Here is a 110451-nt window from a genome sequence, read left to right as displayed (position 1 = left end):
GGTCACTATGCCTAATTGTTGTGTAATTCGTGAGTCACATTGTATGTCCAAAACTCTTTTTGGTGTTCCTAAAGAGGACGAAATAAAAAAACTTTGGGAGGATGCTCTAAGTATTAAACCAAAAAAAAAAATTAGAGGTACTTCTCACATTTTAAAGAATGTGATGTTATTAGTACATGGGAATCTGCAGGTGAAGGACTTAATAAGTACTCCGTAAGTATATTAATCTCCTCTATGTCCAAATGTAGTAATAATTATTACTTGCCTATTGGTTATTTTATTTAATATTATAACAGAGTAATTATTCAAATATTCAGCAGTGAAATGAGATTTAAAAATATAATTTTTCTTTTATAATAAATAGGTGATATTAAGTATAAATATTTATTAAATGTGTTTTATTAAAAAATCAATCAATACATAATACGGTTAGAGCAAGAAGTGTAACATAATATCAGAAATCAAACACAAATAGATAGAAATAAAAAATAAAATAGAATTAGCTAGGTATCTATTTATACCACATAGGTACATCATTAATTTGGAGATAACTGAAAAAATATGTATTCAGTATTGTAAACCATTAAATATAATATTATTATGATACAATGGTGCATAATATACTACATTACATGTACACTAATAGATCGGTATACATTACATTATTACACAAGTTACAACTTATAATATAGAGGTAATACCTGGTATAGGCATGTTAAATAAAAGCCTATAATAATATAAAATATTATAAAAGTAAGTTTGTATTTTAAAAACAATATTGCCATATAATATTTTGATGTGTATTAAAATATGTTTACAATATAATATATACTAATATACTCCAAAAATTGTTAATAACAACATTTTGTAGTGTTTAGGATTAGGATTACCTATTGCCTATATAAGCATCTACTCGTACATTAGGGTAAGTGTAATAATAGGATTTGTTGCCGGAAAACGATGAAAAATAAATCTTCTATTTGTTAAAATACTAACATGAAATAAAATCGAACAGTAATCATGTATATTTATATATATATATTATATAACATATCAACGCGTAGCGATATAGCTTAATATGGGTATAATATAATATCTACAACTACTATTGGTTATAACTTATAACTGCGACTCGGAAGTTATAGAAGCTAAAATATGCTACGAATATGTACGAAGAAATTGTACGAGACTAACGTGTATGTGACGATGGCAATAAATTCCAACGTATAATAATATTAACATTTATATTTAATATTATTTAAAATAAACAGTTTAAGAAAAAGAAAGGAATCAATTTAAAAAAAAAAAAAAACATAAAAAATCAATGCTTAATATGCGTATAAAAATCAATGAAAAAATACATACTATTACTATAATATACAACTATGCAACTTCTATTACTTCTGAGCCTTAGTCGCAATCAATGACTAAGTATAGGCATATAATATATTTAATAGGTAGATTCCGTTTAACAGTTGAATATTGTATACTACAAGCCATAGTGACGTAGTGGCATAGGATTTTGTTTTCGAGGTGAATAGTTTATTATGAAGGTAAGGATTAATTATCTATAGGGTTCTTCGTGACTTTGGTATGCGGTATGCCAATGGCTCTTAGGTAAATTACATTTTAGACTTTTACAACATCCCTCGTGCAAATGAAGATTTTAATAAACGACGTCGCGCTTTACAATATAATACGTTTATGCAACGCTGATAAAGGCAATGTTAATTTTTCGGAAAATTCTTACGTTTGGTCGTAGATTTTTCAGCCACCGACTACAAGAGTACGAACGAAGACGAATCGAGTAATACAATATTATTATATAGTGTATAAGCTATAAGTAGGTATAACATGAGTCACGAATTATGTAAATGTTCAGAGGTTCGTCTATATAATAGCAATACGTAATCTAAATCTACACGGTGTTATTATAATATCCTAAAAGCCGAATACTGTTTGAAGGTACATTTTTACACTGTGATTCGCAAACGATAATTAATAATAATTACAGTATAAAATATAGGTCAAAGTACAGTATGGTATCACGACGGCGGCGGGCGATCGTCCGAAACTGGAAACGGCCGTTATGGCGGCCGCAGCAATCGCCGCCGTGGCCGAAATGGCGGGCGGGTGGCCGGAACGGGACGCCGCGGACGACGTCTTGCTGACGAACGGTTCCACATTGGTTTTGTTGTAGTTGGCGTAGTACCAGTCGCTTGCCGAACTCGTCTTGAACGGCGTCGACTGAAACGCGTCCGTCGACCTGGTGGGCGACGGCAGTTGGTACGCTTGCTGGTGATTGTTGGAGCCGCTTTTCGAGTACTTTGTGTCTTCTGCCGCCGACTGTGGCCTCTGGTGCTGTGGTTGTTGCTGCGGTTGCTGTTGCTGTTGCTGGCTCTGTTGGCCTGCTGGCGGACTCAGCGTCACCTTTACGATGGATGGTTTTCCGGTGACCACTACACCACCGCCGCCGTCTTTGTGAGACGACGGCACCTGGCCACCGGTTCCGTCTTTATGAGCCGACGACGCTTGGCCACCGGTTCCGTCTTTGAACACGGGTAGCTGACCGCCGGGTGCCAAGAAACCGGTCAGCGACGATGGCGTGGACACGTTGACCGCTTCGGGGGCCGCTGCAGTTGATCCGGGCGCAAACGTCGACGCTGCTGCGGAGTCCGGATGCGTGACGGCTGCGAACTGACGTTGCTGTTGGGTCGTCGAGCTCGTCGTCGCGGGTCCCACTGCGAACACACAACTTTACGGGTGTAGGTACATTAAAAAACAAGTATCACAAGGGCACGCTCAAGTCAACCTGCAGAGACGGGTTTTATATAAGGAGTGGGGATAATAATCAGAGTATAAAACGACAGAGAAAAAATCAAATATATCTATTATCCACGAAGTAAGCCCTAAAAGTTACATATCATCCTAATTATTTCCGTGGCAACTAAGTTATTACTATATGAGCTCTTTAACAATTATCTTTAAAAAATGTATCTTTTTTGATTTTAATCGTTAAAGATTTTTATCGAATATATCATTTTAATGTCAAAGTTTTTCACAGAAATGTTTTTGGGACTTTTGTGACATGCTCTAAAGTAGAAAGCTACTCAATAGTGCATATAATTTATTTGATGCTAGTATAAAGAAGTGGCGTGTCCAGTATCATGAAAAATGAATTCACTGATAGGTTAGTTTAAGGTTTTTAGTGATGTAGGTCTAAAATGTGGTATTTTTTTGTGTATGATTATGGTATACAAAACTAAAACTGCAATATTTTTAATTTGAATTTAATCAAACATTGCAATTATCATTCGTGAACATTTTGTTTCATTAATCTTTATCTTTAAATGCTTACAAATTCAAATTTCAACTTTTGGAATGAATGTAATAACTTTCGGTATAAATATAAGGGAATTGAGAAAGTCGTATAGATTTACCAGACGTAATTTTCGTTCGGTTAGGTTAGGTTTTATATAGTGTTTTGTGTGGTATATTTATGTAAATTCTATTCAGTTAGTAAAAATATAACCGTATAATGTATTAATTTTAATTTGTATTTATATGTATTATAATATATTCATATTTTTACTTTCCCCTGACAAATAAGAATTAAAGGAATTGTAAGCAATTAATGAACATATTTGAAAATAACTAATAATTTTTACACAATGCTAATCAAATGGATCAAGAATTTTTCAGTAGTTCGGTTTCTCACTATGATCACTTTCTTACTTAGGTCGTTAAGTATGTAAGTATACACAAGAGTAAAATATACCTATTTTTGTTTGGAATAAATATATAATTACATTCTTAGATTTGATATGAGATTATCTAACTAACCTACTACCTCTTAATATGGGCATATCACGGGAACATAAACAATAGACATACACATTATTAATATATTGAAACTTGAACGTCGTGTTGTTACCTGTTGACAATTGAACAAATGGAATTTCGGATTGGTTAACCAAATCATTTTGTATAGTGGTAGCTGTCGCCAACGTCTGTTGCTGGTTGTTGGTCATACTAGGTTTAGCAGTTGGTCTAATGATTGAATTTATAGTGGCCGATTCGTATAAGGAATCACGAGTCGTGATGTTTACGAACTTAGAAAAACTTAAGTCGTTGCTGGAAAATCTATCATAACGGTATGGTGATTCTGTAGTGCTGCTGAGTTGATACCGCGGAGGACTACCGGAACCTATAATTTTATTAGATGCACTATTATTTCTGTAAATATTATCTTCGTCGCCATCGTTCTCCATGTCTTCCCCAAAGAAAGTATTATCTGGAGTAGTCATCATTGGCCGGAAACTTCCAGTGCCCGGCAAATTAGGCGTAAAACCATCCTGGTCTACTGTTGACGTCCTTTTTGGCAATGAATTCCGTCTACTATCCTTGAGTCTTTTACCTGTACCTTTGCCTTGACCCCATATATTGTTCAAATTCAGCGGTGGTATTGGTACGCCGAAAAATGTGTACGCAGTACCACCAGCGTTGCTCTGCACCGAGTGGTCATCGGTGTAAGGGGAAGAGCTATTTGGCCGAGAACTAGCATACAATGTTGGTGTATCACCGGGTACATAATGTGATAAAATAGCAGGAGATATTGTCGACAATGTTTTCTCAGTTGAAAAACCTCTTTGGTGTTCAACTTTGTCATTTAAATCAACGACATCATCGTAAAAATAATCAGTTTCTTCTGGCAGTGGTTTATTTTTATCGGATTCTTCGCTGTTTGTCCACGTTGTTACCTTATTTGAAGTCACCGTATTTGCTAAACAATTTTTTTAAATACAGTAAAAATCTATGTTTGTTAATTTATAATATATGATGTGTTTTATACACAACTCTTACCATTACTAACAGGAACAGATTCGATTTCACAACCGGGAATGTTTTCCTCAATATTATTTAATTCTTTTTCGTCGCAGTGTTTTGATGTAAAAGTCATTTCTCTAAGTAAAGTACCATCAGTACACCTAGGACCAAAACTGTCAGCTGTCGTTCTTAACCATGATTGCAACCACCTCATGTTACAAGCACAGTGTACTGGATTACCTAACATTGAATTACCAAGCAAAATAATTTATATTCATCTAGCTTATAATATTAATTTATATAAATACAAAAAGTATATATAAATATTATAGTTTCAAACACTATAGTTGTATTGTTGTTGTTTATGAAAAATATAATATAGAATAATTATACGGACAATATAACTACAGTAAAATATGTATGTATAAATAAATAAAATTTACCATCAACATCCAAACGAGATATTGTGGGTTTGATGCTGTTAAACGTAGATTCAGAAAGTGAAGTCATCTTATTATCTCGCAAGCTTAATACTCTTAAACGGCTCATTCCTTCAAATGGGCTTCCAATAATATTACACAACCTATTGTTATCAAGCTAGAACAATACAAGTTATTTTATAAATTTTGTTTAAACATATTTTACAACAATAATCGTAATAAGAACTAGCATTATTTAGCTTACTTTTAACATAATTAAAGAGTGCATATTTTGTATGCTTCTAGTAGTAATTTGTTTTAACTTGTTATGGCTTAAATCGAGAACTTCTAAGTTTCTTAGATTATTTAAACCAGATTTTTCCATACCATTCAAATAATTGTGGCTCAAGTTCATCATAATTAAATTTGGTATACCAACAAATGCATCACTGGCTATTTCATTGAGTTGGTTTTGTTGCAATTCGACAATTTGTAGCATTGGTAAATTCACCATAGCTGCACTTGGTAAGGATACCAATTTATTTCTAGCCATTTTTACAACCATAAGATTTGGCAAGCTTTGTATTCCATACGAAGGTAATGTGTTAAGATTATTTCCTTCCATTTCTAAAATAGTCAAATTTGGTAGCTGTTGAAAGGCCCCTTCGTGTAAAATATTTAAGTTGTTTTCTGACAAGTACAACTCTTTTAAGTATGGCATTGACGAGACCATTCCACTTTTCATATGTTTAATTTCGTTATTTCTTAAATCTAGAATTTTTAGGTTTGGATTCGCTGCTAATGATGTTGGAAACTCCGATAAAGAATTATGAGCAATAGATAGTTCTTCGAGTTCCCTAAATAATTATATAAATTAATATAAATATTTAATTAAGAATAGTATATTTTTACTTACTTATTTACAGAAAAGTATGATTCATGGATTTCAGTTAGCCTATTATGACTTACATCGAGTTTTTTCAATTTTTCATTATTAGACAACAAAGAAGGTTCTAAAACTTCTAATCTGTTTCCTTTTAAATTTAATTCGTTCTAAAATATAATTTTAATTAGACACATTATATTTTTACTTAAATTAACTTAAACTCACGAGTAGTGGTAACTCCTTAAAAGTGTTCGGATGTATACTTAATAATTTATTGTCGTTTAATGTCAGTATTTCCAATTGGCTTAATCCACTAAATGCTCCATTATCCAGTTGTTGCATTGAATTTCCACCCAAATAGAGCCAACGCAATAAATTTAAAGCAATTAATGAATTTGATGGTACTCTATGAATACCATTATCTATGCAGATAAATTCAATGTATAATTAAACATTTAAAATATAAAATATTACAATATTACAATTTTACAATAATATTTTTAGTAACAAAAATAATGATAAAAAAAATTCATTCTCATATAACGTTACCTGAAACATCAAGAAGTTTCAAGGCTGGTAGATGTAAATCTGTTGAACCATCACTTGGCAAGCTCATAATTTTATTGTGAGATAAATATAAGTATTCAATGGCTCTTGGCATACCACCAACAAACTGCAAATCATATTTATATTTTATTTAAAGTTTATTTATGAAAATAATAATCTACAAATACTTAATAATACAACTGAGAGTTTTTTTTTAAAAAAATAACTAAATGTATATAATTTTATATTTTCATTAATTTTAAAATTACAAATTTAATTAGCTGATATAATACAAATAATTTTCTCGTATAATAATTTTTTTCTGAAAAATAAATGTATAAATAATACTTTGGTGTTCAGATTTGAAAGGATGTAAATAAACAACAAGTACGTTTAGGGTTAAGAATCAAATATAGAGAAATAATAGCTTCAACTTATAAAATAAATCATAACGATCAATTTATAGGAACAGAAGAATTTTAACCGAATTGTTGTAGTTTATTCAGAAATAGTAAACTAAGTTTTTATAATTTTTGTATTTTTATTTTCTAAACTAATATTTAGTATAAATAAAACAAAATACATACTTGATTAAGTCTATTGTGACTTGCGTCGAATTCGTACAAATGGTATAAGTGGGATAGTGTTAAAGAGTTTATAGAATCTATGTTGTTATGAGATATATTTATATGTTCTAAATTTGGAGTGTCGATAAAAGTGGTCGGATCTAATGATGAAACAGCATTGTGACTAATATCAAATCGCCTTAATGATGGCAATGTAGCTAGCATACGTCGTTCTAGTTTATCAAATTTATTAAACGATATGTCAAGACCTTTTAACATGGGTAAATTCCATAGAGGAATTGCTAGGTAATTGGACAGCGAATTATTTGCCAATCTCAATTCCCTTAACATTGGCATAGCAGTGAATGTTTCCCTGCCAACCCTTTGTAGTCTATTGTGTTCTAAGTACAACATTTCTAGCCTTGAATGTCCCTGTACTGATCCGTAAATAATGTCCTGCAACTGATTCCGACTGACATCCAGAAAACGTAGTTTAGGAAACATGTCTAAAATTAATCTTATTGTCATCGCATTGTCTATGGAATTTTCAGATAACCATAATTCTTCTAGATTGTTATCGCGAATGGGCGTGAATGATTCCGGGTGGATATGACGAACTTGATTTTTGCTTATGTCGATTGACTTTAGATTGGGCATTCGATGAAATGCGCCTCTACGTATATCACTTATCTTGTTGGTGGATAGATAGACATAACGCAACGACGGTATATCTACGAATGTGGCTTCATTAATGAATTCTAATTCATTTCTATCGAGTCTAATTGTAGTTAAAGAGGTCAAATCTCTAATTGCTCCTCCAATATTTGATGCATCAGCTAACTTGTTGCCGACTAACGATAGTTCAAGAAGTGATGGCAAACGAGCAAAAGCTCTAGGGTGCATCCACGTGATTCCACAATCCGTAAAATTTAACAAAAATAGTCGAGGCAAATCCTGTACAGTGCCTACGTCCAACTTTTGCATTTTTGGAGAACCAGTGATATGCAACTGTTCTAGAAATGGCAACCCCAAGAAATTGCCTGTTCCCATGTTTATCAATGAAGATGCTTCGATTTGAACATACCTCAATCTAGCTAAGCCAGATATTATTGGTAGTCGCGTTAATGATCCTGCGATTAACGATAGAGCTTCTAGTCTAGGTAATACCATTAAACTTTCCTCTGGAAAACTTCTAAGTTCTGCTTCTACTATAAACAATTCTAGTATGCTTGTTTCTTGATCAGATAACCAGTTTGAAGCAACTTTTTGAATTCCATTTTCACGTAACATTAATCGTATAATTTTTAAAGTTGAAAAAGCATTGGCAGGCATTGACGAAATGGCATTATTTTCTAATATTAGTTCGTCAATTGGATCTGTTACGGATGAAGCTAACTGCTTCAACTCATCAAATATGGTCTTCGAATCTCCATGACTACACCTGGAATTATATAAGTATCGAACACATTATTAATAAATTGAAAAAAAAAATTCTAGGTACCTATAAAACATAATTATAAGTATTAAAATATTAATGACAGCATGTAACTAAACTAACATTCAAGTTGAAAAACAATAATTGTGAAGTTAAATTTTTCTCACAATGAAAGAGAACGGATTTTATAAAAGCTTTGTATCTACTTCATAAATTTCTTCTGAAGAAATTAAGTTTCCTTTCACTATAGTTATTATTTTTATTAATAATTTATAATTTAGATATGAGTACTTACCAAATTATATACCTAATAATATATTTACTGTTAAGTAAATATTATTATTTATGTTGCATTAAATTTATTAGATATTATGTAATATATTTTTAAACTATAAAATAATAACAATGGTTCAGTGGGGCCCATTATATTCTTGAGAAATAAATAAAAATAAAAAAATGGTTGGTTTTTTTTTATACAGTGAATATTTTTAGTCTCATAAATTAATTTTAATATTTTTATCTTAAAAACCAATAATAAATTAAACTGCTTACTAATCTAATGTTCTGATAACTCTTTGGACAAAATTTAATAAATACATTATCAAGTTATTTTTCTTTTTTAAGAAAAATTAATTAAAACTGATAAAAATTTAAATTATGTCTTTTTAGTTGTATTCAGGTAATTGAGAAAAACATATTGCTCAATTGTATTTCAGATTTTATATAACCTACCTATTTGAGAACTGTTATATTACCTTTATAGTTATCAAATAAATCTAAAATAGGTAAATTGCAATACATTTTTTATATTTTAGATATAAATAAATTAAAACTCAATTTACTTAATTACTTGTAAATTTATTATGGTACGCATGCTATTTATAACAAAATCGTGGAAAACATATTCTTTCTAGTAGACGATGAAATCTATCTTATTAGTTATTACGTCTTCCTATTGTGTAATAAAATAATAGCGTGTCAAAACAATCACAATAAAAAAAAAACTTTCCTTCTTATACATAGTTATTAATGCCTAAAAACGTCTAGTAAAGATTAGTTTTGCTACAACCGCATATGGCCATGCAAAAAAAAAAAAAAACTAAAAAAAAACATTTCGGCATTTGACCAGTGTTTAAATCTATAAAATAAATACCTTTTTGCACCTTTTTTCAATCTATGAAGTTTATATCTATAGTTCTAAAACTAAAACTTTCATAGAACATTTTTTACTTGTTGGGTTTAAATACATGAACAATGACTATTCATCACCAGTTGACCATTTTAGATAGGTACCTATCACTAAAAATAATTGTGCTATGACATGTTGGTATCGTGGTCTTCAACTTAAATTATTGTAAAATTACTCATAATTGAAAATTAGGTAATCATATTCAGTGGCGGATTTATGGAAGGGGGGGGGGGTGTCCATGAGGTCTGAACCCCCAGACACTAATATATTTTATATATATATATATATATTTAATATAACGCATACACAGAGTCTGACCCCTAGTATACGTACATAAACACAATATAATATAACACAGGACCCCTCCCAGAAAATTTTTGAAAATCCGTCACTGATCATATTACTTGGGTGTAAATAGTGATAATACTAACATACATCGAAAGGGAGCTATGAACAAAAACATTTTATAATAGTATTAAATCTTTCTGACTATTGTAGTATAAGTGTATTTAATTACCTACGTATATTGGTACTTGTCGAATACTTTTTTAAATACTTTAAGTTTACCAACTATAATCGTCGTAAGAAGTACCTAATAATAATAATTCTATAATAGTTTTCAGTGTTTTTACGGAAACGGTAAGTTGTTAGATCAATAGGTCTAGTTGTTATTATTATAATTTGATCTAAAGATGCTAACATTTATTATTTATACCTCAAAGTTTTACAGATTTCTGTGATTTATTTTTAGTATTTTATCAAATTTAATTGTTAATTATACAGCAAAAAAAAAAATCACCCCTACTAAAAACCTTATTAGGTATAATTGTTTCGTAATTTACAAGCATACTACACTGACATATGCTACATGCCTACATGCATATACACTCATCCACACTTTCACAAAACATATAATATTACGTTTTGCCTGATGACTCCGACAACTGCTGTTGTTCGAGCTATTACACCATTACACACGCACCTAATCTTATATACATGTAATCTCCAAAGTGTTAGCGGGAACGAATAAAGTAATATTGATTGTTCAGATGTGCGTATTAAAGCTAAAAATATAAGCTCTTGGCCCATAAACCCATCAAGAGTAATTAAATTAAATTTGATATTACTTATTATTGGAACCTATTGAATATTATCTAATTTTTATTAAATAACTACGTAATTTTATTTTATTTTCAACACGTTAATAATATAATGTCGAAATTTAAAAAAGTAATCCATAAAATTGTTAGTTACATTGTAACAGATAGGTAAAGATAATGGTTGAAAATTTTAAACGCAGAGAAATCTGATGTTACTTATTGTAACAGTTGCTTATTAATATTCTAAAACAAAATAAAATATCTAGGTATATTATCTATTTAAATTGAAAAATATTTATAGATAAGTATGTATTTATATATCATATTTTATTACACTGTCTTCGGAAAATATATGTTATTGTGGGTTAGGTACTTATTTAAAATTGCTAAAATTCCTAACTAAAATATTAATTGAATATTGAATGTCGGATAAAACTTAACTAATATCTAGAAAATAATAATAATATATGTACACAAAAATATAACGAGAAACTAACAACTAAATTTATAAAAGTGATGTATTTCTATAAAGGAAATTATCTATACATACCTGCTCATTAGTTATCTGTTTTTTATTAAGAAAGAAGTGTCTACGATTTTTTGGTTAGTTTTTAGATTATATTTGCAACGGGGTATATGATATGGCAAATTATATAATGGAACGAGTAAAATGGGAAGGCATTTTGAAATTAATTCTATACTCTCCAATAATATAAAATAGAAGAAAATTTGGTTTAGCAAAATACACAATAATATATTTGATTGTACTAATAATATTTCAATATTCAAAAATATTAGCAAATTACATTTCTGAGTTTAGATCTTAATTTCGTTTGAAGTTTTCTCTCATTATTAATTTTTATTCAATCTTAAAATTTTAAAAATTTCAACGTGAATTACACAATATGTTAGTATAAAAATTAAATTGAAAAGTGGAATTTCGTACAAAAGTGAAATTATTAATTGATAAAAAAATTCTAATCCGTTTTCAAGAATCTTACGTGTTTGATAAATTAATATAATGAATAATGATGTAAAGTCTACACTTTCAACGAATTAAAAAACGTTTTTGTGCGTAACAGCGTGATAATAAATTGTAAAATATGCAAAAATATGCAATTAATGTTATATATACCATTTATTTATAACTATATATTTATATTAAAAAAAAATTAACATGTTTTAAAATCGGCGATTGTAAACTGAGCTCAAAATACAGGTAAACACAAAATCACACATGTAAACTGCGCCCGGGTAAAATTTTAAAAATCAATTTTAAAATTATCTTTAGTCTATACTTAATTCATTACGGCCATATAATATGAATAATTAAAAATCAAATATAATTAGGAATTAAAAAAAACATAATTTTAAAAAGTAAAATAATTACAAATATTACAAACAATAAAATATTGTGGATACATATTCATCAATTGGAGTTGATCATTATTATATTTGTTAATTAAATTTTGTAACTTTTCGAGTTTTTTTTGTTTTGTTTTAGAGTTTTGGTGTTTAAAGGGTTCATTATACTAATTTAGTTTGATGTATACTTCTATTTGTACTTTAAACTTTTCTATGGCCATGAAAATATTTGGATAACGTGTTGGTATTTCTTGACGAAAATAAAATTTCTGTGATACACTTAAAAAGTACACAATTTCTAAACATAGAGACTTTAATAAGTCAAAATTTAATAAGTTAATAAGTCGGGTACATTATACGTTTTTAACATAGATAACATTTTCGGCGCAGTTTACAAAAATAAAGGTCATTTGGGAGCAGTTTACGTATGCCCTTTAAAATTATTAATAAAATATTATTCTTAACTATTAACGCTATTGAAATGTATTACACGAAACAATAGTGTTAAATTTTTCAAAACTGAATGATCTTCTTAGACATTTACGTGTTCTTATATTTAATAAGATTCCGTTCGATATCACATGACGTAAAAACGTCTATAGTAACGAAACATACCGTAAAACATGCATTTTTCGTATTTCTTTAATTGAAATATGCAATAAAATGCATTTTGTCCTAAATATGTAGGTATGTGCAAAATAAAAACACCACCATTTGCATCATTATGAGATAATTTTTAGAAATTACTGACAAGCAATAATTAGAAGTTGCAAAAAAAATATACCATTGCATACAATATTAATATTAGCCCTATTACTCTAAACGTTGCCTATATTGAACTCCTTAAAAAACGAATTTCTTGTTGACTTCGCTTTGTGCCAAGTGCGTCAGAAACTCAGAACTCGTCTGTTATTGCGTACCTATCTAGCTTTAGTATACCATACGCGTCTGTAGTAATTCCAATATAGAATATATTATTGTGTTGTATAATAATTAATATTTATTAATACATAGAAAACATTTATTAAAATATACTTTAACGCTCATGTTTAAAATAAAAGGGCAAAGACCAGAAAAACATGTTATTTACGCGAAGGGGACATTTTACCGCACTCGACGAAAACGACGTGCATTATTTCCATAAATAAGTATATTATTAATGAGATCACGCCACCTTTTAACAGCGGTGCATATTTATTAATAATATTCGTCCCTATACGTCATTGTTAGGACTCGTATGAATTCGAGTAGAAAACCTAGCATTATTCAGAAGGTATAGTTATCCGTATTGTAAGACTATTGCTCGTCGTGGACTTCGTCACAGCCATATTCCCGCGAGTTTACGGTCATTCCCAATTTTAGTTCTGTAGTATAGCAGTAAGCTATTTTATTTTACATTTTGTTGTTTAAGCTTAATAAAGAACTTGTTTATCTTAAACTTGAAGCATTAAGTGTTTTAATTTAAATAACTACCTTTCTCTACAACGACTCAAGCACAACTACGAAACGTGCTACGTCGTTTAAATAATATTAAAAGTTGTAAACGGTCGCTGCAGTGTCCTGCACAGCGACTACTATACATCTATCGTGTTTACTAATATGCATTCGATACCTATACCTTGGACCGTGTATACGGTTTTGACTACAGATCAGAATTTCTGAGAGATGTTATGACAGTGATGATACTCACCATATCTGAATTTCATTGTCTCGGCTGGAACACTTGCATCGCCGGACGGCATCACTTGGCTGTGGGCACGTAGCCGCCGCGACACGCGGCGTCCTCGCAGTCACAGCTATGGCGATGATGACCCATAGCAGTGCCAGCAGACCGTCGGTGGACCGCATTGCGTCGTCATGACCTCAACCGGTCACGGTCTTCTCCTGTTACAGAAGACAGTGGTTAATTTTGCAAATAAAAAAGCAATTATTATTCATTTTTAATTCAATTTTAATTAATTTGTATTAGGTATACGTATACGTATTTTTTACGTAATTGGGTTTCGTTAATTACCTACACGACAAGTGTGACTTGTAACAGTTGAATGCTCCTTAAAATCCAGTATACCTACGAAAATTAATTTCTGCGTAGTCTAATTTTTCCGTAATTTTTGATTATTAAGGGGAATGGGGTCGTAATTATGATACACATAATGTAAACAAGCAATACTTCTTTAAAAACTTAATATACCTACCTATTATAGAACGTTAAAAAAATTATTTTGTAATGCTAATATTTAAATATTTATAACATTTGATTTAAACCAAATGATTGTTGGAATAGCATAAAACATTAGAAACGAAAATCAATAATAATTAACTACAGAGAATAAAATATGTTTAACCTATACACACTTTGAACTACGCGCTTTTCTTTTCGTTATTACACAGTGTGTGTGTCGTTATTGCCACCCACAATTTTAAGCCCTGAATTGATTAAAACAAAATCATAACTAGAAAATGTATAAACCGAATCAACATAATAATTATATAGCCCGAAATTCTAAACAATAAATTTATAAAAAATACCATTTAACGGTATTAGTGATTTTGCATACACTCGTTAACATTTCATAAAATGTATACATTTTTTATACTGATGTTCGTGTAAACATAACATGCATATAGCATATTACTTGTTTAATTTTATGTAAAGTAATTTATATAAAACAGAACATTACTCTACTCTATACCCGATGATAACTTACAGTATTATATTCTCCAGTGGTTCGATGTACTTATAATATATTAATATTATTATTCAGTAGATAACTATTATAGGTACCATGTACAGTACTTAAATAACGCTATCTGACCGTAGTCTCGGTCGTTTGCGACTAGCGTTTTAATAAATTATATTATGTATAATATAGGAATTTAATGAATATTATATTTAAATTTATGATTGCAGTAACGTTAGGATAACATAATATGAATAAAATTATAAACAGATAAACGTACACAATGTACAATATACAATGGTAGTATACTACGTATTATATATTATACAATTGCAGTTTAATTATTTATTGTTCGGTATATATATATTATAATTTATAAGTAAATATTTTAAATTTTAATGAAACGCAACATTAGATCGGTTTCCTTCCTCAGTTTCACGTGTTATATGTTACACCGTTTACATATAATATATTATATATAACATAAATCGCGTATCACACTTTCACGATTGTGACTCTCGTTTTGAGTTCACGCCAGATTAGATCTTGTAAATACCATCGAACCAATTACACCGAAATAGTATTATGCATGAATACAACCATATTTGTTTGTATTTTTAATTGTAATTATAAACACTAATATATAAAATGTATGTATAATATATATATGTACCTATATACAGGGTTTTTAAAAATAAATAATGTTAACTGTTTAAATTAATTTTAGTTATTACAACAACTACTTTTAGAGAATAAAAACAGAGATGTAAATAATAAGAAAACACCCTAGTTTAGGAAAATAAAAATATATACAAATTACAACTTTTGTCTTTTTTTTTATTTTAGATTCTGAACGGAATGACTAATGATCGATATATTATATTGTACCAGATTAACAATGTTGTTTTTAAATAATTTGTTTCTTGTAGGTATGTGAATAAGAGATTCTCATACCATTTTGTCTATATAGTTTGTATTTTAAAGGGATAACGAATAATAAAAAAAATTGTGGACAACTCTTTTCTGTAAAGAGTATAGACAGTATTATAAGACGTGTCGTTGTGTCGAGTATTCATGAGGTACTCGCTTACGAACATTAGATAGGATACTGTAACAGATGTGTTAAATTTGAATTTAAATTATATTCTATCAATTGCTTAGGTACTTGAAACAATATGAATAGAGGCTGTTTGTCATTTTTTATTTCTAAGGAATTTCATTATACATTTTATAAATAAATATTTATTGATTGATGATAGTAGATCAAGCGTCCATTACACATTTTTGAATTTGACAAATGATACATTTTGTGTTATTTGTATGTTGCTAGTTTGTTATTATTATATCAACTAATTAAGCTTAACTAAGATAATCTTAAAACAGGTAAATATGTTAATGTATATAAAATACCCCCGTTCACATAAATATTATTTTTTTTATTTAATTATTTAATTTCGTAAAAATATAAACTTGAAATGTTTATAGGAAAAATGTATTTTTTAATAATTTAAATTTCCTTAAGTTCAATATAGATACATTTTAAATTTTTTATCTTTTTGATTAAGCATAATAATAATGTTATCAACTTTCATAAATACCTATATGATAAATGATAATAATAAAAAGCGTTTTGTATTTCTGTAATTCATAATTTTTTAATTAGGTACAAATTATTACAATGAAATAACAAACATCAATATAGGATAATCCTTATTATAAGTTTATACATCCAATCTTATTGAAATTTGAACTTCAATCGCTCACAAAAAAGTGATTGGGCTTTTCATTAAACATTTGTATATACTTTATTAGGTATAGTAAAATAAATTTATAAAGAATTTTTATATTAAATTTTTAAGTAAAAAGTGTTAAAGTCAAATATTTTATGAATTTTTAACTTCAAAATAATTTACAACAAATTAATTGTTATTTTTGACATTTTTAACTGTGGTAAAAATTAACATCGTATGAGGAACCTTGTATTAAATTATAAAAAAATTAATCTATTGAATTTTTGTGAAATACTTTTTGTTCATTAAATACGAAGAAATTTAGCGAATTTAGGTAAACATTACTAGGCTGTACATTAATTGTCGAGTGTAATACTCATTGAGAAATAACTGTTAAGTGTAATATCATTGCATACGAAAAATGACTAAGCAAATGGTCTGTCAGAGTGTCAGCCTATAATTCTTTATTATATTATGTATATATTTTATGATATATTTACTCGTATATTATTATTACCATTAGAGTAATTTATTTACTATTAAACAATTGGTTAACTTAATTTTGGTCAAAAAGTAAAAACATTGCATTATAAAATGTCTTTGTGTGTATAAAATATAATAAAACGTTAAGTTTCAAATACCTAAGAATGATATTTTTTAATTAAAAATAACAAGCTTATATACTTCGTTTAAATATGGAATTTCTATCACATTTAAACTTCAATTGTCTAAAAAAAAAAATTAAGTTTATAAAATTTTTAAATTTTTTATCATAATATAAACTACCTACTTATGGTTTTGAAAACCCCCGAATTCAATTTTCAATTTTTATACATCATAGCTATATAAATTGAATATTTTATACATTTTTAATTTTCAAAATAATGGCAAATTTTAATAAAAAAATACGAAGGAATCTTGTGTTACATTTTTAATTTTCCTCATAAATCAAACTAATGTTGTTGACAATTATTGAAAAAAAAAACGTAAACAAAAATGTTATTATGTTTGTAAGTATAAAATGATAATATGAATATTTCAAGTATTTAGCATTTTTTTTAAAAATTATAACAAAACAAAATATCAAAAATTATTTGAGGAGAAATAGTTATTTTTTGTGTAAATTTATCCTATGTCCTACAATTTTGAACTTCCATGGACAACCCATAAAACATTAATGTTTCATGTACATTTTTTTTTATCATAATATAAACTTATAATGAACCTTGTATAACACTTTCAAAGCTTTTAAATCAGTAAAAATTGCTTATTGGTAATAATTAAAATTTTTTAAAAAAATCAATAATTTATCTTCTATCAAATATCTAAAAAAGATTTTAAATATTTTGAAAATTGTATTATTATATAGATTATAGAATGCTGATATATATATTCACAGAAAATTTATTATCCTATGGATATTCGTTTTTGAGTTACACTAACAAACAAAATCTTTTTTTCTTGAAAATTAGTTTTGTTCTAAAAATTCATAATATATAACTATATATATATGTATGTATATATATCAATATAAAAATACCTATAGGCTATATTGTGCTATTTATATGAAGTAATAATTACTATGCAATATTGTATGCGATTTATTTTTTGCAAGAGCCAAGAATCGGTTCAACCGTATTATTCATAGAAATATAAACTATAATCGTTTCCGCTTCAAATTGTTTTTCATCATAATATACCATGTTCCTATTCAAACTCAACTATACATACAACAGAGCGACTTCCATTTTTTTTTTAATTTACAATTTTAATTATTTTTTAATTTTATAAAATTAGGGTAATGTTTGAAACTTAAATGTTTGTCATGATATGGATGCTAAAAGTTACTGAAAACAACACCAAGTCAGTCACGGAATGTACTTGTGGTAAACGTTTTAAAACATGAAAAATATTTAATGCGAACATCAGAATATGTGATCAGGGATCGATGGTATGGATTGTGATAGGCTATTGGACTACTGGCCGTAGGCTACTGCCACCGATATAACATGCATCGACTTTCGATATCGTCACGCGATAGAAGTCTCACTACAAATGCTTGTGGAAATTTCCACTCCAAATTCAATTCAAATTTTTATCATCATAATCCTAATGTATTCAAAATAATTGATGTTTTAAAAATTGTTTAAAAAGTACGTACATAAAAATAAGAACATCAAATTGTAATATACTTTAAGAAATAAGTAAAAAAAAAAAAACGAACAAAAACAAAATTATATCAATAGCAAAATATCAGATTATAATATAAAAAAATAACACAGTATGACTATTTGAAGTATTAGAGCTTTTGGAATTAACCACATAAAATTTAATTTGAATTATTATTTTATAATTAGTATTTAGTATCTTATGATATGAAATAATATATTATATTATCATATACACTTACAATATGTAGACTATAAATTATATACGAGTATATGGACTGGATTTAATTAAAAATTGGAGTAGACTTTTTTTACAAAAACTAAAATTAACAAATTTTAACCACACCAACTAAGTAGTCAGTCCTAAATCTGAATAAAGTAATCTAGTTGCTATTTAAAATTAAAATTAGAAAATGTTTTCTTTTCTCTAGCGAGGGGTCAAAAAAAATATCATTCAATTATAATAAAAATTAATTGTAAACCTAAACTTTTCGAGTTTAAGTTTGTATGAAATTGAATATTTAAACGTAAACTAAAACTATATTTGCTAGATTGGAAATGGTTCATGGTTTAGCAACAATTTAGATGCTTGCTCACAGAATTTTTCTTCACCATTTTCACGACATTTATTTTGTTACCTACAGTTATTGCACACAGAAAACTCGTAATCATCGAATTCGAAAGAAAAAAAACTTTATTTTTGTAATATTAATATAATATATGATTAATACGTTACATAAAATATGGATGATTGAATAAAATAGTTCACTTCGAGTTGAGTTCGGATGTCGAAATCTAAAATATAGTATAATATAATGAAACTGAAATGTGCATGATGACAGTTGTAAGTAAATTATGAAAACTATTTAAAATGAGGTTATTTAAGCCTATTACGGAAATTGTCGGATAATTAGAACATTTCGTTGGGTTCTGATTCAAAAACAGGTGCATTAGGACCATATTTTCACTAAATAATAAATTCATCGATTTGCGTTCATATTTGCATATGACACTCCTATATTAAAAATAACGTAAATCACATTTTTAAGGGACTTGAACAATGTGCAGGTCGTCAAAACGAAATTATTGTTTTTAAATGTATTGATACAATATACACATATACACATAGACACATATATTATGTATACCTTCTATCTAGTAATCTATTCTATATATTTTTTTATCTTATCATTGTAGTTTAGTAGTTATTAGATCATTTTATATTATTGGGTATATTAGATATAAATCAATTTCGTTTGAGTAGAAATCCAATGCAAATTGATGACAGCATTAATTATTACTACAACATTCATGTAATGTAAAAGTGAACGAAATGGTACAAACGACAAGTTGATTTGAAACTTCTGTGTAACGTTTATGTGACAAAATGTTGTACGATAAGAATAAGATAATTCAGTATTTTTTTTTTTAAATAAATAAAAAGTTATATATTTATATTTTTTTTCTAGTATCTATCTACGTCCCTGTATATGAATGTATTTAATTAATTCAAATTATGTATTCATATATTATAATTTAATACTTATTTGAAGGAATTTATTTTATACACACAATATTACTTATGCATAATTTATAGTTATAGTGAGATTCGTGGTATAAATAACTTGTAATTAGTATAAATATTTTGAAAATTGCATTATGAATAGAAAAAAATTGCTAAAAAATGTTAAAGGAGGCAATTGTTATTTTTCTTTTAAATAATATCTAAATTGTATCAAAATTTGAACATTTTAAACTGTAATAACTAAAAATAAGTTCATAAAAAAAATTGTGACTATAATATTGTCACAATTTTTAAATTATTATAAACAATTATTTTTAAATATTTTACTATATCTTCAAGATTTTTGACTAAAAACATAACCTAAATACAACAGTAGCTCCACAAGAGCCAAATATATTTAAAAATTATATCGAGTGTAGAAAATTATTTTATTCGTTTTTGATGAAAACGTCATTTCTACGATGATTCAAACATTAAATAAAATTAATTTTCCCAAAAACTGATGTAGCTTAAATATTTATGTTGCTTTGTAATATTTTATTGGTTATTCTTAATTATTTAAAAAAATGATTGAGAATTTCCTTTTTTGCCAGAAGTACCTACTAGCTATAGATCAATTTTTCTACCAAAGACTACCCTTAATATTAAGAATTTTTTTTTTGCTCCAAATAGTTACATAGAAAATAATCATTACATCTTTGTGAAACCAATGAAAACAAACATATATTAACGTATATTATAATATTTTCTTCCAGAAAAACCTATAAGTGCGTAACATATAAACTCTAATGATAATATGAAAGTGCATACCTAATGACTAAAGATTATAATATAAGGTTCTCATTACTCAATTAATATGTGCCATCACCATGTCTATTCAGATGATTGTTATTTGTTGATGCAGACTCTACAGTATGTTGAAATTACTAACTGCGACATACATGATATTTCTATACGTGTAATGTGTATATTGTATTTACGATAAGTATATAGGTATAAGTATTATTATTTTAATAATAATCATTAGAAACATTTTATATATACATATACTGTGTAAAAAATACTGAACGAGTAATAAAATGATAAAATGTTGCTATAGAAAGTTTTAATTTAACATTTTAAACATTTTATGTAAGTGTGACTCGATTAATAAATGTGTGCTTGTGCGTAAATGGTGTGTATAATAAAAACACATAAAATAATTATTGTTAACTAATTACAAATTTTACATTAATTGTACACACAAATCAATATGATTATATTTTAGAATGTTGCACTTATATTTTTGTATTTAATAGTCAAGTAGACGAATAGGTACCTAATGTTTTTAAGGAATGCTAGTTTTTTAAAAAATAATAATAATAGTGCTGAATATGATGACGAAAATTGTATCTATAGAGTATAGACTATAAGTATAAAATGTGTTTAACAACTATATATTATTTAATTATTAATAGGTAGATCGTATAGGCAGGTGCGGATCCAATAATATATTTCTGGGTGGGCCCGTAAATTTAACCACAAAAGATAATACAGTAAAATTATGATTGGATGTAAAATATAGTATTGTTTTGTTACTCTCCATGCACGATTACTAAGTATATAATATATATAATAAATTCTAAAACTTATAAATAAAAATTCTAGAATAACAACTTAAATGCCAATATTCAAAATTAAAGTTATTGTTTTTGAAAATTTTGGGGGAGCCCGTGCCCACTCGGCCCACCCTCTGGATCTACGCCTGCGTATAGGTATATCGCATTATTCCGTATTAGTATACATACTTAGATGCTATTGATACGTAAAATAACACATTATAGAGAAATACAATATAAACGATAACAATTTTATATTAAACATTTTTTAAATAGTACATAAGTTTTTATTGTATTATGAATCGTAGTGAAATCATATTAGTTAGGTATCTATATTATTAGATGTCTATCTAAAAAAAATATGTAATATTATGTAGTGGATAATTAATAATCTTAGGTATAGACTATAGTGTATTAACTATTAAATATAATGTAATATATATAATATATATTTAATCTAAAATCTAAATACGACTTTGCAATATGATGTGCAATTTTTATACTCCTCGTTTAATTCATAATAATATTAACTATTTCGTAAATATAATATTGCATAAAAAAAAATTATCTAATTGGAATGTTCTACACTATGAATAAAATTGCTACAGAATAATTAACGAAAATAAAACGTAAACGAATTTCGACCTGTTGCTGTGTAGGTGGTACTATATTATATGGAATAACAATAAAAGCTTTTTCAAAATACAGCTGACATACATAATTAACACCGTTATCATTATCATCGGCAAGGGAAAGTGTTAACGAGTGTTTTGAGCCGAAGTTCCTGCTATTCCTGCCCATTTCATTGTCGGCATTAATCAGTCCTCAGTCTCTAGCTTAATAATAATTGTTTTTGTGTATATTGCTTGCGTTTTAGAAATCGTGGGCGATAAAAAAAAAATTAAATAAAAACAACAAACTCATTTGTTTTTTCATTTTGTTCTTATCATTATAATAATAATAATATTAAAATTATAGGTCATATTATAATCTTCAAGATTACTTAAGATTTGTAAAAAAAAAAACTTAGGAGCCTATCAAGAAATACAGGAATTTAAATAATTTAATCATATTACGAGATAGTTGACGTACTTTTGATACATATCCGTAATAATATGGGTTTGATTACGTACGACGTGCATTTTTATTGATATTTTTTTAACATATTTTTATATTTTGACGGTTAACTCAAATAAAATGCTACAGCTCATTATGACTATTTAACCATTACTATAATATAAATGCGCTTTCGTCATTGTGTTAGAAATATAGCGTTACTACACGTCGTTATTTATAGGCTGAAATCGATTTTAATTAAAAAAAAAAAATGTACCTACACATTGAGCCATCGGTGACAACGTAGTGAAACATCAATCGGAAATAATAAACCTGTACACAACTGCATTATTTAGTTGCATCGAATTTAAATTTTAAACCTGCGCTGGTGACAAAAACCTATGTATAATGTATACAAATTATATTCATACAAGTAATATTTAAATATTATTGTCGTATAATAAATGTAACTTAACAATTAAGTTTAATGACGGTTAAATACTTTTATGGGTAGGTATCTGCTATTTACGAGTAGGTACACGAAAATAATATATTATATGCGTACAACATTGAACATTATTATGTCGTAAATTTATATGCTGCAAGTTATAATTATAACACTAATGTTTATTATGTACTTATCATATTTATCATAATATTCTGGGTAATAAAATAGCTGGAAGGCTATCATACCTTTCATAATAAAATATTTTTTTAGACCAGTAAAATACAGTGATAAAAATCATACTATCTGAGAGAAATTTGATTTTGCCAAGCATTAAAGACGCAGTTTCTTGTATGTTTGGAGAAGACTATGTCCATAAAATAAATGTTATCAAACGATAGGTACAGTAAATCGTAGAAATAAAGAGTTATAGGTATAACCGTTGTACCAACTAAAGTTAAATTTGAATTTATAAGTAATACGTTTTATTTATTTATAATATTTTTATTTAGTGAAAACAAAATTCTAGAACTCTTAATCCAATAATACACATCGTTTGTAAAACAAACACTGTACTCATCGTGAAGCATCTGATACAAACGTTTTTATTTAAGTTCTGTTTGATATATTTTTCTAAAATATAAGTGCAGCAATAATATAAGTGGCTGCGTGATTATATACCTACGTATGTGTTGTTATTATTTTTGGAAGACGAAGTGTAATTCAAAACGAATCGTTTCTATAATTCTATTCGTTTCGATTATTATTTAGTCTCTCTCTAAAACATAAATTTCACAGCGAATCACTTGCGCGTATACTTAGGTATATATGTGCGTGTAAATTATTATACCTACCTAACTGCCACGCGCGTCTTATTGATAAACGACGAAATTGATGAACCGTGAATAACCTATATATTATAAATAATACGTATAAAACTATAAAATTAGAAAACTACAATCAGAGTGGGTACAATAATACGAATAGGTGCCTACATAGGCACCTTTATAAGTAAATATAATATTTATAATATTTATTCGTAACTACTGTACGCAACTGTAAATATAACTAATCTAACTTTATAAATATCTTTATTTGTCAGTTTTTTCAGTGATCACATTATGATAATAATTTTCATTTTGATAATAACGAGAAGTATATACTTAATAGACGAATAGTAGTATAGTATATAGTAGTACCTAACAGTAAGTCAATAACCATAATATTAAAACAACAGTAGTTTGTGGTAAAAATGTATACCTAATAGTAATGTTTATTTAATCAAGTGAATAAAGCGAATTAAACGGATAAAACGGATTATATAATTTTATCATTTAAATACTTCTGTTTCTTAGAAAAACTTAGCTGTCAACTACTGTCAATAACTATTGATCATAATATTCCTTTCTCCAATTAATAGAGATACCGTAAAATGAAAATATGGTACCTTACAACCTCATCTTACACTTAAAAATAGATTACAAAGTATAATATGTAAAAGACAGAAGGATACATTTAAAACTTGGAGGCCCGTGTGATTTAGATTTAATATGAGAGTGTAGAAAAAACGCCTTTCTGGCCCCCGACCAAAATCCACAGATCCACTTCCCCTTTTTTCCGGATAATTATTTTAATTTTATGTATTACAATATTATACATCTTGTTTAAGAGGAGAAGCTAAAGACCCTTAATTTTGGACCAGTAGCTAATTACAATTATTTAAAGTTTAGACAATATCAAAGTATCCGCGACATGTAACCAGGATTTTTTTTTAGAGTGAAATGCTATAATTTTATATTTCAATATCAGTTAGGGTGGTTCCACACATAGGTACTTTGTTATATTAATCAATTTTATTAATAATAATATCAAACATGAAATAAAACCATAATATTGCAACATATATTTTTTAGATATCTAAAACTAATGTACCAAATACATTTTTTTTATAAATATCGACATATGACTACCATGGGTAATTAGGGATGTTAAACTACACTTAGACTACCATAATTGTCTAGATAATTTCTATGCCACTGCGGAGTATAGTGCACGAAATACCGAAAATTCGGAGGAAAAGTATAAAACAATTTTGTTATAATACGCATAAATGATAAATGTAATAAAATACTTTGTAGTTTGTGCCTTAGTATAATATCTACTATCGACGCATCATATAGGTACTATACTATATTATATGCGTACCCAGCGGGGCCGATATACGTATAAAAAACCTTATGTTGCCAACTAGACCCAATTATTTAACCACCCATCACCTACCTTGGTATACATATTTTTTCTTAATTTATCTATCTTACAGTATTTGCAGCAGATAATTAATTTTACTTAATAGTACCTACTAATTTGATGACTGATGTTAATATTGACTACTATTCTTCCACTGAACATAAAATATATACACCATAATCAGATGTGAATATTATATATTTGTTTTATGCAACGTTTGAAACATCTATTCTTACCCACACACCCGTCAGTCGTCACCCACCCACCCAAATCGTGTTGCGGTCGCGACGGATAGGCATAGGGATCGGCGCTACTGTAGCCACGTACCTAATACCTATACATATAATATAATATATAATAATGTAATAATAATTCTTGTACGGTCTACGGATAACTACAACATTAATTCTCGAACACCGAAAGAACAACAATTAAACAACAGTTACTGGGTCACTGTTTGTTGTGTTTTATTATCCATATTAAGGCGAAAAAAAGTACCGCAATAATAATATCGGACCCAAGTTCCGGGCAAGTTCAGTGAATGGAACCCGCGGCCGCGCAGAATGCGATTCGAATGCAATAGCGTTACTGTAGCAGTGAGCATAGTGTTATAATAATATACATTATAATGTGTTGACGAGGTTTGCCTACGAAGCCGTGGAAAGAGACAAATTTGGCAACGTCATTGCAACACGCGCGAGTGTACCTATATAAGCATGGTATTACGCGTGTACCCGTGTGGACATGTAATAACTAATAAGATATACATATTTCGTGAACATTTATACAATAATACATATTATTATAGGGTTATCTAGTATGCCTGATAATATTTTTCATTTGATAATTTACCTATTTATTTGAATTCTGATTTTTAAAATATTACTTTTATTAATACGTTTTTGCATATACCTATTATAACATAGGTGTAGTTAAAAACAATATAGAATGTTATAGTAAATGACCAAGTTAATATAACTTAGAGACCCTCATTAGTTTTGTATTTTTATTTATTATTTGCCAAAAATCACACGGACGGAGCTATTGTCGAGTAACTTGGTATTGTTGTAACTTGTAAAAGTTGGTAGATATACATATTGATGCTCCTTCTCAATTTTTTCAGATTATCTTTATCGTTTGAATACTAATTATGGTATAAAAATAATCTAATTTATCGGATGATACGGCTGATCAAAGAGAAGGATTTTTAATCAATTAGTTACAAATAATTATTAAATATTTTATCTAACATTCAACACGTTCGTATTAATTGTTATACATAATTATTTTATGTTTGTAATTATCAAGTTTATTATGCTTAATTTTTCTATAAATTGATAATATATATTTTGAGCTAAATTTTTATTATTGGGTTTCACACGAAAAATTTTATAGATAATTATAAATAAAATAAAATATACATTTGTGTTTTTATAAATTATATTTATTTCTATGTATGTTAAAATTTTTTTGACCAGTAAAAATACTTTTATTTTAAACGTTGAGGTGATCTTTAGTAACCAATTGGATTTTTGTAACTGATAAAAAAAAATTAAGAATAAACTGTAAAATTTACACAAAATTGATTTGGTTTTTTTTTGTAATTCAAAAATAAATAAATTGAAAAAACTTGATATTTTTACCCATTATTGATATCACTATTTACTAGATAAGAAGTAATTTTGCCACTTTTTATGATACATTGATACTTATAGGTTTTTAAATTATTGATGTTTTTAGTTGTTTCTTGATTTATTTATATTAATATTTAGATTAATTTAAAACGATACATGTATATATAATTTTAATAAGCAAGCTTAAATATATAAAAGATCAATAGAGAAAGGTCAACTATTTATAAGTGTTTGAAAATGTAAAACAAAATCCTAAATAATGTATAAAACATGTTGAAAATACATACTTCAATAAACAGTTTTTTTTTTAAATATTTTAAGTTCAAATTTTTTAAAACAAACGTTTATAATAAATTATGAAAATTTTCAAGTTATTTTGTAATTAAAGAGTTAAACTTAAGTGAAAATTATTTGTGTAAATAAGGTTTAAAAGAATTTAGCATAAAGTTCTTCGTAAGTTTGCTTGTATACTGAAACCTAAAATTCTAAAATTTTTAGAAGAATAATTTATTTTTAAAGTTTAAATTTAGACGAAATAAGATATATAGATGAAGAGTAATATTTTAGTTATTTTATTGAAATTCAAAAATATTCGTTGAGACTTGAAATTTGTTCATGTATTATTGTATTTTACGTATATATAGGTACAAAATAACATTTAAAAAATATTTAGGTTAATTCAAGCTATTTCCTTTTTATTCTATGAACACCTAATCACATCGCTTTATTCGATAACTCTGTATAACTCAAAAGTTAATAAAGATGATGAATGATATAAATATTCTACTAAATATACTTATGACAGGTTTGCATGAAAAATGTATACATTTAATGGTTCATCAAAATTTAATTGACCAATCTTAAACCAAGAAATCTTGTTCAGCTCACTATAAAGTATAAATTCACTAAATGCTTAGTGATTGTTCATGTATATTAGTATTTTAGTAATATCGTCTGACAGATAAGCTTTGCTCAGAATCGACACATTCAATACAGTGGTCAGTAATTAGGTGTCAATAACAAGGTACTCTCGGCATCTATTTTACAGTAGACTGCAGAACTATACCACTTGCCAATTTTTTTTTTGTTTCTTTTATTTTTTTTTGAGGTAATTGGAAATGAAATCATAAAATTTTTAATTTAGAAAGCTTAGGTTTTATATTTTCTCTTAAATCTATTTTGTATAGAGATTTCAAAATTAATTTTAACAAATTAATCACGGAATGGTAGCAAGTATGTTGGTGAATCATTCGGTATATTAAATGTTTTATACGACATATACGACAGAGTATAAGCACTCACGCATAATATGTAAAATATAATATTAAGTATATACGAGTACCTACCTATTTATTGATAATTACGTGGTCATAAATTTAATTCGAAATTACTTATCGACATAACGGTGTTGACTCGGCGCTGAACCGATGACAATAATTCACGGTCAATTTGAAATTTATGTCATTGATGTTTAATGCATACATGCAAAGCATACATATGAAAGATTTATGGTTCCTGCGTGCAGTTTGAAAGACAGTTTGGCCGTGTCGAAAACCCAAACGGTCGTCCTATATACATACTCAATAGCTAATGTGTACTGCAGAATGGTGGAAAGTATCTAATAATTTTACTATTCTCATCCTCGAATTAACGTCGATATATTGTATACAGTACATGTAAAATAGGTACATTATAAATGTACCTATTATAATATGTAAAAGTAAAACTAACTGTTTATTCAATCGGTCTTGTTAACGTCTATATATATTATATTAGCGTTAATATATTATATATTTTCTTTATGAATGATCTGAATTTTAAATTCACTAAATAAAAATAAATTTAAATATTATAATTTATAATATATTCTTTATTTTTCATGATGGGTTTTAGACAAATATAACATGTCAGCTATTAGTTTGAATTTCTAAATTAAAAAATTAATATTTTAAATTTAAAAATAATCGTATTAACCAAACAAACCTACCATAACAATTATTTTAATAAAAGTGACGCAAAATAAATATTATTGCATTTTTACATGATTTTTAGAGCAAAGCGGCTGGAGCTGGTGGTATGGATGTGCATTCATCGAGAGAAAAATTAATAAATTTGTATCTTTTTAAAATAATTGATAAATAATGTGAACGAATATATATTTTTAAACATAAAAATGTATACTATACAGTATACATTACAATAAAATATCATTATTCTTTTATTGTTTATAAATTTACCGCAAAAAATAAATTTTAATTTATTAGATATATAATATAATACCTATATATTTATTTGTATTAATTATATTTATGCATTATATAAAAAGAAAAAAAAAATATGAAATGTAAAGGAATTTTAAGTATCAATATTATAAATAATTATATTATATTAATACTATTGTTTACGTTCAAAAAATAAGATAAAACCTTTAATAAATGTTAACTACTTATACATAGTCTATAATATATTTAACTGTTTAAGTGTATACCTTATTATACCTACTTATTTAGATATCAGGCAACTAACTACTCAAAAAAAAGATAATAGACAACACGGGGCATATTATGGAGTATAAGGGCACATTTTATGTTTAATTATGTGTTTAATATGTGTATGATAATTATTACAGCTTCACATTTTTAAGAATATTCAGTTACTAATCGCTACTATTACATTGATTATAGTGTAACACTATTTTAATCAAAAGTGTGCGCTAGGTTAGAACAAATATAGAATCCATTTTTTTATTTGAAAGAGGAACTATTATATAGTATTGATATTAAAAATAATATGGGTGTGACATAATAGTATAAACAATTTTAAATGAATACAACTTAATCCCATTGTTAATCACGACATCGTTACATATCTTTTCTCTATTTAAATATTAGTTTCTTTATCACTCGGAAGTTTCTGTGCGAGTGAAAACCATAATTTCTGTCTCTCTTATACCTATTGTCCAAAAAGTATATATATATATATTTAGTGAAGATTAGAAACAAGAATGACGTCTCTATATTATGTTAAATATCAATAAGATAGAGTACGTCACACTAATGAATAGATATGGAATTAAATGTTTTTCATATATCTTAAATTTAACCGTATATACAATAAAAACCATAGAGTGATTAATGATTATGAAGTTAGTTTCTAAGAGATATTAAAATAGTCATTTAGAATTTAAAGTATCTATAACAATAACTAAATGTTTGAAATGATTTAGATAGATAAAAAAAAAATATCTAGCAATTTTATAATTACTTTAACAGAAAATAAAATCTCAATCAACTATTATACAATAAGAAAAACATTCTTTCATTGTTCTGTTAAGGAAACTGTTAACTTCGCATACACAATTGTATTTGTGACACCAGTCGAAACGAAACTTTCTTTATTTTATTATAACTCATAATATATAATACCTATGCTGCATTGTTCTCCAAATAATTTAAAGCTCACATAAAAAACTAACCATCTTAAATTATAATCACTGTATCAAATCTAATAGGTAGGTATAGTTGACAACATAAATGCTTCTATAAAAGTAGTCAAAATAATTATAGGTCTAATCAAATGAAACTAAAATATTTTAACTATTATCTTGCGTATTTTATAATTATTTTTATTTATACTAAAACATTTTAGATTTTCAATACATTTTTTTTCAGTATTTTTTTTTCTTAAAGATGATATAGCATATGTGTATTTTGTGTTTAAGAAAAAATAAATAAATTTGTGGCTACAATACATAATATATTATAGGGTATACGATGTACAGAATATTTGAATACATTATTATACTTTATTATGTCACCACTATATTGTAAGAATTTATAAATTTTGTTAAAATAATGAGGTCTTTAAAAATACTATAAAATTTTTTCAAAATACAATTTATTATGATAATTTTACTTACTACTTACAAAACTAAATTTATAGATAACAAGAAGATATATATTTTGTATGTATTAATACATTATATACTACAAATATCTACTGAAATACATTTCATGTATATTTCTTTGTTATTGTATAGACTATAGATTCACCAAAAGTCTTGATTCTAAGCAAACATTTTAAAATTCTACCAAATATGGTAATTACTAATTATTAGTACACTTGTTTTTACATATCATAATAATATTTAATTATCGACTACACTTCTTAATCCTCTGAAATTAAATAAGTCGATTTACAAATTTACAATAGTTACGTAGGTACCAAACTATTGAAAAACGTGACTATTGGTTGTACGAGTATATCTAAATATGGCCATTTAAATATAAGTTATGTATTCTTAATTTCAAGTTTCAATCATGGACTTTGAATCAGTATTTCAATAAGTATCTAATATCATAATTAGGGCTCATATATATTCCCTAAAATAACAAAATTATAAAAAATAACATATTTCGTAGGAAACGGTCATTAATCATGTTTTTGTATTTGTGAATAATACACGTTTTTATTGATTTATAGGTATCACAAGCAGTACCTGATAAGGAGAAGGAAATGGGAGAAGAAATTTTTTAGCTGTGTCAAAATTATTTTATACCAAAATAACAAAAATATTGTTAAAGGGTTGGTGATTAAATGGTCGGGGAGATACTTCGACGCAATTGCCACGTTGACTTATTATTATGGAAAATATATAGTACGTTTTACGTAGATTTTGAAGTTCAGCAACAACATATTTTTAAATTTTTAAAAAAGAATGTATATACATAAATGTAATAATAGTTTAATTTGAAAAATGTATAATCATTCTTAACTATAGATTATATTATAAAATTGGATGCTGTTCAATTGTTATTTGTTTTTTACTTACTAGCATAAAATAAAGACGATAACAACCAGGCGCGTACACAAAAAAATTTACAATAATCAATATTTATAAATGAATGATGATATAAATATAAACTACACAACTATTAATTTTCGGGGGAGGGGGAGGGGGAGGGGGTTGAACCCCCCAAACCCCCCTTGTATACGTGCCTGATAATAACTATAAAAACGTACAATAACTTTGAATTTTGCAAAATAAAATGATTAAAAATGATTTTATTCACTTTTGATTACTCAATATATAGTGTTGCAGTGGCGTCAAGCAGAGATAAATTAAGCTATTCGGAACATCGTAGGTTTTACAGATTTTTATTAGGTAGGTATTTAATATAGTAAGTATGATCCTATACTTTATGGTCTTTCTTCATATTATGTCCTCTGAGTCGATGTGCCCAAATTAACGATTAAAATAATTTCTCTACAATACATTATGATGTATACTTCTTATCCTATTGATATACCTAAGTAATTTAATATGCAATCCCGAATAATGAACTGTGAGTAGTTTGTTTTTTATAGAGTTTAAGAAACATAAAAATATATCAAAATATACATGTACTTTGATAGCTAATTGGCTGATACCGAAAGTTCTCTTTAGTACTTAGTAGTAATTAATGAACATAGTCTTTGGTACATTCTACATGGAATAAGGATTTTTGAACGTGTTTACTGTTTAAATACAATTGTAGATCATGTGAGCACGATTTCATTGATCGGTATGAGCGCGGTTAGGTTCATATACGCTAAGTGGCTGATTAATATATAAATTATATATATTTATTTATACATAAATATCACTTCCCAAACGAGCTCTATTATAAAATGTTTTAAATTTTTATTTATAGCTTTTAAGTTTTAATATAGATGTACCTATCTGTTATATATCATATTGTTTATATTATAATTATTCGCTTAATAGCTCAAACATTTAAATAGTGTCGTTACAATTTCGTTCGTTCATGTCAACATAGTAGGTACTTACACAATTATAGTAATATTATAAATAATACCTAATAAGTTAATAAGTATAGGTGCCTATTAAAAAATATCGTGTACGGCATACCTATACACAAAGTTAAACAAAATGTATATTTTATATTTAACATAAATATTACTCCATAGTATAATCTTCAACAATATTTACACATGAACATATAATAGTATTGCGTAGGTAGGTATTACCTACTGTAGAGTTAAAATGAGTTTTCGCCGGTATATATATATACTTAATTACGCATATTTTATACATAATCTACGTACAAAGCATATGCAATCTCCACAACAGTAAATTAAAATACCTAATACTATATAAATCGTTAGAAAAACAAAATGTATATCATATAATATTATGTATATGATATGTTTAATTATACTCGTAAATATTTATGGGTCCCTATATAAACACTAATACCACTACCCATTTGTACCCAAGAAGTAATCGAAAAATTGTGTAAGTAAATAAAATTGTATTTCAGTTTACCTGATACGGCATGATGGTCTTGGTCGTCTATCGAATTTATCAGTTACTTTACCATTCGATATGAGTAATCTACAAACAGACAAACAGTAGATATTTGTTGGAAACCGCGAATCACCGACAGATCGTACGTTTTCCAAAATTGAATATCTGATGTGTTTATTGTAATAATAAAAAGTATTCAGTTCACAGGTGCGTGTATGTTTGCGAACGATAATCGGGCGTTTTGAAATCGGGAAAAAACTGCCTAATTCGTTTTTCGGTAGCCACAACAGCGCGTGTCAGAAGTCGTATACAAACACACGCCAAACACTGGCACGCGACTGAATTTTTTACATCGTTTAATATAATATAGGAGCCCATCTTTCCACCATGCTTCAGTGGACCATGAAAGATTTCCCTACTACGCGACGGGCTGCTCTAGTTTTCAGTAGCATTACTCCGAGTGATAACCGGATTTCGGCTGATATAAATATAATGAGGAAGACTACGCGAAAATGTCTTCGAATAATAATAATAACAATAATAACAATAATGATGACAAAAACAATATGACACGTGTTATATGTACATACGTCGCATATTATTATAGTTACAGCTATATAATATAATAAATTATGATATTATATAGGACAATAAAAACGCACAACACAATAGTAGCCACACATTTAAACATGCCTATTGAGAGTATTCCACATATTATTATATATTCTCGGAGCATTGTTTTTTCTCATACAATTGTTCGGGATGAATTCGATAACATTATAATATTATTATCAACAAGCGTCGAGCTACAGCGGACGCGTACCTACGTGTCGTGATGTGTGGAACGATTAAATTAACGATAATTAGACAGTGAAGGAAATTCCGAGGATGGACAATTTGGAAATTTACAATCTACGCATACTGCATTAATGGTATTTATGATATAATGTCCGGAAAACATACAAGTAGGTAAAATTTATCATACATAACGCTTGCAGTACATAACCTGAATAATGTAACACGCTGATTTAATTATAATTACAAAAATATAAGAATACCTAGTACCTACCTAATACTTATATTAAGGCCTCCGCGAAGTTGCAAGACAGCAATTATCATCAACATTATTTAGAAGCTTAGGCTTTTAACCTAACTCCTCATCTGACAAATAAAAACTTGTGCTTCTTATTGTTTAAATTTTAAATTCTAAGCGTACGGTTTACAATGATTATGTGCGTGGTTTTTTGTGTCTAACAGAACTCTTAAGTAAAAATATTTTAAACTTACACTTTAACGATGGTTTCTGATAGAAAACTTGAACTATTTGATATTTTAGAAATGCCCGGTAATATTCTAAATGATAGAAAATACATTAAAAAAATTACAAAAACAAGAACTTTTACGCAACACAAATTGTTGACTTTATTTTAGTTTTAGATCTCAATCAATTCCTAGAACTATTAAATCTGATTGTTACTTAAATTATCATTTTTCGACTTAATGGAACTTTTAAAATGTTTAAGCTAAATTTAAGCTTTATTCATTCAAATACCTACCTAACTTGAAATTTTCAAATTTCTTATTTTTTTTTTTTTTTTTATTATTTTTTATTATTAACTCAGTTAAGAAGTTTGAAAATGATCTCACATGAGTTGTTCTTATAGCAATTTAAAAACACAACAATAATTTTTTTACGCGTATGAAGTTTTAAACTAAAAATCTATATTTTAAATTGGAAACGAAGGATAACGATTTTAATTAGGTATTATTTTTTTACCTATAGTTTAAAAATATTTGTGAAATCTTTATGGAATTTTATGGATTTTGGTATTATATTTTAGTATATTCAAAGTACGTACCTAAGGCTTATTTTAACACAAGGTGTCGTAACTTGTAAGTATCTGTTATTGAAAACCCAAAAATCTAAAATATATATTGTCAATTAATTTTTTTTATATATAAATATATGTATACATTTGAACTTTAAAGTTAAAATTTTAACGAAATCGGTTACCAATTTAAATGAAGAATAAATTTTTAGCTATTTTGCTCATACTTCAAAAATATTTGTACTTGATTCTTGTAAGTATATTGATATATTTACCTATATTTTACTATACACAACGACAGTTTAAAAATATTAAACCTATTGATAATTTGTACCAACAATACGTTTTGTGGATTCAGAAGTTAATAAAAAATAAATAAATATATAGGTATACATAAAAATAATATAATATAGTACTATAATAATATTATAATAATAATAACAATAATATAATAATATTTGTTTATATAAATACATATTATGTTTATTATTTTAATAAAAAATAATATATTATCGATGTTTACGACATAAATTTATTTAACCTACTGTATCAGTAGTAGTAAAATAAATTATTATAATATAAATAAAAATATGTATAGTATAAAGTATTCTTAGTTATATAGACTGAAGGTGTTAGACTATTTCTAGAATTACTTTTCGTACTATTATACCGAACCCAAATATTTATTATAGAATTTAGATTTAACAAGTCTATTATTGTGATCTACATCCTACTTAATGAAGAGCACATACTGTACAGTTAGCAGAGCATATTTCTCTATCTATTTGACCGTTTTTTCGATTTATGTTAATACATTTTTATTTTTAAGTCATGAACCTTGAAAATTTAGTACAAAGTCCCTCATAGTATATTGTTCTGATATCAATGTTTAGATACAGCCATATATAGGTACTTAAACACAATTTTTTCTATGTATTTTAAATTATTCTTTTGGAAATTTAGGGTATTTAAATGGAAAATAACAATTTATCCTTTAACGATATTTTAATTATATTTTTGTAATAATTAAGTAATTATCGTAGTACTTAAAATAGTTAAAACTTTTCGTTACTACTTATATTATTGTTTACTATAGACGACGACATTACAAAAATATTTACGCTATTAAGTCGATAGGTAATACTTATAGATACTTACAGATAAGTACCAAAAATCAATTATACCTATTCTATGGTACGTCATTACAGACTTATAATTATATATGTATGATACCTATAGGTGATTTTTAATTGTTTTTGAAAAAAACGTAAGTCAACCTGCCGGTAACCATATTAGTATCTAATATTCACAGTGCTGTAAGCCAGTAAAGAATACTTGTTTTGTTCATTAAAATCTTCTATTAATACTACTTAAAAAATATTTAGAATGTTTTTAAATACTTTTGGTTATTATTTTGTAGGTTTGTAATTAAAGTAAGATATTTACTAGTATATGGTAATTAATAATTTATATTTATATATTATTTTATTAAATAATAGCTTATTCCAATTCAGAAATATTATATATTTAAAGTTATTGACCGTTATGTTATTATTATTTTTTTTTTTTTTGTAATAGTTGCTCCAGTATAATATTTTTCAGAAAAAAAAAACCAAAAGTATTCAATGCTTAAAAATATATTTGAACACTTTTATTCAAATACTTCAACTTCAAGACACTGGTAATAAGATAATAGTAATATAATAAATTATAAAATATCCTTAGAAATATAGGCGACACACTACATCCGCTCAAAATCGTCTTTCGTCTATCTCACTGAATTCATATTTTACACATCTGTTACAGTGACCTACTCAATGATAAGTTACACTTGAAACCTATTATACACTAAAGCTACTTTCTCGAATGTTTTTGTTGAAAATATAGTTTTTAATATTCACTACTGAACATTGAAAAATTCATAAAATTTAATTTCTTTTTCACTTAATATTTTTGTGGACAATTTGTTAACAACCTGCTTCAAAACATTATAAATTAAAATATATTTTAATTTTTAAGATCACAAAAATGGAAATACCTAAATATTTGTCAAGCATATATTTTTATTTCATTCATAAATTGGATTTCAATATTTTAATAAAATATTGATACTCTACTACTATAATATGTATCTGATGTATAATCGTTGGATGGTAAACACACTAATAATTATTTATGATTGTTTACTACTCAAATAACGTAAAGTAGTTTCTGCTGGAGCCGAATGAGCGAATAGCCTATTTAATCCTTTAAAACTATACGTTTGCAGCCTTGAGGAGATTAAGGCGCTTTTTGTAGCTGTTGTTTAAGGGGCACAATTTAGGCAATCTCGAATCTCGTTTTTAACACTTGTGAGCTATGTGTTAGTTGTAAATGATTATTAATGTGATTTAATATGTAGTTCAATATGTAATCTATAATATACGTACGCTTTTTTTTTTTTTTAGTTAAGTAAATTTACGACCATAAATAATGCCATTAAGCTGGCAAATATAAAATCAATTTTAGTAATCCAATTTTAATTTTACATAAAAATTTAAATTTATTAGCCTCTTTTCTTTGTTTCCTATGAGATTTTTGAGATTTTGAACAGTTTTTGCAGTTAAGTTCCAGGTGAATTTATATAATTTACATATAATTTTTTTCTACAAAACATAGAAAAGTAACTAACAAATTAAAATTATTTTTTAAAAAGGGCAGCAACAAGTACATTTAATTTTTTGCAGATTATTAATCTAAATGCATCCAATATCCAAGATTCATTCACTTAGAACCCTCCAACGAAATATTAACTCGGTTAATGCATTGAGATTCATAGAAGAATAATATAAAGTAGTAGGTCACTATAATTTATGTATTAAATTCGAATCCAATGAGAGGTATCATTGTATACGAAAAACGATTCTGAACAAAGATGCTTTGACAGCCTAGGATATAATTTCCAGTGGTTGGTGAAAAATGCGTTTTATATTTTAATGGCCTGAATACACCAAAATTTAAGTTCTTATATATAATTATTGTAAGCCAAACTTATGGAAAATCGTGTATTAAATTTTCAACTCTTAGCTACTTATACAAAAGTTTTTTATGAATTATACCTACAAAATAATTTGCAAATATTCATGATATCGATGAATGTTTGTCAATATTTAAACTTCAAATGCTAATAAAAAAATTGTGCTTATGTAGTCTTATAATTTTTAAATCACTATAAGAATAACTTACGAGGAACTTTGTATTAAATTTTCATTTAAAAATTATTTTAAAGTATTTATAAAAAAAAAAAAATAAACAAAAAAAGAAATTTCAAATGCTTATAAACAAGGCTGGGCAAGTTAATGATTTTTTTTAACTTAGTTAAGTTAAGTTAATATGCATCAATAAGGAAAAATTAAAAGTTAATAAAATTTTTGGTTAACTCAGTTAAGTTAAAAGTTTATACATATATTTTTTTAATTTTTTAATAAGTTAAAAGTTAAAAAAAAGTTATTTTTTTATATGTTAGCGTTAGGTTAGGTTTATTTATAATTTAATTATTTATAAAATAACGTAACTTAGATTTTATTAAAAATAACTCGTTATTTATTAAGTTAATATCAATAAACATCAATTAAGTTAAAAATTAAGTTAATGAAAATTAAATTCAAAAAAGTTAAGTTAAAAAGTTAAAATTAACTTAACTTTAACTTTTTAACTCGTTTATGCCCAGGCTTGCTTATAAATAGTATTAAAATAAGCAAAATATTTTGAAAATTAAATCATGTAAAGAAAATTTTAGTCTAAATTACTTACTAAGCACTAAATTTTCAAGTATCTATGATTTATACTTTTTGAATTATAACAAATATTTAATTTTGTTAAAAGATAAATAGTTATCGTTACGTGATTTCGTAAACATTTAAAATTCAAACGCATTTAAAATTTTTGATACTATAATGTTTCGAGTTTTCTCTATAGCTTGAAGGAAAATTTATGAAAAACTTAGTGTTGAATTTCTTAACCTTACATATAAATACAAACAATTTTATGATTTTTCAACAACAAATTTACTTGCAATTATTCGTGATTTTGACATATTTCATAAAAATTTGAACAATAAACGCTTATAAAAAAAAAGTTGTGATTAACGATGTTTTTTAACTACGACTCATAAGGAACCTTGTATTAAATTTTCAAGTTTTTTTGGATACCAAAAATTTTTTTTATTGACACTTAGTCACTAATCACTATCGTCACGGTTTAAAGTCAACTCTTAGATTATACTATTTATTATAAATAGTCTATGTTTGTACAATGATTATACTTATTATTATCTAAAATTCCAAACTCATCAACTCTCAGACTAAGAAATACAACTACGACATCACAAATAAAAATTATCTGCAATTAGTTATAATATCAAACAATAATACCGATTTAAATTTTGTACTTATTACTATATACTGTAATATATTGATAATAAGTTAATTAAAATTATGAATGATAAATAAATAAAATATTAATAATATTAATTTGTTTTATTGATATTATTAATTATAATTCGATACCCAGATTATTGAGGTTGAATAACGGAATTACTCTAGTAGTATCCACTCTAGACATTTTATAAATTAATACCAATAATTAGATGTCGATATAGCTCCTTCAATTATTAACATATTTATGTAAACGACCAACATTCATTAACGAATCATATTTTCAAAATTATAACTTACCATTTGAATTTTAAAAGTTACCATTCGAACCTCCTCAACCTAATTAATAAAAAAATATATTTAATATCAATATTATTTTAATAAGTTAATTCAAAAAGGTTTCCATATGAGCTCGTGTACACAGATACGGCTATAAATTATTAAACTATTAAAATTATATATATTTTATTATTATTTTAGATTCACTGGTTTACTATATGCAGACCGATGATTTCTAAAATGGTTTGGTGTACAATTCTAACTTGTTCGGCATAATGGACATTTCAGATTTATCAAAAAACCACCCATGTTACATTGTTGAACGAAAAAGATTCCAGGATTTTTTTACGAGACAAAAGGTGCTATTATAATAGAGTTTTGTGCGAAATCCTATATGCATAAATGGTAAAGAGAATTTCAAGGGAAAATAAATCATTGGACATGTTGTCAAAAACCACAGAGCTTTCGAGATCATACACGGTATCATACATTTTTTTGTTTATGTATAAGGGGCCGGCCGCCAAAATGCATTCCGCCCACAGGCCACCCTCCGCCCCGGATATATACTATATATATTTAATATCATATACTTATAACCTATTATTGTTACTAAGTTTTAAGTAAATATAAACTTACTGTTGAATGGAGTGAATATGTCTGTGGTATAATTAAGCAATAGTTTGAAATTTATCTAAATATTTTTAAATAACATTACTTATAGAAAAATATAATTATGCTATACGTAACTATTTAAATTTTTCACGGATCATATTTTCAAATATAAATAAAATAACTAAAATAATTATTCTTCGTTTTTATGTATAATATCATTAAAATACATCTTAAATAATTTTAAATTGTAGTAACGCTTTATTGTAAATTAAGTGTAGAGTGGATTACCTACTGTAATGGGTTTGTTAAATTTGAATTCAATGATTTATCATATAATACGAAAAACGATTTTGAGCGAAGACGATATGTGAGTCTATATAACCAAGTTTCATTTAGTGTAATTACTATTAATGTCATTCATTTTACTACCTACTAGTAACTAGTATCTAGTGTAATACTAATGTCTAATAATAATAATCCATTTCTACTAACATTGGAACAAGTAAAATCATTAGTAGAAAAATTAAATTAAACATTGATAATTTCGTTCATATTATTACAAATAAAAAGAGTAGGTATGAAAAAATTATTTGTATGAAGGGGGAACAAATACTCGTAAAATGCTATGAGTTAGACATATTTTATTATATTTTAGATTCTGAACGAAGTGATGAATGTATTGATTTTACAATGATGTGTGTTTTTTTTGTTTTTTTTTTTTGTGTCTGTGTACAGCATAACTAGTCGAAATAATGCTCCAATTTCAAACTATGGGGGTGGTTTTCAATGTAAAAGTGAAGGTAAAAAGTTAACATTTTCCAACAGTTTTCAAAAAAATCGAGAAAAACAAAAAAAAAATGACGGAAAAACGGCAATTTTTACGCAAAATCAGTTTTCGACCAAATCGATTTTTTTTTTATGGTTGTAATTCAAAAACTAATCACTGAAAATACTTGAAATTTTCACCAAATGTTAATGTCAGTCTATATATAGTTAAATTTTCAAAGAATTTTGACTTTTTTTGAACTATTTATAGACAATTGAAATTTTCAATTTTTCTAAGTATTTTTTTTTTAAATAACGATAAAAAATTTTTGGCTGACCAGAAAATCTTGAAAATTTAATACAAGGTTTCTTATAAGTTGTTCTTAAAGTGATAAAAAAAAATCCAAAATCGTTAGTCACAATTTTTTTTTATGAGTGCTTAAAGTTCGAGTTTATACGAAATATGTCAAAATTGCGAACATTTATAAATAAGTAATTTTGTGGTTGGAAAATCGTAAAAATTTTTTCTTTTATAACTAAGTTTTGAAAATTTGGTACAAGATTCTCCATAAATTTTTCTTCAAATATCTGTAAAAAAAACTACCGGATTCAGACAAAAAATTTTTATGAGTGTCTGAAATTTAAATTTTTACAAAACCGCGTTAAATAACGGTTTAGCCTCAAACGATTTTTGATATTTGTTGTTATTCAAATAGTATAAGTCGTAAATACTTAAAAATTTTACCAATTATTTAGATTGTCATTTTCTTTACGTGATTTGATTTTCAAAATGTTTTGACTTTTTTTGAGCTATTTATAGACAAATGAAATTTTCAATTTTCCTAAGAATTTTTTTTTGAAGTATCGATAAATTTTTTTTGTCCCCATCAAAATACTTGAAAATTGTATACAAAGTTCCTCATATGTTATTCTTAAAGTGATTTAAAAATTATAAGAATACATAAGCACAATTTTTTTTATTAGCATTTAAAGTTCAAATTTTGACGAAAATTCGTCAAAATTATGAATATTTGCAAATTATTTTGTAGGTATAATTCATAAAAATGTTTGTATAGGTAGCTAAGAGTTGAAAATTTAATACAAGATTTTTCATAAGTTTAGCTTACAATAATTATAAAAGAACTTAAATTTTGGTGTATTCAGGGCATTAAAACGTAAACCACCTTTTTCACCAACAACTGGAAATTATATCCTATAGGCTGACAAATCATCTTCGTTCAGAATCGTTTTTCGTATACAATGATACCTATCATGGCATTCAAATTTAACCTACCCTAGTCCGAGGTCCACCCCACCCCCTAATGTACAGCAGAACGGTACCCACTTACCCGCTTTTTTTACATACTTATTTCACACTTTTTTTTAATAGTTGGATAATTATGCATGACATTATAAAATAACTACAGTTGAACTAAAAACCATGAGCGTGTTTGGTAGTTCCCAGACTGCCGGCTGGTGAAACAAAAAAAACTCATTTCAAATCTTGAACTGTTGTCATTCAATCAAATGATATTTGAATAAATTGGATAAAATTAAACATTTAGTCAAAAAAAAATCATAAATTTATTAAAATACAAGAAGAATAAGCGAAAATTTAGAATCGACGTGTATAGATATCACAGACCATATTATAAAAGCTGAAGCATTATTACAATGTATTCGATAAACTATAAACGAGTTAAAAAATAATAATAATCCCAGATAATCCAAGCTATACATACTCAATATATTGTAATAATACAGTATTTACGTCGTAGGCATATATGTAATCAAATCAGTCATTTTACTAAATACCTAGGGATATAGTCAAAGAATTTAATTTTTTATGCAATTTCACTATCTGCCAGACATTTAGTCAGGAAAATAATAAAAATGAAACATTTTGTATATTTTAAAAATTTAACCAACTACCTATATTTTCTACTAATTATTTATTGCTATTTTATATAAAATGAAAACTATGTATTATTTGTTAATATGTAAAACACGTAGGTGTATGAAATATGTTTTATTTCGTGTCCATCAGTACTATTGTTTAAAGACTTAAATCATAAATATATATAGCCATATAGGTAATTACTAATTACTAATTAGGTATACAGACGTAGATGATAGTACGAGTACCCATAAGTAGTGAGTACTATGTGTTCTTATTAAGGGGATTAGTGACGGTGATTTCCTGTCTTTGTCTAACACCGCGCAACATAAGAATTCAGACGTGTTTTTTGTCCAACGTACCGATCGATACAGTAAAGCGATAGGAATTCTGAAAACAGATTTGAATTTGTCGTCATGTCTACTAGAGAACAGCCAGTAAACATTTTTGATATTAAATTTAACTTTTTAAACAATTGAAATTTGACAATTTTTTTTTACTATTCGTTTGGGATTTTGGAAGATTATATCAAAAATGTGGACTGATCGTTCTTAAGTAGACTATTAGCGAATTTCAAATTTTGATTTTAGAATTCTTATCGCTTTACTGTATCAATCGGTACGTCGGACAAAAAAACACGTCTGAATTCTTATGTTGCGCATGTGTTAGATAAAGACAGGTAATCACCGTCACCAATCCCTTTAAATAAAAATAAAAATTCCATTGATTTTACCTTGGAAAATTATTATAAGTATCTACGTAGTTGTGTGAAAACCTTATCTATATTGAGTTGTGAGTTACCTATATTTAAAATATATATATATATATTCAATAAGTAATAAATAAAAATTAACAAAAATGTATAATAATTATAATATAACCTTTTTAATAATTTTTTATATTCGTACTATCACATATAATTAATAATTAATAATAATTACCTATAAATATTTACAATTTAAATTTGAGTACCTAATATTATAATATGTTATTTTTTAAAAGTGTATTTAATTATATTTATATAATTATATTTATTTTATGATTATTTATATTTAATATTAGCGAATGCATTTAAGATACTACGGTTTTGCCCTTACGATAAAAATCAGTATACGGGTTTGCAAAATGAGGTTAGTCATAATTAGGTTTGCCCGGTCAAAAGCCGAAATATGACATTTTACCCAAGGATTGTGGGCAGTTCGCGTTTTGCCCGGATATTTCTGAGGTTTGCCCGATATCGACTTTTGCCCGTAACATATATATATCATTATAAATTATATTTAATTATACATATTTATTAGTTGACATTTAGACTCTGAAGTACAAATACAAATTAAATACATTTTAATATACTTTTAATTATATGACATTTAGAATTAAAATAAAACAAATAAAATAAAATACATTTATCAATGCAATTAAATACTACAATCAATACATTAAATACCAGATAGTAATTACTAATTAGTAAAAATGTCATAGATACAACGAAAAAAATGTTTTGTAAGATGCCGAAATTGAATTATAATTACCTACTTGTTGAAAATTAAAGAATAATACTCCAGAAGGCGATAGCCAACATAATTTTTTTTTTGCATTTACAGTCTTGAGTACAATAACTTAAAGTGATTAAACATTTTTTCTTTATTTTAATTAGATACTAAACATATCATTACATTTATATCTTAAAATGTTTGAAGAAAATGAATCATGACCAATTACAGTTTTAATTTAAATTAATGGACTAAATAAAAATTAAATTAACGAAGAAAACCCATTGAATTGTGATGAAAAAGCTAATTTAAAATAAGTCTATAATTATTTCAAATTTTTATTTTTTATTATTAATATTTATAGTAACATAAAAACCATAGGCTTAACTTGGGAAATTTTTATGGGGGGGGGGGGGGGCAAACTTTATTTTATGTCAATATACCTTATACTTAAAGATACTTAGAGACTAAATAAACCCAATAAATACATTTTGCAAAATATCAAAGGGACAGTTGTCCCCTCTCGCCCCCTCCCCAGTTTACGCCAATGATAGAAACCCTAGACCATAATTAATTTCAAAATCTTCAAAATATATAAATAATGTAAAATATGTTTTGAGAAATTTTCTTTTAATTTACTTCACTATGATTTAAATAAATAAAACCACTAGTACACTTTTTTGAACCACATTCCAAATGTTTCATATATTTAATTATTGTTTCAAACAAATTTTGAGGACAGATCTCAGAAGAATAAAAGATATTTGAAACATTTTTAGCTCAAATATAATCTGATATTCTATAATTTTATCATTCAATTTACACCCAATATCTACCATCCTAGTACAACAATTTTCTGCCTTTGATACTTATAGAAAATAATCTTCATCAAAAAACATTGTTTTAATTATTTTTATAATAATAACTAATTTATATCATATTATTTTAAGTACCTAGTGGGAATTGATTTTAGGCAATATATACAAATAAACACTATATATATAACTATTAAATCAAGAAGTAATATTTAATAACTAATATTGGTACAAGTGTATAACTATGTTAATAATATAAAAATATAATATTTTTTAATAAGAAAAATTGTATAATTTAAATATCTACCTACATCCTTAAAATTATATTTATAATATAATTATATTGTTAAGATATAGGTAGGTACCTGATTATCATGATACCAATACATCATTCAATATATTATAATATAATGCTAGTAAGTATACAAATAATAATATATATTATTATATTCTCATGATTATACTAGTAACATTAAAATAATCTCGTAAGGATGTGAACCTCCATTTACAATTAAACTATATATTTACATTGCCATATGTTAATCAATTAATAGTCTTATTAAATATTAAATTGTAGATAGCATTAGAAATATCATCTCTGAATGTGTAAATAACAAAGGTACAAAGTATCAAGATAAAATACAATTTATAAATCGTATCAATATAATATACTCTAAAACAATTAATACAATTCAATATTATTTTATTGTTATTATTACATTGATATGATTTACATTTTATCTTGATACTTTGTACCTTTGTTATTTACACATTCATAAATGATATTTCTAATGCTACCTACAATTTAATATTTAATAAGACTATTTGATTAAAATAATATGGCAATGTAAATATTATATAGTTTATTTGTAAATGGAGGTTCACATCTTTACGAGATTATTTTCGTTAAATACCTAGTATAACCATGAGATTATGAGAATATAATATTTAATATTATTTATATATACCTACTAGCATTATATTATACCTAATGTTTGATATCAATACCTATATCATATTATGATATATTGGTATCATGACATACTTGTACACTTCTATCAACCAAAAGTTACAAATCTCTTATAAGTTATAAATATTATTTAAAATAATTATTATACATAACAACTAATTAGAAATAAAAATAAAAACTCACAACTTTGAGTTACTAAGGGGCTTAGAGTTAGGCCGTCTCAAAAGCTGAAAAGCACTAGCACAATCTTAATGCTGATAAAATATAATCAGTCCAATAATCATCGATATCAAACAATAATAATTGCCCAACGTCCGCAATAGTTGTAAAAAAAATAATATTTGGAAATTTGTTCACAATTCGTATGTTACATTATTGGATTTCGTCCTTTTTATTACTTTGACCGAAACTAATAAATGCCGGTCTGGAAAACGGGACAGACTTATGAAATAGTATAGTATAGGTCAGGGGTGGCCAAACTTTTTTTGGTCTAAAAATATACTTCACATTTGAGGATCGACTTCCATAAAAAATTATTCAGATAAAACTTATCGAAAATTTGTTCTCTACAACCTCGATTAATTTTCGTGCGAGTGTCCCAAAAAATAAATTCCAACATGATCGACTTTGAAATTGTCCTCGATCGACCGTTTGGCCGCCCTTGGTAGAGGTATTAGGTACCTACGAGCTACGAGACGCCTGGCCAATCTAAATTAATATTTCTATCTAAACTTATTTAGTTAGTAATTTAGTATTTTTCTCATACTAAGAATCTAGTTTAAAAAATAGTTTGATTTACAACTTTAAAGATGGTTTTGAATAGAAAATTGAAAATAATTTGTAACTTAGGAAAGATAAAAGTTTTAAAAATTATGACTATTTTTCTTTTCCTAGTACCTAGGTACCAACTTTTTATGTAAATCCAGTTGTTACCAAAATCGATTTTGTATTTTTGGTATAATTCGAGAATTTTCAACCGTAGAAACTTTAAATTTTCACTAAATAGTTAAATGATCTATTTCTACACATAATATAATTTAAAAAATATTTTGACTCTTTTTAACTATAAATAGATAATTGAATTTTCAATCGTTTTTGGTAATTTAATACAAGGTTCTTAATAAGTTGCAGTTTATTTCCCAATTAAAAATATCGAAAATGTATAGTTACAAATTACAATATTTTTTTAAGTATTTAAAATAAGAGCTTAGAGAATCCATGGTCTATTCTAAAGATTTTCGCGACAGTGCATTAAATTCCTTCTACCCCTTTCTCACAGGTCACATTTATAACTCTTCTCTTATTTCTTAGCTATAAAAAAATTTAATTCTTTATATAAATACCATACTAAAAATATAATTATATAACAATTTATATAACTACTAATAAACGTTGCAAAAATAAATATATTTTGACCAAAAAATGTATTATTATTGCAGCTTACTTTGAAATATGAAAAATATTAAAGTCAAATAGGTAAATGATTAAAATCCAATTGGACCATCTCACAAAACTGTGCATACATTTCACATATTATAAGTATTTACTATTTAGTATACTATATAAGTACTTACCAGTTACCAAAATATGCCTGTATATTTAAATAATATAATAACTACGCTAGATATTAGGTACATTTTCAAACTGATATTGTACTTTATATATGAATACAATATACCAGTAACATGAGCAGAAAGCCGACGATTTGTAAAATAATTATTGGTGGAATTATTGGAATTGAATTAAAAGAAACCAAGACCCGCTAGGTACCTATTATATAATGTTATATTTATAACGCATATAAATACTAAATAGTGTGTTATACAATATACATAATACTAAATCATACGACTTACAAGTACATGGGAACTAGGTCTATTTTCGGTGTAAGAAAGTATCGATAAAGTAGGTAATCGACTTCCGAAAAATAATCTTTAAAATAATACATATTATAATTGGTAAAATAATTTAACATGTAATATTTAAAATTTGAAAATCACTTCACTAAAATACATAATTTCCGCAAAATTATGACATTGATGGTTTTTGATATTTAAAAAATATAATTTTCTAGCCATTTCGCCAACCTCCTCATCCATAATATTCTCGTTATAACATTAGCAACAACATAAAAATGTATTTTCAACCTTATTATGCCTTACAATATACTATGTTAAATTCATTACATTTTAAGTTACAAATTAGGTATGTTGTAGTTAGGAATTCAAATATTTTCATCTGTTTATATATAAGTTTTGAAAATGTAATACAAGATGTTTTAAAAGTTTTGAAACCTATGTTAAAATAAAATTATTGTAGTCAAATTAACTTTTTATGACTTTTTGAAATTTAATTTTTACAATTGGATAAACAATAATAAATTATTATCTCATTAGATATGAAAAAAATTGTTATTAGTATTGGATATTTTAATAGTACCTATTATAAATTTATAAATAAAATCTCTTAAAAATTGATTTTTGAATAGGTATTTTAAAATAAATATTTAAATACCTACATATTATTATAATATTATAGATAAAATTTATTTAAAAATTGTTCTGATTAATAAAATTTCTATCTTTGTAATTGCATAGATGTTTTCGAACGGGAAAACATTTCTATTGTCGGATAGAATAGACTTGCCTGTATGCAAAAAATGAACGTTCCACGTCAACAGATTTTATGAGAGCGCACTTGAATATTTTCAATACAGCAACTTGGGTAGTCACATTTCTTTTGATCGTTTTAAAATGCTTTTATTAAAATGTATTCGTAAATCACTTTAATATGCAACATTTTTTATGACAGATAGCTACACAAATAGTATTACTATGCTCAAAACATATTTTGTAATTATCATTCAACATTTTATTAAATACATGTTGAACATTTACCATAAATTGTTAAAAATTGTTGAATACCTATGCGTTAATATAGGTACTCAGGCTCAACTCAGCTACAACTCATCATTAGTCAAATCTATTTAAAGAGTACAAAATAGGTACTATTTATCTATATAATAAATGTATTAATAGGTCAAACGACTTGTACACCGCTGTGCCACTGCATGGTAAAACAATTGTATGGAAAAAACACAGATTATAATATTGAGTATAAGTTTTTATTAAAAATTAAATTTATATATATATATTTGTAAATAATTACATGTAATGATGTAAAGGTTATGCTAGAATAATTCGATTTGAAAATCGATATTATAATACATTATATTCTACTACTACTGTCTACTACTAACAATAATAATAATATGATAATAATATGATGATATGTTAATTTAAAATTGAAATATTACATTGTTTTAAATAATGGTAAGTTCAAGTAGTAATGTTCAAATTCGATAAATTACGCTATCAAGAAAAAAAAAATAACATCATTGTTTTTGCCACAAATAAAATTTAAGTCCAACAAATTCATTAATAATAATAGCATTCTACTACAGAAATAAAAATAATAATAATAACAAAAAATTTACCTATGTATAATTACTATTAGATATTCGTTTTTTCCACGTTATTTTCGGTATAATATATCGATATTATAAGTTTTCGAAACACCACTTTTTCAATGCGAAAACTTTGTATAGAGACTGTAGAGTGTATTGGTTAGGATTTAAATCTCAATGAAAAATACAGCATGATGTTGATGATGATGATGTATTACGATCTTCACAGCTGGATCAATTGACCCAATTGCAGGCAACCGAGCCGCTTGGTAGGTATTTACAACGTTTACGTGAAGTATAAATTCAAAGATTATCCCTTGTTTTTGCTCTCCTTTGGCATGATCAAATTTTAACGAGTTCAAAATCCTACCCAACTCTTCATATATTACGTCATCATATAGTCGAGAAGAATATGGTTATAGTTTTGCTGCAGCCACTTGTTGATCGAACGGGTTTTACTGTTTTGTTTTCGGAGAATCTGACGAATGTTTGAATATCCAGGGTTGAACCACCCATGTATTTACATCGATTATAGATAGCTCTTTTATCATCATATTATATTATATTATTATATTATCATATTATGTTATATTACTCGATATCGACGATTTCCGGTGACGAAGACGGCGGCGGCGGCGGCGACGGCAATGGCAACGGCAACGGAAATGGCAACGGAGATGGAAGCGGCAATGGCAACGACGACGCTGACAACGGTGAAGACATATTTAATATCTACGTCTATTTTACGTCTATACTCGTTGCTTGCGAAAGGTTAACTAGGCTTGTCAGTAGTATGAAATAAGCGATTCTAATCCTTAATCCCTACTCACTCATCCGCCACCGCCGTCGATTCAAGCACCTACTCCCCACTCCAACTAATTTTGTTTTTCGACTTTAACCTTAATAGATAATTGTTGACCTATGTAAAATGTTAAATTTAATTTAATAATGTGGTCATTATAGTGGTTCTCAACCTTTTTTGTTTCATGTCACCTTTATCCTCTATAAAATTAAATACTGCGTCACCCTAAACTCAAAATGATAAATAATTTTAGCTGTATATTAAAAAACTATAATTTTATTTAAAAAAAAAAAAATGTAGTACTCAAAAAAAAAGTTCAAAACGTTAAACTTTAAATTAATATTCGCATATTATGTGGTCTATGTGTCTAACTATCCAACAAAAAAATGCAATAAAATGTACGTACATTTCACTCGTTAACCCCATACACCCTAATTCTATTAGTTTCTAAGTAGTAATTATCAAAGCATTATATCTATATTCTATATATAAATACAAATGGTGTGAAAAATGTATAGTAATTCATCATTTGAAGACGGCAGGGCCAATTTGGCTCAGTTTACTTATAAACGTAGGTATATAAAAATGTTAGTATACAAAAAAAAGGTTCTCCATCCCTAGCACATATTTTAATATTTCATCATAACTTTTGTTTTATTTTTTTTATCCCGTAGCTAATTTATATATTTTTAAACATAATAATTGCATCAGTTTATCTTAGAATTAACCGTTAACGTCGATTAAACCTACGAAATCTATGAGTAGTACGAATTATTTGTATGATTTTGGTCGTATTGTTATCTGATCGTAGTTTTTGGTTTAATCGTCATAGTCCATAGACCATTATAGTACACAAATGGGTATAAACTCAACGTCGATAAGTAATGAGTGATATACAGTACTTTTTCATCACGATAATTAATTTAAAGAACGGCACGTACAAATGTACTTTGGTCAAAACTATATTTATATTATAATATTATCTATGTATTTCAAATAAGTCTTCTAATTCACTGACTGATCAAAGCATAACAAAAATTATGATAGCGTTTTACTGAAAGCGCTAACTCGTCTATTGTCTACGTCAGGCGTACCAAACTCATGGCCCACGAATCGAATCCGGCCCGCAGTAGTATTCCAACCGACTCGTAACCGTTTTATAAAAATAAGAAATTCGTGTTGGTATAAAATAAAAAATATATATTATTTTGATAAGCTTATATTATATATAATGTACATTTTATCGAAATGAACATAAAAAAATTATGAAGTATGTACGGTCCGCAGTATAAATATAAATTTGAATGTGGCCAGATTTAAGGGAGGGCTGAATGGACTGTAGCCCTGGGATCCTCACGATTGTATGATATTATTTTAATAATATACCTATTCTTATTTATATATAAGGGGACCCCACAATGCATTCAGCCTTCGGGCCACCACATATCAGCTAAATTCACCCCTGTGTAGCCAACAAGATAAAAAAGTTGCGCACGCCTGGTTTACGTGGTCTAAAGACTTGACATTGTATAGCTAGTTTACATTTTTTCAACGCTGTGTCTAGATACCCGAGTACCCGTGTAGATAAAGCGTACACAGATCCATCCGTGTTTCATTCGAAACCCGATTTTTTTTTACAGTAATGCTAACGTTGGTCACTTGCTCGTTTCGTTGCGCTCAGACAAACAAAATGAAAATATCCCTCGACTTGCTATGCAACATCAACTCAAGTTGATCACTGGGTTAGAAATAGTTAGAATCATAATCTCCATAAAAATGAAAATTATTTTTTAAAAAAATAGTGCGAAAATAATGCAAAAAATTGAACCTGCAGATTCCATAGTTATTAGGGTTCTTGACCACTGCGCCACAACTTACTTAAATAAATTTGTACCAAACTACTCATTTAAGAGAATTGAAACCGTGCGCATGCGATTTGATAAATAAATTCTACACGGACACCCGGCTATCTATAGACACAGTTTTTTTTTTTCAAAGGTATACCTACTCGATTAGGATTATCATATCGCTTATTATCATGTTATTATAATATTGTATAACTAGGTTATTGCAAATAATACATAACATTAACCAATAACCATATACTAAATATCAGAACCACGTATGCAACAGACTTCTTATGAATCGGATACACACACTCACATACTTACAAATGTTATACTTTATTAGTATAGAAAACTGTTTCTTGGATCATATTTATGAGAAAGGGGAACACCTTTAACCTATAACGCTAGCCTCTATCAATATAAATAGTATGATGTGTTTAAGTTAGGTAACTATAAACGTATGAATACATGAAAATAAAAAATTATGTATTTTAGGATATAGATACTTATAATAATATTATTTTACATTTTTTAGATATAAATTATGAGTTCATGATATGTTTTATGCTATTTTTTATATTATTCTGAAACAGATCGCTGTATAAGTTTTAGGAAATTTGTTTTATAGCATACTATTTTCGATAATTAAAATTCCGAATAATGTATTTATAATAATATAATTATCTATAAACCTAATTACACCTACCTCTAATTGGAATTTTAAACATTTAGAAAACACTCATTTCCTTTACCACTTACAGGCTTAGGAGTTAGGACTGACAATGATTTTAATCATTCTCGTGGTTAGAACGCAATCTATAACATTTTTCCTTTATGTAGAATAATAAGATTAAAATTCCATTAATCGCAATCATGATATTGTAAAATACAAAATTTGCATTTGATTACAAATCTAAAAAATAAACTGGAAAATTATATTTTAACGCAATTAAAAATAGATACTTATATTCTGATGCAGATGCTGATACAAAATCTTCAACTACACGCGTTACCAAAAAAAATAAATGGTATTGAAAAATACGAGTATATTAACTTTTATGCTCAAAACGAATTACTAAGCTAAAAATTTTAATTTATGTTTGTTATTAGTTTATAACTACAAAAAAATGATCGAAATGAAAAAAAAATGTAATAATGACAATAACTATACTTGACGATTAAAATAAAAAAAATTTAAATTTAAAAAATCTATTTATAAATTTATATTAACATGATGTATGTATAAAACTATCCTTTTTAACCATTTCAATGATTAAAATCATTGTCAGTTCTAAGCCTGTAAGTGCGGGAAAGGAAATGAATGTTTTCTAAGCGTTTAACCCCATCAAATACATGATATTTTTGTGAAAATACTTTTTTTGGGCCAAGTGCAGTTCAACCACTACCTATTTTTTTTACACAAGTGCAGTTCGACCATTACTTTTTTTCAACTAAAGTGCAACTCGACTAAAATAAGTGCAATTCGACCATACCCAATGTAACCTTTTGTAGAATTTGCACTTTGGAATTATTATCTTCTTGGATATTAAATTGGTTGATATTTTAGGAGTTAATAAAATTCAATATTTATATTGAAATAACTTTTTAATTTAGACAACAACACTGTCGCCTAGTGAGATAACTTATTTTTAATCATTTTGAATAATATGATAAAAATAAAAATTGTAGAATTTATTATCAGCAACGCTGTTTTTTACATTAGTCGGCAATTTGAAGTGCATAATATTATGTAAAATGTATTGGAATTGTTCTAAAAAATTTAAAAAAATGTCAATGTCCACTTATGTGTTATAAATTTATAATCAAGATATGACATGGGGATACAATAAAATCCGATTTTATTGTATTATTAAAATTAAAGTGCACCTATTCGCCAAGTACAATTTTAACAGTGATATATTCCTATTGAAGTGTCAACGAGGCAATTTACTGCTAACAATATCAATATGGGAATCCAACACTACGGTCGTGGTTTATTAAGTGAGCTAAAACTACATCTACATAGCGGTAGCATGGCAGTGTTTTTTCTCAAAGCAGGAGTTTTCTACCTTAAACTTATACATTTTAGTGGTTTTATTCAAACGACAGAATAACTAATTATCTACGGAACCAATACAGACGACCAGTGTTTCGTCACAATTGTCGTAAAACCATAAATAACAATTAATAAATCAACTAAAATTAGTATTCGATTAAATTTGATTCTAACAAATATCTTACACTATCAATATAAGCATACTTATTGAAAAAAAAATTGAAATAACACGTAATTTAAACATCAGTCTATAGAGTTTTACAATTTTTTTGTCGTACCTACAAGCAACTATAACATAAATAAATATAGTTTATAATAATATAATAATATAATATAATATATATATTATAGTATTTATACAGTATGTATTTTTATAGTATACATTATGTATCTGACATATTAAACATATATAATACATATATAAGGACATATATAAGGAATAATAACAAACAATTAACATGTATAATATTATAACAACTGTACATATTTGTCGCTAATTTTTTGTATTAATAGGTACTTAATGAATTACAAAATTTAGAAAAACTCTTCAGATGATCCTTTTATAAAAATCGTCTAAGTCGAGAGTTGAGAAATGTAATTTTTAAAAAAAATGCGCAAAAAATCAAATTGAAAATTTAAATCTAAAATCATAGCGACCGTGAGAAACTATATCGCACGGACCGATCCCCACTCAAATTTGTTTATGCTTCGTGAAGCCTTGGCATACTAGGTAAAAGAGATCAATTCATCCTGTCAGTATTTTACATTTTTGAATAATCGCAATCCATTTTAAATTGTAAAAAAAAAATCAATCACACAAAAATATTAAATTATTACTTAATATGCTAGATTATAATTGAATATTTAATTACAATCATGCAATGATTCATGAGAAAAAATTGATAATCTACCATGAAATCTCATAACAACTTTTAAAGTCAATGATAAGATTTATGTGATGTTATGAATAAATGCTAAGTAAATTTAATTAAAGTATAATTATTTTGGCTAGGTAAAATGTTTATTCTAACATTTTAAATATACATATATAATGAAGTTCTGACGATACCTATAGTAATTTGTTCATCTTATTTCATATAAAGTAAATAATTCTTTAACAAGTAAATACATTATTGAAATAAAAGTGTAATTTATTTTAATTTATTTAGCACTCATTCTTGTTATCACATTTTTAAAGTGCTTACAGATCTCATATATGTTATTATTATTATTTTTTTTTTTTGTTGACCATTTTTCACACAAAGTTTGAGTGTTAATTTTTTGTTTTTTTTTTTTTGCTATCATAAAGTAAAGAAGTTTTGTTAAATTCTGATTAATTTAAAATAAGATTTTTATGAATAAATAAAATAATAAATGTAAAATACTAGGAACATTAATTGTAAAATAATTTTTATGCAGTTCTCATTCATTTCAAAATTTTCTATCCACATAAAATATTTCATTTCTTTAAAAAAAATGAATATTTTTTATTTTAGTTGCTTAAAACATGTTTTTATTGACATGTTTATGTCTTATGTCTGGGGATCATTCTGTTAATTTGTGCAACACAAAGAATATTACCAGTCGAGACGGTGATTGTTTATAGCAACCGGTTGCTATGTAAAAATTAAAAAATATATATATTATATTATATTTACTGTAGGTAAAATACAGTTTAATCCTAGTCTCCTTGTATCTAATATAGGTAGTAGATACAATATAAGAATGTCAATGTTGATTAGGATCAACATTGACATTCTTATATCAACTGTATTCAGTTCTATATTCAGCCTTAAACTTTATGACTTTTGTTAATAATTCTTCAACATTTTATAAAACTATGGTATTATATATACTCTTAGTATGTTACTTATTGTGAGACACTACAATTAATATGCAGTTATACACTCAATATGTTAGAACATTTTTTTTATTAAATTATAAATAGTGACGAATCAACTACAAATTATTATAAGTTTTCATACATAATATGTTATTTTATTTAAGACATTATGAACCAAACTGTATAATGCTCTGTTAGGTTGAGTTGTTTGAGTTGTTTAAATTGATATTTTGACGTCGATCAAGGGTTTCGTTAAATGCCCTCATACCTTCTTCATCTTCCAATAATAAAGATAATTCATCTTCATCATCGGAAACCTCTATAACCTCATGAATAAAAAAAATTGGAGTATTTACAGGTCTAGCATTATTTTGTCTTCTTGGACTCCTAACTTCTTCAATAATCATTGATGGTGGTATATCCTGTTCAACGTTCTTCATTTTTTCTTTTAATTTTCTTTATTGATTGTGGGTTGTGTAAGTCTAAAAAAAAAAATTACTAAATATTAATAAGTATATTAAAAATAAATTATTCAGATAATTATTAAATAAAAGTTGTAAAGAAATTTTCAATCATATAGTCAATGTATTTAACAAAAATATATCCATAACAAATAGTACACATGGAAAATAATGTATTTAATTTAATATGTTAACTAAATAATCTAATAACTTGGAAAATTATTGAATTAGTCATTGAAATAATGGAAGAAAACATCTAGTCATATTGAGAAATTTAAATAGTTATGAACATAAATGTATTATAATTGATATAACATACACTCTGTTTAAATATGTTTCTACAATTATAAATTTATTAATTAATTATTAGGTATTTAAAACATAAATGTATATATTATGTGATATCAATTATAGTATAATAATAAGTATAGTAATATAATACAACAAATAAATGTCTAGTTAAAATTTAAAAAGTTATTGCTAAGGGTAAATGGGCTGTTGCATAATAATAATATTTACTATGTAATAAAATTAATATTAATTATAATTTTTTAAATTAACTTAAGCAATATTATTTTTAATTTGTTTACATTAGGGCAATAAGTAAATAAATGCCAGGTACAGTGAATAAAACAAATCAAATATAAATAATGATATAAAATAACCAGGATGATAAATTGAAAAAAAATCAGAAGACTAAAAAAATTTATTATTTTACTAAAGCCTTGTCATAACTTGGATAACATTCCCTATATTTAACTACTTTACAAACTAACCTCTTTACCCCAAAAAAATCAGATAAGTGTGAGTTTGATAACAAATTTTTAAAAATATTTAAATATTATGTATTATTTATTTATTTTACTGATAAATGCCATGCAAATTTTAACAATATAGTACATATTAATAACATAATATAAGGTATCTTATAGCTTAAAATATACAGTAATACACAATAAGTCTGAATACAATATAAATAAAACCTAAATGAGAGAGCCATCATAGCTAGATAAACTATTAACAAAAGACACTCCTATGACTTTCCTAAGAAGGTTGTCATATAAATAATTTCTTGACTCTAGAGCTAAGTAATTAGGGTCTTTCTAGCACATTATTACTGGATTACGAAAACCTATTCTGGATAACAAACAAGGTGAATCAATTACACCAGAAACTACTTAAGTTTTTTTTTGTTGTTAATGTGATTTTAACAATATATTATAGTATCTCGACAATTATGAACCTGTAAGTTTACATATAATAGAGGTTGGTAAAGCTCATACTCTTAAATTTGGAGACCTGATTGTAGAATAAAATTGATCGTTTAAATAATTAAGTTGACATTTTCAGTTGATAACACGTCAGTGAGAGAAAAATTAATACCAAAGGTGGAAAAAAAAGATTCTTAAACTGAGTTTTTTGTATAGAGATAGAAGAACAATATTTAAGTATATAAATAAAATAAATGCCCTTAAATGAATAATTGATTTTCTGTAATCAATATTAAAGTATAGTATGTAATGAAAGAGAAGTAAAAATGTTAGAAATTTTTGGTATAAGTAAAAATATAAGTGAACCTATAAGTAGTATAATTTAGACCATGCATAATTTTATACTTTTATAATGTTTTATAGTGTTTAAAATATTAAATCCTTATAAAAATTAAAATTGTGTTTTAAAAAAGTAAATGGGCTAATATAATCAGAATATCACACGACTTGTGGAGGCCCGATCGCCCTCTTCCCCTCTCTCATAGGGACACACCTGATCTAACAAGAAAAATGTATAATATTAACTAATATAATGAAAGCCAAGTAATAAGTTATTGATAAATTTGAAAAATAAATTTTAACAAATACAAAAACGAATTCCAACTAAAACAATAAACGACAAATTTAATTTTATTAAGTAGGTATATAAAATTAATTATAACTGCAAGGCTAAGTACTTCAAGGTATGTTCTCGAAATCCTTATAATACACACATAACCATATCATAAAAAATCAATAAGTATACCCTAAAATATGCTATAAAAATTGTAATTGGCCAACCAAAATATTTAAGCTGAAATTTCCTTTGTATTTACTACAAAAATAAAAATAATAACAATAATTGTTATGATATAAGACGTATAAATTAGATTAACTAAATCAAATAAACAGTAATGAAAATAATATTAATATTTTATTTAAAATCTATTGTATTTTGTTGTATACTGTACTAACTTTAACTTAATAAAGCGTTCAAAATAATTGACATATTATATCAATTAAAAACTACATCTATAAGCACTGACTGATAATAGTATAGCACAGTCATTAAGTCACAAATGTAATCCGTGTAAAAACAAAAAACTATCAACGTGTAATAATCTCAACTAATATAATTACAGAAAACACATAGCCCACACTTTTTCATCTAAAAATATTTTTTCAAGTATATTGTGTACAAGTATATAACATTATTTTTATTTTATCAATTTAAAGATAAAACTAATATATACAAAATAGTTAAGTAGGTATATATAAGAAGAAATACTTCTAACTTCTACTAGTATTATGAAATATTTTCTGTAACTTATTTATGATAGAATGATTATAAAAAAACATTCTAATTCTAAAAGACTATATCGCGGGACCCCCTTACCAATTTTTTTCAAATATATAATATATATATACAAGAAATAATTATAATGCTTTTCCAACTTTCCAATTAGTTGTTATTTGTTTAAGTTTCAGTAAAACATCATATTGTTAATCATTAAAGATAGATGAAAATATTATCTTATTCATGTTATAATAACTATTATGTCAATTAATAACAGCAATACTTTGTTATGGATCAAAAATACCTAAATATTATTAAAGCAAATGGTTTGAAAGTAATATTTCTTTAAATAATATTTTGAATGCTCTATTTACACTAAAAGATGTACAATATTTTATTATACGCATTAAATATTGATAAAACGTTTTTAAAATAGAAAAATACTTTTTAAAAAATGAAGAATACAAGTTGCAATACTATACACTTATATAAATTAAAACAAATCATCGTCATTAACCAAAAAAAAGGATAAATATCATAATCGCTTATTTGATCAAACTTCAATACCTAATATGTTTGATGTACAGTTTAAGATTGTATTTGATCAAAGATCAAAACTGTTTTCAAAAATGTCATTACAAATATTTTCTCATTTGTTTATTTTTTATAAGTATTATACAAAATGTTTGATGTTAATATTTTATCAATCACATAAGATAAGTTTTATTTAAACAAAATAATACAAATATTCAAAAGACTGATTTTGTCTATAGTATAATATTTCAGTTTTAAGTATATGGTAAGACTTTGTTGTTATGAAACACTATATTTTATTGATTTATTTTTTAAATTTTAAAGCTTTTAAATATTTTAATTAAACTAAAATACTGGCTTGTTACACAATATTACATTAATACAAAATTTGATAAATAATAATAATTATTTATAACTATTATTTTTATTTAATAATTTTTAAAACTTTTTTTTCAGCATTTAATAATGTTGCTTGTTATTTTTACAATAGGTATGTAAATATTTATAATTTATTTTAAATTTTAGATTATTTTATAATTAAAAAATAATTGGATTTATAAAATAAAAGTTATTAAAAATCAATATTTTTAAACTATATTTAAACCTATTCCATGTTTATTTTAATATTGATCTTGTAAATGTAGTACACAAGATACATATATAAAATAAAGGATTTTGAATAATATTATATCCTCAAATATAACTTTATTTCATAATCCTCGTTTAATTCATGCAATGTCACTTTATGGGTTAAAAGGAAACTTCACATTACATCCAAATATTAATATATTATCTACAAATTAAATATGTAATACATAACAAATTTTTGTTAAGCAGATCTAATTTTGTAGGGAAAGCTATATCTGAAAGCTATTCTGGCTTTAATAATAGCGTAAATTGATTATTAATCAAAATGATAAGAACATTAACTGAATTAATTCATATTTTTTTTTTACTATATTTTAACTTCTAAGCAAGTTATTTATATTTTTAAATTAATATTTTGCATACTCAAAATTTACTTAAAAATTAAAACATCATAAATAACTTACGAGAACGCACAGATAATATAAAATATTCTTGTGTTTAGGTTTGATAATAAAATATATCTAAGATCATTTTAAAAACTATTAAACATTTTAACACAAATTTGGAACAGCTGAACATAAATTTGCCATGTTGTACGTAATATGAAAGACAAAATTGAATTCGCAACACGTCGTGGCTGATGAGTATAGTGTTGTAATTTTTTTATGGTGGCACAATGGGTTAAAAGAACATAAGCTTACCGGTAGTTGTTGGAAGAGTTTTCAAGACGAGTGTTGAAAACAATAATTGAACTGACAACTCGATAGTCACGGACCGGCAAACGGCAAAAACGTGATTGATAACAGGTTTTCGGTAATTTGTTGTTACGTAAAAACCAGTGGGCAATTGGAAAGCTAAAAAAAAAATTAGATTATGTTAGTAAAAATTTGATATTTACTGCTAAGTCGTGGACAGTACCAGATGAAAGACGACGATCAAACGCAGAATGGCAGACTAGCGAAGGCCGACTGTGGGGTTAGACTGACATCATGATCTACAGTCTACACTGCTATAGTAAGTGGGTACTGGATATAGCGTTAGCGTTTATTGATTAACCTCGTCCGTGTGCATCGTATAACTCAGTGGTTCTCAACCTTATTGGTTTCGTGGACCACCTTGAATCTAGAATCTAGATTTAAGTAGGGCTACAGATCACTTTGGGTTTTGGTTCGTTTAATTACTATACTGAAAATATAATTTTTCCAATATTATACGGACCGATATTTTTTTTATCGTGGACCGGCGGTTGAGAACCACTGGTATAAATTATGGCGTCGGGTCATCGTAACTAGTCCCAAACGTTACTTTAACATCGACGCCTAACGACATAATAATAATAGTATTGTTGTGTCTGCGCCGTAGACGTCATTGATGACTTTCATCTGAAACGTCATTACGTCTCGACTACGGTCTAGTTCATTAATCATTTCTATAACTGAGCCACCCAGCAACAATGCTACGACTGGTAGCGTAGTGAATATGATGCCAACAGCCGAATGCCAGAGTTTGAGTTCCATATTTTTTTTTTAAAAAACGACGAAGAGTAAAACATCCACCAACCGCATACGGTGGCCAGCGCCACACCACACCATAATTTTTATGTTTTATAGATTATGTCAATTACGAGATTACAAAGCACATATTTGTAAATGTTTGAATATTTAATACCTAATAAATGTATAATAAATATTATTTTAAATGCTATTTTTCTTATTCTGGAGTCATTACTTTTAAGAGCAATAAAAATGCATAGATTTTCTACTTAAATATATTTTTTGGTACGAAAGACAATTTTGTTGGTATTTTAGAGAACGTATAGTAAAAATTTCAGTCACAGTTTACAAAAAAAATTGAAAAGGGTGCAAATAGGATTCATATTTATTTTCCCGCAATTCGTTGTCATGTCATCGTATTGTTGTGTCATCGTCCATTGTAAAATCATTAACATAATTACTGGTTATAATTTTTATTTTACAATTAATTATTTATTAATGTCGTGATTTTATCAAAATATATTATAATATTTTTATTTGTCATTATAACTAAATATTTAATCAAAAATATTATAATTTATGAATGATACAATAGAAAACTATTTATACGAATTTCATTTTGTATCTAATTTTTAAACATATTTTTTACAGTATAGATAACACAGAATTCGAGAGCCATAGATTCATTGACATTTTCTCGTCAGACATTTCTCCGTAATCACTTCAACGAAAGACTTTCGCTGTCTGATACCGTTTTTAAAGAAATTTTATTCAAATTTTCTATATGTTGAATATAAAGAATATACGGGCATTAAAGTATTATAGTAAATATTATTGTTATTATCAAAAATTTTTGTTTTGGCCGAAAAGCGAAGGGTAAAATTTTGGTAAAAAACAGAATGTAAGTTACACAGCGAGTAACTGTTTGGAGTGGCTTTTGGGCAAGTGAAGTGATAACAGAGTCACGGCGTGTCGGTGATTAGAGGGGCTAGAGGGGGTCATATGCACGATATTGTATTTCACACTAAACGTCTTAAACTTCAAGTCATAGTGAAATTATATGTCAGTGGCGGCTCGTAAATAGGGGCGATTGGGTGATCGCCCCCCTTCTAAAATTATCATTTATTACTTGTTTATAAGTTTAATACCAAATTTAAAATTTATATTGTAATATAATATTGTCAAAAACTTAAAAATAAAAGTTGTGTTTCCTATATTTACATTAATAAATATTATGAAAACATTATCAGAAAATAAAATAAATCATTCAACATTGTAGCGTCTGTAGCTTCTAAGAATCGATTACCAATAACAATTTTCCGGGACTCGCGAGCAACGAATATGATGCTTGGGCGATGTTGAAAGTTGCTCGTCATAACTATGATCAGAATACAATAATTAAGAAGGGGAACACAATAATAGTACTGCCGCCGCCCCGATGATTTTAATCGCCCGATATGTGCACGGATTCCGAACTTGCGTGTGTTTATTATTTACTTTTAGCGGTTGTAACATAATAGCTTAATAATATATATAATAATTTATATGTAAATAGATTTAATTAATTAACTATTATTAATATTATTTGTGTTCGATACTTTTCATAAATAAGCAATTTTATATCGCCCTGGTTTCAAAGCACACAAGCCGCCACTGTTATATGTAGCCATATACCATAAACAATTTATTTCTTATTAAATAAAATTGATTTATAGCAAAATTAATAACTGCGTTCTTTATGAAACATCCTGTATATGTCTTATGGCTGGGGGTTATTCTGTTAATTTGTGCGACATCGAGAATGTTACCAGTCGAGACGAAGATTGTCTATAGCAACCAAGACATATACATGTACCGATGTAATTGCATATACCATTGTACCTAGTGTAGATACTCTTTGACTTTTATAAATATAAAATCTTTATTATTATATGATAGCTATACACCTATAGCTATTGTTATGTAGTTTGATAGGTAGGTACTTAAGTACTTGGCTCTAAATTTAAAGTGTCAATAATTTTGTTCAACAAAATATCTGTCCCAAGCAATTAAACTAAATTTGGATTAAATTTTTTGTACAAGATACACCATTTACCTGGTTATTATTTTACATCATATTTTTTATGCTTATCATTTTTAAATTTATATGCCAATACATTGGTAATTAACGTAGAGGTAGAAAACCTTTGTATGCCAAATGTTTAATGTCAGTTAATAAATAATTATACTTGTTTTTCTATAGTTTATAGAAAATATATACAAGTGTGTGACTCGTAGGTAATAAACCAAGCAGTTATAATTGCTCTATATTATAATATAGCAATCTTATATAATTTAACACCTAATAATTTGATAAAAATAATAAATATAAGTTTGTATTTAAAATGCTTATTATAATAAAATTATTGTTTAATATTTATATTATAATATTGTAACCATAATAATGCATGAATCGTCATATTTAAGAAATAATATACATGCATAGACAAAGATTACATGGTTATTTTCCATTTACCTAAGTAGGTCTTAATACTTTGATGTACATAGGTGACGGGGAGGTTATAAATATTCACAAATATTAATTGAAATAAAATAAAAATAATAAATTATTTTAAAAATTAAATTAAATAAGTACCTACCTACCTAGGTATTACCTTTATTTATTAAGCACTTTATAAATGTTTATTTTAAGTTGTGAACATATATACATATCTATCATGTTATAGAAAAATACTAACATTTAGTAGATTAATATTGTATACTGTTATCAACAGTTAAAAATTGTCAAAGCATGGCTAAAAACAATATTTCGAGAAAAATTATTTTCAACGTTACGTGCATGTATTTTATTTCTTATAAATAAATAATAAAATATTATATTTATATTTTAAAAATTCATAAATACAAATAATTTTTATTTAGACTTAAAATTAATTTTTTTAATTGATCTTAAAATGGATTCTCCTCAAAATCAGAAATGTTATAAAGAGCCGGCGTGCGATAAAAATACTTCAATTGACACACGGGAAGAGACGGTAAAAGACCACTTAAAAAATGAAGGTTGTGAAAATCAAAAGCCTGAAACGAAAAACGGGCAATTTTACAAATGTTGTACTTTATCGCCGGTTGCACCAACCCCTTTGATCCATATCGATTGTTGTGAAAAAGCTAGACCTTGCAAAGGCAATTTTTGTTCAACAGTAAATGCCGACTGTGACGATTTCGAATTAACACCATATGGAAAAGAATTCGTTTTAAGAACTGGAAGAATAGTGAGTAGATATTTTTATACATTTTTTATTTCTTATAAAATTTAGGATCTTGTAAATAAATTTAAATGACACATAAATTAACGTAAATATCGACTGTTGTTGTAATGTCTATAAATCAATTTGTAGATAATTATTATTTAATCAATGCAAATAAATTTAAATTAAAAGTGTATTTGTATCAATTAATTTTAAGATTTAATATTCCTAGTAAACCATTCAACTGTACCGTTTGCCTACTTTTGTCTTTACACGTATTCATCATCTATGGGCAGGGGATAATCAAAGTAGATTGATGACTACTTTGCAGCTTATACAAGTAGTCGAAAACCAATATGGAGGGGGGAGATTTTCCATCTGCAATTATCTAATTCTAATATGTAAAATAATAATACAAGTAGTGTTATAGGTAAGTGTCATGTCGTATAAAAAAATATTTATAACAGTTTAAAATTAGATTAATAATGTTATTGACATTTTTGGCCATCTTGTATAATTTGTTTTATAAAAATGTTGATGGTGAAAACTCATTAGATTATTTTTCTAATTTCAATATTTTTGTAACTAATCAGTTTATTAAGTATGCACACGGTATACCTATACATGTTTATATAATTTATATACTTGAAGTCTATATTGATTAGAGTATAGAATACACAACTAAATTAATATTCTTTTAACTGTACAGTGTACATTGTATGCTCACTGTTCAGAAATGAAGAAATACATTTTTTTTTTTTTAGATTCAAAATTGTATATGTGTAAAACTCAATGGCTTACAAGATTCGTGTAAACATCCTGGTTGCTGCACTAAAATAGGCTGCATGGATATTCCGTTTCCAAATTGTCCACCAGCACGTTTATGGAAAAATGAATACATCTGCAGAAATAAGAAGAAACCCCAACCTTGTTCAGATATATAAATAAAATTAACAATAGAAAATACTTGTCATATTATAATGTTCATATAGACGAATCAATAGGTAATAATTTAATACGAATTTTGAGGATGTAGAACTTACTTTTAACTCCAAACTTATTTTTAACTCCAAAACGATTTTAGTTAAAAAGGATAATATAGATACCTACTCTATAGTCTATAGTGAGTATAGTCTATTTAAAATCACTGTATTACAATAAATTGTTTACAAATTCACCATAATCATCAGTTAATCGATGATTGTAATATTTCATTATAGTCATTACTCTTTTTTATCTGTTACTATCTGATAACCACATCGAGTGAAAACGTTTATTTTAGTCATCATTCGTCGTTACGAAAATGAAAAATGTATTAAAAACGATTTTTATTAAAAACAAAATTATAGTACTCTGTGCAAATATTATAGGTATGACGTATAAAATCTAGTAGGTACCTACATCAATATGCTACACCACACAGTGACATGCTTAATACTAGTTGTATTCTGAAGTCAAATATATCGATATTTTTTGTACAAAATGCCTCCTATCGTATCTAAAAGAGTTTAGTACTATTTAGTATTTTGTTTATTCACGTCTTTAAAAGCGGGTAACTAATATTTTCCTAAACGATTCAAACGTTTTTTAAATGTTCTAGCACGTTGACGTGTGTCATCCCAGCATATTTAGCTTATGGAATGTAAACGTTTTTTGCAGAATCGTTGAAATATCAACATGACCAAAAACCTAGATGTTTCACTTGAGACTTGACACAACCCCGTATAGAACAAAATAATTCTAAACTTCTTAAAATCAGCGAAGTTAATCAACAAAATGTAATTGTAATATAATTTACAAAAAAAAAAATAGAGTTAAATGTTTAATTTTTTAGTTGTTATCTTATAGGTACTTAAGATATTTTTCCAATAATTAAAATAATAAATAGTGACATTTTATATGCTTTATTCTGATATAGTTATTGTCATAAGAATAAATGTAAAAAATGTATAAAATATTTTTATTTTTTTTTATTTGTGAATACTAATTAATTATTGGTAAACGGTCATTTTGTACGGTCCATTGTTTAAACTGCATTTACAATTTTGTACTGTTATATACATAAAGTAATAAGCATATATTAATAGTCTATGTTAATGTCTATATTTATATACCCAAGGGGTAAGTGTATATAATGTAAATTATTAAAATGTAAAAATTAAATATAAAAATATTACGAGAAGCGTATAGGTAGGTAGTAGGATACGTGTGTAATGTGTATCCTAGGCGCATTGTATACACGAATGTTATCGGCTTAGGTTCATAATATAAACCCAACCCTAAGGTACCTGTAAGAGAAAAAAAATATTATCTTCTTATAGGTACTTTTTTCATTTGAAAAAAAAAATCGTACCCACCCTTCCAACTCAATCGTGTGCGTATGCGCGCAACGAAACGCGTTCGTGTGACTCAGTATTTTTTCACCCTACCCCCTGTCCCACCGGAGCCGGTTCTCCATGACGACTCCGTGTACCGGCCGAGGGTGGGCTGGTGATTGATGACGATTGGTATGTGACGGTCTGTGGTGGTGCCGTGAGCAGGGAAGGGGGAGAGATATTTCGACCCGGGCACAACGTATTCTGTGGGCGCTGCGGGGCTCTCTCGCATCCGATCGGCAGCGGCGGCGGTAGCGGCAGCGACTACGACGGCGGCGACGACGGCAACGTTGTTTGATACGAAAAGAATGCGGTCCCTCTGCGACGTTGCCGAGTCGTCGGCCGTGCGCCCTAAAATGTGGAATGTTAAATGCACAATTCACGCGCCCTCTCTGCGCACTGTTCCCAACACGTCCCTACTTACCGCCACCCGACGGAATAGGTATATACCTCATTATAACACATTATACTTTTTTCTCTCTACCGTATTATACATTTTGATTGCTCAATTCCATTCATTGCACGTTTTCGTATCACTTTTTTTTTGCGAATTTTTTCTGGTCGGACGTCACAGTGGGCGAGTAAAGTGGAATAGGAAACCGCCCTCACGTCTTATTGGGAAACGCGTGGCACTATATAATAAATATAATATTATAATAATTAATTATTATTGAATTTTGGTTGAAAAAACTTTTCCCATCATAACAATCAACAATATACGTCTATATAGTATTAATATAATATTATATTGTATTAAAATAAGAGAGAAGAAAGTGACGTTCGAAACATGATACTATACGGAAGGATGCAAAAGGAATCTAAACCGAATTGACCACTAATTGTAATTCATACCAAGAAATGAAAAGAAATTCCAACCCTACAGTGGATCGATCGTAGAGATTGAAAACTGCAGAAATAATATCATATAATAATAATGTTTCGTGAAATTTCATAATGATCAACAAGTTTACATCGACATTCCTGAAGACGTATAATCGATATCGTGACAATTTCATTATTATGGATACACGATTGGAGATGAGTACTACTATTATGATTTATTATACCCGAGTAAAAAATGTATTGCGATCAAAATCGTAATAAATAAGAACGTGTGTACATCTACTGCATCTTGAAAAAAAGTTATTTGGTTTCTAAACCGTACGCCGTATAATACTATTAATACCAGAATTAAACACGTAGAATATTATTATTATGTTATGCCGCCGGTACATCGATAATAATCGGATCAGACGTCGTCGACTGAGATATTGTGTTTTACTTGATAAAAAAAATGTAAAAATTCTACGCGCTATCGTTATCTCGAGATTTTTAGTCGTGATGTTTTTTGTCGGTGCGGTTTGCCGTTCAAGTTAGCCCAACGTTAAGAATAAGTTCGTTATTTTTATGATTATTTTTTTTTTGTCGTTCAAACCATTTAAAACGTATAGATGAGTACGCTTATACTATGTTTCCTATGTATTCGAAAACCAAATCGCACAGGCTGTAAGAAATATCGATAGGATTTATTTGATATTTATTTTATAAAGGTATCACGTTTTGCCGCGATGACTTTATTATATTCTTATAATTACAAAACCAACGACTGAACGAAAAAAAATATATACTTCGGAATTCGGACGAGTTGAAACATTTCGTAGAACGATCTATTTACGCGGTACCAAATGAAATCGTCATTGTCAATTAGTATTATTATTATTATTGCAAACCATCCCACAACGGCGGAGCTACAATATATATATTATATACAGAGCTATTGTAGCGCGGACGTAAAAAAAGTTTAAGAATCTTATTGCATATGAGTGTGAAATGGAGTACCACATTTTATGTCTTTTGTGTCTTTGGAACGCTTTTCCGTAACGGTTTTCGATTCTGTGTGCCAAAGCAAAGACATAAAATGTCAATAAAAAGTCAATTTATTGAAAACGTTATAAAATATAGTATATTATTATAAGTAAATAATTTATCATTTTTTAAAAATTAAAAATGTGTACAATATAAATATAAATAAATTATATTAATAAATGTTCATATTCTATACAAACGATTTAGAGTTTAGACTAATACGGTTATATAAAAAAAAATTAAATTCACTACAAGTGTTATGGCTGAAAATGGCAAAAAAATATTGAAAGTGTTATTACTGTTTATTTAATTTGTATCAACCTTTGAAAAACATTTATTTATTTTTATTCGAATTCGCTATATGTATAAAACTAATATACTAAAATATTTATAATTAAATTATATTTTTAAGTGTAAAAAGGTTATAGACTTTATACTTGGTGCAATAAATTAAATGGTACTTATTGGTCACATAACAAAAATGATAGATAGTAGATACTATAATATGTGGAATTCCGATGAATTAGAGGCGTGTTACATTAATTTCCAATTGTGGGAAATAATTTATTGTATTAGTGTAAACAAATTTAAATATATATAAAATATAGGTAACCTATAGTTTTTAGTACTTTAAAAGAAAGAAAGAAAGTACAAATATTTGAAAAATAAATAAGAAAAGGTGATTACTGATTGAGGTTTGACAATGATTTGAATACATCAAAGTAAGGATATGTATGATGTATCTCTTTACATAGTATTTGAATTTATACATATTATATATATAGAGAGAGAGAGAAAGTAAAACAAACTCCATGTATATCAAATAAGTAAATGTTCGTTTAGTATGTATCATTTTTTTAATATAACATATAATTTTTGAAATAAAACACCTAGCCACTTATAATACCAAGCTTACTCATATTGAAACCAAATATGCTATACTGAATTAATATCAGTCACGAAACGGTTTGGCGAATTCAGATTTAACAACATCATGGAAAGCGTAATAAACGTAATAAACGTGTTAAACGTGTTAAACGTGTTTATTACGCGAAAAATTGGAAATATATAAGTAACAGGAATGTATGTGGCGATCATGATGATGTTCATCGAACGAACAAAATATGCTCGCCGTCACCGCCGTTTACACCGACGTTGTGTAGAAACTGCAGAATAAGTAGCGGCAAGCTCATGCGATCCTAGTACCGCCACTCCCCGTTTCGTCGAATCGTCATGATGTCGAATTGTCGACCTGTATTCAACAGAAGGTTTTAAATTTCCACCAAGTTAAGATTTAAGTCATTGAGTTTTTTTATTAATGATTGTTTAGGTAGTTTCCAAAATTTCGAAAAAATCATTCATTTTAATAACACCATATACCGAACTCTACAAAGGTGTATAGTATAGTATACTATACTTAAGACTGAGTAGGTAAATGTTTTCGACGGATTTGACTATGTCTAACTTACTATATAATTGACATATTATAATTTTTCAACACTTTATCTGTAATAACACTTACAAACAACCAAGTAGCAAGAAAGGTTAGATTGAGGTAGAAAAATGTAGGTATATCCATAATTAATATTAATAATACGCTTTTAAACATATTTTTACAATAAATATATTATATACTGTATAGAATCAATTTAGTATATAATTATTTTGTATACAATATAATGTTATATATTATACCTATACCTTAAATTTGAAAAACATGTAGATAGAAATAATCTGACCGCAAACGGCACGAAAAAGGTGTCGACCGTATCGATGCCGACATCAGTCCATTTGTGGTTCTGGGATGGTCAAATATTGGTAATGACGCCCATTAATGAGAGGGAACTCTGAGTTTTCGTTTTATTCTTATTTTCGATAGTATAGTGATTATTGATTAATAGTGATTATAACAATAATATCATTCGTATCTGTCACCATGTTTTTACCTCACACAGGTAAAAATAATTTCACTTGCCCAAACGGTAGGTACAAATAATTGTCGCTCAAACGGACTATTAATTTTTGGTCAAAATTATTACCTCCGCTTAAACGAACACCGTCCATCACGATTGGGGCAGAGAAAAAGTCATTATAACTCTTGTACTTTATACTTGTAGTTTTTAAATTTATGAAATTTTAAAATGTATTTGACATAAATTTTGATTGAAAATATTTAATATAATTTGTCATGACTTTATTTATATGTAGGTGTATACCTTATACCTACATTGTACTTATAAACATATAACACAGACATTTAGATACCAAATAATATTTAATACTCGTCTAACTTAAAAATAGTTTTAATATAATAATATAATAATCCACGATTTCAGACTTGTTTATATTATATATTAATATTTTTACTTCATACGAATACGTTTATAACTTTATAAGAGTAATACTATACTATTATACTATACTATACTATAATCGTATAAAGTATCCACATTTTAAATGTACAATTGAATCCGGCATAATATACCGTAGGTACCGTATGCCGGTGTTCAAGTTTTGCATTTAAAACAACGGGTCATAAAAGTGACCATTAAAATTTAAAACTATACAAAAAACAAAAACAAAATAAATATAAAATTTAAATCGACGAGTTGCCAACAATATTATTTCTAATTTTTGTTGAATGGTTTTATTAGTTCTATTACTACTCCGATGCTCATATTATCATTCATCAACGCACTATATATTTTGCCGTTTGGCTTGACACTTTTTTAAGCACTCAGAATTCAGATTATAAATACGATATCAATATCGCATCATATTATCATATTATGTAGGTAGCATTGATTATTCCCAATTACAACCGCTTTGTATATATCGAGGAGATGAGTAAAACTGTGAGCGCTATTTGCCAAAATGAACACTCAAATGTAAAATAGGTACCTAATAATAATTAATTGATGACCTGATAAACGTTCCATACACAGTCATAGAATTATATTATTATTATTAAAACTATAATACGAAAACTAATTGTGATACCTAACAGATATTATCACAGGTTAAAAAAATAAAAATAAATAGCCAATTTAATAGATCATAGGTATTTAATATTTATGGAGTGAAATTGAACTCAGTCACGACCGTAAACGGTCGTTGTACTGATAAATATAAATCCACCGTTAATGTAGGTATATTATATTATTATATATTATAATCGTTTAAATTGCTATTATTTATTTTTCGTATTTGCATTACACATATTATAATATTTTCATCTTGAATATATTTTGTAAATGTAAATATAATACAATGATACAATATAATAATTGAAGTACGGACGTGTACCTATCACCTACCATTCTGGGATAAACAGAACTACGTTTTCGACTCGTCGGTCATCGATAATATTTAAACATTCTATCGAAACCAGCCGTTTTTTCCTGGAATCGTGTAGCGACTATATTATAATGGCATTTGGTTAGTTATTAATATTATTATATCTATAAATTCGCCGATAGCGCTCCGTGATGCTGCGGGTGGTATTTGGTGGAGAACGTTCCGGGAAACGACTGTATCTCCCCTCATCACGCAGCCATACAATCTACAGCCGTGATTAAAAGCGTAAGTACGTGTATGCTATCTTTTTCCAAAAATATTTTTATCTCTGTTGTCGGACGTCTCTCTCTCTCGCACGCACGTAAGGCACACTATAAATACACCTATATTTTTATATTATTTAATATCTATATTATATCTATAGCACACGCACACACTCTCGCTGTTAATTCAGCTGCGGTACGAATAATATTTCGTTACTGTCTCTGTTACTATTCTCTTTGCACCTGGTCCTCGACCGTTATCGGTCCATTTATCTCTATTGTCAACGGTTCTAACAAACACAACGCGTTATTTATGTCGCGGCGTTGTTTTGTAATAATAATTACAAAATAATAAAATTATTTATTAATTTTTATTTTTACAAAATTATTTTGTACAAAGTCGCGCCAGAACGCGACGACGTTGTACAAAATCACGAAATAACGCCGCGACAATGAATAAAGCAGCGTTCCGTTTGACGAGACCAGGAAAAATTATTATCGTTAACGTAATAATATGTCGCCGCGGTCGTGCAAACGCGCAATCGATATTCGGCGCGGTTTATCGTTTACGGATGCGCGCGCGGGACGGACCCGCGTTGGGCGGCGGCGGCGGCAGAATTCGTTTTTTTTTCTTTTTTTTTTTTTTGCTCGGCCAATCGCCATTCGCCGCCAATATTGATCGAATTCGCGCCGCGTCATACAACTGTTTTGCCGTGCCGAGTGGCTGTCCCCGCCGGCAACCACCCACCTCCCCGCCATAGTTCTCGGTGGCGAGCGCGCCACCCTTCTCGTAAGCCTCTATTGTTGCGGCGGGAATAACGAGGGGAGAAATTCCGGGAAAACGGGTCGCGGTCCGAATGCTTTGTTGGTTTGGACGCGGCCGAGCTCCCTGTGAGAATCGCACGTCGTACTAAACACGACGATAATAATATTATAAAATATTATACTCGGTTGATGTTTGAGTGCACGAGGTTATCTACACGTTTACGCGTTTTAATAACGTAAAAAAATAATCGATCGACTCGTATTACAAATCGTTTTTGATACGTAATACACTTTGTCGATAATTCAAACTTATTAAATAAAAACAAAACAAAAAATTCACCGACCGACCGGACAGCAACAAGCACTGTACGTCGGTCGAATAATATTATTGATCGTCACCACTCCCCGCGTCTTTGAGAGTAGTCGTAGACTTGTATACTGTATACCTATTATACTTCAGTCGAAACCGAGACAATTTAAAATCACGATATTTATTTATTCATTAATCGTTTTAAATTAGGAAACACATAGGTGAATATTAAACAATATCGACTGTGTATAATATATGAATATATGCATCTAGCCAGTAGTCGAAAAATAAAATCGTAGGTACCTGTTCAATATACTCAGGTACCTTTAACAGTATTTTACACCGTACTGAGGCATTGACCGCACGAGCCGCCGCGAAGTACGAAATAATAATTATTTTCCTGTGGCGATTTGGAATACGGTAGCTTGCCGTAGTATGGCTACTCGGAACTCGACTACCGACTACCGAGTGAGGCGAGTATATGTGGTGGGACATATTTTTCATCGAGTGGACGCTTGTGTTGGTGTGATTACATCGTTCTATACGATTTTATCGACGAAAAAATGTATCAAATGTAATTTTTATTACTCATATTATACATATTTTCAAGGGAATTCATTTTTAAAGAGGATAAAGTAACAAGAATTTTTCTCAATCGTATCTACGTTTCCTTCAAACCCACATCAAACATAATATGCCTACTATAAATAATATTAATTACAAAATAACGTTATTTAATATGACGTTATTATGCTAAAGTGCTAAACAGTTATATCTAACCGAGTCTAAAGCTATTTGGAACAGTACTTATAATTATTATATTATTATCGTTTAGGTAATTTATTATTCGATTCGTGAAAAAAAACACTATTGATTTTCCACCGTACAAAACTACAAAGCGCGCATTGACAAGAGTTCGTATGACGCATTAGATGCTGTAGATACGTAAATGGAGGAGGGCTAAATTCTCTTTTCTATGGTTCAAATCTGACATCTGGTACAGGCGTGGTTCGTGACTTTTTTTTCAAACCTTTGTCTCCTCCCCTCCAGCAAAATATCGACCTCAGCAGCTGCAGCTGCATGACGTGTCGATCTGGCCGGGCTGGGTCGATTGAGCAGGCTGAACATAGGAACGTGATTCTTCTGTTGTATATTCGACGTGAAGGCCTACGAATGATAAAAACGACATAAAATCGATAAAGAATAATTTTCTATCATTGTTATATATATATATATATTATGCTCATGGCAAAATAACATTTTATTTAGCCATGATAATCACTAAATAAACAGATCAATTACGTAGTGTCGAATATCGATGACACATGTTTTGAAATCGTTTTCTGATATATCTTAATTGCTCTAACGTCGCCAACGACGCCAACCTAACTTAACGGGTCCAGACGCTAGCATCCGTGTCTATACTACTTAGTACTTTTGAGATTGGTACTTATTATTTTCCTGCTCGTAAATAATATTTCTAACTAATTTAACTTAATCGGCTAGTGCACGTACGCGTTACATCATTAACTATTTTCAACGATTTATAAAATTACGTAAAAATCGTGTGAGTATCAATTTATTATACGTATTATTATTTATATGAATTTTCTTATACCAATTATCATTAAAACTCTACACTGACTATGCTTGTTTGCCTTGTTTTCTCTGAAATTATACCTAACTATCTAAATGGCTGAAGATGGTGAAGTACACATGCTTACTTGCTTCTTGCTAAGAATTTAATAAATGCATATTTTTTAAACATGTCCTTGTATAAATAATGCAGTTAGCAGTGAACAACAGTTTTAAGTTATCAACAAAATTATCAATTTTTTCTTTTCATAATGCCTTGAGAGCCACGGAGCACAATCTTATACTATAAACTATTTTATATTACCTAGCTATAATAATTGAGTTTCTCCAATAAACTTTGTTTTGAGTTTGTGATGAATTAATATTTAATAACATAAGCTTCTCATAAAAAGAAGTAAATGAATTATTTAATCAATTAATTAGGATTTAAACTTTTACATAAACTAATTACTGCACTTAATTGTATATTTATAAAAAAAATTCTAACCAATATTGATGTTACTTGTGGTAGCGTCCAACTTTGTTTAAAAGCATAATAGCCGTTATACTTTTGAAATAAACTTAAAAGATAACACAGTAATAGCTATGAATTATTAACAATATGATCTGTTTATCTTCATACAATAATAGGTAACCTGGAGCTAACTTTTCATAATTATATAATCAATAAATTTAGTCCTAAATCTTCTATATTGAATATAATTTTGTTTTGGTAGTAGTGTATATTACATTTATTATGGATAATTCATTAATTATCATACAGTGCTGTAAAAACCTGATATTTAAGTGCACACAATGCGCTATTACAAGTTCATGAGATATTTTAGAAACCGCTCAGTACAATTAAATATATAAACAGTTTAAAACTATGACCAACAGTGAAAATTGCTTTGAATGTTAGATTGTTTTGATGTTGTACCAATCAATAGATTAAAATCCATTTTATAGTATATTCTAGTATTCTGTAGGTATACAGCTGTAAAAGCTATTCCACCCACCTTGAATGTAATTAATAGAAACTAGAAATAGGTAACTACCAAAGTATTTGGTTTTATTGTTTGGCATTATTTTTTTTCATTAGTAATTAATTATTTTAATTAAATACTGTTAGACTATTACAGTCTAATTTATTTAATATTAGTAAAGATTTGTTAACTATCATAAAATTAAAAACCAAAATGTCAAGCCATTAAGTGACGTTGCTAAAATAAGAAATAGTATTCATTTAGCTTGTGATCTACTGATCTCGCTGTAATTAACTACAATTTTACATGATAAACTATGATAAAGATTCCAATCATCCAAACTAAACTATTTTTTTTTTTGCCAATTTCTTTGATTTTAAATAATTATAAACATGTAATGAATTAATTTCAAATATTCCACAATCAAACCTATAACATGGTATTAAAATAACACCAAATTCAACTTTGGGATTCAAATAATTTTTATTGTTTTCAAATAAATACGTATAATATCTCTGAAATTTGAACAATATTTACTAAATTATTTAAGGCCAGATTTGTAGTACTAATAATGTTATAAAATAAATAATTGTTAATGAAACAAATGAATTCTTCAGTTAAAATCCAAATTTTAGAACTTAAAATATTATGTCATGTTCATATTTAATCATTTTATGTATCAAATGATATTTCTGGTACAACTAATAGAGTACAATGAAGATAACCAAAATATAATTTCTAGTAAAATATTTTTTCTTAACAATAGTGTTAGATATTGTTTAAACCACAACTTTAAAATATTTTTCATACAATGAATATAAGGAAGAATATAATATTCTAATTTTATAAAATAGTGAAATTATTTATATATTTATTAAGGTATAATATTTATTATAGAGGAAATTCATTTATCAAAAATAAATTTGTTCACTGTATAGTTGAAAAAATTACCACTGCCAAAAAGTTATATTTTGTTAACTTTCATGTAAAAATGCTCATTATCCAGTTTTGATATATTTTAGGCAAATTTTTCAAAACTTTTTAGTTATTATTAAATATTTAACAAAGTTCTTTCTTAAACCCTATTAACAAAAAAAACTTTTTTATCTGTTAATAGCTAAAAATAAACTCAACTATTTTTAGATTTAATTTATTTTTATAATTAAAATTTTAAGGATCCCATTTTAGATTCTGTGCTGAGTAATGATATACCTATCTATTTTTTCCTATCTGTCATTTGCTTTTATTTTTTGGTGCAGTAAAAATGTTTCAATCTTCAACTTCAATATACTTTCTGTTTTAAAAGTCAATAATTTGGTAATTTGGAGTCAAAAGAAAAAATTATACTTTTATTAATAATTGAAAGAAAAATATAATAATGAAAAATAGAAGTTTTTTACAAAATTGATTTTGTCATAGTTCAAAAATGAATAATTGTGTGTTATAAATTATAATAGTAATAATAATATATATATTGCAAAACAACAGGTGATACATAATATAAATTAATTGTAGCATCCTCTTTAAGCCAAGCTTTTGCTGGGGAAGCAATTAATACTAATCACTTTCAATGTAGGTATATATTATAATATATTAGAAAACAAAAAAGTATAATAATACAATATTATAATTAATAGAAAGGACAAGATGAATAATTATAAATTTTTAAAAAGTAAAGTAAATACATAGTATTTAAGTTTTCATATATTAATTATATACTCGATAAATCAAGACTCTTTATAGCTTTTGAGAGACTTCAGATTAAAAAAAAAATGGTTTATATTAATATTTAAAGTTTGTCATAGTTTTAAACCATTTTATAAAACACTCAGTTGGTCAAACATTTTATTTTAGTGTTTTTTTTACTAGTTAAACATATATTTACATCATGTTTGTATTTATTTTCGGATCATGGTCTTAGGGACTAAGGAGATAATTAAATGTTTTTTTATTTATATAAAGTTCAACTAGAGTATGGAAATTATAAATATAGTTACTTAAAAATTAAAATCATTAACTTTTAAGTTATAAATCAATGTGGTACCTGTTTGAATTGATAAATTAAACAGATATTTAATAATGCAATTTATAGTTATAACTGGAAAATAATTCTTTTATATAAGTTAACTTTTTTGAAAGTGAACAAAGTTTACATTAACTTACTATTATTTATATAATTAATATGACTAGGTACCACATTTAAGGCTATAGTCAGGAACTCAGAAATTAGACCTATAGGTATTTTAATTCCCTAATATTTTCAAGTTTAACAAACTGAGGCCCACATGTATTACTCGAAATTTCATGTTAATTCTTTTACCAATTTCTCCACAAAAGTAAAACAGTTTTCATTAGCTGTTTTAGACGTTTAGGTTTACCGTATACCCATTATGTCAACTGGTATACCTAAATTACGTTACTCGGTTTCATCAATTTAGATTTCAATATAAAAACTTCATCTGATAACAGTTTATTCTTAGCAATTATTTTTTCGTTTACAAGCTTAATATTTTTTAATTTATTCACAATATTATCAATTTTATTATTGAGATTGTCAAATTGTGAGCTCACAAAAAATACTGATTTTATAAATTCCTCAGTATTTTTTTCCGTAGAGTTTATTGGATATACTAGAATTTCCGTTTATTGAGTGTTTGGAGATTTTTGATTATTAGTTTGGCAATTTGAACAAGTGAATCGCTTTCGTGTTAGGTATATGAAATTGTATTAAAATTAGGTTTAGTATACACCAGGGGTTTTCAACCTGTGCGTCGCTACTCTCAGGCTTGAGTTATACACGGCGATGTTCGCATATAGGTTTTCGACGACAACGAAATTCACTACGAGATTCGTCGGGCGACTTTCGCAGCGAATATCGCCGTATATAGCTCCAGCCTCAGAGGCGTCGCCGGTAATTATCAAGGGAGCCGCGTTCGCAATAGAAACTAAAAATAAAATTTCCGCGCACCAATACATATTACATATTTACATGTTGCATGTGTGAGACAGATCGGCCGTCGTCGATAACCGTGTTTGCGATATCGAGTAATAGCATATTTCGATTACTATTTATAATTAGGTAGATACTTAATGATTTGCCTCTAATCTAATCTATCAGTTTGTTTATTTTAAATGTGCGTATGGGAACCGTATATTTTATTTCAAATTCAAAAGGAGCCGTGGACCCAAAAAAGTTGACAACCACTGGTATACACCATACAGTAGAAGACCAATAACTTTTTGCAAATAGAGCACTTTAATATATCTTCTTTGTGAATTATGAATAATATCTCAAGACATTTGACGTTCTTAAAAAGACGTTGTACCCATACATTTTGTCTCCGTCCTACTCGGGTACGACTTAGTAAATTTTCATTCGCCAGTTTCATTAGTGTGCTTTAGTGTTTTGATATTAGAGTTAATTGACCTATTATCAAACTGTTAAATAAGAACATTATCAATAGTCTCTTGTTGATTTTTTACGATATTTTAATTTGTAAGTGAATTATAAAAGTGAAAAATATTAAATTAAGTTTGATATTAGGTAAATTAACTCTAACATTAGAACTAAAAGCACACTATTGAAACTGGTGAATGAAACTTAACTATGTCGTACGTGTGTAATACGCGGACAACACGTGTGGATACGACGTCCTCTTAAAAAGCTTTATAATTGAAAAGAAAAATACTAAAAGTATAAAAAAAAAATACCGTAAATGTAAATAATTAAATTACAGATAACAAAAACCACTAATGAACAACAACGCAAAAGTTTTAGGTTTATGACTAAGTTATCCACCGCGTTTTCCATTGAATTAAAAAATTTTAAAAATTAAAAAATGCATTGGTTTATATCGGAGTATATACACGACAGATGTAAATTATGTAATACGCCGCGTTTTCATTCTCTGCGGAAAACGCAATCCGGCTTGCATTTAGGCCGAAGTAATAAAAACACGGCGTATTACGTCCGTTCTGTATAGCTATTCTTATTATATAAACCAATGCATTTCTAATGCGACGGAATATGCCGTGTATATAATCTGTCTCACGAAAGAAAGGTACCGTTTCGCATATGTAGACTGCAGACCACGGACCACCTGTGTCACTACGCACCACCAGATTGGGAAAGTTCGAGATAACTCGGTAGTAAAATATTTTTTCCACTATCTGGTGGTGCGTGGTCAACAATCTACATGTGCGAAACAGTACCTTTCTTTCACGAGACAGACTATAGCTCCGGCTTATTAACGCAATATATATCTCTAAACTCTTTTTTTTTAATGGCTCACTTTTTCTTACTTACCTATTTTATTGACTTATCAAAAAAATAAACATGAATTTTTTACAATCATTAAATAAAAATAATAGTTTATTTTTAAACTACTATAGAGCTGTGAGTGTATTATTTTTATTTTACTATTGAACATATTATTTTCTAAACACATATTTTGAATTAGGTACTTATTATAATGATTTCAACCTTGAAACTTAGTTTGTTTAGTCTTTTTTGAGGTATTTTAGGTCATTACTTCATATTTATTTAAATTATAGTTCCTGTACATTTTGTACTGAGTTTTTTGACATTTTATTAAATGCATACAATTTTTAATGTATTTTATTTTAAATATTTTAAGTTTTTAATATATTTTTTATATATAAATTCATAGCTTTAACTTTTACTAATCAGTTATTATTTGTATAAATACCTTATGTTCGTAAACATTTATACGCCTATGTTGATGTGGCGACACTCGAATTGCCTCCCAAATTTAGGCAGGTTCACTCGAATTGCCTCCGGGTGTTTTCGAAGGCAATTCGAGTATGCCCTAACGGCCTAACAGTCTATTCGAATTGCCTCCCATGACCCATAGTATACTAAGATTATCGAAAGTATTTACTATCGATGATATCGATTATATCAATTTCCATAATGTTCAAAAATATTATTTTAATTTAAATATTTAATGTAAACGATATAATATAATTTATACTATATTTTTTTGAAATGATATATCATATTAATTTTATACTACTTCTTGATTTTCTTCACTGGCTTCACTTACACGAACTCAATTCTACCTAATTTTTTTAAGTGGCGGAGTTTACATGCACACCTTTACGCATTATTTTTGTTTATTTTTACCCTTAGACTGGTTGCACGGTTAGTTCCCATTTTGCTGCTTAAATTATTTTTCTTTTAAAGCATAGTTGAGAAAAAATTACCATTTGAACAATCTTAGTACCAAACTATCTTAAGTTGGAGTTTGATAAATTCCCGATAATTTTATAAATAAAATGAAATGAAGTGTGTCGTGGACAGTCGTGGTCGTGGTGATGATAACTGCCGAGTTGACAATTCAGTATAGGTATCGTATAATAAATATTATCAGTATTTATACAATTATGTTTTTAAATAATTATGATTGATATTAAGTACCTATATTTCTTCACAACGAAAAGAGAAATTCCTTGTTTTTAATAATCATTATTTTTTAGAATTAATAATTTATACTTATTCGCTGTAACATTGATTATATATATATTATACTTTTTATAGTATGTATAATCAATGGCTGTACCTATACATTCCTATAAACGGAGGACTTGTAAGTTCATGCCCTAAAAAATACCTAAATAAGCATGCTCTTATGCACTAAAAACTTACAAAATATACCTTAAAAAGTTCAGAAATATAAAATTATGTATACTAAAATTCTAAAACTATGCATTTATAATATTATTCAGATTAAAAAAATAAGAAATCGTAACTCATAAGTATAAATGTTTTAATATTTTTAACCAATATTGATGAATTGAATGACACACACGCACATGCGTCACAATAACTACTGAAGTAATCAAGACTCGAAATACTGAATAAACCATTGTTTAAGTAGGCAGATATTAAAAAATAAGATTATTTTATTTAACATACTTTAGATAATTAAAATTATCCAATTTATTTTTAATTTGTTAGAGAAGTGGTACCTATCGTATATTTTCAAAGGGGTATGTCGTAGGAATAAATAATGAAGGGAATTAAAAATATCGTATACATTTTCCTTTTAAAGTTATTTTATACCCTTGATATTATTCCACATTAGTTATTATAAAGTTTATAAATTATTGGAAATATTTCAATTAAGATAATTATATATTTGTAATATATTCTCATGCTAATATTATTTAAATAAAATAAAATAATAATTACAAATTTATATTTTTTATACTTGTGGCATTGAATTAAATGAAACTTAAATTGAGTACTAATACGATTGAGAGTTTATTCAAATCGAAGTTAAGTGTACAGGTCATTTATAATTTGTATTTTTTAATCATCATTTAAAATTAAAATGTTTATGTAACAATTTTGATAGTGGTACGTATGCGATATACAAGTACATGCCTTAAATTTCAAGGCTTAAAATTCTTATAAATTTACATTATATATTAATCTAACATATATTTAGCATTTTTCTTTTAAATGAATAATTATTATTTACTATATTATTATGTCTAATATGTTAACAATTAACTAAAAATATCATTTTTATATCTGTAAAAAAATAGTTAAATACTTTACCTATGGATGGATGAAGTGATTGTCTTTCCTATACCTCTTTCAATAAAAATATTCAATATTGTGGAGTCCATTATTACAAGCAAAGTATAAAAATGTTAATTTTGCAACTTACGTAAAAAACGATGTACAGTATTACGGTATGTCGACAACATTAAATTAAAATGATAACTAATAGGTATACAAAATTCGATAGGTACTCGACGTACGGATACGTCTCGTTTGCACTCAAAATCACAACTCGTTAACGCACACATATTTTAGGTTTAATAATTAATAAAGGTACAACTCGTTTACGCACATTTTCCTCAAAATATATTCGGAAAATATAGAAATAGTATTTGACTTAGGACTTGATGCTATCGACATAAAATCATAAAATATATCAGAAACTTCGTCAAGGGTGAATAAATAAATAGGTAACTTAAAACATTTTATCCATTTGGCAATTTCAGAGTTATTGTTTAAGTACTCGCTCGATAATATTTTGTTTTGTTGAATATGTCTAAACCTATTTTTCCCTAAATGAAAGTTATAACACCCAATTTTTCAATTGCGGAAGATTTTCAATACCTACTCCATTATATACAGATTTTTCTTAGTCAACAAAAACATTGCTAAAATTTATAAATTTATCATTTTACTAGTAATTTGAATACATAATATATTTTGTAACGTTTTCCACATATTGATGTAAGTATCAGTATGTTTGTTTCTTAAAAAAAAAATGTCACAGGTTACTTTAGGTAGGTTAATCTAAATATAAAAATATAAAATATAATATGAATATGTTACTCAGTGTTTATGTTGTGCACAAACGAGTTGTCCGTATTCAGGTAAACGACTGATTTCGTTGTGCGCAAACGAGTTGCACCGCAAGTCGCAACATTCATACTACATACCCAGTTCTTTTATACAATTAATTTTATCTTATCTAGTAAGTTATAACTACGCAGTACACGTATTAATTGGATAATACTGTTATGTTGCGGTCGCTTCCCGACAAATTGGTCTAGTCTGGCCCCGATAACGCATTTTATAATATATTAATAATTATAGATGTTGTGGTCGTTAGCTGATCGGTTGCGTATATCGGTGACCGACAAAACGCATAGTGTAGGTTAGGCCTAAAATATAACATGGATATCTACTAGGCAAGTAGTAGATATATTGCAATGCCATAATTTAGTATAATAATTTATAATGATATATGTTTATTGATTTAAAGATTACATATTATATACGATGTTAATTGCATAAATTAATTGCATTTCAAGTTATAAAATATTTAATTGTTTTAACTGTTAGAATTATAAAATTATTGTGGATAGAAGTTTAAAATTATAATAACAATTGAACTACCTATGTCAAAATAAATATACTTTATTACAATTTAAACTTTTAATTTATATATTTAATTTGCGAAAACAACAAATCTCAAATAATTGAACTGTTAAAATTGTTTCTATTATGACATGCATTATAAAATCATTTATCAATTATTTTGATCTTGCAGATCAGTATGTCATGATAAAGGTTTTAAAAAATCAATAATAAATCATAAAATTAACTCTATTGCCTATAACATTAAATTAGTATTTAAAACTACTAAATTTTCCAGTTCTGAAATCTTGCTAAATTTATTATGACTTATAAGTAACATTTGTTATATTACATTCGGAAGCTTAAGATATTATTAGTATATTTCAACATTTCACCATAATAAGGATAACTACTTATTGTTCTTTTTATTATTAGTGAACAATTTCAGTAGATTTTCTTTTAACCGTAAATTGAAGATTGAAACCTGACAAAAATGTAGATATTCCTTAGAATATTAATTGTGAAAAATAAACTTAATTTATTAATTTAAATTTATGATAGTCTCTAAAGAACTAAATATAAATATTATAAATTGGTTCCAAATATTGTGTACTACTGCTTTAATGATCTGTGTTTTCTATATAACCAATAGTGGAAATATTTGAGTGAAACTTACACTAATATATAATATTATTTACCAACTACTTAATACTTATTACTTTATAAATACTAATTGTGTGCTCATATGAAATAAAATAATTGCTTACTTATTATTAATTATACACATATACATTATACATTATTAATTATAGCCTATAATATTTTAATATAACAAATTTGCTTGGGCTTATGAGGAAAAAGATTTTTTAGATAAATATTATCATTGGTTATAGAATAGACAGATAGACAATGGTATAGAGATTTTTGATTAAAATAGTTTCCAATAGGTAGCGTTATATGTATTAAAGTTATATTATTATTACTGGCTGCAATTCTTATAACAGTTTGTGGCCGTGACAGAAAAAGCGATAAGTCAATATTTTCTTAGTAATGCACTACATCTATCATCACAATAATTGTCAATAATACTAAACTATTAAACATTGGCACTGTTGTACGCAACAAGGGAGAAATAATTTTTTTAATTATGAAAAAAAACTTACTTTTACAGAACATTAGATACACTATAGTAGATTTCTGATTTACTAATTTTTAACAATAGAGCAAATATTTAACCTTATGACCTTATGTCTATATCGTATTTTTTATTTTTAATGTATTTTATTAGTAATCAATTATATTTTTCAAAAGAATAAAAATGCAACAACTTAAAGTATGTATAATGTACCTACTCAATTAAATTATTTTTATAATTTATTAATAAAAACAGCTGTTTAGTTATTGAGTAGATACTAAATGTGTTAAAATTAGAAATCAATGAATATCTTTTTATATGATGAAAATGATTCTGAGGGAAGACATACCAAGATTAAATTACATAATGTAATCTTAACAATGTTTGTATTTTTTGCTTCAATAAAATAAATGAAAATTGTAATGTTTGTTGGTTCTGAAAAGAACCGTTTAATGAAACCGAAGCAAATAGTTCTGAAAGAACTGATTAATATAACGGACGCGAATAGTCCTGAAAAGGACTGTTTAATGTAACAGTAGCGAATAGTCTTGAAAAGGACTGTTAATATTGCTTCTTTGCCAATAGGTACAATGTCAAAACAAGAAAAAGAAAATTATGAATGATGAAAATGTAATTATTTTATTTAAATATAATTTAATATTTTTGTAAGTTTTGCTAATTTTGATGTAGTTGAAAATAATTTTGTTTTATTAAATATTTTACACATTAAAAGATGTTTAATTGTATACATTTTATGCTCTATGCAGTTTGTCAAAGATTCATCAGCCATTTTTTAATTGTATTGTTATTTTTTTACATGCTCAGTTAATTTAAATTTGATTTTCTTTTTATGCAAATAGTTTTTATAATTGTTTTCAAAAATATTTCATACATTTATAACCTAAATATCCTGCAAAGTATGAAACAGAATTCCAAAATAACATCATTATTTATATTTTCACTGTTAATAGAATCCTCATCAGATGACATAGAAGAGAAAGATAAATTAGAAATGCATTCTGTGTCAGAATTAGAAGACAATGTTGAATTATTAGAATTTATTTTATATTGAGGTCTTACTAGGTCAAATATTATGGGATTTTCATCTCCAATGGTTGCTTCACAATTTGTACCTTTAGATGTACACAAAAAAAATGCTATTACTTCTTACAGAAGTTCTAATTGTTCTAGCTGTTGGGTTTTTCTTATGACCACCATTTTAGTCGAAAAATGCTAAAAAGATTGATTTTCTAATGCTAATATATCCTTATTTAATCGATTAGTCATTAAAAATTCAATAGCATTAGGTTTGTCTTCTTCAAAAAATTACAATACACCATTAATTGTCTGCGTAAAATCTTCAAAACAGGGTGGTTGAGTTAATTTTCCTTTTTTTAATTTTTGTAAATTAGTGAAATATTTTGAAGCTTCTTTTAAGAAATTGTGTACAGTACCTGAATTAGTTAATGCATATAGATATGGATTTTGGCTGTATAAAGATGTGATATTAAGACAATTGAATACATGATTGATGAATTCAATGAAATCTGTAGTATTTGAAGATTTGTTACTTTAAAGTTGTACAGTTTGAATACAAGTACGGATTATTGCTAATATGGAATGGCTTAATAATTGTGCTGCTAATTTAACACTCATTTTTTGAAAAGAATTTGGGTGAATATGTGCATCTGTTATTTTGATGAGACACCTACTTTTAAAATTTTGTTTATCTAATTCATATGTTTTTTTTATGTCATCAAATGAAATTATATTATCACCTTTTATGTAACAAGCTTCAATTAAATTATTTCTTACACTTTAAAGTAAATGTGGCACATTAAGTAAAGAAAATATTTTGTGGTCATTAATAAAAAAGTATGGTTTATTTTCAGAAACATTTAATAATTTTAAAGTACTTTGATTGTTTGTGCCTTGATCACATACTATAATTTTTGGACACCATCCAACTTCGAATCATTTTTTAAAAACATCTTGTATCAAATTATTTTAAATATTTTTGTTTATTCCAAAATGAGAAAAAAAATGTGCAATTGGAATTTTTTACCGAGAATAAATACCTCGGGTCATAAATACTTGTTATTTTAGCTTTTTTAGTAGTAGAGAGTAAAGAAGGACTTAGGAAAACTTACTCTACCATATCTGATTTTGTATGAGTATATGTTTTAGTTGGAGTTGATATTTTAATAGATTCTTGATTTTGATTGTTTGAAGATGAACATAGCTATTGCTCAGATTTATCATTATTATTAAATGGAATAGCAGTACTAATTAAACAGTGTTTATTAGAAAAGTTTGAGAAGCTATCAGGTGGGAAATGTTCTTGACAAATGTACATATTGTGCAATTTTTTCAGATTCGACTAAAAATAGATTTGTGTTTCCTATGAAAATAAATCAAATATTAAATGAATAACATTTTACCTTTCAGGATTTAAATTAGTTTGATATTTTAAAATCATATAGTTTTATGTGTTTAAAAAAATTGAGACTATAAAAATAAATTAAAATTGGTAATGTTGTACCTTATTTCAACTTTAAAGTTTGTTAATAAAATATTTAAAAATAAAAATCATTAATTTTTCTTTTCATAGCAGTTATTTATATTGGTACTTTAATGTTTTACTGGGACAATATTAAAAATAAAATACCAATAAATTACATACTAGATTAACACTAAATTGTCTTTTATATTATAAAAAAAAAAATTAATTATTTATTTACCCAGAATTTATCACCCAAATTTCTTGTCTCTCATCGTTAGGAAAGTGATAAAAACGTAAATTTGGAAACAAATTTTTCGATTTACCACAATTTACGTACTGAAATTTGTTGCAGACCACGGTAACAAACACAGGAATTTCGGCATTGACTGGCAATGAAATAAATTGAACAGTCAAAAAACGATCGATTAATGATATCAGATATGTGATAACAATTTATGAAATAATATTATATTTCAATCAATAATTCTATTTCAATTTCCCATTTCTTTACAACGAATATTCTATTTTTAGAACAGCAGTGATTAGCTACTCCGCACCTTCTCTCAAGTAATACTTTCCTCATAGCTCACTTACCTATGAGAGAGTACCACCACCTTTGCATCATTTCTATACTAGCTCTTAACTACCGGTTGCATCATAAACTAACGACTACATAAACCCGTTAAGCGGTTGCATCAAATCAATGGTCACTAAATATTAACATTGCATTGGCCATCTGTTTATTCTATAATCAATGATTTTATATAATATTTAATATAGTCTTATCAAGTCATAGTACTAATAGAGTAAAATAATAAAGTTATCCAATTTCAAAATCTTAACCTACATTTGAGCTTAACTAACTTAAATAAATTTAAGAAAATATTTAATATAAAAAAACTGTATCAGCATTGGTATTTTTAAATTATATAATATGAATTTATATGCATTAAATATATTTAGGTAATTAATTAAAATAAGTGAAACAAAAAATCTGATAAATTTCACATAAAAAAAAAATTGAGAATTAAATAAGGGATCTAATTACTGTAAATACTTAAAATTTTCACCAAATGTTAATGTATTTGTTATTATTAAAAAAATATAAGTCGTAGATACTTGAAAATTTCACCAATTATTTATATTGGCATTTCCTTTACATGATTTAATTTTCAAAATATTTTGACTTTTTTTGAGCTATTTATAGACAACTAAAATTTTCAATTTTTTTGAAAAATTTTTTTTGAAGTGTCGATAAAATTTTTTTGGCCCAATAAAAATACTTGAAAATTTAATACAAAGTTTCTCATAGGAGTATTAGAGTGATTTAAAAATTATAAGAATACATAGGCACAATTTTTTTTTTTAGCATTTGTAGTTCAAATATTGACAAAAATTGATCAAAATCATGAATATTTGCAAATTATTGTATATACTCCGGCCCACGAAAGAACGACCGTAATTCGCGCATCGATACTACCCGACCGGTGTCCGATCGCCCGGCATGCGATATGGAAGGGGAATCGATGCGCAGCGTCGGACGAGTTTTTACGGTCGTTCTTTCGTGGGCCGGAGTATAGGTATAAATCATAAAAATGTTTACATAAGTAGGTAAGAGTTGATAATTTAATACAAGATTTATTATAAAAGAATTTAAAATTTTGATGTATTCAGGCCATTAAAACATAAACCACCTTTTTCACTAACCACTGGAAATTATATCCTAGGCTGACAAATCATCTTCGTTCAGAATCGTTTTTCGTATTCAATGATAACTATCATTGGATTCAAATTTAATACTTCTATAATATATAATAGTGATCCACACGGTACCTAATGTACAGCAGAGCGGTACCCACTTACCTGCTTTTTTTTTTTAATTTCACTAGGTTTAGAATTTTAAATTCTAAACAATGATTAAACATTATAACAATTAAATAATTAACATCTGTTATTGATATATTCTAAGTTCAAAATTTTAAAAATTATTTAATTAAACAGTTTGAATGTGTTGTATAAAATTTTTTTAGTTGATGTACCATGATTTTGAACTACACATTATTAAGTGATTTAATTTTAATTTCTTTAACAATATTAAATATTAATTTTTTTTTTTTTTAGAATTGATCGAGCTTTATCAAGTATAGATGATTCAATAACTCCATGTTATTATCTATGGTGTCATATCAGTTTTTTCAATTAGTTTTAACAATAAAGGAGTTGAAACATTAAAAGAAGAACACAAGAAATACAAATTATACAGATCTAAAAATAAAATTCCTAAAATTTAACAAAAAAATATTTTTGGAAAATTAATAACTCTTTGTCACAAATTAACTGCAATGGAACATCAAATGTTAATCAAAAAAAGAAAGAAAACTTCAAAAACTTCAAAACAATCTGAAAGAAAATTTTTAGCTAATGCTTTTAGTGGAGTCCTTGATATTTTAAAGTCCAATCCACCTAAGGATTTTCCTAATGATGTTTTTACAATTAAGTATATTGCTGACGTACATAAATCAAGTCCAACACAAATTAACTATTTTAAAAGAAAAAAAAGAATTCCTACACCTGATCTTTCATTTCCACAATATGAGAAAATAATTTCTTTAACAGCAAAACATGTTATGCGTACAATTGAATCTGAAATTATGAATAATGCTGATATTTTTTCATTATCTATTGATCCGTTGTCAAACACTGACAAATCAGCGATTTTTATTCGTTATGTTAATGATACTGGTTTTCCAGTCAAGCATTTTCTGGAAATTATAGATAAAAGAGGAGATGATACATTACAGATAATGGATATACTCCATACGATACTTGACAAATATAATTTGAAACGTAATGGTTTTATGGGATTATCATATGATTGTAATAATAAATTACAACGACACAATTATACTGGTTTAAAGTCTAATCTAAAAGCAATTAATGAACATGCTACAATTTGGCCATGTTCAGATGATAGTCTAAGTGCAATTATTACCTATGCAGCAACTTGTGTCTATGAATGTAAGCAATTTCATAAAACAGTTAATAAACTATTTGACTTTTTAATGATTTTTAGATACCAGTGGGATCAGGTACAATTTTTGTTCAAAGATCTGCCTGATATTGAATTTTTATCAAAAAACCAATTGCTTCAATATCTTAATGAAAATTGGTCAACAGTTTTTAATGCATTGTTTCAAATATCTGAAAACATTTCTTTTCCACAAAAAGTCCGTGTTCAAGCTTTTGTAATTTTAATGAACGTTAAACGATTGGAAACATGTATCATAGCAATGTTTTGGACAGAAATTGCGGAAGACATTACAAATCATCAAGAACAGTTACATTTAAATCTAACTACAGAAGTTGATTTCCAAGAGATTTTTGAGATTTATGACTCATTGATAAACTATTTTGATGGTTTTCGAACTAATAAAAAGTTTATGTATTATAAGACTTGTGCTTTTGAAAAAACTAGAATTCTACATTTCAATCATCCAAATCATACCGAGCAACCACAAATGAGATTTCCTGTTGATTATAAGGATGACGCCGAAAAATTTAAAATCAACACTTATTTTTTAATGATAGATCAAATACAATCAGAGTTACATGATAGAAAACTTATTTATAAAGATTTAGCACAGAAATTTAACTTTTTAAATAAATTCCCAGCAATAACAGACAACGAATTACTGCATGGACATGAATATCTACAAAACATCTACATTGATTTAACATTCCACATTAGTGCCGAATGTATGGAATTAAAAAATCTTTTTAAAAATTTTTTAGCATCAAACAAAAATTATCACTCAAATTCTATTACAGGAATTGCTACTTACATAAGATCAACTGGATTTAAGGAATATTTTACAGAGCTTACAAAAGTAATAAAAATGGCGTTATGCATTCCAGCTATCCATTGTCCTGTTTCACAATCCACTGCTATATTGGATAAAATTATAACTGCTTTGCAACCAGTATCAAACCAAGATTCTTTTGAATCATTACTTCTCATCAATTTAGAGGCGCGATATTTCAATACAATCAACTTTAAAGATGTTATTAAGCATTTTTCTGACACATATTCAACATTCAAACATATCAAATAAATATGATTAAGATCAATTATTTATAAGGCATAGTGATGTACTTATAAATAATGTTTGGGGTGTAGTCTTCTCACTTCCAGCCCTAGGATGATGAGGCTTAGGCAGTGGCTTTAGGGTTGTCAACCTTCAAATTACATAATGTAAGATAATTTTTTACATACAATTATTTTACCTACCATAAAACTTAAAGAAAAAGTTAACCTAACAAAATATATTGAAATTATTATGAATTTATTTTATTTTATTTTATTTAACTTCAAAGGGTTGTTAGACATGGAACAAATTAAACAAACATAGTATGATTAACAATCCTAGGTCCCCTGCATATTCTCCAACTGCCATTGTATAAAATTATTAATTATGGTTAAGTTTTATTTTGTTAAGCAAACAAACAAAATTACATTTATATTCTGTATACATTTTTTGTACTTAGTGTACAATTAATTTAAGTACCTTTTAAAATGTTGATTAAGTTGAAATAAATAATATTAAAATAACTAAAGATTAGACATACTAGGTTTAATTTACTATTTTTACTGGTAAGTTTTAAAGTCCCCCCCTAAAAATAACTATTTTAATGATTATCTGATTCCCTATATTATAACTATACTTTTAAGCATTTTCATTTTAAGCTACTTTTACATAATTATACATTTTACATACTGAAATTGTCTGGTGCTTTCTATAAGTTTTTCAAAATTTGTAAAAAATCACCAATTTTATAAGTATTAAATTCTAATAAGTTAAGTTTCACACAATAAGTTGTATATGATGTTATATAAACATAGATTATTTTAACAGGCTAATCTTTCACATACAATTCTTAGGTGAGGTTAAGTTAAATTTAATTAAAATTAAAATTAAGGCAGTATGTCATACAACTATTTATTTGTATTTGCCAATGTTTAGTAAAAAAAAAAAAAATATAAACATATATTCTGTAATTAAAATGTTTACATCCATTCAGTTTTAAACTTAAAATTAAAATTATTAAATAAAAAAAATATATATTATGCTATTGTATAAATGTTATTAATAATTATAATTATTTTTTTTTCACTTGTTACTCACAATCCATTTTATCAACAAAGTCGACTATTGTTTGATCAAATTCTGTATTGTCAATATCATCTATCATAAATGAATCATTTACATTAGCTGTTAACATAGTAGTATGTATTAGATTTATTATTTAGATTTAGCTTGAAATATATTTCAATAAATTAAAAAGCTTACAATTATTGAAAACTCCGTTATTGATTCCTTTTAATTTTTGACTTTCTTCAAAGAATTGGTTTGGATGGTTAATAGCTGTGCAAGAAGGTGATGCACCATTATGTGCTTCAAAATATTTTGTACAGGCGATTTGATAATGACCATTTTGAGACAAATTCAAAATTTCTTGAACACCTTAGTACAAAAATGTTAATAATAATTAATTTTTGTTTTAAAGTTTAATGCACCATAATAATATAACTAAAAACATTCATACTTTGAGTTGAAATGTTAGAAGTCTCAAGTAATTGTTTTAAAGTTTGACTGTTGGTATGTTTGTATGGGCAACCATGATATTCATCCAAACCCACTGCACCCATAATAATTTTCATACAACTGTATGGTGTATAGTTTACTTTTTTTCCTTCTTTACCATAATTATGCCTTATATTATAACTATATTGTTTATCAAACTAAATTGAGAAAATAAAAATCATTAATAATCATTAATTATAAATATAAACCAAGCCATCTTTACTTTATCCGCATCCATTTTCTTAGTAAATTCTGATCTCCATAATATCAAAGCTTGTTCGAGTGGTAATCCTGCTCCTTTTAAAAATAATCCATACTGTTGGCGAGCTTGATGTTTCAAATGATGTTCACTCCTTAAAACTACATGCAGCCGTTTCATACATAGTGGGAATGACTTTGAAGACTAATTTTTAAAACAAAAAATGGATATTATACATTTATACTATTCCAAACACGTAGAACATTTTTAGTTTGTTTTGTTTTACCACACAATCCCACCATATGGGTATAAATATTTTTGATGAATTCAAAATATATAATAATAAATAATCTTTTGGCCTAGATACTACACATGCGTATACTAAAAAAGTCTTGTTTCATCACTCACTTCATGTATTGCTATTTAGTCAATGCTAATATTATATTAACATTTTACTTCAATATACATAAAAATATTAAATTATACTCAGTATTACTAATTTGACAGTAAGAAGAGTCTAATATTATAAACATCATAAAATGTATAGTTACAACCACATTATAATTGAAATTAGTAAGGTATGATATATCATAAAAGTCATAATGGTATATTATGGTAAACAAAATATAATGATGCATATTAGGAAAAAGTAATATTATATTAAAGCCGAGATTACACAGACCGAAATATAAAAGGAGAATGACTGAGACGTATAGTTAATATAAGTATATTAACTATGAAATGTCTATGGCAATTGACATCATACTGAAGAGGTTAACGAGGGAGCAAGAATAAAAAATAACTGATGTAAATAAAGTTGTTTTCATAATAGTACCTATATTACTAGCTTTAGTAAATATTTATTAAAAAGTATAGTGTGTATTTAAACTAGAAATATATTATTGTAAACTATTGTTTTAAATAAATTAATTTGAAATTGTGAAAAATATATAAAACAAATTTAAAAATTGTAATTGTAGTGACATTTTTCTTAAAATAAAATGCATGTATGGGTTTTTAATAATTTTAAAATTATGTAATTGTGTATAAATTATGATTTATGACTAATATGAATGTAAATATAATATGAAAAATAATAACCAACAAACCTACAAAACATAACAATACAATAACTATTAAAATGTTATACTATCAGTTTTATCTTAAGTGGGAAAGTATGAAATAAAACCAGTTACCTAATAACAAAATGAAAACTAACCTATTTTTCAATATAATAACTATGCAGATGCCATATGACTACTAAGTTAACTTTAAAAATACTCACATGATCAATAGTGTTAATAGATAAAGAAGACATATTTTCTGTAACTGAGTAATTTTTACCCATGTAGGACTGATGTAAATATTTTATAAAAGCACCAAATCGTTCATCTTCACTAATAGCACTGAATTTTTGAAAACATTTCTAAAAATATTCAATCAATACAATTAGTCATTTAAATATAGTTAAGTTGAAAGCTTTTAATATAATATAAACAAATACTTGAACAATGTTGATGCTAAAGTAACTACAAAAAATGTCTTATACAGTAAAAAAAATATTAAAGAACATTTATCTAGTTCAGCGGTTCTCAATTGGTGGTCCGCGGACCCCCAGGGGTCCGCGTGTTGGTTTTAGGGGGTCCGCGGTTGTGTTGTTCTGAAGTGATATTTTAATTTTATTTGAGTGAAATTATTAAGTTTGTAGTAGTATGAAATTCCGAGATTTTTGGACTATTGAAACTTGATTATCGCGAAAAAAAATAGATAATCAATTTCATAGAAATAAATATCATTATTATCTTCACTATTACACTATTATTACTATAATTCAGAACGTGAAGCCATACTTATTATTTTCTTTCCATTAACCAATAAACCATATAATTTAAAGGAAACGATCAACATTAGTATTAGTTAGTAGTCTCAGTCATTATTGGTCAGCGATTAGTGTTGTTTATAAAATTAAAAATTAAATTATATTGAAAATAAATCTTACAAATTTATTTCTCATTCTCATAATAAAATTAAATTAAAAAGTAAGTATTTATAAAAAAGGGGTCCGCGGACCAATTTAAGTTATAGCTAGGGGTCCGTGGCTTCACACTAATTGGGAACCGCTGATCTAGTTTATTATTCATTTTAACAGTGATTTCGACATGACATGCTTTTCTTAATAAAATCATATTAAATTGAGAAAAAAAACTCACAACTAATTCTTGAGATAGTTCTGACCGAAATGTTTGACATATTCCGGAGATAACATCAGTTTGTATGACATAAGCAAATCCATCACAGAGGTAAACTTTTCTATTACGAACTAAATCCAATACTTGTGTCCAGCGAACTTTAAAATACTCATTATTGTTTCCAGCTGTAGCAAAAGAGCCCATACTTTCAACCATTGTTTGATGTTCTTCTTCGCTAACCTACAGATGATTTATAAGCAAAATATGATGTAAATAGAATAACAATAAGAATCTAGACAATTGTTAGCATAACATAGTGTAACATTTAATTGGTAATTTAATTTTTTAAATTGATAACAAATTATTAATATAATACTGTTTGTTATATTGAATGTAAAGGTTAAGTTAAATTACGTAAGCATATGACATAATTAAATAGATGTCTATCTATTGCCTAGGGATCCTTATGGTTAATTAATTTAATTTGATACATAAGAATGCATTTGTTATAAAAATAATACAATATAATAAATTGAAGTTTTAACAAAAATTATTATTGTCTTTTGTCTAATAGGAATACAATATTATTTTATTTTATTTTTATTATTATTATGTTATATTACTTACTGCTGAATAATTAGTATTATTAGTTGATAAAAATTTTAGTTTGTCGCTTTTTGAAAGAAGCGACCAACGTAATTTAAACAATTCTATTTCTCTGTTGATAAACCATTTTCGTAACTCGTCACTTTTACAATAAATTAGTCGAAGAATAAAATGTGAACATAAATCTCTTTTTCTCGCATCACAGTTTTCATTGTAATCCTTATAAATTCCACCATTTATCTAAATAAAACAAATCATAATTACATTAGATTTTAAATATTTATGATAAAATAACATACATTATCAAGGTATTCATATTTTAAAAATAAACAATTAGAAGAATATAAGACTAAATTAAACATATTAATAATTTTAAAGTCACAAATATAAATTATGTAAAATATTAAATCTTCATATTTCATAATAGCGCTAACTTAGTAATTAGAGCAGTAGTAGTGTACATAATGCTTTTAAAAAATACTGAAGCATTTCATTCAGAAATAGTATTTTAAAGAATAAGTTATAACTCATTATTTCTATCTTCTAAGACTTAAGTATAAAAAAACATACCAATTTATACATATGTTTTAAACCTTCTTTCTTTATTTCTTGAACTACGGACTTAGTATAATCCTCATAATTATTTGTGTTTCCTTTTAAACTCAATTGTTCCAGTATTTGTAAAACTAAACAGAATGAACAGCTCATTAAATATAGATTAGTATTGTAAACTCTAAACAAAACAATATTATCTTTATAGCTAATATTTTGTCTTACCCTTTAGTCTTTCAACTGCCCATTCTTCAAACTCGTCCAAATTAATATTTATATCAGGAACTTCTCGATAAAGTTGTAAATCATGATCGCAAGAGGCTTTTTTAAGTTTTTCTAAAGCTAAATTTTTTCTATTTGGTGTAAAATTCATTATCAGTCAGATAACCTTTCATTCATTAAAAAAAAAAAAAAAAATCATTGAGTTAGATAATATTTTTTACATTGTTTAATATGGTGTAGATTAGAGGTTCTTAAGAATGTCGGATGAAAAAGTTATATACTTGGATATTTGACATTAACTATGGTCTAATACAAAATAAAATTGGTTTTATAGTATTTCAAAAACAATACAATTATTTAAATATATTTTAACGATTGCAAAATGAAAAATGTACAGATATTCACAATAACTTCTGAATTGTGATTGTTAATAAAAAATATTTTCAAAATTGGTGGTTTATAAATAATTAAGTGATTTAAACTTATTTTTATTTTGTAAGGAATGTTATCAGATTAAAAATCTTGGAAAAATGAGGTAAAAGGAAAATGGGAAACATTATAATAAGCAACATTGGAGAGATGACCAGATTTAATTATTATAGGAATTACAGAACAAATGTTCCAAGTATATACCATCCCAGTACAGCTGTATATAATACGACATATTATGTCAAAAGACGTAAAAATCGGCACTACGTGCCAGTGAAATCTTAACTGCACTATAGAGGAGTATGTTAAACAAATATTACATTAAGTTATATTCTTAAGCACTTATAATAATAAATCGAAAATACTCACAAATCGATTACCGTCCAATTATCTTATTTCACTGTTTAATTGTTTAAACACAGTACGAAAAATCAAAAGACTGTAAACTGAGCCGACAGAAAGAAATGATAGATATAATAGTAAATTAAAAACATATCTAAAATCCAATTGTTTAATGTTATCATTACTTTTGTTTAGCAGAAATGCACCGTTTGGCGGGAAACAAGAATACAAGACAGATTATGATAACAAATGCTACATTAAACATCGAGATAGATAAGAATATTCTTATCTATCTTGATGACATTAATTACCTCCATAATCACAAATCATAAATTGCGTTATGAATATGGTGACCAGAAGTACTATTTTTCATAGGACAGAACTTTTTTTTTATGCAAGTGACAAGTCCTACTAGTCCTAGTGTCATTTAACAATAGTGTTAAGCATATGAAATTGTAATCTTTTTTTGAAAATATTATGGGCTACTACAAATTTATGATTTTTATAATTTGGTGGTAATTTATATTTTATGGTTCGAGCTAAATGCTAATGCAATCTAATTGGTTGTTAGCATAGTTAATTTAATTTATTAATGTTTCCTACATTCTAACAAAATTTTGTATTAATTTATTCAAATTTTATACTTGGTATTTTTACCTTTAAAAAATACCTAACTAAAATATTTATACTTTAGTTTAAGTTTATCTACTTAAATTTTATAGAATTATTATCATAAAGACACACATCTAACGAGTTGATATAGTAATTTTAAATAATAATGTTTTTTAATATCTAGGTACCTACCTAATAATAATAATTAAAAAAAAAAAAAACAATTTTTGTAGATGATCTATGGTCTATGATATGGGCAAAATGGGTATACGTATTGGCAATTTTTAAAATATACTTTTTTTTAATTTTTATATCTGGTCACCATAGTTTTGAAGGTAATGCCTATTTATTGTACCAATGTTATTAATTACAGTACTAAATTTATGTCTTATCTTAATATCTGTAATTTATGGTTATTAATTTAAAATACAACAACTCAAATCCAGACCAGTTTAAATTAGAACTTAATTAATGAAATAAATTCTGACTGGTAGCTGTCTAAAAAATGAATGCCTACCTAAAAGATTTATTAATACAAATTTACACCAAAAACTCATATTTTTAAACAATTATCGGTAAGTAATAGTAAATAATAATAGTAATAGCCAATAGGTATACAAAATAAAATAATAAGTAACTATTGATATAACAAAATATATTAAAATAGGTATTCATTTGAAATGAATTCATTAAGTGCCTATAATATGGGGATAAAATTAAATTTTTTGAACAACCAACTTGGTATACTATTATTAATATTTTTCATATATCCTGATATCCAAGTATAGTAAGTACATAATATTTGAATTTAAATAGATAAGTATTTTATATAATATATTAATATGATTATAGTTTTAGAATCACTGTGCATTATCTAATGTTCTCAAATTCAAAAAACCTTTGATACGATCTCAATAAAATACGTAGGTACCTATATATATTTTTAAAAATTTAAAAACCGCTGCTAATAATCTGAACAGATTATCTGCTTAAACTTTAAAATATATCTTACCAAATCTTGAAATAATACCATTATTATACATGCAAACATATGAAAAATAGTTAGTTAATAGTTTTCAAGGTCAAAAGATTTTTACTTCGTGGATCAAATTTATATTCTCATATCTGCCTATACTATGGCATAGGCTATTAACTTATTTGCATTAAAAAACTATGCAAACTAGTAAACATTGTTTCATTGTTTTATTATGAACATATCGATGGAATAGCATAGGTAGGTATCTGTTATTAAATCTTCAATGCAGTTCAGGAATTTTGTACGACAATGATCCGTACATTTCGAACGTAAAGTAGGCAATTAATTATAATAAAACACAAACACTAAACAATTACCATAATCGCTGGCAAATCCACATAACCGCTGTCAGTTTAAATTATAATGATTTTATTTTAATAGGTAGTTTGTTCTAAATAAAAACATCATTTTAATAAAAAAAAAACCCCCCTTTGTTATAATTACCTACATCTAATTTTTAATTAATGTAAATTATTTTTATTGTTTTATTTTATTTAAATATAAATTAATAACCAAGCTTTAATAACAGATTTAAATAATTTTTCAAGACAACATCACTCTTATTAACTATATATTTATATAATTACCTACCTAGGTACCATATACTATCTACTTTACAGCTGTCAATTGCCCGTCATGTTATAACTGTTATAAGTATTTAATTATAATATGTAGTTCACTAGAGTACGAAAGTTCATTTTGTGTGTAATGTGTATAAACTTTTATAGATGCTTTGAAAGTCAATTTTAATCAATTTTTTTTTTTAATATATAGTTAGGTACCATAATTTCGAGTAGGATTATGGTATTCAATTATTCAAGAACCACATTAAAAATACTTACTATTAATACAATAATGCAATAAATAAAGCTAAATTTATAATATAATAATGACAATAATGTACATAATGAAATATTAAATTCAAAACATATAGAAACTTATAATTATTATTTTACGTTTATAAATGGCATTACTGCATTAATTTGTTCGTTTATGTTTGTTTAAAAATATTTTAATAGTGTGATTAAATTAATAAGTAGTATTGTAGTATATTATTATTCATTATTAAATACTATTTATTACAGATTTAGCTTTTTAAATTTGAATACATACTGGCTACCGGCAACCGGCTTACCTAATCATTCCAGTTTTATCTAATTACTGATTACGAATAGGACATCAAACATTCAGACAACACTACAGCAGATAACTATATTGGTATTAAACCTATTTACTACCTATATATATATTTTGTCTATGAAATTAATATACGAATGCACCATGTAAGTTTCATGAGAATAATTAACTATACAATATATCTACAATAAATAACTGTGTAATTTCAATTTAAAAAAGAAGAGGGAACTTAATAATAAACTTCTCAAAGTTCTTAAAACTGAATTAAATATTGTAGGTATCATATTTAAATTTTGATGTATATATATTTTTTTTAGGAGATAATCTAGTCTGAAAATCCCCGAAAATATCCATTTAGTGTAGCTGAGCCAAACTATATAAATTAAATAGGATTAGTTAGGCACTACCTAGAAATTTAAGTTTTTACCATTTATTAAAACTTCGATATGTTGGAGAGGATTATGAGCAATATTTTTGATTTATTAATTAAATATATTATATCATAGTTTCCTAAGAATTCGATATTGCGTATGATAAAATTGCATAGTATTTATTGTACGACGTACAATTGTTATGTAGTCATTGTTATACTTATTACCTAGTTTATCCTAGTTATTATAGTCATGACACGCGTGAAATATGATGTACTTTTTAAATGATGAGGAGGTAGGTTAGGCTTTTATCGTTTATCTTTTTTTTTTATTACAACACATGATAGTTTATAAATTATGATAATTAATAACCATTGTACATAAAGCGTGTATGATGCAGTTTATAAGTCGTAATCCGATATCCAAGCGGCGTGTTTGAGTCACTCGGTTTTATGTACAATGTATATAATATAAAAAAATATTATATTATATAGCTATCTATAATTTTACTTGTATTAGACACCCGCTATAATGGAAAAAGCAAAATATTTATCTTATCGTTTTTTGATACTAAAGAATTCATCCAATATTTTTAAAAATACTCATTAAGTCATAATAGATCATTTTCTGCTTACATAGATATCGGTTATGATGGCTTTTAAACCCTAAAAAATTGGTAAATACATTATACTGGCCAACTTCACAAGTTTTTTTTTGCAATTAGCCATAAAAATGTTATTTCATTAATTTTGATCAAAAGAATTTTTTATGGATGTGTGTTTAAAATACACTAAAGCACTTTGATAAAAGCCACGTGTCAATTGAAAATCAAATAACCACTTCAGCACTTATATCTATTTACGATATAGAAGTATAAAATAATAAAAAATAAAATGCATTGTCATCAAATTAATATTGGGAGTTTGGTATATTATATTCTAATTTAATTATTCATAATAATATAATCATATCTTAGGTTTGCAAATTACAGGAGATAAAATAAGGAATATTTTAAAATATTTTTAATATACGCATAAAAAAATCATACAAAATGAAAATTTAAAAATATTTTATGAAATTTATTGGATAACTAGTTGGCATTATTGAACTGAAAAAAATAGTAAATAATACTAATAATAATTTATTTTGAATATTTGTTAAGTACCTACATAAATACATTTTTCGTTTTACTAGATAAATTATTGAACCACAAAAAATATAAAAAGATTAAAACTTCTTTCAGGTTTCGAATTTGCGTCTAATAAGGTTTCAGATAACTTCAATTGTAAAGCTGTGTAATTTTTTCTGGTAAAAACAGTATCTATAGGTACACTTATTATAGTTGAATCTATGAAGGTCAAATTTAGCTTATTGATAAATGACTTTTATTTATTTTTATTTTATCAAGATCAAGCTGTCCTAATACATTGTAAGTTTATTTAATATATTAACCATTTATTTTTACACTTTTTAGAAAACGCTAACTTTTTATTAGATATAGGTACCTTACGAAGTAAGAATAATTGTATTATGTAGTATATTGTTATTGTTATAATGTATCCTACCATTGATGACTTTGCTCTTTGGTCAGTGAATTTCGTCAACATTAAATGTTTTTTTTTTTTTTATGGAATGTTGCGAGATCGTATTTTTTTCTTTATTTTGGTACATTTTACAAAATAGAACCATGCCAGCGGCCAGCAGATAAAACACGTTATCAGGTTCTTTTATATATTTTTATTAGTTTTTAGACATTTTATATTATGAATATGATATTATATAAAACAAATCCAACACGTGTACAACAAACAAATACACACTATTATAATTTATAATCAGCGATACAAAATTCGCAATTCATCGCGTCTGTATAAAAACTATCGATTATACTTTACTATTACACGATTTGACTGATATTTACGCATATGACATATTATACAAAAGATATATTATGGTATTGCACTTCAGTGACGATAAAATAAATAGGCAGTTAATGAAAGAAAAAAACTATGTTTTAAAAAAAATATTTAATACATAAATAACACACTTTACGCACTTTTTTAAATATTGGCATAATAGAATGGAATTATGTATTGAAATTTTATTTTATTTTTTTTAATTACCTAACTTAATATACTTATATACTTTATATACTCTATATATAATGAACTTCTATTTGTCTGCTATAAATCAATAATATATATATATATATATACAGTGGCGTGGTGAAGTGAAAATACTCCAGAGGCAAGTAACATATAGCCCGAGGACCCACCTACCCCTTTACAGTAGGGTTTTTTTACTCAACCCTCCAAAACTTAAAAAATCTCAGAGGCAATTGCTTCTGAAGTTACTCTTCGCCACGCTACTGCACCAGAGTATAAATTGTGTGTGTGTGCGTGCGTTCCGTATATTTTTTTATAAACTTATATTATATCACATAGTTAATTAATGGGTAAATTTCTAAAAATTTTATACATTCGAATGGATAGCGTGGGTGGGTGAAGGAGCATTTATTACATAAATAATCCCACCGCTTATTTGAATACACAAGTGCATCGGCTAACGTGACAGATTGGAGAACCAGGGCGTTCTAACATAACATCACCACAGAGACCTATGTCGTCCTCATCATTCCTAGCAGGCTACGATTTCTATTAACTTCTATTAACATGAAGATAAAAATTTGTTTAAAGCTTTAAATTGTAAATAAAATATATATGTATATATATATATATATTATATATGTTCAAATAATAACGTTATTTATCAAGTCCTATTCATTACCCTTACCTTATAAGCCCTTTGAAAATTTTGATTGAAACTACTTAGCAAAAAATATAAAATAATATACACTCATTAAGTAAATATGTTAATAATATTATTGCTCAAACAACCTTATTTAACTGGCTAATAACAAATATTAGGAACATGGCAACCTGCATTATTATTATATAAGTGAATTCAATTATTTAGCTACCTAGTCGTTAAAATAAAAATGGACATAAACAAATCTTGTTACATTACAGTAAGTTTTATAGAAGTTTTCGAGTGAAAACAATAAAAATTTATAACTATTCTTATGTTATAGATTGAAGAAGATATCGAAATCAAGAATAAAAAAAAAAAGTACACAAAAATAAGAAATTTCAAAGGTAGATGTATATGGATTGAAAAGTACATATACGACAATAATTAAAACATCCTTAAATGTATGTGCAACTGCTACGGGCTTGGAAGTTTGTCTTACAGACGTACGAAATACATTTTCAGTTGTGACTTACCGGAATCTGTTGATGTTTACTATCTTCAAAATCCATATATATTATTATTGTAATTAATAATAGTATTGTAATTGAAATTAGCATTAAATTTCTTATTTCTGTGTACATTTTTTTTTATTCTTGATTTCTGTTAATAAATTATAAAAAAACATACATATAGGTATAATTTTTTAACTACTATACACAATCTCACTAAATGGCATGTGACAAAAATTAGGTACTTATAACTATAAAAGTTAAAATAAAATTATTAGGTATCTACCCTATGAAAAACAAGCAGATTCAAATCCAATTAATAACAATTTTTTTCTTAAGAAATAAGAAATAAACCCATCAATTAAGTATTTGATATTATTACATTACCCATCTATTTCGTATTTCTAGGAGGTCATTTTTATCACACAATTATTAAAAATATTATAATATACTTGTTTTTGAAAACGTCAAAATGATTAAGAAGACTATTGCGTGTACTCTCTGCTCTCTTATCGCACAGCGTCTAAAGATGCATGACAAAATCTATTTTATCATATAAAGATGCATATCAATTTTATACTTGAATGATGTTGTAGTTTTAAGTAATAACTATGCACCATATAGAACTTTTTTGTGTTTGCTGATAATAAATCGTTTTAAATTAACCTTTTTATTTACGATAAGAACGGGAGGCAATTCGTATATTTTGGGAGGCAACTACCTACTATGCGCCGGGCTACACACGATCTGTTTTATTTTTAATTTTACGTATTTCATATACATATCATATATTTTGCTGAAATCTGATGGACCATTTAGTTACAGAAGTAGTATGAAATCATTAATTTTTTGATTTTTTTAGTTAATGCTTCGACTAATCGTTTAATGTCTGAATATTACTCTGAATTATTTCTATACAAGCTTACAAGCTTGTGTGGTCCATGTGCGCATTCTTCAGTTCCGTTTTACTTCTATGAACTTAATTTCAGATAACTAGATAAGTTCTTTCTATGGATAGCTCATAGCTATCTGTGTATGGTGTACTTTAAGGTTTTTATAAAAATACCAACAAATGCAGGGTGAAAATGATGCCATAACATTAAAGTCGTGAATAAATTCAATACGGTACTGGTTTAAACTGGTTAGTATTTCAAATAAAATATTTTTTACTGTATACATGGAACATAATATACATATAAATATAATTAAAACAATTTAATCGATTATACAATACATGTCATGTTATGTCATTAACTTGGACTCTTTTCACCCCCCCCCCCCAAGTTACGCATATGTGAGATAGGGTCATAGGGACAGGGATTGCCGAATGCCATCGCTAGCAATGATATGCCGCCGGCCCTGAATGTATGTAAAATAATAATTAATACCTAGTTTTTAAAAAACCATGACATAATTAAATAATAAACTCAAAAAACACCATTTATTAATAGAAAACCATAGTTGCAACTTGAAAAAAATTTAATTTCAAGTACACTAAGTATTAGAAAACAATATACAGTGGAGTCTCGATAACTCGAATTTCAAGGGAGGCAAAAATTAATTTGACATGTATTTTTCGAGTTACAAATATCGCATTGAGTTCATACGAATTCCATAGGGACGAAAACAAATTCGAGTTATCAAGGTTTTCAAGCTTCTCTATAGATACTTGAAGGTAAACTGATGGAAAACTTAGTGTTGTATTTTTAATCCTTAGTTATAAACACAAAAAATTTTATGATTTTTCAACTTCAAATATTTCGCAAATATTCATAATTTTGACGAATTTTCGTCAAAATTTGAACTTCAAATGCTAATAAAAAAAAATTGTGCCTATGTATTCTTATAATTTTTTAATCACTATAAGAATAACATATGAGGAACTTTGTATTAAATTTTCAAGTATTTTGATAGGGCCAAAAAAATTTTATCGACACTTAAAAAATATTTTTTCAGAAAAATTGAAAATTTCAGTTGTCTATAAATAGCTCAAAAAAAGTCAAAATATTTTGAAATTTAAATCACGTAAAGAAAACGCGAATCTTAATAACTGGTAAAATTTTCAAGTATCTACGACTTATACTTTTTGAATAATAACAAATATCAAAAATCGTTTGAGGCTAAACTGTTATTTAACGCGGTTTTTGTAAAAATTTAATTTCAAACACTCATAAAAATTTTTTGTCTGAATCCGGTAGAGTTTTTTTTACAGATATTTGAAGAAAAATGTATGGAGAGCCTTGTACCAAATTTTCAAAACTTAGTTATAAAAGAAAAAAATTTTATGATTTTTCAACTTCAAAATTACTTGCAAATTTTCGCGTTTTCGACAGATTTCGTAAAAATTTGAACTAAAAACGCTTATAAAAAAAAATTGTGACTAACGATTTTTAATTTTTTTTAGCTACATTAAAAACAACTCATAAGGAACCTTGTATTAAATTTTCAAAACTTTTTGGTCATCCAAAAATTTTTTATCGACACTTTAAAAAAAATTTCTCAAAAAAATCGAAAATTTCAGTGGTCTATAAATAACTCAAAAAAAGTCAAAATTTTTTGAAAATTTAACTATATACGGATACCACTGACATTAACATTTGGTGAAAATTTCAAGTATTTTCAGTGATTAGTTTTTGAATTACAACCATAAAAAAAAATCGATTTGGTCGAAAACTGGTTTTGCGTAAAAATTGCCGTTTTTCCGTCATTTTTTTTTTTTTTTCTCGATTTTTTTGAAAAGTGTTGGAAAATGTTAACTTTTTACCTCTATAATGCACCAAGGATATTCACTTTTACATCGGAAACCACCCCCATTGTTTGAAATTGGAGCATTATTTCGACTAGTTATGCTGTACACAGACACAAAAACAAAAAAAAAAAAAAAAAAAAACACACACCATTGTAAAATCAATACATTCATCACTTCGTTCAGAATCTAAAACACACCTGTACGGACGACAACAACACACGACGGCGGTGTAATGCACCGGAGCAGTGGCGTGGCGAAGTGAAAATACTCCAGAGGCAAGTAACATATAGCCCGAGGACCCACCTACCCCTTTACAGTAGGGTTTTTTTACTCAACCCTCCAAAACTTAAAAAATCTCAGAGGCAATTGCCTCTGAAGTTACTCTTCGCCACGCTACTGTATATATATATTATATATTTATATATAATATAGATTGAATAGACACCTATTTTTATACAAATGCTTCTAGAGTTCTTGACATACGTAGGTAGCTAATAAGATTTCCCCCTACCATTGATTACTATAGTTTACTGTATAATCAATGCCCCTACTAACCTACTAATACATTCCTCTACTGTTTCCAATTTACAATCTGAAATGTATAATACATTTTAATTTGTTTATATCTACATAATATGCGTATCATATTTAAATAATTTAGAAAAATGTTTGTTTAGACCGAAATGATGGGGTTCTCTTTTTTTGAAATTGGATACAAAAGTTTTTTTACTTAACAATTGCCTAACAGGTATTATACCTTCCAGCAATACAATTTTATAATTTCTTTAAATGTAATAAATTTACACCAAAATTGATTTTAAATATTTACAACATGATGTGTAATTTGCACATATTTACACAATTTTTTTTTAACTAAGTTAGTAATTTTCACCATCTCAGTTTCTAGGTACCTAGTAAGAAATTGGTGATGTAATTTGCACCAAAATCACTAAAAATAAAATTTAAAAGACATTTTCAGTTTTTAATTTTTTTTTGTCTACAAATATCGATAGAAACATTTTCACTGGTTCAAGAAGATTTAAAATATAGGTACCTAATATAAAGTTTATCATAAATTGTTATTAAAGATATTTGAAAATAATAAAGTTAGGTGAACAAACGTGAAATTTTTATAAGCATTTGACCATCAACCTTTGAAGAAAAAATTAAATAAAAACTTGTTAAGTTAAAATTTGAACAAAATTAGATATGTAAACGAAAAATTACGATTTTAGTTAATTTGTAATAATTTAAAAATATTATTCGTAGATTCTTTAAATTCATAACGTATATTTATGGGTTTAATTTTAAACAATACAAGACAAACATTTTGTTTGTGTAAAATTTTGTATATATTGGTATGTTTTAAAGTAACTAAGTACAATCGTCAATCACTAACATCATTCTTATATTATTATCTACATTTTACATTATGGTTGTACACTTGTACAGTTGTACATAACATGGTCTATACTAATAAAACGTATATTTCATAGAAATAATAAAATATAGGTAATTTAATGTTTTTTTTTTTTTTTTTTAACGTCGATTAATTTGTTTTAAACGTTTATGTATAAATACCACTTGTTTAAAATACATTCCAATAACCCTATATATTTTTAAACACTCTATACACTTTCTAATATAATGTTTTAGGCGATAATTAATTCAACTTATACCTTATAATATTACTAATTAGGTAGTAATTATTAATGCTACATTACTACAATAAATAACTTTAATCCTTATATACATATAATACAATATATATATATATAAAAGAGCAGGCCTTTTTTAAGTACCTACCCATTTTGTGACGACGCTATTTAACTTTTTTTCAATTTTTTTTTAGGTAATTCAGCCATAAATAAATTAGGCTAAATATATATTAATTTATAATATTCGGGAAACGCCAAGCATAATGGCTATAATATAACCTGAGGTTTGCTATTTACACGGTAGGTAGTAGGTACATGTGTACCCCAAATTTGGTGTACAATGAGAAAACATTTAAAAAAATTCGTATTTTAAAGTGGTGTTTGCGAAATTTCTTTAAGATTCAAAATGGTCAATGAAAACGTTAAACCGAGTATAAACAAATTAATCAAAGTTCGAATCACGTTATAGAATCGGCATTATTAACGGGCAACGAAGTGCACGGGGTCAGGTGTACACCTATAGCAGTACGGACAGTACCACGGTTGCTGGATTAAATAGGTAGGTAACTATATTGTCCATTGAAAAAAAAAATTAATGTTTCATTAAACTTAATTATTAACGACTCTAATTATTATCAAACGACAAAACCGTTTTCGAGGGTTCGTTTCCAATGTTTGATGTTTCCATCACAAAACTCCAACGGGCAGACACAGACTATTATAGGTAGTCAGTAGGTACCTACATCGACACGTCGTTATCGTTGTACGGGGCGTAGCCG

At 26.7% G+C, this 110451-nt stretch overlaps 3 protein-coding genes and 3 long non-coding RNA genes across 8 annotated transcripts; 2 read left to right on the top strand and 4 right to left on the bottom strand.

The window, feature by feature from the left end:
- Positions 1-403: 403 nt before the first annotated feature.
- LOC114130574 (protein artichoke) lies at positions 404-34061 on the bottom strand. Of its 2 annotated transcripts, none has more exons than XM_027995565.2 (11): positions 33746-34061; positions 14024-14217; positions 7266-8685; positions 6682-6805; positions 6358-6554; positions 6163-6299; positions 5512-6103; positions 5271-5424; positions 4864-5067; positions 3935-4783; positions 404-2741 (listed from the first exon to the last, which is right to left on the bottom strand). In XM_027995565.2, the coding sequence occupies exons 2-11, from the start codon at positions 14179-14181 to the stop codon at positions 1999-2001; spliced, it is 4578 nt and encodes a 1525-aa protein (XP_027851366.2). In that variant the 5' UTR covers positions 14182-14217; positions 33746-34061; the 3' UTR covers positions 404-1998. The 2 variants fall into 2 exon arrangements, with proteins under 2 accessions (XP_027851366.2, XP_027851369.2); XM_027995568.2 differs by having other exon boundaries at positions 2315-2755.
- A 22824-nt stretch (positions 34062-56885) lies between these two features.
- Positions 56886-62315, bottom strand: LOC114130565 (uncharacterized). The gene is made up of 3 exons (XR_003592925.2): positions 61865-62315; positions 61648-61800; positions 56886-57298 (listed from the first exon to the last, which is right to left on the bottom strand). It is a non-coding gene; the product is annotated as an uncharacterized LOC114130565 (long non-coding RNA).
- On the top strand, positions 60792-61737 carry LOC126552773 (uncharacterized). Its single transcript, XR_007606191.1, has 2 exons — positions 60792-60848; positions 61449-61737. It is a non-coding gene; the product is annotated as an uncharacterized LOC126552773 (long non-coding RNA).
- Positions 62316-65288: 2973 nt separating the features above from the next.
- Positions 65289-66653, top strand: LOC114130563 (uncharacterized). The gene is made up of 2 exons (XM_027995553.2): positions 65289-65711; positions 66452-66653. The coding sequence occupies exons 1-2, from the start codon at positions 65394-65396 to the stop codon at positions 66629-66631; spliced, it is 498 nt and encodes a 165-aa protein (XP_027851354.1). The 5' UTR covers positions 65289-65393; the 3' UTR covers positions 66632-66653.
- An 8476-nt stretch (positions 66654-75129) lies between these two features.
- Positions 75130-84637, bottom strand: LOC114130577 (uncharacterized). The gene is made up of 2 exons (XR_007605883.1): positions 83711-84637; positions 75130-75730 (listed from the first exon to the last, which is right to left on the bottom strand). It is a non-coding gene; the product is annotated as an uncharacterized LOC114130577 (long non-coding RNA).
- A 9014-nt stretch (positions 84638-93651) lies between these two features.
- Positions 93652-99039, bottom strand: LOC114130576 (DNA primase large subunit-like). 2 transcript variants are annotated; one of them, XM_027995570.2, is made up of 10 exons: positions 98877-99039; positions 98082-98244; positions 97875-97990; positions 97326-97544; positions 96720-96938; positions 95795-95935; positions 94534-94713; positions 94273-94468; positions 94017-94190; positions 93652-93938 (listed from the first exon to the last, which is right to left on the bottom strand). In XM_027995570.2, exons 2-10 carry the CDS (start codon positions 98227-98229, stop codon positions 93844-93846), a joined length of 1488 nt encoding a protein of 495 aa, XP_027851371.1. In that variant the 5' UTR covers positions 98230-98244; positions 98877-99039; the 3' UTR covers positions 93652-93843. The 2 variants fall into 2 exon arrangements, with proteins under 2 accessions (XP_027851371.1, XP_027851372.1); XM_027995571.2 differs by having other exon boundaries at positions 93652-93911.
- Between the last annotated feature and the right edge of the window lie 11412 nt (positions 99040-110451).

The sequence above is a fragment of the Aphis gossypii genome, chromosome X (genome assembly GCF_020184175.1).
Source record: "Aphis gossypii isolate Hap1 chromosome X, ASM2018417v2, whole genome shotgun sequence".
Classification (NCBI taxonomy): Eukaryota; Metazoa; Arthropoda; class Insecta; order Hemiptera; family Aphididae; genus Aphis; species Aphis gossypii.
The sequence above is the reverse complement of the archived record's forward strand: the minus strand, read 5'-3'. Positions and strand labels throughout refer to the sequence as shown.

Coding starts and splice junctions, on each gene's coding strand:
- LOC114130574 (XM_027995565.2), bottom strand. CDS start 14,181: ATGCGGTCCACCGACGGTCTGCTGGCACTGCTATGGGTCATCATCGCC. Junction 6,300..6,357: donor TTAAGGAGTTACCACTACTC/GTGAGTTTAAGT, acceptor ATTATATTTTAG/AACGAATTAAATTTAAAAGG. Junction 2,742..3,934: donor ATTTGTTCAATTGTCAACAG/GTAACAACACGA, acceptor GTGTGTTCGCAG/TGGGACCCGCGACGACGAGC.
- LOC114130563 (XM_027995553.2), top strand. CDS start 65,394: ATGGATTCTCCTCAAAATCAGAAATGTTATAAAGAGCCGGCGTGCGAT. Junction 65,712..66,451: donor TTTTAAGAACTGGAAGAATA/GTGAGTAGATAT, acceptor TTTTTTTTTTAG/ATTCAAAATTGTATATGTGT.
- LOC114130576 (XM_027995570.2), bottom strand. CDS start 98,229: ATGAATTTTACACCAAATAGAAAAAATTTAGCTTTAGAAAAACTTAAA. Junction 96,939..97,325: donor ATAATACTAATTATTCAGCA/GTAAGTAATATA, acceptor AATCATCTGTAG/GTTAGCGAAGAAGAACATCA. Junction 95,936..96,719: donor AACTATCTCAAGAATTAGTT/GTGAGTTTTTTT, acceptor GAATATTTTTAG/AAATGTTTTCAAAAATTCAG.